Genomic DNA, 144,179 nt, shown 5'->3' on the forward strand with positions numbered 1-144,179 from the left:
TTTTTTTATTTTTCTTTTAAAGAAGAAAATAAGTCTGGAATGTCTGCTAACTTATTTCGATGCATCGTTATTGACATTTTAGTGTATTTCTTGTCCCAGTTCTAGATATACAAAAATAAATTATTTAATAACTTTCCTCCAGGCAGTTTAGCTATTATTGGGATATGTGTCTCAACGAAAGCTCAGAATTGGGGGAGAAAAGTCATAATTTTATAAGATCAACTGGTAGAAAAAAAATAAAAGAATTGATATAAATTGCAGCATGCCCATTTTGCAAATGACGGAATAATAGTCAACGGGGAAAAAACATAATTACCCACTTCATACCAACACCAAGACGTATCCCAAGCTGGACCTCAATTCCTTTTTTTAAATCCAAGTTTTGCCTTCCCTCTATAGTTGCACTCCTCTCCCAGCCTTTGGAGATCAGAAAGCAGAGAGGAAGGGAAGGAAGAAGGGAGGAAATAAGAAAGGAAGGAAAGAGGAAGGAAAAGGAAAGAATAAAAGAAAGAAAAACTTCTCCATTTTAATGATCCTATTACTACTGGAGAGAAAGAAGTGATGGGCAACCAAATTAGATATATAGATGTTGTAAAATTTCCAGATATCTTACACATATCTTAGAGAGTCCTCAATGTAACTATTTGTTGGTTTATTTGTTTTCTTCTTAGAATATTCTCCCTCTATCTCTAGGTCCCTTCCCCTTCAATCATTCTAGAAATCCTGGAGTAATCTTCAAGACATTTAACAATTTAACAACTGCTATGTTATGGGCATCAGCTAATCAGAACAGATATCAGCCATAAACAATGATGCCCCTCCTAGTAGATGCAGCCCAGATGGAACTAAACACACATAACCCACTCACCCCCCAGGGTTGGGAAATACCCACTTCAATGTGCACCTTCTTTTATGAGGATGTCTCACAGTCTTCTCATGTTAAAGTAGGTTCAACTGTCCTTATACTAGTTGTTAATACATTTGTGTTAATGTGCCACTTATATTTTACTCTCAGCAACCTATTTTTCATATTGTCTTCTTAACATTCAAACTTACCAAGTGGAGGTCTGTTCTGATCTGTACGTCAAGAATGTTAGGACAGATGAAGTGGTGAGAGTCAGGAGGTGAACTTTTACTCTGCAAAGTTTTCTCTCTAAGGCCAACAAGGGGTAAAATATGACAAATATTTTTATAATCTAGTAGTAAAAATAAGATTTAAATTTCACTACCAACTTGTGCTTTTGAACACAATACTTTACAAAGAGTTGAAAAGGACAGTCTCTTTGGCTTTAAAAAAATTTGACTCAGCAAATTATCTTATAATATCATAAAAATGCCTGTAATATTACCAAAAGACTCCACCAAAAATTAGGTGATCTAAACATTCCAAGTTTTCAAGATTAAAGTAAACTGCAAATAGTATGAACTCTGAGATTACCTGTCAGCCATTACAGTAATGGTAGTTTGTCTTTAGATGCAAGTGATTAGAAATGTAACTCGAGTCACCTGAAGGAAAAAGAAAAAAGAAACGCTTCTCAGCTGGAAAGAATAGGCACACCTCCTTTATAATTGCACTTTATTTATTGTGTTTTACAGGTGTTACATATTTTAGAAATTAAAGGCAAGATCCTCCACCAGCTAAACATTATAACTTGCTTTATTGCAGCAGTCAGGAATGAACAGCAGTATCTCTGGTTGCACTGGAGCAGCTCCCAAAACCAAAGGAAGAAAACTTAGAATGGGGCCGCAAACACTGACACTGGAATTCAGGGCTAGCAGGACTCTGCCTCTACCCTCTGCTAGTTTTTACTAGGTTCCAATTTTTACATTGTGAGAAATGACTGAGTACCCCATTATCTTACACATAAGATCCAAAAGGTGGGAATCCTTCCTTCCACTTCTAATTAAAAATTATGGGAAAGCCTCCAGATGACCCAGCCTGCATTGCATGTGCAATGGTGTACAGTGGGGGTGGGTGCAACACAGAGCAGATGGTGCTGCAGGGATAATACATGGAATAGGGGTGGGTGTTCCAATGTTCCTCCAAAACGAAGGGATTAACGTTGGCACTTGCAATTATGAGCACCAGGGTGCCTAGGGGCACACACACAGGAACAGCAGTTATCATGATTTAATTCACTCTTGAATCCCTTATGTAAGGAAGTATTTCCAGTGGGGACTGACTGTGACAGATGTAGTGCATGTGGCATCATCCAGTACCAGCCTGAAGAGTAACGAACTGGAAAGGGGGCCACATGGCCACAGTTTCTGGAATGGCCCTTTTGGTTTTTTGCAGAATGGTAGCAGCAATGAGTTTCTCAACTACTGCTGAGGCAGAGACTGTTCAGTGGGTAGAATCAGCAGAGATGCACACGAGTAGATTCTGTACCTGAGACAGAATACCAGGTTCCAGACCAGGAATGCATGTTTGAGTCCCTCAGGGTGTGTTTGTGTACAAGAATCAGCTGTGTTTTTGGCATTGCATTCTCTACCTACCCTAGAGGTGTATTCCGTGAAAAGAGGTTTTGCCATCTCCCTAAAAAACAGACATTTTCCTTCAACTTTCCATCATATATGTAGTAGTACCTAGACACTCAATATTGTAGGAGGAGACAAAATGAAGTCCCTTTCACCTAGGAACTCATGGTCTCATGTGGCAGACACCCCTCTCCCCACCTGCGAGCACCTACAACTAAACTTCTAGAGCGATGGGAGGCAGTATTGAAACGTTAACAAAATATTGTTGGGGGAAGGGTGGGGGTTTTAATCTGGGAGAGCTTTTAAAAGAACAAATGAGGGATATTTGAGGCATATTCTAAATGATTTTGCCATATTTCTGTATACTTTCCCCCTTCTGTTCTGTCTGGTGAACTTCTACTTAACAAACGTTGAGGATGAGACTGAAGATAAAACCTGCCTTGAGGAGAGGGTCAAAGTTAGGGAAATCTAAGTCAAGAGCGGCATGAGGAACTGAACTACCATAGGCAAGAGAGAATCTGGAAACGTTCCCCCAAGGTGAGGACAACAGAAGCGACTATTTTAATCTGAAGTAAAAAGCCAAGAACCTGCAATTGAGAAAAACAGAGAGAGGGTGGGCTTGCACAGGCCTAGATGAATATAAAGTGAGATGCTCTAGGCCACGTGGTTGCCTTTGGTTACGTCTGGGCGCGGGACACCGTGATCTAGGTCAGCCTGCCTAGCTCACATGGCTGTCGGCTCTGTTGTCACGGAATTCCTTCCTCCAGGACCTAGTTCCCACGGTTCTGCATAGGTAAGAGAAATAGGCTTTGCTTTAACTACTTTGATTTACCACACAACACTTTACAATTCTAAATAAAAAATCAAAGTGCACTGTAGACTTTTAAAGCAAAACTTAATGGATAAATGAGATTGATGATGTGCCAAAATAAATACACTTAACTTAGATAAATGCATCACATAACTCTTGTGGCAGTGGATTCATTCAGTGTTTTATGAGAATGGTAGACGTATGAGGTATGTAAATTTTGCTTGGGGTACGGAATGAGGGAATTTTTTTTTAAGGGCCTGTTTAGGTAATGTGCTTATGTATTCCTCCGACGTTTGTGCTGAAGGGTCAGGGACGCTTGTGCAAAAAACACTGTCTGCTGAACCTGATAGAGGATAAAAATGTTTACACAAAGTAGGACTTTCTGGTGATCCATTGTTGAATTATAAAATCACAGTTTTGGTAACTAAAACATATACATCAATTTGATGATATTCATTGTAGAGTCTGTTCAAACTATAAATAAACAAAATCATAGAGGGTTTCTGTAGTATGTCTTTTCTGTAAGTGGCAGTTTCTGCAGGATGCATGTGACTAATGAAGAATGCTGTGCTTATTCCAGTTGTTTTACTTTGCTTTAATTTTTGCCCTTGCTTAAAGAAACTCACAGTTTTCATTTAAATCCCGTATCCTGGTATCTAGCTGCAAAAAGTTTTACCCAGCTTGGGGATCCTGTGATTTTTTAAATTTATTTTAGTTAAGACATATTGTAACTTGGAATATTTTAGTGGTGCTTTGCATAATTTAGAATAGAAAACATAGGAAAAAATGTTTTGAAAAGAAACTCCAGAGTAATTCAGTAATCCCAAGGTAAATAAGACATGTACTTTTCCCCCCTGAGCTATGAGGCACACCTTGGGGACACAAATCATTTCAATGCTCCACGGATGTGTGCCTGGCCGGGTAGCTCGGTTGGTTGGAGCATCCTCCCCATGCACCCTGGCTGTGGGTTTGATCCCAGATGAGGGCAAATACAAGAATGAACCTATAATTGCATAAATACATGTAAAAACAGATCTCTCTCTCTCCCTCCCTCTCTCTGAATAAATGTAAAAAAATGAAAAATTAAAAGCTATGGATGTGTACTACTGCACAGACATAAAGTGCATCTTCTTGGAGCACATTTAAGCTAGTTTTTTTTTTTTTACTTTTGTTTGTTTTTTTTTTTTTCATTCTTCCTATCATGAGAGGATTTCCTGGGGAGGTAGAGAAAAGGCAGAAAAGAAAGATACTGCTGAGGATAACAGGTAATTTGGGGACTGAAGGAGAAGTTGTAAGTGGCCCAGTATTACGTGTATCAGTCACATGAGAAGTTCAGGTGAGAAGGCTCCGTGATGAGATTCTACCCCAGTCCTGGTCTCATAAACTACTGCTACACCCTTCCCTTTCTCTCCTCATCTTCACTTATTATCCTACCATGTAAGTTACAAATACAACATAAATATAAAGAAAGCTAGTGAGAGAGAAAGACTGAGGCTCTTTTAATTGCCCTCTTTCTACAAAGCCAATCAGATTAAATGGCATTCTCCCTTTCCTGTACAAAGCACAGGACTGGTGCCCCCTCAGCACTGGTGATGCAGGCTTGCTGCCTACTCTTGAGCGTGCCCCAGCAATTCCACTACAGTACTTGAGTTGTGTGCTTACGCCTACTAAATTGTTTTTCCCCTAAAAACTTTTATGCCTGTAGGACTTTAAATCAAATGATACATTTAACTAAATACATAAAATTCAAGTTATCCTTTTATATTCCAAATATTATTGCATTCACAATCAAGTATAAAATAGAGTTGCCGTTGCTATGAAAGCCAAGTAGAATATATGTATTATATTCTGTCTATGATTCAAAATGATATTTTCTTAGTTTTTGTGGTGTTGGTACTCATTTTTAGAGTTGAAAATCTCTAACTCCTATGAAAATATTTCTTGTCGCTTGGCTTGCTATAATTTTTCTGGAGCATCCTGCTTTTTATATTGTTTTCATAATACACTCACTTTTGGATGAAGTAAAGGGTGTCATAGTATGGTGGTTATTAATATAAGTGAAAGTCTCCCAGCCCAGTTGACACTTGAGATGCGTAACATTGTTTAAGGCCTTAACTACAGCGTGTTTCTCTTTGTCTAGCAAGCTTTGTTCTGCTTCTAATAGATTAGGTATGCAGGTTATTTTTGGCTTCCATTTTCTAAATTTGTGATCTCTTGATGCATTGGAAAATATCAACCTCAAGAATGTAGTCATACGGGTTTTTTCTTCTCTCTATTTGTACATAAACTTCTGACTTTAGGAACTAGAGCACCAGGACGAAATATTCCCTAGCTTAAAGGATTCATTTCCTTCTAAACTTATTTAAAAAATCAAAGGGAAATAAAAGAGAGTAGAAATAGTCTTCTTTATTTTGTTTGTTCCAAGCTGCAGGCAGTTGGGAGAAGCTGACTCACAGTCTGCTAGCGAGGTGCCCAGGTTTCACCCAGAGAGACTCTGGTGTTTGCTGTGGTTGGCCTTAGCTCACCTAGTGACATAACACAACACGTGCAGTTTTTGTGTGTCTTCTCACAGTGTAGGTTGTACGTCATTTTGTGTAATGTAAAAACTTAGTAGTTCACATAAAATTAAGTCACTTTGCAATTCTAGGAAATTATTTAATATCTACTTTCCATATTAATAGTATTTTTTACATTTTTGCCCCATATTTGAAGGGCAAAATGAATTACATTTTTGTTACAACTAAAGGTAACTCACGTTCTAAATATATAAATAGGTGCTTCATTGATGAAGAAACATGATTATGGCTTAAGATATATGGTGTTTTAATATCTTCACTCCCTTTAAAACATGTTTTTAACTGTGATATTTAAGGAAGGTCAGTGCTATCAGCTTAGTATTGCCACCCTAACTGGTACTAATTATTTACATCTCATTTTTCCCCCCAAAAGTTGGGGAATGACCTAGACTGATTACTGATCTCCTCAGCAGAGAAAGATCAGCAACGGGTCATCTCTTGCATAAAAGAAATGATTAGGTCATCCTTCTATGAGCTGCTCAGTAATTTTGAGAAAATCTCCTATCTAATCCAAAGTAAAATGCTTATAGTGATTTTTATGACAATCATGAGATTAATTACTGATGTTCTTAAAAGGTTACATGCCTTTCATCAATTACTGTGAGTACCCTGAAGAATCAATGCATAATTATAGAAAACTGCTGTGTCCTTATTTAAGAACATTAAAGGACATAATGATACCTAAGACCCAGAGTGTTACCATTACCTCACTGTGTACAGATTTCCTGTGTGCACTAGTTTCTATTAGTTTCCATTTCTCACTCTCACTGAGAGGAATTCAGCCCAGGTATTAGCACTGATGTGGCATTTGTTGCATGAATATTCATCTACACAACACCATGCAACATGTCATAAAGCACAAAATGTATAGCTAAAATTGCTGTATTTGGAAAGCATCTTCTGTATATCCCAGTAGTTTTAAGTGAAAAATAATGTGTACACATGTTTTCAGAACAGCAAAGTTGTAAATTATTTTAAAATGACTCATCTGCTTGAGGTTATTCTCTAGCACACCATTCTTAAAAAGTGTGTATGCAGTAAAAGTTTTGGATACTTAAAAAATAACTTTTTAATCCTAAAAATAACTTAATGAATATTTAAACTAAAGTCTAGACTGTCTAACACTCATATTTTCAGCAGAGTCCTGAAAAAAGAACCATGAGCTGCTCTGGCCAGTGTGTTTGGTCAGCTGGAGCATCGTCTCATAGACTGAAGGGTCAAGGGTTTGATCGGTCCTCCACTGGGGCACATGTGAGAAGGCAAACAAGCTGGTATCTGTTTGTCTGTCTCTGTCTCTCTCTTTTTCTCTCCCTTCATCTCCCTTTAAAGAAAAGAGGAAGAGAGAGTGAGAGCGAGAGAAAGAACTTTGAGACATTAGCCAAAGGGAAAAGCAGAAGGAGAGAAATAATCACTTTGAGATATAATTAATCTCCTATACTTTCTAAGATATTGATGGGGATGCCTGGGAGATGGGGAGGTGAATAGAAGATCTGGAGAAAATATCAGATCTCTCCCAGGGCACATCTTTAGCCACTTATATATGATAAAGTGGATTGCTCTTCAAAAATTCACTGAAGACAATGCACATGTATTTGTGATTATGGGTGTCAAGGTGTTCTTATGCCCCGTTGTAATGTCTTCCAGGAAGAATAAACTTCAGTATGATAAGACTTTCAAAATGGTAAATGATCCACAACGTGTCAGTATTAAACTTTACATCTGGGAAATGCCAAAGATAATATTCTATATTGCTGGCTAACATATAATAAACAATATTTTTAAATTAAGAATGCTTTAAAGAGAACTAAAAACATCTGGTTAGATTAAAACCTTAAGAGTCCCTGAATGTTCCATGTGCACTTGAAAGTAATATTTCTAATGTTGGGTCCAATGTTTTATCACTGTCAAATAGGTCAAGTTATTTGATATTAGTGCTTAAATTATCACCCTTCCTCCTTTGTGCTATTGATTATATAATTTATTTCTATTATACTGTAAATAGAATATTACATTGTTATGTTTATTTTTAAAGTCAGTAGTGTTTAAAGAGATTTTTATGTTGTTTTTATATATCAGCATACTTAATCATCCTCATGTTCTTCATTTATTGCCACAAAAATTGATTTCTAATTGCATTTTTCCTCCATCATAATAAAAAGTCTTTAGTGTTTCTTGTACCACAAATATTTTTCAGCTTTCAGATATCTTTACTGAATGCATTTATTTAATTACAAGTATATTTATTTTTTATGAAAATTTTTGCTACTGTAGAATTCTTGTTTGACAGACATTTTACTTCTTATGCTTTCAAGGTTTAACTTTATTGTCCTCTTGCCTCAGCCATAATTTTTAAGTTTGTTTCACTGTATCTAAGATTTTTTTCCCCACAGAATCAAATGTTTTTCTTTTTCTTTCTGGCTGCACTCAGGGGTTTTACTTTTCATAAAAAAATTTCTGAGTTTGATGCTAGGTACACCTTGCATTGATTCATTGTATCTTCAAGTAGTCTTCCTCTTTTTTTCCCGGAAACCCATGTTACTGAAAATCCCAGTACTTCATTAACCCTTGTCAGACTGTTGGCTATTATCATGCAGATCTTGGACACTTTTCATTTTAAGCACTCATTTTACCCATTATATTTTAGTTTGTCATTTCTAATGACATGTCCAGAAGTTTATTTTCTCTTTTATGTCTAACATAATTATATGCTTATTAAGTCCTTTTTACTGATATCCATATCTCACATGTAACATTTGCATTTGGTTCTTTTTTTATATTTATATCTTGACTAAATCTCCTAGCTTTTCACATACATGCCCAACTTTTCCATTCATTATTTTACTGTTCTGATCTAATAATTCTATATCTGGTCCATCTTTGAGCCTGATTGTATTGGCTATTAACTCTCTTATGAGCGGGTCACATGTTCTTGTCTTTTTCACATATTGTACTTTTAGGTTTCATGTGTGCGGAAAAGAAAAAAAAAAACAGTAGGGTGAGGTAGATAATACTCATGACCCTGAAAGAGCTTGCTTCTTTTTTTCAGCCATCAGAGTGGGGATTTGAGTCAAACTAATTGGTAATTTAGCTGTCTTGATTTTTGTTGTTGCCTTAGTTATATTCCATTTACACAGTTCAATTCATTTCTACAGAGAAGGCTCATAGGCTCTTTTTTATCAGGGTTTGAGCTCTGAGGGCTGGACATGTCTTCTTACTTGCACTTGCCCTATTGTGCACCTTAGAGGTGTTGCTCCCAGTCCTCCACCCTTTCCCCCATTATGGATGGTGTTCTGATTGACTCTAAGGGAACCCCCTCAAAGCATCAGGGAATTTACCACATTGCTGTGCTAATGACAGGACACACACCAAACAGAAGGCCAATTTATTAGTACAGATACTCCCAGAGACAATGAGCTTTTCTCACCTGAGGTTGGCAGTGGCAGGGGCATTGGGGAAAAGGCAAGATTTCAGAATTGAAAGTATTTATGCATTAATTAGGGAAGGATTGCATTTCATATGATCTGTCCACCAACTGATTGAGTTTGAACCCTAACTGACACTTGCATGTACTTCCAAAAAGGAAGTTCTTTTTCTAGATTTATCACAACACACCATGAGGACTGCTTATCAATATAACATACATGGGATTATTTGAGGTGCTGGTTAACAATGAAGGGAATTGAGGAGAGGAGAGTGAGGGGTCTTTATGAAACATCCCTAGCTCAAAAGGGCTCATGCCACTTGTCACTCAAACATCACAAACTGGTAGGCAGGCCCTTCGTATTGCAGGTGGCTGATGCCTTATACATAGTGTAAGACCTAGAGTATGAAGTGTTTTGATACTCTTGCTCTGCCCTCCCATGACATGCAGAAATTTGTCTTAATTCTCAGAGGGGGTTTTCCTCACTTTTCCTGTCATACCCTAAATGTGCAGAAATGTGCTTGGTGGTTTTCTGTCCCACCCTCTGACAAGGTCATGCTTGGTGCATCTCTGTCAGAGGGAGTCTTTCTCAGTTTTTTCCCCTTCCCACAATTTTTGAGCTTCGGTAGAGCCTATGAAAAAGAGTTGGCAGTTGGGTGCAAATTCTCCTTCCATGCCTGCGGGTCACCCAGGGATTTAAACTACCCGGAGCGCTCACACTCAGCTTCTTCGAATTGATTGAAACTTCATTTCATCTTATTTTTCTGAGTCTGGAGGTGGTTCCCTCCTCCTTTCACTGCTCTGCCAAAGAAGGAAGCAGCTTGTATCTGTGAGAGCTGTGGGAGATATTACCTATTGGATTTTATTTAGTTCATTAGGTTGCGTTGCAACACCAGCTCTCAAATAAGCACGATTTCACAGATAATTCATCTTGTTCTCATTGTTAGAGCAGAAGAGTTCTTATTTCTCTACTGAGGTTCTTGTGTATGGATCACACTTTTTCTGCAAGCCTTTTTATTCTGTTATCAACTACACATTTTAGATTATATATTTTGGCAATTGTGGATTCAGATTTTTTCTTAATATAGTGTATTTCCTTGTTTACTCTGTGGATTCTGTCTCCGCTTGCTATGTGGTTGCCAATGTCTGTGCTTTATTTTTTAAGTTATGAATTTTATTCTTTGTATGATTTCTCAGGAGTTGCCCCTGTGTCTGTGTATCAAAGAGGCCAGTCAATTATTTGGGCAGGAGTTATGTTGATACTCTTTGAATCTATGAGGCTTCTACCTGCTGCTGCTGGATCTCTGAGTGGTTGGGAGAGTTTGCTCAGAGTAGTTTTTATTTGACTGTCTCTCAGCTTTTACTTTGTTGTCGTTTTTTAGATTAAATAAACTAAACTTATTTTAGAACAATATTACAGAATAAAACACTAACAGAATGATTAGTAATTGTAAATAGTTACACAGAGAATTCCAATACACTATTTTAACATCATACATCAATACAGTACATTTGTCACAATTAACCAACATTGATACATGATTATTAACTAAAATCCATAATATATTTAGATATCCTTAGTTTTTAATTATATCCATACTTTCCTGGATTCCACCTATGTCAGCTTGTACTTCCTGCTGGACCCTCCTGGGTCCTCCTTGTACATGTGCAGTGTGCCCAGCAAGGTGACTGAGCAGGGCTTATTTTTCACATTTTACAGGTTTGCTCATACTGGAAACCCATTACATTTCTGAAAGATGTGTCCCCTTTCCCCATGGGCATGGTAGCCCCATGGGAGAACTGTACATTCTCCCCATTCCTTTCTGAATGAGTTTGCTCTTTATATATACTGTGCTACCATGGGTTTTACCCTCCACTCCAAATAAATTCTTCCTCTGGCAGCAAGGCTAATAATTTTCCTGTGTGACTTGTGGTTTGTAAGAGCATACTAAACAATGCATTTTTTCACTGTCAGTGTCTAATATTATAAATTCTGTCTGCTTTTGAACTTTATATAAACAGAAACTTTATATAAATAGAAACAAAGAATTTATTATTTTGTGACTTATGCCAGTCATACTGTTACATATACCAGTATTTTGTTATTTTTCTTTCTGTATAGTATTCTGTTGTATGGAAACAGGCCATATAATTTCTCCTTTATTCTCTCGATAGGTATTACTGAGATTGGCTATTTTGTATAATATCACTATGACTAACCCTTTCATAGGACATATCTTTCAGTGCACATAGTTCTGTGTGTTCATTTCAAAGGTTCTGTTGCGTTCATTTCAGTGCACATAGTTCTGTTGTGTTCAGCTCCAACAGTTCCAAAATAGCTGTACGACTGTGTACTTTCTCCAGCGGTGCATGAGAGCGCCGCCTGTTCCACAGACTTTCCAAGACTATACTGTCTGCTTTTTCCATAGTAGCCAATTTTGTGTGAAGGTTTAATTTGCATTACTCTGATGACAAAAACATCTCCACTACTTCTTTTAGTTGTTGGTTTTCTCCTTTTTGGAGTCTATTGTTTATACTTCTTCTAGAGTATGGTCTTTCTCTTATTGATTTAATGTTGTATAAGTCCTTTGTCATTGCCATAGTACTGATTCTTGGGATACAGACTTTGGGTTAGAGATACACCAGCAAGCAATTTATGGTGGAGTGGTCTTACATCAAAACCTGTGGAGGAATAAAGAAAGAAAGACTTAGGACAGGTGAAGAGTATGCTACGATGAGGTCAATGCAGAGACTACAGCTGATCCCTTAGGACAGGCACGTCAAACTCATTTTCACGGGGGACCACATCAGCCTCACTGTTGCCTTCAAAGGGCTGAATGTAATTTTAGGGCTGTATAAATGTAACTACTCTTTCACAGTTAAGCTAGAGCTTGGTGTTGCTGGCAGGTAGAAACAAGGTGCTGAGCTGGCTAAAACAAGGTGGAGGGCTGGATTCGGCCTGTGGGCCTTGTGTTTGCCACCTGTGCCTTAGGACCTTTTGAACTGAAATGGTTCTGCAGAACATTAGCAAACCAGGACATAAGAGCCAAGGTTTTACACTTCCAAGTAAATAGATGCATATCAAGTAATTAGATGCATGCTACCTCCAGGAAGAGGTCTGGCCTTAGACAGGATTCCTGTTTTCAGCTGAGGGCAATTGCCAGGAGGGAAGACTGGGGGGCACTTGCTGACTACCCCAGCAGCTGGTGGAATGAATACTGATAGCTAGTATGTAACAGAATCTAGCACATTTAGATATAGGTATTGCAAACATTTACTCTACTTTATGGTTTACTTTACCCTTTCTTCCTGATGTCTTTGGGAAAACAGAATTCTTAATTTTAATGTGGTAAATTTTATCAATATTTTCCTTTACGACAGCACTGTTGTTTGGAATTTTACTTATAAAATATTTTATACTGTAATGCTGTGGAGAGTTTCCCAGTGTCTTATTTCAGAAACTTTACTGTTCACTATTCCATTTATATATAAAATGTATCTGGAATTAATTTTAGTGTCTGATGTGAGCTGTATCAATTCATTTGCTGCCAATGACTAGCCAACTGACCCAGAACCACTTTTACTGAAAAAAATATTTTCACACTGTTCTAACTATGGTCATAAATAAAACATTTGTATAGGCTTTTTTTTTCCTACTTTGTATTTTGGTCTATTGGTCTGTTTGTCTTTTCTCTTGCCAAAATACAGTGATATATAATCTAGCTATCCGGATATCTGGAAGATCCAAAAAGACTAAATCCAATTCAATATTTGAATCTTGTTTAAATTCTGCTTCACATAATGAAACTATAAAAGGCAATTTGGGGAAAGTTTCAGATATTTAAGCATGAGCTATGCATTAGGTGAATATAAAAATGGTATGTATTTGATAACTCAATACATTATGAAAAAATACTGTCCTTATTTTTTGTAGATTTATAGTAGGTATCTTAGGAGTTAAGGGTTATAAAGTGTGCAAGCTATTTTCAAGATTTTCAGCAAAAAATATACATATATATACTGATGAATAGATAAACTAAAAAGAGGACATTTTACCAAATACTAAATCAAGTGTTCATATTTCTATTTCTATGGTTTTGTTTCCAAATTTTATAAGAAAGTTGGAAAATATCAATGCTATTTGAGAAGATGTAAGTGACTTCTTATGTAATTCTGTGTGAACTTTTTAATAAGAAGTCTAGGTGAACTCTTAAAATAGAGAAAAAAAGAATTATAAATACTAGTAATCAAACCAAAGATGCACTTGAAAACATTCACTTTTAAATTGACATGCTGTATTTTATTTTATTTATTTTTCTTTCGTTATCCAGATACAGTTGTCTCCATCCCCCCCACGCCCCCACCCCGGCTTTATTTTCTGATGAGTGCGCGTGTTCTGCACACAGCCCTCTTCTGATCTTACAGAGAAGAGGCTATATTTGGAAAGGAATGAAGTTCCTAAAAACAATACTATTTAAGAATTGATGAAAAACAAATAAAAATGCAAGAGACATTAAAAAATAATTGGCATGCTTTATACACTATTGGTCATGATGTTGCAATATTAAGAACCATTAATTTTATAAGCTAAATAATGAAGGAATTAAAAGTCAGTGTGTGAAATGTTCTTACAGTGGTAAACTGATAGATAATTACTTAAAGAAAACAGAAGTGATGAAAACTGTAAAAATATATACTGATACAGCAGAGATTTCAAACTCTTCAGAAATTTGTTGCCAAAATTTTCCATGTAGAAAATTGGAATAATAACATTGAGGAGGCTACTTTGGACCATAAAGCCTCTGGTCAGCTTGTCTGCAGTTTACATTTATATGTTTTGCCACTTCGTGTTAAGACCAGTTTCTGCACTGGAACCAATTTTCCTTTTCTGAGCTATACCCTTTTTATTTTTGTAATATATACACTTTTATGTATTAATATCTCTTGTTATTCACACATTCAAAAACATACATATATAGTATTCCATAAAATAGGTCTAATGATAGTATTATTTAATAGGTTGAAACTCCAAGTTTTAAATTAGAGCTACTTTTATCATACCAGCATAAACAAAATTTACAATCCATTGATTGAATTTATCATCATAAGTTGAGAGTTATAAAAAAAAGTACACTTATATATCACAAGAAGACATAAGTTAAAAGTATATGGACTTGTCTGTTGGCTGTGTAGTCTATTTTGTCTATTTATTTGAATTTTAATTTGTTTTGCTCTCTTAAGTATACAGATCACTAACAAATTATTTCAATACTGTATTACTCTAAACACTGAAGTATATTAGGGATATTTTTAAAATATTTCTAAATTAGCAGTAAATAATAGAAATCACAGTTTATATTGGGAATTTATTATTTAAATGTGACACCTAAAACTTTGTTTGGATAATAAAAATAGACTTACTTTGAGATCTAAGTATTTTGGGGTGGGGTGGGCAGGCAACAACAAAATTGCAAGTTTCAGAATTGTATTTTTATCTAATGGTGATCTAATCTACCATTAGTTCTTTTAATTACATATATCCCTAGTATCTATAAGCTGTAATATAGCTCATAAAATGTTTCTTGATATTTAATCTCTCCAAGTTGGATTGTATTCTCTTGACTAACAAATTTACATTAGACCTTGTAGGTCTCCGGAATATCACAAAGTAGTATATTAAATAGATTTAACATTTGTTCACAAGGCTACTAGTAAATTATGTAAACCTCTTATTACAGATCACTTAAATTACCAAAAACTTTACTATAAAAATTTATAATAATCTCACTAAAAAATTATAATTAACATTGTGTTTTATTAAAAAATAGTGTAATAAAGTTATTAAGGCATTACAATTACCTTCTATTATAGAAGATTTCATAGATATAAATAAAAGAATCATGGAAAATACATACTCATGTACTTCCACAATTTTTAATTCCAAAATGCATTTCTTAAAATAGTGTCTTCATCCCACCAGCCTCATGGCACAGAAACTTTGGAGCTGTTTGTCTCTCATCAAATCCTATCACTACCCTCACTGCCTACCCTGACGTCTGTGGCAACTACCTAGCAGTTCTTGTGAACAGTGTTACCTGCTCTGATAACATGGACTCCACTGATCCCAGACTAATCCTACTGAAAGACTACTTTTGCGATAAGGACCTTTCTCATGAACCTGCAGAATCCCCTAATGGCTTGTCACATCGAGTTCATGTTCTTATGCTTTGTCTTATTAAATAACTCAAAAACATGCATTATCTTTTAATTTTTCTCTCCCTCTTCTGAGAATTCTCAGTTGACTATTGTCTGGATTTATTTTTAAACAGAATGAAAGGTATAGGACAAGGAACTGAATTAGAGAGTGAATGCAAGGAGAGAGCACAGAAATGAAAAAACTTACCAAAAAAAGAAAGAAAAACAAAATAATCTTGAACTTTATAATTCAACCAACAAAGGGATGAGATTGGAAGAGGAACCCCCCCACCCCCACCCTGGAGCTAGAATGGCCGTTTTGAGGCTGTGCATTCCAGGAAGGTAGGGGGAAGCATTGAGGACACTGGTGAGAAGGTAATCAAGGAAGTAGCAGAGCGGTGACAGAGGTGTGACTATAAAAATTCAGAATGTAGGACTATGATATTTCTGAATTTTGAAGGATTTTATGGGCTTTGGTTGTCTTGGGTAAGATCAAGTTTATATTATTAGATCAGTCCCACTCTTTAGTGAATTAGAGTAAACATTTAAATCATATTTTTAATGTTCTTTGAGAGTGACATTTACCTACACTTAATTAATTTGGATCAGGATTTGTGATCTTACTAAAATACCAATCACTTTAACCTGATTTTCTTGTATAAAAACATCATCAGAAGGATATGGGTCATATAGCCACTAATGCTTTAAGGCTCATCTCAGGGTTCATTTCAGGGAATCTTACATAAATCACACCCAAATGTCTGCCATCCTAGGACTGTATGTTCAGTTTTACCTTATGTTATAAATTAGATATTCAACCCTTATTATCACCAATTATACTTTGAATTTTAATCATTTGTACTTACCTGGCACAGTGTCTGGCACACTGGAAGCATATCCAAAAACAATAAAATGAACTGTTCATATTTTAAGGGAATATTGGCATTCAACTATGTACTTGATGCTATTTTTCTGAGAATGAAGGACAAACAGTCAATAAGCAGATAAAGTAAAATCATTGGCTTCACAGAATTTTCATTTTCATGAGTAGAGATGACTGACAAATGAAGATTAAAATATGTCTAATGGGAATCATAAATAGATATAAATAAAAGAACCATGGCAAATTAATCACTCATGTCCTTTCAATTTTTTTACTTGAAAGCCTATTTCTTAAAATAGTATTTTTATCCATTCAGTCTCACAACTTAGAAAACTTCTACTTTTTTTTCATCTCTCATCAAAGTCTGAAAAAAAGGATAAAAAATTAAAAAGGAATAAGGAATGACTCAGTAGGGCATTATCTTTTAAATAGAGACGTTGATTAAACCTTCTTGAATGAGGTAGTGGAAAGATACCTGAGGAGGCATGAGAGCAAGTCCTGGGAGTCCAGGGAGGAGTCAGAGGAAAGCTCTGAGGCTGGGGCAGGAACAATGTGTTCCAGAAAGAAGCGCTCACTGTGACCAGAAAACTCCAAACAATAGACCAGTGAGGAGCAAGGAGTAGGATGAGAGAAATATGGCCGGGGGCATTCTTATGTAGGAGCATCTAAGTCATGCTACAGATTTTTACTCTGTTCTGACTGAGATGCATTGGGTTTTCAATTCAGGCTGTATGTGATTGTCACCTGAGTCGTTTCAAAAATGATTCATGTCCAGGTTCGTTTCAGCTCAGAGGTGTTAAGAGCTGGAAAGAGTGTTGCTTCTACCCTAATAACAAGGAAAATACTGGGGAAATGGAAAAGTAGTGACTTTTCTTTAACCATAAAAGAATGGGAGACATAAGGCTATCAAGCTGAAATATGGGCAAAGAAAGGAACCTGCAGGGAAAAAAAATAGAACCCGAGTGTTCATATAATTGGGACAGATACTGCTGGATGAATCTAAACTATGGAGAAGGTTCAGCTAAAAAACCTAGACAAACTGCTAACACCTGAGTATGTCATGACAGTGCAGAGCCCTGCAGGCCACAGACACCAGGGAGCTTGAACAGGCTTTCAGGCTCATCCGCACTAATCCCACCGCGCACGCAGGAAGGATCAGGAAGAATTCTGAAAGGCTGCTTTTGTCATTCTGCCTAGAAGGGGAACAGCAACCACTGTCACAATTCTGTACAGACCTAACTCCCTTTTTCCCCTAAGGGAGACAGTCTTATTCTTCAAGGGCAAGCACTGAAAGTGGTTGTTTTGAGTCACCGGTGGACGCTCATTATGGCTGGAGGATGAGAACAAGAAAACATCTACCCCAAGAACTGGCAGGACTGCTTGCCAGACCCATCAGTGTAGTGGGATAAGAGACAGACACACACCTAAATGCTACACTCCTGAGACCCAGGTAAACAGTGCCTGAGATTGAGGTTTAATCAAAATTTCAGAGATTGTCCTCCTTATTCCACTACTCCTCCATACTAAAACATGTTAATTAACAACAACATTAAAATGCATCTGAGAGAACCGTAGGAAATAGATTTTCTCTGGTAAACAATACAGTGAGAAAACTCAAGGCAAAGGGTGAAGTAAACATTGAGAGGAACCAACTGAAAAAGATAAAATTAAAGAATTTGATATTTGTGTTGTGCTGGGTGTAACCATAACAACCAACTTCAATCTTCTCCCTACTCCTGCCCAGAATAACACATTCATATGAAAGACTTGGATGAGGATGTGCTGCTCACTTATAATCATAAAAAAATATTTACCTGTATATTCACTGATCTATATAATTTGTCCAACTTTCAGTAAATATTTGGGATAAGACAAGGTAAAACAGTCTGAAGAGAAAGCAGTCATCAGAACCAGACTTGGACATGACACAGGTGTTGCTGCTACAGGGAACTTAACACAATTCCAATAGAATGTGCTAGAAACAAAAACCAGTAACAGAAGTAAAAAAAAAAAATGCCTTTCATGGGCTCAGCAGTAGACTAGACTCAGACAAAGGAAAAATAAGTGAACTTGAAGATAGGTCACTAGAAATCACACCAACTAAAATGCAAGGAATGCAAAGTGTGAAGAACAAACAAAACAACAAACAAATAAGGCAGACAACAGAGCATTAAAAAATTGTGGAACAATATTAGATAATTCAACATGTACTTAAAGTGGGATCCCAAAAGGAAAAGAAAGAAAATGACCAAGAAGCAATATTTGAATATGCGAGTATAGGGAATAAGAAGTTTACAAAATTAATTTCCAAAGTTAATGGAAACATCAAACCCCAAATTCAAGAAGCCCAGGGAACTTAATGCATGAGAAACAAATAAAAACCTAGGAATATTATTCGACATATTAAAAATGTGGAAAATCAGAAGGTTTTGCAAACAAGCGGAGCGGAGAACACCTAGGACAGAAACCTGTGTGGCCCTATGCTTGATGGTGTGTGAAGGCTGCACAAGGGAGCTGTTCTGTGCTAGAGCTGTAGCTGCACTGGGATGGTCTAGCGAGGAGTCAGAGGAAGTTCCATTCTGGAATGACTGAGTTTCTCAAAACCCATAGAAAGGTACCTCACCAAGATAAACTTTTAATGTCTACTCATTCAAAATTATATCAACAAAGATATAGGTGAAATCCAGGATTGAGTGTAGAGTGAGAAAATGATCAGTTTATGTTACAAACATATGGTAGAATCTCCCTGAAGGGGTACGGATTAAAGGAAGCAGGCTAACTCTGAAAGACTGACTTGTCTGGATGCTATAAGGCTAAATATAAAAAGAACTGTACACAAACAATGTATTCCAGTTGGTAAGTTTTTTTCACAAGGGGCTGGTTTAACAATCTGGAAAAAAGCTTTGCACACCTACTAGGACTGAATAAGCATGTAAATTGTAGATAATGGCAGCCAGGTTTCCTACTGGTAGAGTCACAGATATAACTGTGAACTTATATTTATTTTATTGTACTTATAAACATACTTATCACACATTAAGTACAGGAATATATATAGCCATTTACATGTACATGGGTTAATATACACACATATGTTTTCTTTTAGGGCCTGGCAACTGTGATATCCCAGAAATAATGAGCTGAATTCCCTCATAGTTTCTAAAGGAAACTGACCTCTTAGGGAAACGTCTTATTCAAAGTTTGAGGCAAACAAAATGTAAAATAAATCTGGAGCATCTTGTAGTGCCACAAAGTAAGAAGGTAGAACATCAAACAAACAAACAAAAATGATGGGGAATTCCAAAAAGATAAAAGAGACAATCTGAAAGGGCCTCCAATGGCCAAAGATACAAAAAAAAAAGTTTAAACTAAATAATGAAGTAATTATCTATGAATTCACACCAACATAAATGATTGGATAAATAAGAAAAATTGAAGAATTCCATATGAAGCGTGTAAAAGAAATAGGTAAACAACAGCAACAACAACAAAAAACACTATTTCAGCACCATAGTAAAAATTGCTGATGATGCTAAAATTAGTTTCTAAAGTTAGAAACTAACTTTAAGTATAAATAGGATACTTGCAGTTCCAAAAAACATCCCCTAAGATATTTATTATATAATTAGTTTTAACTATGTCCACAATTTCTTAGATACTCTTCCCTTTGAGAGGTGAATCTTAATTCCCTATCTTTTAATGTGGATAGTATATATTTAATCCTCACTAATACAGTGTGGAGAGGGAAAAATAGCAACTTGACAAAAGAGTCATGTGTCTGGCATCACCTTAACAAGTAATCAAAGTCGACACCACTAGTAAGTCACTAGGGTGTCCCACACCCCATGGGATGGTACCATGAAAAGGGGCACATCACCTCTGTGATTCTTCTTTCACAAAGTTATAATCTCAACACAACAGACAAAGCTAAATTGATAGAGTTTCTACAGATAAATGTGCATTCTAACCACGAGTCTTCAAAAAAGTATCTAGGTGCTAAAAACTGAGAAAGGACAAACAAACATCACAGATTAGAGGAGGCTAAGGAAACAAGACGACTCAAGGCAATATGATATTCTTAAACAAACAAAAAAAGACATTAGTGGAAAAATTGGTAGAATCCAAATAAAGTTTCTAACTTAATTAATATTGAATCATTTTTAATTTGGTTTCAACAAATATAGCGTAAATAGTTACGTAAGATGTTATATAAAACTCTATCTTATCTTTGCAACTACTCAGTAAATCTAAGATAATTTCAAGATAAAACCACTGAAATTTTTTTAAAAACAAATTCCTGTCTTTACTACCAGATATTTTAAATTTAATTGGTTTAAGCTTGGACCTAAGAAGGAGTGTTTTAATTTAAAGTTGATATTTTAAAAAAGAATATGAGCCAAGTTTTAATTAAACAATAGTAGTCACTACTCTAAATAAATTAAATGGCATTAACATATTTGGTAAGAAATAGTTTTCATTCATAGCCCAGCTTCACTTCTTGTGTGCCCAGCTGACTGATAGTTTGTTAAACTTGCTTGGGGAGTTTTTACAATGTGCTGTCACTGTTTCTTTTTTTAACTTTTAGTAATTGACTTTATTTAGGGGTAAATTACATAATATAAAATGCAACTATTTAAAATGTCCTGTTGAAGAAATTTTGACAGTTGCATCCATCCACTTAACCACCATCTCAATCAAGATATAGAATATCATAGGACTTCCATAATACCTTTTTGAATTAAATTCCTAAGTCATTAACCTCCTCTCTCAAACCCAGGGAACATTTGATATACTTTCACTCATCAATGATTAGTTTTTCCTGTTCCAGAATTTTACATTATTTTTTTCTGTTCTAGAATTTTACATATATGAAATAAAACAAGATATAACATTTTGTGTCTGGCTTTTTTCACTCAGCATAAGGATGTTTTTGGGTAAACCAATTGTTCAGGCCTTTTTATGGACTTCGGAGTGGTGTCCAGTTTGGACTGTTATGGATAAAGCTGCTATAAACATGTGGTCTAAATCTCCATGTGGTCATATGTTTTTATTGCTCTCGGATACATTAGTAGGAGTTAAATTATGGGGCCATATGATAAATAGATGTTAAACTTTATACTGCCAAGTTCTTTTTGAATATGGTTATAAAATTTTACACTCCCACCAGTAATTCATGAGAGTTCATTCCCTCTACATCTTTGCCAACACTTTTGAACATGTCATTTTTCTAGGGCACATGGAGTAACTCATTGTAGTGTTGATTTGCATTTTATATATGCTTACTTATGTTGGGCACTTTTTCATGCATTTCCTTTTCACATGTCTTCTTTTGTAAATCTGTTTAAATCCTTTCACAATTTTAATGGACTATTTATATTTTTATTATTGAATTATCAGCATTTTTCGTATTTTCTGGATATAAACATTTTGTCACTTATATGCATTGAAAATATTTCCTCCACCTCTGTGACTTGTGTTTTCATTTTTAAAACATATTTTTCAAAAAGCACATTTTTAATTTTCACAAACTGTAATTTATAACTTTTTCCTAATATTTGAAAATACTTTTTCAGTGTTTTCTCCCACACACTTTGTGTTTTATACAATAGTTTGTGAAATTAAAACCATGTTTCCTATGGTACAGCTAGCTACCTGATTAGAAGTACTGACGTGTTTAAAATTCCATCCTCTTGGGATTAGTTTAGCATAAATTAAGACTGCCTTTATCTGGTCCACTGTCTCGGAAATTGTGTAAATAACAGCTATTAGAAGTTTTGCTGCAGAGAATGAGTCAAAAGGTATCTGCTGACCTCTGAGTCATAAACCAGCCCATCAGGCTGAGAATATACACAGTTATTCAATGTGCTTCTATTTTTCCTTAAAGGATTGAATTATAATGTGTTTGTGTGTGTGTGTGTGTGTGTGTTTTAAAGCACATAACATAATTAAGTATGTTTATAGCTCATAGTGTCCACATCTGATTAACATGCTACAAACTCAATCCTCTACTACTAATACGTGCTTTATTTTATTAAATCACTAGCTTTGGTAAATTTGGAGAGTGCTGTCTATTTTAATCTTGCCATATTTCTTTTGGGGCAATGTTAAGAGTGTAAATACCTAAAGAGTGAGTAAGACTAAAGCCTCTAACCCAGGGATCACACTGTTTTCACTGGGGAGTTTGTGTGAACACTGTCCCGCATCTGTTCGGGAGTCCTTGGCAAGCATAGCTGACAGAATGGCAGAATATTTCTGGGATGCTGTTTATTTAGCAAAGAATTGCAGTCAATATCTTCCCAACCACATGTCAAAAATATTTTCTTGGGGAAATATGGTACCCAGAATAGCACTCTGGTGAGACCATAGTGTTTCTGTGTGGAGCAATGAATAAAATCAATTTAATGTAGTGTCAGAATATTAATTAATTGTATTATTTAATATAAATGCAATTTAAAAGCATGTGAATAAAGCAGCTTTTGTCTTTGTGCTTTGCTCAAGGACTGAATGCTAGCTTTTCTTTATGGCTTACAGCTTATACTTTATATTTCTCTTCAAAATTTACACACACACACATACACATGCCTATATAAACATACACAACTACAGGTATATACATATATACCTATGTATACACACATAGGTATATATGTGTATATAGACACATGTACACACATAGGTTTTTGTTTTTTAATTAGAATGGCAAACCTAGAAATGAAGAAAAGCCGACAGAGTTCTTGATTGCTCCCTTTCTCTGTAAACCTATATTACATGTACTCTCCGTTATAAACTTCAGCATTTATGTAGTCCTGGACTTTTTGATTAACTGTTTTCCCAAATACACTCTATTTATACTTCAGTGTATCACTGAGAACTGATCATGACCACTCGACACTCTTGCCTTAGCCGCCCATCCTGGGTCTCTCTCTATATAAGAAGGAATGTTGTAGTTAGGATTGTTTATTACAACAGCTAACCTAAGCAGAAATGTAAATTATTTAAGTAAATTAGGTTTCTCACATAAGGTTAGAGAATTAGGCACAGCCATGGTCAGTCCTCAGGACCACTCTGGTTAAGAAACTGCCCAGAACGATAGAGGCCAGTGTTCTTGGAATCTTGAAAATTGCTAAACTCTTTCTGCCTCTCTTGGTTACTCCAAAAGAGGTGTGGCCTCATGAAGGAACGTCCTGCTTTCCAAGACTTATTAATGCTTTCATTCTCCTGCTGGGAGATGGTTAGAGAAAAGCAATAGTCCACGGACTCTCTTGTTTCTGTCAGGCAAGGTGCGATTCCCTCCCACCAATGCACACTTGTGGAGATTCTGCCAAATGAGAATTTTTTTTTTTGGTGGGGGGGGGGGTGACGTGTGAGTATTATATTACCACAGACAACATAGACTCCAAGGTTTTCCAATTTTGTACAACCCACCCCCACTGCAGTCCACCTTTTGGGCTCCCGCATGTCAGGGGAAGGTGGTCATGAAGAATGGGGTCCAGCTAAGTAGGGACCAAGCCCATGAGCTGCAGAGCAGTGGAGAAAGCAGCCTTCACTGCTCCGGCTTGGAGTCAGCTACAGACTGGAGAAAGGGTGTGATGAAGCACAACCTCAGTCTCCTTCAAATGTAAGGGTCAAAAGTTAGAATATGCCTTTTTTTTTCCTTCTGAGTGCTATTTCTGCATTTCCTGAGGTCCCAAAAGTGACTTTTTTTTAACATATAAGTGTATATAAAATCTCATTTCAGTATATTTTAATGAGAAAATGTATGTGAAATCTCCTAATACTGTACTTAGCACATAACAGAAGGATGTTTTCTAATATATCTAACCCAGTGTATTTTAATAACTAATAGTTATAATAAAATTTTTCCTCCAGACCTGTGTCCAAACACCTAGAACAGTGATTGATACAGGGTAGATATTTTACGATGCTCACTGAAGTGAATGAATATATTTTGTTTCTCTGTACTTTTCCTTACTTTGCTTTTTATTTATTTTTTTATTTATTTCTTCCATGTCTGTTCAAGGAACTTCTTATAAAGATTGTCCAATACATAGTAGAATGGCAATATATTTCAAAAGAAAAACAAATGTCAAATTATAAGAATGAACAAAAGAAAATACATTCTCCTTGGATTATAGGGACTTGAATATTTTTGTCTTCTGACAGAAAGAAATGTTATTTTTCATTGTATAGATGAGGAAATGGAAGTCGAAAGTAAAAAGCATGAGTAATTCCTCACTATTGGTTTTAATATTATTCCTTTAATCTTTTTTTAGGTTTTTAATTTTTTTTTTCATTTTAAATATGGTTGGTATACAATAGTATATTAAGTTCAGGTGTACACAATCATTCAACACTTATATACCTTGTAATCACTACAGTAAGTCTAGTAATCATCTGTCACTGTACAAACTTATCATAATATTATTGACTATATTCCCCTTCACCTTTTTCACCTTTCCACCAGCTCCCTGGGAACCATCAGTTTGATCTCTGTTTCTATGAGTTTGTTTTTGTTTTGTTAGTTCCTTTGACCTTTTTAGATTCCACCTATAAGTGAAACCACGAGGTATTTATCTTTCTCTGTATGATTTAATTTGCTTAGCACAATACCCTCCAGGCCTTCCATGTTGTCCCAAAAGGCAGGATTTCTCTCTTATGTCTTGATAGTATTTCACTGTATGTATGTGCCACCTCTTTTTCTTCATTCGTCTATCGAGGGACACTTAGTTGCTTCCATACCTGGGCAGTTGTAGATAATGCTGTATTGAACATAGGTGTGCATATAACTTTTCAAATTGGTGTTTCCACTTTCTTTGAATACATACCTAGAAATGGAATTCCTGCGTTTCATGGTGGGGCTGCAAATTGGTGCAACCACTGTGAAAAATATTATGGAGATTTCTCAAATCCTGACTATAAACTTTTATCAGAGTAGCTAAAATATGTAAAAAAAACAAAACAAAACCCTGACATTAGTTCACTTTGAACCTTTTTTCTCACTAATGTGTTAGTAAGATAATGAACGATTAATGTGACATAAATTATTCATAAAGTCAATCAAACACTAGAATAATCAAAAGATAACTGCCATTTAGTTTCCTGGCTCAATGTAGAATTGTAAAGATTTTTTTTAATTGAGTAAATTCAATATAATCAATTCTTTTTAATCTTATGTAGAGATATTGAATAATTTTATGAGATACAGAGGGACAAGTCTGAATGAACAAACAACTTCTGAGTTATTTATGTATGGAAATGTGTGTCCATTTGAGTATGTGTGTGTGCTGAGAGGGTACTGTGTTCTTCATTTTCTGGGAAATTATGGAGGTAGCCAGTGGAGAGGTAGGGTGAAGGCCTGAATCCACCAATGCATTTTTCCTTGTTTGGTCCTACCTAGGCACTGATAATTATACCCATATGTAAGTTCGCATTTTTGCTAATTAATCTTTATTTTTTAGCATGACTTAAAATCAGAAACAAATTTCATAACTAGAAGTATTGGTGAAAAACCTCCCAAAGTATAGCTACCATGATATTTGTGTGGGTCATATGTCCCTTCCTAATTTCTACAGCATTACAAGAAACGTGCAGGCAAAGGAGACAGCGCCGCCAAGTGTTTTAAAAAATACTGCCCATTAGCTGCTTCAGTAAGGGAGACAAGACTGTTTTCAGCTTTAAATCCCATAAGAATCAGCAAATTCCATTGTTCAACAGTTATTAACTCAAGGGACATCCTAAACCATATGTTCTATTTGATATTTTGCATAGTTTAATTAAACCAGGAGAAATTTCAAAAATTAATAGGTATCAATATTTAGCCACAGATACATTGATACGTAGTTATCATGTTATATACATATGATAAGGCACACATATTAGATTACATAAACAATTATTAAAATGACTTTAAAATGGAAAATTTTATGTTACTGCTTTGTCAGTCTACAAAAGCAGGTGATCAATTTAGCTTGTAATGCCCAAATGAAGCACCACTAGCATTATATGTAAGGATACACCACAGCATACATCTTGGGTAGCACAGAAAACTTTTTTCAGTTTTTTAAAACTTTTTATTGTATTTTTTCCATTACAATTTAGTCCTCCTTATATCCCCCCTTCCCCATAAACACTGCACTCTTGTCCATGTTCCTGAAACTTTTTTCTTTGTGCTCAACCCCTCCACCCCATAACCTCCCCCCTCTTAGCTGTCATCCTGCTTTGTGTCAATGAGTCTGTCTCTGTTTTGCTTGTTAGTTCAGTTCGTTCATTAGATTCCACATGTGAGTGAAATCATAATGCTTGTCTTCCTCTGACTGGCTTATTTCACTTAGCATAATATCCTTCAGGTGCCTCTGTACTGTCACAAAGGGTAAAATTTTCTTTTTTTATGGCTGAGCAGTATTCTGTTGTGTAAATGTCCCACAGTTGTTTTATCCACTTATCTACTGATGGGCACTTGGGCTGCTTCCATATCTTGGTGATTGTAAATAACGCTGCAATAAACATAGGGGTGCTTATGTTCTTTTGAATGAGTTTTTTGTATCTAAAAAATTATTTACTAGAAAAATGTGTTTTTTATGTATTAACATATTTATCTAGACTAAAATGAAGGGCCTACAGAAATGCAGAACAAGGCAGAAATTAATCTTAATGTACTTGGAAGTCTATTTAGTAAAAAACCTGGTTATGAAGACCTAAAATCTATTAATCTTTTATATTAATAAATCATGAATTAATGTTTCTCTATAGTCATTATATCAGGAGTATGGTGTTCCATGATTTCCCTGTGCAAAGTTCAGATAACTGAGTTTTAGTGAGTTCTGATTTTTTAAAAACATTCAAATATTTGGAACAAAAAATGTCACATATTCTACATATTTGATTTCTAAAGTTTCTTTGTTTTAGATATATATTCACAACACATGCTCAGGTATTTATCTTCATATGATTAAAGTTAATGACAACTCCTGCAATTCTTATTTAGGTTTCAAAAGAATTTGAATTCCATACACAGAAAATAATGTTACCTAAGCAGAGCTTAAGCTGTTTGTTGTTTCACGTTCTGCACAGGCAGCGCTGTCCGTTTCTGGTTATTTGCTGTAATGCTCACATGATTTATAAAGCCAGTCTGGTAGAGAGGGTCTTTCCTGCAAATAAAAACTCATTGTTTTTTCACAATGGTCTCAAACGCTAATACATTATCTACATGTTATGATCTATTCACTATGTTTGATGGTCATAGTGACACTGAGATTATTATTTGCTACAGTTACATAAATCATTAGTAAGAAATTTTCAAGAAGAACATCTAGCTTTTTATCAGAATTTTCTTTTATCTTTTTTTTAAATTCCTGATTTTTTTCCTTTTTTTAATTGTATTTTTTTCCATTACCATTTATCCCACTTTTTCCTTCTACCTCCACACCCTCTTTCTCCCCATTCCCCAGCCACCACACTGTTGTCCATGTACATGAGTCCTTTTCCCTTTTTGCTCAATCCCTCTACCTCGCTCCTCACTCTGGTCCCAGAGTGAAATTTAAATCCTCCTCTTTGAGAGAAGAATTTTTGTAGCTGTAAAAGACTGAATTCAAATATTTCCAAACACACCAATTGAAAAGCTCTAGCAAAGGTAAAATATTTCCTTGGAAATAAAACAATCAATTCAGTTATCCATTGTTGTTTCCTTTTTCTCTGTGTGGTTAATATTTTGCAATTCCTATTTTTCGTATTTTGACAATTGCTTATTTTTGGAATGTGATAAGTCAGTACTCTACTTAATTAATATGAAAGAATCTGACTTCACAACCCCATGATTTTTTTCAATATATTACCTAATAGATAAGAACTGATGAAATACAGGTATCACTAAGCTTTCTTCATTAGAATCCAAGGGTGCTAGGAACCATTCTGTCACATACATGCTTCTTCTTCCCCAGCTGGAAGGATGAATGACAGAGGTTTGGGCTGCAAATGTTTGCCCCAGTAGTCACTCCTTGTTCTTTCATTTTCACAGGCAGAATTCATGAGCTGTCTTGTCTCTCAGTTCCTACAGCTGGGAACACAAAAGAACCAAACGGTATTTTTTTACTGTGAAGAGAGGCATAATCACATTTGTGTTGATTATGTAAGACTGCTCTGGTCCTGACCTGTGTGGCTGAGTTCGTTGAGCATCATCCAGCAAAGGAAACGGTCACTGGTTTGATCGTGGTCAGGGCACAAGCCTTGGTTGCTGGCTGGTCCCCACTTGGGGTGCTTGTGAGAGGCAATGGATGTTTCTATCACACATTCATGTTTTTCTCCTTTTGTTTCTCCTTCTCTTCCCCTCTCTCTCTAAAAAAACAAACAAACAAACAAACAAAAAAACAAAAAACAACCATAAAATCCTTTTAAAAAAGTGCTCTAGCTGGGTCTTAGCAGATAGAAGCTGTGCTGCTTAGGAGGCTCCTCCTCCTGCTGTTAATAATGCTAATGTAATGAGTTCTGGTGAGAATATCAAGCACTTTATGGATAGTAGGTTTTAATAAAAGTCGCTTCCCTTCCTACTTCTACTGTTATTCAGGCATTGCTGAGTTATATAGCAGGCCCTGACATACATGAACTAGTAGATGCTTACCAGTTTGAGTAACTATTTTCAAGTAATATGTTTTAAGTGAAGACTTCTGAAGGTAAAACGCTTTAGGTGGAATAAGTAGTCCTCTTGTGAACAGGATAAATTCAACTGCAGGTCAGCAGGATCACAGGATATTATGATGCTAATTGGCTCCGTCATATCACATCATACAAGACACCAACCACTCTGTCTGAGGTTGATGCTGAAAAAGAAAAGCAAGTTACATTTCCAAGAATTCATTAGAAGTTTAGCCTCTTCCACCCCTTTTATAGCTTGTAATATTTTAGTATTTAATGTCTACAGCCCACGTCTTCCAGAAATATAGAATATTTCTTTAGTTATTATTTTGTAATGACTTACAACTTAGTGTCCAGTGACAAAACTGCAAACCTGTGGTTCAGATGTTGCCTGCCTCTTCATCCTGGAGAAATGAAAAATGAACTTACTAGGTTGGAAATGTTTTAGGATAATTATAATATTTGGTATTTTGGAGGATATATTATAATATTTAAACTGCTTAACTAACTGTATAATCTTAAATAAAATGCTAGAATTCATCCCCCACTATACAATGTATAGAAAATCATTCATTCACTGTCAAAGATGCATAATTATCTCAGCTGGTGACTATTTACTGTTTCCATAGGTGGTGCTAAGAAGTAAGTGACAAGAGTGATTATTGTTGTTCTATTTTTTTCCTTTTTATGATGGTTGAGGGAGAGAAACAGGTCTCATATAGAAAGAAAATTGGCAAAGCAGTCAAGCAACAGCTCTGCTCATGTATCACATTAATTAGGATGGATTTTTCCTTCAGAAAGAATGTATTTGAGGTAATCATTAGAATTGCTATGACCACTAGTTTAACATCCCATTGATGTTGCATAGATGTATTATTTTTAAACGTATTGTTATTTTATCTGAATTCAGGTCTTTGTAAAGCAAAAATGGAACTCTATGATTTCTAAAGAACTGCAGCTTAATGATGAAGGTTTCATATAGCCTTTGTGGGAAAAGAGAACACACAAAAAATGTTGACCAGAGACATGCAGAGGATTTACAAGCAGTGCTGATGGTACTCCTGATAATTCTGCCAAAGGCGAGAAACATAAAGTTTTGTGGCACTAATTCCAACAATTGCGTAATATCCTCTGGCAGTGCTCGGCAACCCAGGTTTAAAGCTTAATTATATGAACAAAGCACAATGGAATCAAGAGTTAATTGTACTTATAAATAAAATAGTGGATTCAGCTCTAATTGAGCCCTGCCTAAATACCCGGTTTGCTCTCCTTTGCTTGCTGAATGAAATCTGAAGCCCTTAGTTTGCTATTCAGTGTACATACCTACCCCACCCCCCATTCTCTCGTATGTGCATATTTTCTTCATCCCATTCCACTCTTAACAATGATTATTTTCCTCTCAGCTTGCCATTCTTGTAATTTAATAGAGCTACTCACAGCTCCATGGAGAAACCCTTATTTCCCTCTAGTCTTGATGTTTTTATTTTAAAGACACATCTGATAAAGGACTATTATGAAAAATATAAAAAGACCTCTTAAAACTCAACAATAAGAAAACAGACAACCCAATTAAAAAGTGAGCCAAGGACTTTAACAGACACCTCGCTGAAAAAAGATATGCACATGGCAAATAGACATATGGAAATTATGTCATCAGGGAAATGAAAAATAAAACAACTGTAAGATACCACTGCAGCCTTGTTAGAATTGCCCTAATCTGTAACAGTGACACCATCGAATGCTGTTGAGGATATGGAGCATTAGAAACTATTATTCATTGTTGATGGGAAAGCAGCTGGTATAAGGAAATTTGGAAGACAGTTTGGTGGTTTCTTACCAAACTAGATGTACTCTTAGTACAAATCCATGGCATTGACCCAAAGGAGTTGAAAACTTATATCTGCACTAAAACCTACACGCAATGTTACTAGCAGCTTTATTCATAATTGTCAGAACTTGAGAGCCAACAAGAAATACTTTAGTATGTGAATGGATATATAAACTGTGGTAAACCTAGACAATAGAATATTATTAACACTAAAAAGAAATGAGCTATCAAGCTATGATAAGACAAGGCGATACCTTAAATACATATTAAATAGGGAAAAAAGCCAATCTGGAAAAGCTCATGCTATATGATACCAATTATATAACATTAGGGGAAAGGTAAAAGTGTGGAAACAATAAAAAGATTTAGTGGTCCAGGGGTTGAGGAGGTTGGAGAAGGATGAATGCTCAAGGAACACAGAATTTTTAGGGCAGTGAAAAGACTGCATATGATTGTATGATTAAGGATAAATATCATTATGCATTTGTCCAAACCTGTGGAATGTACAACACTGAGGGTGAATTGTAATGTAAACTATGGACTTTGGAGGAAAATGATGTGTCAGTATAGGTTCATCAGTTGTAACAAACGCACTGCTCTGGTGTGGGAGAGTGACAGTGGGGGAGCCTGTGCATGTGTGGGTGTGGCAGGTATAGGGGAACTCTCTGTACCTTCCCCTCAGTTTGGCTGTGAACCTTAAACTGTTCTAAAATGTGGTCTTAATTTAAAAACAGGGAAGTGGGGATAAAATGGGCAAAGGATCTGAATAGATATGTTTCAAGTTCATTTTTCAGTCCTTAGATGCTGTCACCCTCAGGGATCAGTTCTAACGCCTCTTCCCTTTCCTGCCTTTTGGAAGTTTTCAACTTCTGGGAGGTTTTTTCAACTATCTAGTATCCAGTACAATCTCTTTGTTCATCAATTCTAATATCTACATCTTCTGAGTTATGTATATGGGAATGGGCAAAATTAGGTTTACTGTGCCATTGTGATTTTCTTTTGAGTTAGTAAAGCTATTGTAATCATCATAACCTGCACATCTTTTTCCATATGAACAACTGTAAACCTATATTATTCACCCATGTGTGTATCCTATTGTGAAGTGAAATTTTCACTTGAATATTCAAAGGGAAGATCAATTTGAATATTACAAATACTCCTCCCTCTTCCTAAAACTGCTTTTACTTTAGTATTCCTCGTTTTAGTAAATGACACCATTCAACTAGTAGCCCAAATCAGAATGTTGGGCAATCTCTCATAACTGCTTTTTACCCCTCGGTTCCAATTGTCTATTATTCAGTTAAATTCTCCACCCTGTCATTTTCCCCCTAAGTATCCCTAGACTCCTGGTTTTTTGCCCCCACTTCTTATAACCATCATGGTAGTACCAGTTTGAAATATTAAAATGTGCTCCTTGTCTCTCAGCTACAGTCTGCAGACACATTGCTCTCCCCAAAAAACAAAATTAAATAAAATGTGACTTCATCACTCCCTGGCTTCAAGTGCTCCATTCGATGGCACTTCTACAACTTTAAGATGAACTTCCTGGAAATGGCTTGCAATGTGTGCTGCTTTCTGCCTGTCTTGTAATGTTCTCTGTCTCCACACTCCCTCTCATTTTCTGCACGCTAGCCCACTAAATCACTTCTGGGTTTTTGAGCTGCTGTGCTTCTTTCGGCTCTGGCCCTTACCCACTCTGTGTGTTTGTTTTGCTCTCTAAAGACGTCTGGCCTGCTTGTGTATGTTCCTTAGTTGTTTCCAGACTCCAAAACTAATGTTTTTATATTGAGAGCTGAGAGCAAAGTCTGGAACATGGTAGGGAAGTATATTTATCTTAAGCTCTCAAATATCTATGGCATAAGTTTTCTTCTCTTGCCTCACAATGTCATACAAGGCTCTTATTAGATTTTTCTTTACATTTCTAAATTTATATGAATGTTTTAACATCAAGTGCAGGAGTTTTCTTCCTGCCATCTCATTTGTTCAACCTTCTTGCATTGTCCTCCTCCAAGTATGTTTAAGGACTTATTATTTTATAAATACTATTATTACTATAACCACTAATGGTAATAGCAACAGTAATAATAGTATACTATCAACTAACATTCATTGAGCAATTTTATGTACATGAGTTTTTGTGAGAATTATATTGTATATTCTTTTACACAGATATAATGGATATTTTAAAACTGTATAATTAAAAGGACTGAAGGAAGAGCACCAAACAGCATTTAGAGAGATACATTTGGTAATAGAATTGTCCAGTAGTACTTCAATAATTCATCCTATTTAAAAATTTTTTTCTGGTGGGAGGGGAGTTCAGTGCAGAGGGGACTAAAGGTGAGAAAAAAAATAGGACAACTGTAATAGCAAAATCAATAAAATATATTTTAAAAAATATAAAAAATTATATTGGTAATCCTTTCATTTAGTATTTGTGCAATTTAAAGAAAACACAAAACACAAACAAATGGGATAGCTGTTGACTTGAATAATACATCCTTGGTTTTAGGTAAGTGGAAAACAGAAAGTATTTTGGAAATAAAAAATTTACCATTATTATTAGGGTAAGGCAATATTTTCCCAGAACTAAATTTTATATTAATTATTTTATTTAAATTTTACTCTATGAGATGAGTAATGCCATTGTTTAAGAACTGTTTTCAAGTTTAGGTACCTTTTGTTTTTATTATTTTTTGAAGACTTTATTTTTAGAGAGAGGGAAAGGGAGGGAGAAAGAGAGGGACAGAAATATGAATGTGAGAGAGAAACGTGGATCAGTTGCCTCTCATATGAACTTCAGCTGGGGTTCGAATCTGCAACCCAGGCATGTGCCCTGACCAAGAATCAAACTAGTGACCATATTGCTTTGTGGGACAATACTAAACCAACTGAGCCACACCATCTGAATCAGGGCTAAGTAATTTTTAAATGAATAAGTTTGTAGTTGTATCTACATCTTTTTTGTCATCATCAAACCATGTAACCATTAAAACCAAAAGATATAGAAAAAAATCACACAGAACTGAGTAGAAAAAAAGGAAAACAAACCCATTCATTACATTACCAGAAAGCCAGATCAAGGCAGTCCAAGCCATCAGTTAGTTGATTAGATGAAACTGTGACAACAACCTGGTGTTGTAGCACTGAGCACAGCAACTTCACCCTCAGGGGCATGGAAAGAATAACAGGTTTGGAATAGGGGTGAGTAGATAATGCAGAAATGTAATAATGAAATAATTTACATTCAAAAGAAGGGATTTAAGTTCCTTGAGCATCCTTGCAATCAGTGTTTTGAACTATGCATCTGATAGATAGATTGCTTATCTTCATTTCATTTAGCTTTTTTTCTAGAGTTTTGATATGTCCTTTCATTTAGTCCATGTTTCTTTGTCTCTATGTTTTGGCAGCCTCCCTGTTTTGGCAGCCTCCCTGTACTTGTTTCTATGTGTTAGGTAGAGCTGCTTTGACTCTATGTCTTTGTAGTGTGGCCTAATGTAATAGATGTCCTGTAGGTTCCAGTGGCACAGCTTCACCATTACCCAAGCTGGGTACTCCAGTTGTACCCTTTGTGTGGGCTGACTACACTCTCCTCTTGCAGTTGAGACTTGGTTACTGTTGGCAGATGAATGGAAGGGATTTACCCAGGTCTGTCAGCTGCAAGGATTAGCTGTAACCACCTACCACCAACCTCCACCCTCCATGGAAGATCAGCTATGCAGGAGAATGGTGGTGGTGCTACAATGTGGTCTATAGCTTCCCACTGGATGCACAGGCCCTAGGGTTTCCCAGGTGGTGCAGGTTAAGGCACCACCTGTGTTTTTCCCCAGGACACTCTGCCTGAGCTATAAAGTAATCTAAAATGGCAGCTACTTGTGCTGGGCTTGGATATTCCCAAGCAAAGCCATGCTATGAATCTAAGCTGGCCACTGCCAGTGCTGGGCCTGGGACTCACTGAGGCCAGCTATTGTTTGGTTGATAGGATTTAGGAAGTTGTAAAGCATGAACCAAGACCAGCCATTCATATGGAAAAGCAGCATGGGTGGGCCTGTGAGTTGGGTGGGGCAGAGTCTCCTGAGATCTCCAAGATGGGTCAAACAGTGTTGGCCAGTTGATGGAGTTTCAGATATGGTATCAGCTTGCCAGTTCTGTAGGAGGAGGGTTTAGAAAAGGGACAGTGGTCTCTGCTTGCCTTGTGAGGACCTCAACAGCATAAAAAAGATCCAGTCAGAAATGAAGAATCCACTAATTGAAATAAAGAACAATTTACAGGGAAGCAACAGTAGAGTGGATAAAGTTGACAATCATATCAATAATTTGGAACATAAGGATGCAAAAAACAACCACAGAGAACAAGAAGAAACAGAATCCAAAAAATTAGGATGGTATAAGCAGCCTCTGGGGCAACTCCAAGAGTCCTAACATTCACATCATGGAAGTGATAGAAGAAGAAAAAGAGCAAGAAATTGGAAATCTATTTGAAAAAATAATGAAAGAAAACTTCCCTAGTTTGGTGAAGGAAATAGACATGCAAGTCCAGGGAGCACAGAGAGTCCCAAACAAGATGGATGCAAAGAGGCCCACTCTAAGACACATCATCATTAAAATGTCAAAGGTGAAAGATAAAAAGAAAATCTTAAAAGCAGCAAGAGAAAGTAAATTAGTTACAAAGGACTTCCCATAAGACTGTCAGCTGATTTCTCAAAAGAAACTTTCCAGGCTAGAAGGGATTGACAAGAAATATTCAAAGTCGTGAAAAGCAAGGACCTACCCAGCAAAGATATCATTTAGAATCGAAGGGCAAATAAAGATCTTCCAAGACAAGACAAAAGCAAAGGAGTTCATCATCACCAAACCATTATTATATTAAATGTTAAAGGGATTTATTTAAGAAAAAGAACATCAAAACTGTGAATAATGACAAAAAATACAAATCTGTCAGCAATGGAATCTGACAAACAAATTAAGCAAACAAGAACAGAGACAGAACCATGGATACAGAAAGTGTTTTTTATTAAGATTTTATTTTATTTATTTTTTAGTGAGAGTAAAAGGGAAGGAGAAAGAGGGAGAGAAACATAAATGTGTGGTTGCCTCTCAAATGCCTCCTACTGGGGACCTGGCCTGCAACCCAGGCATATGGGAATTAAGCTGGCGACCCTTTGGTTCACAGGCCCTTGCTCAATCCAGTGGGCTACACCAGCTAAGGCCTGAATACAGAGAGTGTTGTGATGGTTGCCAGATGAGAGAGGAGTGTGGGAGAATGGATGAAGAGGTGAGGAGATTAAGAAGTACAAATAGGTAGTTACAGAATAGCCACGGAGATGTAAAGTACAGTGTAGGAAATGGAATAGCCAAAGAACTTACATGCATAACCCATGGACATGAACAATAGTGGGATTGCCTGAAGGAGTGGGGGTTGCTGGGTGGAGAGGGTAAAATGGGAAAAATCAGGACAACTATAATAGCATAATCAATAAAATATAGGATTTTTTAAAAAAAGGGATTTAAACTTTAAAGAAATGATAATTCTTGTCAGTTGTCTAAAAATCAACCCTTTGATGTGTTTCCCCCCTTATTACTAATAGATATGCAAATAAAGTAGGTAATACAGGTAGTTTCATTATTCTGCCTCAGTTCAATATTCTATATTATTGGTATGATCAACTTGTTTGCTTTCTGACAGTCATTTTATTGATCTACATTGTAAATATGAAAATAATTATGTTCAATAAGTTCTTGTTAAAGGATCTAGCTAAAAAGGGGGAAAGGGTCATCAAGAAACATGTAGAAAGGACACATGGACAAAGTCAAAGTGGGGTTTGATCGAGGGTGGGAGGTGGGCATGGCTGGGGTGGGGGGGCATGGTGGGGAAAAATGGAGACAACTGTATTTGAATAGCAATAAATAAATAAATAATTTAAAAAATAGTAAAGTATTTCATATCAATTATGATTTTGGTAATTCCTTTTTCATATGTTGACATCAACATTTTCTTCTCATCCATAATAATTTTTCAGCCTAAGTAATAACTGCATTCCTAGGCCCTGTTCAGCATACTCTTCTTCAGGATCTAGAATTGCATTTGAAGGGTTAGTTATTCATTTGTAATGACTGTACTTACTTTTATTAACTGAGTTAGGCTGAAATTCAGAATTAATCTGCATAAGTTATGAAGGGCACATATTTTAAATGATGCCATATTTGCTAAAGTGAAAAAATTATAATTCAAAATGATCTACTTAATTATTGAATTTTTATTCACTCTTTATTATATATGAGCTGTGTTTGTTGTTTGGAAGATGCATTTAAATTCAAATGAAGTAAGGATAATAATTTTTGAAGACCTCTTTGTCTTCCTAAAAAGTCATTGCTTACATGGATTTCATGATTTGAAAAAGTAAATCTCAAGCAAACAATTAGTCCCATTTTCTTGTTTAACACAGATCTTGCAATTTAAAATACTTATTTAAGAAAACTCTAGGGACCCACAGGCAATTGCCTAGAGATTATCGTAAATCATTCAAAGTAAACATTCATTAAATTGTATTTGCATGGCATTCTAAGGTACTCACTTTTATAAACACATTCAAGTGGCAAGACTATTTTATTTCCACATTTCTTCAGAGGGTTCACCACAAACAGTGTAATCAGTTGGACAGCTTATGGTATGTAACTGATTGAAATTATACTTGCTCATTTTTTTGTAGCACTGATGGAGCAACTTGAAATTCTTGCATTAGAATATTTTTAAAAGTCAGTTTGAAATCCTAAACTATATATAGGTATTCATTTATAATTATTGTGGATATGCTCTCAATATATAAAATTACATTATTTTTTGCTTATACTATGTAATTTAAATTATAATTTTCTCTGTAAAATTGTTATTCTTCTCTCTTATAGTTTTTACTATTATATTACAGAAATAACATTAAATAGCTTATGTTATCAAGTTAACGACGTATAATTTGGCTTATTTCTCTTGTTTTATTTAATATGATGATTTCTTTAAAATCTGATTATGTATTTTGTTTACTCAGGAAATCAAAAGAGCTACTGTTTATTTATACATAATTCTTAATTTATAGGATAAAAAACAGCAGAGCATGTAAGACTATAAAGTGATATATACATAAAGCTTATAATTAAAAAATTTTGTATCTCATACATCACTGATATTTAGTAACTGGGCACCCATAGTAGAACATCATGGATTATTTTGGTTGGTCAGGTGACTTTTCTGATACATGTCTCTAGATAACACACTGCACTGATCTGTATATATTTTGAATATCAGCTCTTCAAATAATGCATAATGAATAGATCCATAACGGTACTTTTACTATATAAAACTATAAATATGTCAAGTAACCACCCAGTTTTCAGTTTGCATTTGTTGAGTGCTGGTTCAAACAGAAACTGTGCTAAATGCTTTTTGTTCATTAATTATTTAAGTATTTATAGCTACTCCATGCTGCTATAATTAACCCTTTTGTGGGAAAGCAGAAGTACCAGAGATCAATTAGATTTTACAGAATTATATGGACAATAAACAGAACATTGAAAGCCTCCACCCCTGTTTGATATCAGAACCATAAAGTTTTAATCCTAACTTCCACTGATTTTAAAACATAAAATGCATCTTCCTTCTTTAAAGTAAAATATAGTTAGTCCAATTGAGAATATTGTTCATTGTTCTTGACTCATGGAAGATTTTTAAACCATTTTATGGTGATTGATATAATTCATTTTAATCAATTCTATACTATTCTTCTGATCTAGAACTCAAAAACAATTACTTTTTTCCTACATGAATATACTGAGAAGAGACAGAAAATAGTTATTATTTTTGTGAGACAGGGAAATGAAGAAATCACTGAACCAGAATGAGTTGCAGTTCTGTTACCTGCATGACTTTGCCTATGTACAAATCTGTATTTTAAAATAATTTTTGTTCCTCATGCTGGCAGTTACAGAAAATTTAAATGATATTAATCATACATTGCTTTGGGACTTCTAATACAAAACTCTATGTATATGGTGATGGCAAAATCTTGATATTAGTTTCAGAAATAGTCATTGTGTAGTGTGAAAGCCTGATTTGTTTTTACATTAATTAGAATGGCCAGTCCATGTACCGCTTAAACACATCGTATATTCATATATATGGTTTTGTACTATCTATAGTTTCAGGCATCCGCTGAGGGTCTTGGAATGTATCCCCCATAAATAAGTGTTGATTTTCTGAGTTTTGGTTTTGTGGTATCTATTCTTCTATATGAGAATTATTCTAGATGTTGTTATTAAACAGAATAAGATGTCATAAATATTTAACAGTGAAAGTATGTGCATATATTGATAGAAATTAATAATCAATAGTGAAGAAATCAATTTAAAATCCTATATTTCATGAAAAATTTGGAAAGTGGTAAGGAGGAGAGTAAAAACATGCACATTTTCCTGCCTTATATGACTGGCTGGTCAGGGGTAGAGAGAGAGAGCCTACATGCCAGCTTTTTTCCCCTGCTTCATATGCAAACTAGAGGAAAGTAGGTTTAAGTATTGTAGTACAAATTACCATATTTTTTCAGACTATAAGATGCCCCTCAAAATTTGGGAGGAATGGGGATGTGTCTTATAGTCTGAATGTAGCTTACCTGGCGCACTATGTGTGGGGGGTGGGCAGCAGCCTATGTTACTTATGTTATTAAATATTTTACCACATTTTTTGCTTCAAAATATTTTTTCCTGTTTTCCTCCTCTGAAACCTCAGTGCATCTTATAGTCCTAAAAATACGGTAATAACATTTAGTTGTTCTAAATCCTGTGTTCCAAAGTGAAAAACGGGAAAGATGCATTTCACATTAGAACCCCAAAAAATGCTACATCGCTTATAAAAATTTACAAAATGAATATAAATAGCATATTGGAAATACTTATTCTACCATTGTTAGAAAATAACTACCTAAGCATAAAAGGAAAGGTAATTTATGATTCTACTTAGAAAGTAGAAATTCACATGAGAGTGTGGCTCCCACCCTAACAACAAGAAAAAGACAGATAATTTAAATGTATGATTTCCTGAAGCCTATTAAGCAACGGAGTTACAAGACAACCAATTGCATTTGAAAAGAAGACAGGCCTCTTGGAGAAAGGACAGGACACAAGAGAAATTTCTGGCTTTTTGGAGAGCATGGAAGAAGAGGTGGCTATCACAAAAGGCAGTATGATTTCACTGTAGGGAATGGGTCTAAAATACCATTTAATAAATGCTGTTAATGTATACAAGTTCTGTAAGAAAACAGCTAAAAGCCAAGGAAATTGGAGAGAATTCACAGAGGATGTGACATTTTGAAAGGTCAGAATTCAGTTTCAGTCTAGCCAGTTTAAACAGAAATAACCTTGATATTGTATACCTAAGTCTTATCCTAAACAGGAGAGCTGAAGAAACAAGTTGGGCTTTTAGGAACGGCCCCTAAAACCACACCCCAGACCTGAGACACTGAGAAACTGCCTCTTCTTCCATGCTCAGGAACCTGCCAAACTAGAAAGCTTTAGCAATAGCTGCTGGAACTACAACCAAGTCACCACTCTGCAGCCAAGAAGCAGACAGGAATTAACTATGATAGCAGCCAACAATAGCACAGTGACATGCCTGCCATCATCCATACCAGCAGATCAGGTGCCCCACACCTGTGACAGCCATGAAGCCAATAACTGTGCATTGTAACTGCTGCTAATATTATCCCAGGAAAAGTAACTCTACCCAGATTTCATTTGCCAGTGAAAACAGAAAAATGAAAGAAAATCTGTGTCTTCTTTCTGACATTGAAATTTGGAGTGCATCTGATGGAAAGATTGTGAATTCCTTCTAGTCACAACCCAGGCTTCAGAAGAAGCTAGAAAATGTAGCTTTTAGCTTTCCAGTCTCTATGGAGGAGGCCTTCTTCCATTAGAAGCCGGTTGAGATGTATGACTAACACCTTTTCACCACAGACACTCTCATTAGGTTTGCACTCGGCCTTAATGGGAATGTTCCAGGGGGGGAAATTGGAAGGAGTTCGTAGGCAGAGGTGGCAATGTTTGCAAGAGTAAAGAAGGAAAATAAATACAAATGAACTGGAGTTTATTTTTGAGAAGCATGAGCAGATTGGGTGACTGAAAAATGTTCAGGTGGATGGTTGGTTGCAGAATGGAAAGACTTTGAGTACCATTTTACAGTGATTGGTTTTGTTTTGTTTTTTTAAGATTTTTATTTATTTCTTTTTAGAGAGGGAAGGGAGGGAGATAGAGAGAGAGAGAGAGAAACATCCATGTGCGGTTGCTGGGGGTCACGGTCTGCAACCCAGGCATGTACCCTGGCTGGGAATCGAACCTGCGACACTTCGGTTCGCAGGCCGCACTCAATCCACTGAGCTACGCCAGCCAGGGCTAGGTGATTGGGTTTTGCTTTGGGAGAAATGGGGAGCTAACAAAAGTCTTTAAAAACTAAAAGTGTGCTTAATTCTGCTTTAAAAAAAAAAAACAAAAAAAAAACAAGAAACAACCTCAACTAGGACGACACTGAGATCAAAGGAATTTAGTGGTTTTTAAAGTGCTTCCTACAGGGATCTTGATGTAGTCGTGTATATTTTAGCATCCCAGCATGAAATGCAGGCTTTTGTGTAGAAACAATGTTGAGCATATGTTTATACCTGTCTTGAATGTCATAATGCCTGAGATGTAAATTTAAAAACAATAATAAAAGCCTAAAAGCTGAATGCAAGCTTATGCAATATGGTGTTTATATATTTGGCTCTCTCTGTATTAAATGAGCTCAGGAAAGAGAATCATAAACTGCTTAGAAAAATTCCTTAGGATAACAAATTTGGGAATTTTTTTAGTGTAACCCATTCTCATGGTTTACTGCAAAATGCTCAGACTTTATAAACTAATGTGCAATCTTCATGTCCATGGTATATTATGCATGTTTTTTCACAATTATTTGACAAGAGACATACATTTTCCTACAACACTACAAAGGACTAGGGTTTCATGGAACAGATTTAGGATACAGACTTAAAGTCACTGAATTTCTCAATTATTTCCAGACTCCTTGGGAAATAATGTTTTTAAAATTTTGGTTATCATTTAATTTATCTTTGGAATTTTGTATTTATTTTTAATGTGCTTCTTTTGAGCATATACAAGCTAGGCAGTTCTTAATTTAACTTGGCAGCTGGAAGGGAAAGATAGCATGTACAATTAAATTTATAGATTATTTTTAAAACATCTTTTATCCATTTTCTTTATACCCCCTTATACAACAAACATCTTTGTTTGTTATAAATGGAAAAACACAAAATTTGCAGCATCTTCTCTCCTTTCTTATGCTTACCTACTAGGATTTTTTTTTAAGTGCTATAAGTGTCTGAAAGCCAGGATATTGGACAAATGAAACAAAAGTTTGAAAACCCATAGGTAGAATTTGATCCTAAGCATTTCAGATTATTAAGAATGCTAATTTAAATATAGAGAAAATATGATATTTTAGCAGATGCCAGAACAAAACTGCTGAGCGAGAACTCAACAAAGATAAACAAGGAAGGAGGACTTTAATCAAGGTGATAACAATAGGGTGAAGAGGCCGGAACTCAGTCTGAGCCCAACTCTCCTTGAAATGTAGGGCTGCAGAGCTTTTAAAAGCTGCACTGGGAAATCATAGGACCTCTCTTTTTGATAATTGGCTTTCCTCTGAGGAAAAGTAAACTTTATCTTATTTTTATAAGTGGAGGTAGTTTTACAACTTGGAACAAGTAATTCTGCCAAAGTTAGGCTTCTGTCCTCCCACAAAAACTGGGAGACAGTGGTTCTATCTTCCTTGGTGATTATGTTTCAAAGGAATGTCTCCCAGGTCTTAGAGAAAGTCATGACCAGGTTGTAAAACTTGCAAGAAGCCTTTTGAAAGATTTACATTTGAAGGGACAGTGAAAAGATTTGCAATTAAATGTTTTCCAAAGTAAATTGTCTAAGGAAAGGGTAGTCAGGGTTCAGTCAGGAAGGAGCCTGTCTAAAGTTTCTCCAAGCTGAGGCACAGATTAGGCTTTCTTGCACAGGAATATAAAACCACAGGGGGTGAGTGTGAAATTTTCTGGACATTTTCACAATGTTAAGTTTGAAATGTATGCATTGGCAGATATACAGATCAGGAGGCCATCTCTTCTCAGGGACTGGACTAATTCAGTATTTTTTACTATATCTCTGTTTCCAAAGACTTGCTCACTGAAAAGCAGAGCAAGGCGGAACATACCTTTTATGCCTTTCCTCTGAAATTGCTCTCTGAAAAAAAATGTTAAAAATCTAAGAATTATTGTAATCCTAAAATTCTGACTGTAAAGGAAAAAAGCTACACAATAATATTTAACACTTCATATTTTAAGTTACATAATAATGCTATCATAGTAGAAAATATATAGAGAATGTATTTCTTTCCATTCTACTATTTATGCTAGTTTCCTAATTTCCCTAAGCCTAATTGTCCATTAGTTATAAATAAGATCACATTTCATGGCTTTTCACATCTTCTTTATTGGTCCTATCCAGCCGGAATACTGTGGGGAAGGTTAAGAGTTATCTGGTATGCATTTATGTATGAGTCTGGTCAGCCATCTTGTAACTTTTTTTTTTTTACAATTTATGCCATTAAGTTTACTTTCACTTCACTTGGGTTTTGCTATATCCTCAAGGCTGTTCAATTGCTGGGTAATGGTCCTATTTCATCAGGCGCTGTGGACTTAACCAGGGTTCTTAATAATGTGCCAATGTTCTCAACGTGAAGTCTCCAACAAACTAGCAGTTGTGATCCCCTTTCTTCTTTTTACATAAAGTCACTTCATGCTGTATGTGCTCTCTTGTGTGATAGCGTTATGAGCTAACATTTTCCTATATTTTGAGTGGTACTTCTTATTAGGACCCACAGGGAATTCCATGATGGCGTGATAGTATATCCACTACACTCTTCAGTATTCTTTTCCTTTGTCTTTCCTTGATGCTTTAAGAATATGCGTTATGCTGGTCACATCTAGATCTCTCTTTTTTGGAAGATGAGTTCTTTCAGGACTCTCATTAGAAACTCTAACACACAAATTTCTTATTAAACAACCCCACACATTTCCTTGACATAGCCTGACACATCTAATTTCCAGTTGAGGTTTAATATGGGGTCTATAGTACATTATTTTTGAAGGTATAGGTTCTTTTGCTTGCTCACTTTTTCTATTTCTGTATTAAGTTCCATTGATACAAGTATATATGGTCCCCAATGCAATCATTTTAAGTAGGCATGTAAGTTTCTGATTTACTTTATATAAATATGAACACAATTTTCAGAAATATTTAGAACATTGCTATATTTTACAGCTTACAAGAATGTCACAGCCCAAGTACTACTCACCTACATTTGCAAACTGCTATTTTGTTATTTTTTTTCAAGAAAATCCCTATCTTGTGTCAGTGTAGGATATATATATATACATACATATGAACAACAAAATAAGAATTTGTCTTCTATATACAAGGTCTGTCTAGCCATGTACTAAAAAATAGAGACATTTATTGAAGAAGGTATAAGGTACAAGAAGCATTGCACATAGGAAAGTGATTCCTCAAAGTCCCCTTCATGGTAGGTACCTTGGGACCTCACACAGTTCTCCCAGTCTCCATCAGCTTCTCCATTATATTTTCCTGAATTTCATCAATTATCTGAAATCTCTTCCCTTTCAAAGGGAATTTTGGGAAAAGCCAGAACCCAAAAGGCACCAAATCTGGGCTCTAGGGGGCTGAGTCTTCTAGGTATTTGATGTTTTGCCAAAAAACTGCATAAGACCTGATGAATGAATGGACATGTTGTCCTGATAAAACTGTCAGTCACCAGTTGCCCATAGCTGTGGCCTTCAGAATCGTCTCGATAGTTTCCGCGGAGAAATGCTCAAGCTTAACACAAAACTTGATGCAGATTTGTTGCTCTACTCACTCATTTTGAATGTGATAGCCATACAGTACACATGCTCACTCAGTGGAATCTACCACCCCCACTGACCAATACAGTGAAAACATCACTGTTCACACATGCACATTCCAGTCTACTCGCCTTGGCTGCCAGGTTGCACTGATGTCATGCAGACTGTTCTTGTTATGTTAACAACAGTGGGACTCCCTATTGCTTCTTTTTGTCTTTATTGTTTTCATAAGTGTTTTTATGAATACAATAACATTTTCATTTCTTTATAATTAACTGTGGCAACTTCTTCACTTTATGTATTGGTTCTTTTTACAGAAACATTCACTTAATATTTTTTTAAAGATTTTATTTATTTATTTTTAGGGAGGGAAGGGAGGGAGAGAGAGAGAGAGAGAGAGAGAGAAACATCAATGTGCGGTTGCTGGGGGTTATGGTCTGCAACCCAGGAATGTACCCTGGCTGGGAATCGAACCTGGGACACTTTGGTTCCCAGCCGGCGCTCAATCCACTGAGCTACGCCAGCCAGGGCTCATTCACTTAATATTTGAAGACAAAATATAAAATTGTTTTATTTTTTCCAGAATAGAAATTCCTAGTAAGGGGGCAAGACAGATTCAAGAATCCTGGCTCCACTCTTTATTTTGTCATCCTGTAACCATAGACCAACTGCTTGACTGCTGCAAATCTGTTTCTTAATATGTAAAATGCAGCATAACTCCTTGAATGGGTTGTTGCCAGAATCAACTAGCATAATAATTATAAGCTTGGCTGTTGATGTGTCTGGGACTTACTGAGCACTTATAGCAATGAGTGTGTTCCCTTGTTACTCTAACTCTCAAAAATTAAGTTAGGCTATTAACAAATCAGACTTGTGTTAAGTTAAGAAAACTGGTAAAATTCGATTAAAATGGCTTCACCACATTTAAGACCTCTGTTCAACACCTTTTGTCTATAAATTTTGAATAAAACACTACTTTCTCTCTTATGTTTGTTAACTTCTTATCTAATGTCTCCCACTATAGTATGAAATCCTTGATAATGTTAATCAACGGTCTTTGGTGCCAATTCAATGTCAATAAGCATCCCAATTTGGAATGCAGTGAAGAAGGAAACTTTATTCAATGCAGATAGCTCAATTGTGATATAATATGGATGTGAGAACAGCACAGCTGTGAAACAGCTAAATAGTGTTACAGCTCAATTATGTAGCAGCAGGGCATTGAGGAAGCCCTGTGGCAAGGTGGCCCTGGGACCAGGCCCCTCTCTGGCTAGACAGCTCTGCCTGTTCCACTCTACTACAGTGCTCTACCTGCTCTTCTCTCTCCTGGTTGAATGAGACATCTTTGATGTTTAATCTTCAGTGTTTCAACTCCAGCCAGGAAAACAGTCTTCAGTGGAAAGGAAAAATGTGCTCTCTGAACTATAAGGGGGCTCACTTATATAGACAAAAGTCTGCACCCCTGATTCCTGATTGGTCTGTCTTCATGCAAATGAGTACTCCAAATCCTCACAATTTGGTTCAAAAAGCACTGTCCTGACTGGTCAGAATGGAGCTGCTCTGATTGGTTGGTGAAGATGCTGATGGGGATAAAGCTATGCAGCTGTATTTCGATGGAGAAAGGCTCAGTCTCAATGGCTGACAATCAATTACAGGGACCCCTTTCTAAGGGCTGGCTCTGATGTCAGAAACACAATGCAGGTAGGCAGTTCAGTGCAGGAGACAGACATTTCAATGCAGGCTTCTCCCTGAAGTGCAGTTTGTAGGAGAGGTGCTCTTTTAGAAATGGCTGCTAGGCTCTACTTTTCAGTTTAAGCCCAGTTAGCCACCAGGAGTCCTTCTTTATAGGTATCTCCTTTCTCAGGGTCCACGATGGCCATAAATATGTCAGGATTCTCTCTTTGTTCTAAAAGGTGACCTTGGAAAGGCCCAAAGTATATTCTTAATAAGTAATTTTTATATTTTTAATGTGTGGATGTAGCTAAGTTCAGAGATGTCTCATAGTAATACATTTTTAAAACAATAAAAGTATGCCTTATTTCTAGAGTTTATTCAGGAACAATTGATGATATTCACCTTTAAAAGATATTCTCAAGTTTTGTTTTCCTCAAATTAGCTTTTAATTGAGAATATTTTAAAATGCATGCAAACATAAATCTCATTTCTTTCTGAATACCCAAGAGTCTCTTAAATATATTGCTTCTGTTGTAAGGGACAACCAAGATAAATTATATTGTATTATTATGCATGACAGAGCAACAGAGCACCACTGGGCCCAATTCACTCAATTTCTACATGTCTTTTATGAGCTTTCCCACATAGAAGCAGGGGATTTAAGTACTCAGAAAGAAGTATGTATCCCAATCATATAAATTCTCTATCATTTTAAAGTGTAATATGGGCTTTGCCACATTCAACCTCATCAACCATGTGTCTCGGGGGTAAATAAATCACCGAGGAGATCAAGTTGGCAAGATTTTCACTTCACTAAGTAATAGCACTCATAGGGAAAAAATGCTAAAAAGTTTCCAACTATGCCAGATGCATATTAAAACATTTAGGAGAAATCATAAGCAGTGACTCCCTTAAGCCTCATTTTACTTCAATTTAGCCAAACTAGAAATCTTTTTCTGAGAAACAGGCAGTCAGATCTAAAAAGACATGAGAATCAAGAGTTTGGATTTCATTCTCAATCCTCCTCCTGATTTAGGTCATTTTAGCAAGTTTTTTTAATGACTCTATGCCCTTTATATCTCTGCTAGGAGGCCAGGATTGAGAATTGGATGTCTTCCAAAGTGAACGGGGAAACAATGGAGAAGAAAGTGGTTTTTAGTTTCCTATGTAAAAAGTCACTGATGGCCCTGGCTGTGTGGTTCAGTAAGTTGGAGCACTGTCCTGTACAGCAAAGGGTTGAGGTTAGATCCCTGATCAGGGCACATACTTAGGTTGCAGGTTCAATTCCCAGTCGGGGTGTATGAGAGGCAATGTATTAATGTCTCTCTCTCACATAGATATCTCTTTCACTTTCCCTCTTCTTCTCTCTCTAAAATCAATAAAATATATTCTCAGGTGAGGATTTATTTATTTAATTAGGAAAGAAGTCACTGACAACAACAGGAATGGTACAGAAATTTAGAACTCTTGGGCTGACATCTCAAGGACGATGGAACGTAGTACCTTGGACACAAGAATCTGAACATGCATTAGGAAGAGTATGGTCACTAAAACTGGTATAATTGATTGTCTGAAGGTTCCATCATTATTTCAGTTCTTTTTTATACATTGACCATATCCATCCAGTCTTCCAATAATAGCAACAACAAAAGGTGATGGGAGAATTGAAGAAAGGCAAGGAGGGAGGGAGGGAGTAAGGAAGGAAAAAATTAGGGTTTTCAAAAATTAGATCTGTTGGTTTCATCATGGCATTTCTTCACAAATAGACATTATACCAGGGTATAAGAAAGAGTGAAGAAAGTATATACTTTCAGTTTAGAGGAAATGGAGCCATGGAGGGTGCTGCCTGTGACATCAGTTCTGAGAAAGCTCTCTTGCCATTGCTTGAGCAGCTGCCACACTTGCAGGAAAGCTACAAAGACATGGCTGATAATTAGGGGAAGTAACTAATATTTATACTTGACATCATCAACTTTAATTCTAATTGCCTATGAGGTAGGTATCATTATTACTCTAATTCTACAGATGAGGAATTAGAATCTCAGAAAGGTTAAACAATGTCAGTTAAACACCAATTACTTTATTTTTCTCTTAACACTTCTCCCCCACCCTAGCCATCCCCACTTCCCATCCTTGATCCTACCCCCCTTTTTATTTGTCCATGTGTCCTTTATACATATTCCTGAAAATCTTTTCCCCTCCTAGAACTTGGTTCTCTTGATAGCACAGACCAAGTTGTTCTGAACTTTATACAATAGCATTTTTTAAATTCATTAAATGTATAAAGATAAAATCTAAATAAGCAGTTATTATTTAGAAGAATATCATAAAATATATATATTAAATTTACTGACTAGCTGCTTTTGCAAAAAGATGTGAGATAGTCTATCCAAACCAAATGTAATATCGAAGATGCATATTAAAAAAACGGATGAGAAAGTATCAAAGTAGATGTGAAAAATGCCTGGGGTGTTATTGAAATAGTACGTTTAATTAGGTTCTCAGTTTTATAAATGCTAAACCAAACACTTTTGTTGTGTTAAAAGAAAATATACGAGCTCACACTCAGAAACTTTTCTTTCTAATACAAAATTACTAAAGTATTTTGTTGTTGCTGTTTTATTCTTCATACAGGGAACATTGGGAGTATAAAAAATGTGCGTACTATTATTTTGCCAAAAGACACATTATTGAAATGTATGTTTACTTTTTGTCTAGATGGGAAAATAGGATTCAGGACTAAAATCAGGGAAGCCAGTTCTGGGGAACTTAAGTTTATATGACCTCATCTAAGTTCTTTAGATATAATTGCACATTTCCTGTGGTATGAGCTTAATAGTCACTCAATTGATTAATTTAGAACTAATGAGAGATTCTACTTCAGGCTGTGCTCATATTTTATATTACCTGGTGGTTTCTAATAAGTGATGAAACATGACTTATTCATTATAAATGCAACACTGGAACTTTCAATATCTCTAAATTTATGACATATTCATAGTAGTTTACTTAAGGAAATATTGTAACTACTAATAGTTGTTCATTTTAGATTGTGCTACTGTCGAAGACCTATTACAAGTCCAAAACCATTTTTCAAGAGGCAGCTTTCTTTACTCTGGTTTATGTAATGGCTTCTTAGTAACACTGCCCAAGCTCAATTTAGAGATAGATAGATAGATAGATAGAATAGATAAGGATAAACATATATATGAGATATACATATAAGATATATATATCTTATATATCTCATATCTATGAATATTTTTGAAGTATAATTGACATGTAACATTAGTGTTAGGTGTACAGCCTAATGACTTGATATTTGTGTGAGTTGTACAGTGAGCAGCACAGAAATTGTAGTTAATATCTGTCACATACGTAGTTATAAAATTTTAAGATTCTCTCAGCAACTTTCAAATATGTAATGCAGTATTATTAACTATAGTCACCATGGTTACCATGCTGTATATTTCCTTTTTTTTTTCAGAAATCATATACAAGTGAGATGATATAGTATTTGTCTTTGTCTGATTTTTTCCCACTTAGCATAATGCTCTCACAGTCCACTCACATTGTTGCAAATAGCAAGATTTCCTTTCCTTTATGGCTGAATAATAGTCTTGTATGTACACACACACACACACACACACACACATAGCATTTTCTTTACACAGTCATCCATTGATGGGAATTTCATTTGTTTCCATGTCTTGGCTATTTTAAACAATACTGAGATGAATATAGGCTGAGGGTATCTTTTTGAGTTTGTGTTTTCATTTTCTTTGAGTAAATACCCATGAGTGGAATTACTAGGTCATACGGTAGTATAATTTTTAAATTTTTCCAGAAACTCTGTACTGGTTTCCACAGTATCTGCATCAGTTAACATTCCCCCCTATAGTGCACATGGGTTTCCTTCTCTCCACTCTCTCGCCAGCATGTTCTCTTTTTTCTTGTGTGATAATGGCCACTCTAATGGGCATGAGGTGACATTTCATTTTGTTACTGATTTACATTTCTCTGATGACTAGTGATGTTAAACGTCTGTTTAACATCATGTACCTGTTAGCATATTTTATGTTTTCTTTAGAAAAATGTCTTTTCAGATCCTCTGCCCATTTTTAAATTGGATTGCTTAGAGATTTTGCTCTTGAGTTGTACGAGTCTCTATGTATTTTGCATATGAACCCCGTATCAGGTCATATGATCTGCAAATATTGTCTCCGGTTTGGCACAGGCTACTTTCTCATCATGTTGCTGGTCTCCTTTACTGGGCAGAAGCTTTTGAGTTTGATGTGGTTCCATTTGTTTGTTTTCTCTTTTGTTACCTTTGCATAGATAGCTTAAGATCAGCTACTTAACTTCTTATCATCAATATGTTTGTGTCTAAAATGAAAATAATATTAACACCTAATTTATAAAACTTTGTTAAGTGACATAATGTACTTATTACTGTGACAACATATAATCTTACTATTATTATTGATTATACATTGAATAAAATTCCTCCAATGTATAATACATGGTTGAACATTAATGCCATTTATGACATTCTAACTTAATATCCATTATTTTTACATCAGGGTGATGCTAAATTCATTCATTCATTTATTCATTCATTCACAAGGTGGAGCATCTGCCATGTGCTGGGCTCTTGTTATTTCCTAGTGAAGTTAAGATAAATAATAAATGTTCCCTCCCATAGTTGCTTATGGACTAAGGCAGGGCAGATTTTTGGGCTATCAAATGAAATAGTTTGGCAAATGTTGTCATGGAGCTATGGTGGTGGAATAATAGAAAAGTTGATCAGTTTTGTTTCAAGAATGAAAAAGCAAGGAAGGATTCCTAGAATAAAAGATGTTTGAACTGAATCAAACAATTAATAGGAATTTGTCATGGAAGCATACAAGAAAATCCATTTTGAAGAGAAGAAAGATGTACAAGGATTAACTAGGCATCGTGGTGATTATAAAACTGCAAATATTTTGATATGGATAAATACTAAATTCAGGTGTTATTTCTGGGTTTAGAAAATATTTATATTGTTATCTCTTTATTCTTTTAGAAAGGCACATGACCTAATTCTTATACATTAAAACAGGGTACCTGCTCTGTCACATTCTGCCCCTTCCCTTTCCATCCTGGTTCTTAGAATCCTTCAAAGGCAAACTCTAAATTTAACACGGGTAAAAAAATTAAAATATTTTAAAAAAGCAAGTTAATGAAACTCTTAGATGAATTTTTATGACACATCTTTCTCCTCTACTTTTCGTATTTATAATGTGCAATTTGACAGGATGGGTGGTGGCCTGGGAGGAAAAGACCTTTCTCCTTTTCAATTGTTTAATAGGAAGGGATGGAATTGGGCAAGCTGTTTACTAAGTAAACAACAGTTCTGGTAAGCAACACCTCTCTAGAAAGTATCATAATTTACTCATAGGAGAGGAAATGACTTGCCCTGTGCTGAAAATGAGCTGAAAACCTGTCATCTATGCCCTAGACTCTAGGGTTACCTGTATTTACTACTGTAGAAGTAAGTAAACAATAAAATCTACCTCTTAAAAACATGTAGCACAATCATGTACTTTACAAAGTGTTCCATTTAACCACTGTACTGTATACCTGAAACCAATGTAAAACCACATTAAATGTAAAATGTAATTGAAAAAATAAAATAAAGGCACAGCAAAAAAAGAAAAACTGCATTTTCAATAAAATCACACTTCTTTGGGTTAACAACCATCCAAAAAATAAGTGTATCCTTTTTGTAAAAAATATATATAAATAATAGTTTAAATGAAAGAAAAGAGTAATATCAAAATTAAATTGCTAAAAACAGCTGAAGCAAGAAATTATTATCCTTTGAAATAAAGATTAGTGACTTTGTGAAAACAAAGTCATTCCTGCTGGGCTAGCTCTAAACACCTGCATTTTACCATATTCACATAAAAGATATTTTACTGCCAGTGCAGACATAAAGGTGAATGTGTAACTGTGTGTCCTTCATACCCTTAAAAAGAAGCAAAGGAGAATCTTCTGCCTGCCAGAGATAACTACTCTTATCTCTACACTCTAATCAGTGTAGCTCAGAAAAGGAATAACATTAAACACATCTAGGAATTGTGTAAGCATTTTATGACTTATGAACGAGGAAAGTATAAACTGTATTTATCATAATGCTAAATAAAGTTGAACTTTCAGTGTTTTTGTAATGTAAATTAAGGCAATTAATGTTCTGTCAAATTAATTCAATCTCTAAGTATTACAGAGATGATGAGTATTTATGACAAAATTTAGCCTCAATTAATATATCAAATTATTTAATTTTAAACAAAATATAACTAATTAAATAAATTAATGAACAGTAGAATTTGCATCTTTCTCTTTCTTATTACAATAATCATAGCTTATTTCTATAGATTTATAAAACAATTTTATATTTAATTAAAATTTTATTAAAATATTGTCCTCATCCATTTTTAATATGCATTTTAAGTTCACCTATACAGGTGCAGCTTTAGAATGTATCTTAACCTACTGAATCAATGTTTTAAAAAAAATTTAACATCATTTTAATATATTAACACATTCATAAGACTTATTTTAGATATGTCACTTTAGAAATGCTAATTTTAGTATTTATAAAATGCAAAAGAAATTAGGACTTTTCATGACATTTATTAAGATTTCATAATTCATTTCATAGAATTCTGTGTTTCAGGCTGGCCTATAGAGATAGACAGGAAGTAGTAAAATTCATTACAGATAAGGGAATATAAACTTAAATTTCTGAGTTTATAAAGAATTATATCTTCAATATTTGGAATAATTCACTAATTCATTTTTCTGGTGTTTTATTTTGAGGAAGGTTTTTAACTATAAGTTCCATTTCTTTAATAGATGTAATTATATTCAAATTATTCTTGAACAAGCTTTAGTGATTTAAGAATTTCAAGGAATATATCTATCTTACTTATATAGTTATTTTACCAAAATTGTTACCTAAATTTGTTCATAGTATTTTGATTATTCTATAATATCTGTCAAGTCTATATTGAGTGTCACTGCTCTTTTTCCTGTTAATGGTAATTGTTTTTCTCTGCTTTTACTTCCAATAAGTGTGGATAGTCATCAATTTATTGGTCTAATAGCATTCTTCTGGTCTCATTGATTATCTCCTTTGATTTTTGTTTCACTCTACTCAAATAATTATCTCATTTCAGTTGCTTTTTTGCATTTTTTTTGGTGTTTCAATTTTTTGTAAAGGTGGAACCTGAGACCACTGATTTTAGACTTTCGTCTATAATGTAATGCCATCAGTTTGCCTCTTAGTACTACTTTAATTGCACTCACAAACTTCGGTGTGTTTTGTCTTTTTCATTTAATGTAAAATATTTGTCTTTACAGTTTGTCTTTGAACCATGGTTATTTAGAATTTATTATTTACTTTCCAAATTTTGGAAACTTTCTAGTTTATCTTACTGTTATTTATTTCTAATTTAATTCCATTTGTACAATGAGCATTCTATATATATTTTTATCTTTTTGTATTTATTGAGACTTTATGGAGTAGAGTGGGGGGTGGCGGTGGAAGGGGGTATAGAAGGGATAAATGATGATGCAAAAAAATTTTAAATGAAGAAATATTTTATACTCATTAAAGTTTTAATTCTTTTTCTAATTTTATGGGTAAGATGTAATCCATAAAAGTTTTTTGATGTTTTATTAAGCTAATTTTGCCTGAAAATTATATATGAAGTACATGATAAGGAAAGCACAAACATTTTCTTTAAATGTGTTAAGTGTTATTGATAAAGAAAGGTTCAGTCAGAGGTGACATATTCAAATGCTAAGAAAACTATTCAAGTAAGCTCAATTTTGTAAAAAAGATATCTGTAAAAGGATTTGTTTCTTGCCATGAAAAATTAAAAATGGCTTGTGTTTTCAATTTTAGGACATTTTAGAAAAATGTTTTCTGATGACTAACTGTACTAACCATTTTAAAAGTGGAGCCAAATCTTGCATTTATTTTTAACTTTATTTTTATTATTGATACTATTACAGATGTCCCTTTTTCCCTCCCCTTTGCCCACCTCCATGCAGCCCCTGCTTCCCCTTCCTCTGACCATCTTCACGTTGTCTGTGTCTGTGGATTATGTGTGTACATTGTTTGGCTAACCCCTTCACCTTCTTTTATCCAATCCCACCCTTCCGCCTGTTCTCTAACAGCTGCCAGTCTGTTCCATGTATCCATGCTTCTGTTTGTATTTTGTTCATTAGATTCCACATGTAAGTGAGATCACATGGTATTTGTCTTTCTTTGACTGGCTTATTTTACTTAGCATGATAATGTCCAGGATTCGGAAACAGCCCAGGTGCCCATTAGTAAATAGTGGATAAAAGAGCTGTGGTACATTTATGCAATGGAATAGGAGAAGGAGACCATATAAAAGAATGAAATCTTAACTTTTGCATGTTGGATTACTCTTATCTATTTTATAAATTACAGGTAATCATCAATTCAGCTTTAGGTTCTATAGCCATTGACCATCTCAGTCAACAGAGATTTCTGTCTCCTGACCCCATGTTAGCATATTTTTCTGTTGTCTGAAATTTCTATATTTTTAATGTCTTAATATGTCTTGTATTGACAATTTAATTGCAAACCCTTAAGCTCTTTTGTTATTCACACAGTGCCTAGTAGTGTATCTTGAGCCTAAAAGCACTTGGGTAACTCTGTTGATGGTGATAACAGGGTAGTATCTTAAAAAGAGCAATTTAAAGACTTGCTATGATAATAATTGTTATATCAACTTGTTGTCTACCCATCTCCATTTTCATCAAAGATCATTTGTAGTTTAATTTTTTAATCTGCATTTTTCTGTCATTTTGACATTTCAATTTAAAAAGCTATTAAAAATAATTTGAGAAGTTATAGTATCTTTTATTGGAACCAATTTCTTAACAGGAAATCATATTCAGAGAAAGATAGCCCTGGGTTAATAATTGGCAGATTTGTCTATTCTCCAAAAGAACAATATTTTGTAAACAAATGGAAATTTTAGAAGAGAGTCATGTATCATTGAATATGAAATTTAAAATAGGTTAGTCTAAACATAAGAGATGAAATGAGAAAAAATGCCCTCATACTTTTTCAACATGTTCTTAAACTATTAGTTAACTAAAAAATTCTATTAAATACCTACTATGTATCAACACTGTTCTTAGTGCCTAGAATATAGCACCAACAGGAACCCTTGCCCTGGATTTATAATATATTCTAGGTCAAGGACACACAACTGTATATGAATATATTACTAAGGAGTAATAGTTGCCTTAAGTAAAATTAAAATCAGTTAAAGCAGCAGAATAGCAAGTGACAATGGTGTCCAGCCTGCAGCCCAGGATGGCTGTGAATGTGGCCCAACACAAAACCCTACATTTACTTAAGGCATTATGAGATTTTTTGTGATTATGTGTTGCAATGTATTTAATGTGTGGCCCAAGACAACTCTTCTTCCAGTGTGGTGCAGAGACACCAAAAATTTGGACACCCTGGTAGAATGAGAGGCTACTTTAGAGAGGATCAGAGAGAGCTCCTCTGAGAAATCAGTGTTTGAATGAATGCATGAATGAAACAAGGAAGAAATATAGAAGAATCTGAGTAAAGAGCCTACCTCCAGATAGGGGGGGTGGAGAACAAGGGCAAAGTTTTAGGGAGGGCCTCAGCTTGGATGTTTCCTGTGTGAAGAAAGCCAGGAAGGCATGGCGTAGCTAGAGTAGATACCATGAGAGGCCTTCTAGCTGGAAATGGGTAAGGATTAATTCCTAAACAGGATAGGAAGTCAATGGACATTTTTCAACCTGGTTTTGAGGCTTTATGACTCATCCCTCTGTGGGGAATCTCCGCTTCTTCTTCTAAGAGGGAATAATCAGATGGCTGTGAGCAGACTGCACTCAACTCACAGCGCAGGGTTGATTCATGTTGTCTGAGAGTCTAAGTGAATAACTGAGTGTTTGTAAGAAACTACCTATGGCAGTTAGTTCCCATGTAGTTCAAACATATCAACTGATTTATTAATATCCTTCTGGAATTAGAGAATAATTTAAAATAAGATGTTATAATGAGTAGAGATCTCTTTGTTTAAAAAAGGAGTGAGATAGTTCCGAGCTCTGGTTTTAAAGCTCCCTAAACACTTGGGTGGGGGAACAAATACCTGCAGTGCTAGGAGACAAAGTTAAATGAAATGGGCAGAAGTATCTTTCTCTCTCCTCTGATGGAGAGTTCACACATGGGCTAATTGAGGATTCACAAAGGCCCCTGGCCCTGGTAATATCTCTCTTTCCTGGACCTACCTGGTAGAAAGCTATTCAATTTTCAGTGTTTTGTTAATTGTTAAATAAGTAAGGTAAGCATATCTTTTTGTGGAGTCTATTTCTGATGCACAATTCTTTACTGATAGTCACCTTATTTTTGGTGGATGTCAATATATTATCTGTTTTCCTGACAGGTCATTTCTCAAGAGTTCACTGTGTATTCAGTTAAGTAAGATGTAATACTCTACTTTTTATTACAACCTATCCTTGGGAGATTCATTTTATGACTGCATTGAAATAATGTTACTGAAGTAATTATGCAGAGTCAAATATTTTAGAATACTGAAAGTTGGGGCCCTGTTTTAGGGCCATATTTAAAACCCAGAGGAGTAAAGGTGCTGAAATTAAAGGAATAAATATTATATCAAATGATGGCATACATTTGGATCCATTCTACATTTTAAAAATCTGCCATCATAGTTTGTTCCAAGCTAAAATACATGTAGATCCAGACTCTGTTGCCGGAGCTGGTCCTCATTGCCACCATTACTGAGTGCACTTGAGTAATAATAATTCATATTCTAGATATTGACACACCCATGAAAACTCAGTTCTTTGCCCAGTTCCTCAAGACGTGGTCCTCTGAACAGACCAGAAAAGTCAGCACTCCCACCATGCTCACTGTCTCTCCATCTAAAATGCATTTTAACTTCTTTACAAATGCAAAAAAATGTAGATAGAATCAGGGAAACTGACTGGGTAAGTCAGAATTATTGTTATTTTTATTTTAGCATAAATGTACAGATGTACTGCTTTAAAAAAAAACATCCTAGGAATTCTTTATGGGCCTTTTCTACCCCTCTGTGTGACTCTTTCCATGCACTCTGGTGCCATGAATGAGGCCAAAGACATGAGGACAGAAATAGCATTAGCAAGTAACAGTTTTTATACATATGATTTTGTGAATAGTTTGTAGGAGGGAAATGGGTAGAAACTGGGAGAGTAGTAAGGAGGCAATGTCAGGAAGTCAAATGAAGGTGTCTCAAAACCAGATAGTGACAGTGAATATGGTCAGAGTCTAGATATATTTTGAAGACTGAGCCCACAGGATTTCCTCCCTCATTAAATATGAGGTAAGAAAGAAAGGTGAAGTTTAAATCCGAGGTGTTTGTTGTTTGGAAATGAAGAAGGGAGGCATCAAGTGAAAGTATGAAGGTTCTAGATAGAGTAAGCTTGAGAGATCCAGTCAACATTCAAGCAGAGATGTTAAATACACAGTTATTCAGTATATATCAGTCTAGATTTATCAGAAAGATCTGGAGAAGAGTTATTAATTTATAGTAGCCATCATGAATATAGAATTTAAAAACTGGATGAGAAAATTAAGGGAATAAATTTAAATAAAGTAAAAGAGTCAGACATAAATTCTGCAACACTCCAATGTGAAGAGGTCCATTAAATTTAAAATAAGATACACTTGAACTAGGTTTTTCTGCATCAATCATTTACTCTAAAATGAATCAAGAGAGACAAGATTGTAAGTGTATAACCAGTGGGATTCTAAATGGATGCATGTTATTTTTTGCATTGACATTCTGCAGTTAAGCATATGAAGAATTTCTAGACAGCAAGAACTATGCAGTTCTTCGATTATTTTAATGATTTACAATGTTTTGAAAGTATTATACTGACCTTAATTTATAGTACAGAAATAGAAGATTTATATTTTTAGGAAATAATTTCTGTATTTTCAAGAGTATCTGGATGTAGTAAAATTTAATTTTCACAATTCCTATGTGAAATTCATGAAACCTTAACATTATATTTAAAGTTGGATATTTGCTTTGCATTTATTACTTTATTATTATTACTTTTCAGGTGTTGTTTAGTTATTCCATTATTTTTGAACACTGAGAATTTCCTTCAATTATCTAATTAAAGTTTTAGAAAAATAACACAGGGTACATCCTAGGAAATACCCTCTGACTGCAAGATTTCTTATCTTCTGCAGTCCTATTATGAATGTTAATTATATCATGAAATAATATGTTTTGGATGTGGTTGACATACATATTATTGTAGCATTTACTCAGACTTACTAGAAGTATGCATTTGAAAGTCAGAGTTTGTTCTTAGTCAACATTGTTGGGAATTAGGGTGCCCGGCTGTGTATGTCTGTGCATGTGTTTGTGTGTGGATGTATGTACACATGCAGAAGTGTATCTACATATGGTATGTGTTTGTCTAAGAGCACGTTTTTAGTATTTCTTGCTTTTCATGTCAGACTTCATAAGTTAGACATAAATACCTTATAGATCAGGCAAAATTTAAAATGTATTGGTCAAGTGCTAAAAGTCAGGCAGAAAGGAAGGTCATACTGGCACAAAAAAAGCATCCTTACTGCTGTCCCCCATCAGTTTTCTCTCTTTTATTGCACGATCCCTGAGGCTTTACCTATTTATTTCTAATTTCAGTTAACACAATATTATATTAATTTCAGGTGTATAACAGAGTAACTAGAGATTTATGAAGTGATCCTCTTGTAAAGTTTTAAAATGCAGTGATGTTTTTCTGTAAATTTTTAAATAAAGTTCCTTCAGGCACACACTGCCTTTGAAGAGCTCATAGTTTAGTGAGTTAAAAAAACTGCCAAAGATCATTATGATATAGTGTGAAAAGTGAAGCGATGAATATGGATCGGCTGTTACACAGCCAAAGGGAATGTTTAACTTCCTCAGGTGTAACAGGGAGGGTTCCTACAGAGTAGTAGCAGTTGCTGTACTCCTGGGAGGTCCCATGGAGGACCTTTAAATTCTTAGTTAACTGCTAGCCATGAACCAGATGTCAGCTACTGTCATTTTCTCAAGAATGCCGTTCCTGACTCGTCTGGCTGATTCATGTTCCTGTGTTACATATTTGCTTCCTACCAATGGTGTCCCTTTCCTTAATTTGTAATGATACATTCATTACTGAAATGCTGTGCCTGCCTTTCACTGTACCTCTCTCCCCATTAGAAGTCCCATGAATGAATGCTTGGAATACATCAGTTTGCTCACCTTTGTATCCCCAGAACCTAATGAAGTACCTGGCCTAACCAACAGGAGAAATCATTAATCACTTGGTAGATGTGGAATTAAGAAATTTTAAAGAAGAGTTCAGATTTTGGGTGTTTTAGTGAAATATGTCTGTATACCTATGAGATTTTTAAATGACTAATTGACATTTTTAGGTCTCTTTGCAGTAACTTTTCTCAACTAGAATGACAATTTGCATTGTTGAACTGTTAGATACAGTACTTATCAAATGCACTTATTCTTTTTGGCTCTATAGTAAGATTAAATATTGTTTTTAGTAATTCATAGAGTTCTGCTCAGGTTTACCTTCCAAATCTTTTCATAATGTGTCTTTCCCATATCCATCTCTTCATATCTCCATCAGAAAAAAGAATCCATCTGGATTCTTTTCTTTATCATTTTTTTACCTTCATTTCCTCTGTCCTCAAACATACCATAATACCATAATAGAATTTAGAAGAGTAATTACTTCTTCTAAATTCTATTTGCAAAATTGACAGCAATTATGATTCCATCTGTAGTTAAAAAGGTTGTTTAAATTTCAATCCTTTTTAAAGTATTGAAATTCTAACACCAGAAAAAAAATATCTTTTATCTCTGGAATGCTCTTACCAAAGGAAATAGATCTAATTGAATGTACTATTTTTTTCCCTATTAAGAACTTGTCATTTTCAGTGAATCATTACTTAGAATTGGTTATACCTAATAAGACTCCTTCTGTCAGGCAGAAATTTAAAAAGAAAAAACAGCAACAATTAATCTTTCATAATGTTACAAAAGTTTTCTACTTGTTGGCAGCTTTTCCCATCAGATTATTATTTTTATCACGGATGAATGACATAAGTTAATATCAAAAGGTAAACAATTTACAGGACTTCATAAAGGGTCAGATTTAGGCAAATGTTAAAATCCCAGTGAGTTCTAGTTCATTAATTTAAGAGATATACATATTTATGCAAAGATTATTACATACACTTTATAGAAAATAAAAAATTAGACAGATCTATATATGGGCTAAAGCTAACTCTATGTAATTTTAAAGGAATTTTTAATGATAAAGGAGCCTGTTCACCCATAAAATAATGTCCTCTGCCTCTCTCTCTGAAACTTCCACTGTTTAAATATTATCTTCTTTGCAGTTAAAACTTTGGGAGCTTTTCTCATTGATAGATATTAGTAAATTGACATGGACTGTAAATTGATTAGTCATGTGACAAAAATCAGGATCCTAAGATTAAAATATATTTTTAATTATCTAGAAATGTAATGCAAATTATATAGAAATGTAATGCAAATGCTGTGAAAGCTCTGGATTCTGGATTCTGGAAGCTCTAGAAGAGTGCTGACTTCTGTACTTTAGCAGGCAGGCAGGAGGGTATTAAATTAGTTGAATTTAAACTATAAAACCTGGCAATTGGGTGCCAACTCAAATCTTAGTTCTATTCTGTCTCTAGCAGGGCTGTTTGGAGTTATCACCTACTAATGCATAACTAATTTGCTTGGAAATTATGGATGAGTTTATAAACCAATTTTGAATACTCCTTTTCTAGTTCTTTTCTTTCTGTGATCTTGCTACGTCTACAAGAAATTAGATTGTCTGATATTCTGTTGAATTTCTCAGGCCAATTAGAATTTTAGCCATCACCATGGTCCAGCTGGCTTCAATCCAAAGGAGACTTGGCCTTTCAGTCCAGATGCCACTAAAATGTGGAATCTACCCACTCACTGCCACTGTCTTTCTCCAAATATAGCCCCCTTCCAGAATGACTGCCTCTGGTCTCTCTTCAGTGCATTTACAAGCTAATTTCTATGTGGTGTCTGGAGCTTACAGCTGTCTACCATGAGAGACTTGCTCCAAGAGTAGCCTACTTCATCACATGTGTGATTTTAACATGCAGACAACTGTACTTGAACAACAATAAAAAATAAATTAAATAAAATCAAAGTTATGATTTTTTCTAATTTGTATGAGTCATCTATCAGAAATATTACATGGACTTCTTTTCTAATATAGCTTATAAATCTATATATTTATAAATCAAAATTTAAAGATTTAAAACATTATTTCACAGCTTTAAGAGCTACACATTTCTTATTTTTTTAAGCCAGTAATAAAAGTCATTACAAAACAGTGAAAACTTTGATTTTCTTTAAGCTGAGGCTTTTATAGCAAGATGAAAGAAGATGCCAACGCATGTTAATCTTTAAAGTTTAACTTTTGCTCTTGCTGTCAAATTGTATGTTGTATTAGATTTGTTTAACTGGACAAGATATATTTTGAGTGCACAGGTAATTAGAGAAAGGGCTTTTGGTAAATTAGTCTCAAAAGAGAGAGAAAAAATAAAGAGGCAAAAAGAACATGAATGAGAACAGCCTATGGCCAGATACGGAGAAAGTTACAATTTCTGCTTCAGTCAGAGGGAAGTTGTGAGTTAGTTATAACTCTGAGGAGTAAGAAGAGGGACAGGAAGGAAGTATATTAGACAAATAGAGCCTGTTGTTGTAAAAGATTGTTTCTGAGCTTCTATTATTAGAGAGAGCTGCCCTCGCAATTTTACTGTCATCAGAATTTGAGTGTCACAGTCCCCCTTGAAGCCTATTTACAATATGTCAGAGGCTTTTAGTTCATTTGGTTTGTTTGTTTTTGGGAAGGATATAACATGACCACTCTGGTGTCTTTTTTATATATAATATTGACAAGCCTTTCATTTTCTGACTACACCAAAAAATTGACCAATTGGAAGAAGTAAAGTAGGCCTGTAGTGTATACACTTAGGACAAGGTTGAATTCTTCAACAAATTTTCTTTTTCCATCCTGGGACTTAGGCAGCACTTAAACATGGTACAGAGAATTGAACACAATGAGAATTTAAAGATTTTAAATTAGAAAACATTTGGGTTCTTCTCTGACCCGGTAGTTCGGTTAGTTGGAGTATGGTCCCATACACCAAAATGTTGCAGGGTTTGATTCCCAGCCAGGGCACATACCTAAATTGCTGGTTTAATCCCTCCTTCGGGTGTGCACAGGAGGCAACTGATAGATGTTTGTTTCTCACATCAGTGTCTCTCTCTCTCTTCCCCTCCCTCCCTCCTTTTTCCCCTCCCTCCCTTCCTCCTTGGCTGAGGATTTTTTAAAAAAATAATTAAAACAACATTTGGGATCACTTTATTAGAAGATTATAGTTTTGAAGAATATTGAAGTAGCATGAACAGTTGAGTGAAGGAGCTAAAGGGAAATGTAAAGAGGGAATAAAACAACATGTAGATTAATCTTTGGTGGATACACACTAAGGAAATATACCATATTTTGCCATGTATAATGAGCAGTTTTTGCCCAAATTTTTGAGGGAAAAAAGGATGCATATTATACATGCGTAGTACCACTTTCATATCTATATAAATGTTTTTAATTCTTTTATTTATGCTTATGTGTTAAAAGTGGAATTCTAGAAAGCAATAATATCCATATGTTAAAAAATAAATGCTAAAATTCCTTTATAATACAAAAACAAGTATCTAAATATAAAAAATAGAAATTGAATTAAAAAATTAAAACAAAAGATTATTTTACTGAAAGTTTGGGCCAAAAACGTGGGTGTGCATTATACACAGGAGAGCATTATACAAATAGTTTTAGCCTAAGAGATTTTTAGAGTATGAGGGAGATAATTCTAGAATTGAGTTTGCACTTAAAAGTCTCCTATTGTTTAAAAAATGCATACCATTTGATAGACAAGATTTCTTTCTCTTTTTTCCTAATGTATCTCTCAAATTAATAACCTTGTTCATGTCACAAAGTGTTCCAAAGTAATTCTAAATTATCCTTAGTGAGCGTATGCCACTACACAGATAGAGATGTGCATGAGTTAGCTTTGTAATATGAAAAGATGATGGAGGCCGGTGTTTCTCCCAGAAGCAGCCCAGAAGTACATCGATATGACCCAGTGTGACAGGCTAACAGTTACAGAGGACGGGCGTGCATGTCTCCAGTGCTGGACCAGGGCTGCAGAAGCACACTGAAGGTTCTCATTCATGCAAACTGTTTCCAGGTGGAGAGTCTGAGATAAGGAACTGGAGATGATGAGTTTATTTACTTATTTTTAAATGTATTTTCTTTTTATTTTAAAAGCAATATAGTGCATAAATGAGCAAGTAAAAAGAAAAGCAAAAAGAAAAAAAAGCCATGGTTAATTTTCCCTAGAAATAAGAGTTTAGACTGTTATTTTGAGACATTGTGAAGAAAATGAGAAAAATAAACTGCTGAAGACAGTGAAAGTTAGGTTTTCATTTTACTTAGTTGTTTTAAGATGGTAAAGATTTGTGCATATTGATAAGAGAGGTAGACAGTAGATAAGAGGTAGAAGATCATTTAGGCTCAGGAGAAGTAGGGTGTCGTTTGCAACTTAAGTGGAATTATCCCCTGTGGTTTGGAGACATTGTTTTTCTCCCTAAGACTTCCAATACCCAGAGATTGTGGGCCTTCATTTTGAATCTTACCTTATTCCAATATCCCCCAAATCTCCAGAATAAGATTTAAATATTTTATTAGCCCCTTGCTTGCCTAATAGAAAATGGAATAAACTATTCTGTCCTCTGTAAACTATAGTAATCAACTGATGAACTTAAGAAAATAGTCTTAGTACCTTGAGGATCCAGTAAAAAGTAATTGTCTTCCTTTGCACAGGACTTTCATTTCCAGTGCAGTTGGTGTTTTAAAATGACTTGCTTTGTCTCTTATATTAACAGTAACAATACCACCACCATTAACAACACATGATTTACAAACACCCATTCCCCTTCACAATCTCTGTCTCTCCCTCAGTGGGCAATTTGGAGGGACAGCTCTCTTGCTAAGAGGGGGCTTACACTATTACAGTCAAGAGCTATTTTAGCTTAGATCTTGGTTCTGAAAAAACGCCTAGCACTTGCCACCCCTCCATAATACAGTTTATCCAGAGCTATTTGATATTGGTTTGTTTGTTAGCATTTGTAATTTTTAAAATTTTTATTTTATTTTGTTTAATTACCCTTTAGTCCCCTTATACTCCCTACCCCAGCAATCACCACACTATTGTCCATGTCCACGAGTCCTTTTCCTTTTTCTTCAATCCCTCCACCCTCTAACCTCTACTCCCTTAGCTGTCATCCTGCTCTCCATCTATGATTCTGTCTCTATTTTGCATGTTAGTTTAGCATGTTAGATTCCACATGAGTGTAGTTATATGGCCTTTGTCTTTCTCTGACCGCCTTATTTCACTTACCGTGATATTCTCCACGTCCATCTATATTGTTGCAAAGGGCAAAATTTTCTCTTTTATGGCCAAGGAGTATTCCATTGTGTAAATGTCCCATAGCTGTTTTATCCACTCATCTACTGACGGACACTTGGGCTGCTTCCATATCTTGATGATTGTAAATAATGCTGCAATGAACATAAGGGTGCTGATGTGTTTTTTTTTTAAATTAGCAGTATGGGTTCTTTCAGGTATATTACCAGAAGTGGTTTCGCTGAGTCAAAAGGCAGACGCATTTTTAATTTTCTTGAATTATCTCCATGCTGCTTTCCACAGTGGCTGCATCAATCTGCATTCCCACCAACAGTGCTAAAGCGTTCCACATCCTCACCAGCACTTGTTGTTTGTTGATTTATTGATGATGGCCATTGTGAGAGGTGTAAGATTATATCTCATTGTGGTTTTAATTTGCATTTCTCTGATGATTAGTGACATTGAGCATCTTTTCATATGTCTGTTGGCCATCTGCATGTCCTCTTTGGAGAAGTGTCTATTCAGTCCTATGCTCATTTTTTAAAATTAAGTTGTTTGTTTTTTGGTGTTGAGTTTTGTAAGTTCTACATAACTTTTGGCTATTAACCCTTTATCATATGTGTACATGAATTTGTTCCCCCATTCCGTGGGTTGTCTTTTTATTTTGTTGACAATTTCCTTTGTTGTGAAAATACTTTTTAGTTTGATGTAGTGTGCCATTTGTTTATTTTTCTTTTAGTTCTCTTGCCTATCAGGGAGATATATCCAATAAAATATTGTTATAAGTAATGTCCAAGATTTCACTGCCTATGTTTTCTTCTACAATTTTTATGGTTTGGGGTCTAACATTTAAGTCTTCAATCTGTTTTGAATTTATTCTCATGTGTGGCATAAGAAGGTAGTCTAGTTTCATTTTTCTGCACATATCTTTCCAATGTTCCCAACTCCATTTATTGAATAAAATATCTTTAGTTCATTGTATGTGCTTGCTTCCTCTGTCAAATATTAATTGACTATAAAGGAGTGGGTTTATTTCTGGGCTCTCTATTCTGTTCCATTGATCCTTGTGTCTGTTTTTATGCCAGTACCATGCTGTCTTGATTACTGTGGCCTTATAGTATTGTTTCATATTAGGTAGCATGATTTCTCCAACTTTGTTCTTCTTTCTTAGGATCGCTGTTGCTATGTGGGGCCTTTTGTATTTCCATATACATTTTTCAAATATTATATTTTTAGTTCTGTGAAATACCTCATTGGACTCTTGATAGGAATTGCATCAGATCTATAGATTGCTTTGGGTAGTATGGAAATTTCAATGATGTTAATTCTTCCTATCCATGAACACTGTATGTGCTTCCACTTACTTGTATTTTCTTCAATTTCTTTCTCAGTGTCTTATAATTTTCCAAGCACCAGTCTTTTACATCCTTGGTTAGATTTATTCCTAGGTACTTTATTCTTTTTGAATAAATTGTAAATGGGATTATTTTCTTAATTTTCCTTTCTGTTACTTCATTATTAGCATATAAAAATGTGACTGATTTCTGGATATTAATTTGTACACTGCTACTTTGCTGAATTCATTTATCAGTTCTAGTAGTTTCTTGGTGGAATCTTCAGGGTTTTCCATGTAGTTGTTTTTTTTTAGCTTCTTTCTTAAGTGGGACCCCTCCTCATTCTACACTTGGCTTCAGACTGTGAGGTCTGATCTATCCCCAACCTCCTTGGCAATTGCTCCTAGTCTTTAAACTGTAGGAGAATCTACAGACTACATGCACACTCCGGACTCACCAATCCACTACAGTAGATTCAGCTTTGCCTATAATTTTGTGTTTTCATTTCCTAAAATGTTTATTTTATGAATGATTAGAGTAATAAATTTTACATTTCTTTTAATGTTTATCCTCTTTAGCCCTGTTTTTGCAACAAAGGGGGGTTAAAAGTACATGAAATAATCCCATTATCTCAATCCTTTTGTTATTCAAGAGTTTGCTGAATATCATAGCCTAATTTTAAATATCAGCTTTAAATCAAGGTACAAATAGTTTTTAAAGTAAGCATCAGATTGTTTATACTTACATGGGTTCAGGAATCTTTTTATTTTTAATAGACTATACAGCAGTTTTAGGTTCACAACAGTATTGAGCAGAAGATACAGATATTTCTCATACACTCCCTGCCCCACACATGCATGGTCTCCCATATTATCAACATCCCATACCAGAGCGATAGATTTGTTGCAAGTGATGAACTGACCCTGACGCATCACTACCTCTTACAGTCCATAATTTATATCATGGTTCACTCTTCATGTTGTATATTCTCTGGATTTGGACAAATGCATAACGACATCATACACCATTATAGTATCATACAGAGTAGTTTTGCTGTCCTAAGACCCTCCATGCTCTGCTTTTTTATCCCTCACACTCCCTGCACCCTGGTAACTTCTGACCTTTTATTTTCCCTATAGTATTGCCTTTTCAAAATATCATACAGCTGGAATCATACAGTATATAGCCTTTTCAGATTGGCTTCTTTCAGTTAGAGAAGAGTTATTAGTAACTCCTTACATTTACTGAGCATATACTCAATGAGTAATATCAGGAGATGGGTAATATGCATCTGAATTTTTCTGGTTTCTCTCAATGGATTGATAGCTCATTTTTTTAGTATTGATTAATGCACCATTCTCTGGATGTACCACCATTTATTTATTCATTCACTTACTGAAAGACATCTTGTTTGCTGCCAAATTTTGATAATTATGAATAAAGCTGCTCTAAACATCCATGTGCAGGATTTTATGTAAACATAAGTTTTCATCTCATTTTGGCAAATACCAAGGGGAGCACAATTGTTGGAGAGTATGCTTAAAATATGTTTAGTTTAATAAGAACTCTCACCAAACTGCCTTCCAAAGTGGCTGTAGTATTTTGTATTATCACCAGCAATGAATGAGAGTTCCTGTTGTTCTATATCCTAACCAATACTTGGTGTTGTCAGTGTTGCAGGTTTTGGGTATTCTAATAAATATGTAGTGACATGTCACTGTTGTTTTAGTTGACATAATGATATATGATGTGGAGCATCTTTTCATGTGCTTATTCACCACCTGTACATCTTCTCTGGTGAGATTTCTAGTTAAGATCTTTGGACCATTACTTATACTATTTTGTGTGTTTGTGGGGGGCGGTTATTCTAGAGTTCCCAGAATCATTTTATTTATGCTTTGGAGGAAAGTCCTTTTCCAAATGTTTCTTTTGCAAACCTTTATTTTTTTAATAGTCTTTGGCTTGCTTTTCATTCTCTTTAATTTTGTAGAGCAAAATTATAATTTTTATGAAGCCTAGCTTAGCAGTTCTTTCTTTAATGGTTGTACCTTTGTTTTATATCTAAAGTCATTACCAAATCTAAGATCATCTAGACACAAACAACAGTGTGGTCATAGAGGAAAGGGGGAAAGGGGCAATGAGAGGGGGAAATGGGGAGAGAAAGACACTTTTGCTTGGGGTGGTGGGCACACAATGCAGTGTGCAGATGATGCTTTATTGAGTAGTACACTTGAAATGTGTATGATTTTATGAATCAATGCCACTCCCAGTGAATTCAATTTAAAAAAAGCATCTGGATTTTCTCATTGTTATCTTCTAGGGGTTTTATAACTATGCATTATTTCAATCTTTATTCCATTTTGAGTTAATGTTTGTAAAGGCCTGTAAATAGGTTTATTTTTGTGTATGTCCAGTTATTTAAGCAACATTTGTTAAAAGGACTAATTTTGCTCCATTATATTGCTTTTGCTTTTTTTTTTTTTTTGGTCAAAGATAAGTTGACTGTATTTATGTGGGTCTATTTCTGGGCTCCCTATTCTATTCTACTGATCTATTAGTTTATTTTTTTTTGCCAATATCATAGTGTTTGATTACTATAAGTCTTGAAATAGGGTAATATCAGTCCTCCAAATTTGTTCTTGTCCTTTAATATTATGTTAGCTACTGTGGTTCTTTTGCCTTTCCATATAAACCTAAAGAATCAGTTTTCAATATCCACAAATAATTTGCTGAGATCTTATTGGTATTGCATTAAATATATAGTTGGGAAGAACTGACATTGTGACAGTACTGAATCTTTCTATCCTTAATATTTTTAGGAATAAATATTTTTCATTTTATTTATTTATTTATTTTTGCAAAGACATTATAAGCTCAGGTTCATAAGGAAATGGCAAACCAACTATCAAATATCAAATTACTATAAAAACAGGCACATAGACCAATGGAACAGAACAGAGAGCCCAGAAATAAACCCAAGTCTCTATGGTCAATTAATATTTGACAAAGGAGGCAGCAACATAAAATGGAGTAAAAAGAGCCTCTTCAACAAATGGTGTTGGGAGAACTGGACAGCCATGTGCAAAAAAAATGAAACTCGAGCACCAACTTACACCTTATACAAAAATAAATTCAAGGTGGATAAAAGACTTAAATATAAAATGTGACACCATCAAAGTCCTAGAGGAGAACGTAGGTAGGAAAATCTAAGATATTTCAGGCAGAAACTTTTTTACTGACATGTTCCCTAGAGCAAGGGACATAAAGGAAAGAATAAACAAATGGGATCTCATCAAAATTAAAAGCTTCTGCACAGCTAAATAAAACAATATCAAAATTAAAAGAGAACCAACTGTATGGGAAAACATATTTGCCAATGATACCTCAGACAAGGGTTTCATCTCCAAAATATATAAAGAACTTACACAACTACACTCTAAGAAGACAAGGAATCCAATATAAAAATGGGCAAAGGACTTGGACACTTCTCCAAGGAGGACATACAGAAAATCCAAAGAGACATGAAACGATGTTCAATATCGCTAGCTATCAGAGAGATGCAAATTAAAACCACAGTGAGATACCACTTTACACCAGTCAGAATGGCCATCATAAACAAAGCAACAGACAACAAGTGTTGGAGAGGTTGTGGAGAAAAGGGGTCCCTAGTGCACTGTTGGTGGGACTGCAGACTGGTACAACCACTATGGAAAGCAGTATGGAACTTCCTCAGAAAACTAAAAATGGGTCTGCCTTTTGACCCAGCAATTCCACTGCTGGAACTTTATCCTAAGAACACTAAAACACCAATCCAAAAGAACCTATGCATCCCAATGTTCATAGCAGCACAATTTACAATAGCTAGATGCTGGAAGCAACCAAGATGCCCATCAGTAAATGAATGGATCAAAAAACTATGGTACATTTACACAATGGAATTCTATGCAGCAGAAAGAAAGAAGGAGCTCCTATCCTTTGCAGCAGCTTGGATGGAGCTGGAAAGCATTATGCTAAGCAAAATAAGCCAGGCAGTGAAAGACAAATACCACATGATATCACCTTTAATAGGAACCTAAAGAACAAAACAAACAAGCAAAATATAACCAAAGACACTGAGATAGAGGACAGGCTGACAGTGCCCACAGGGGAGAGAAGAGGGAATTTCAGGGGAGAATGGGAAGGGTTTACAGGAACAAATTTAAAGGACACATGGACAAAAACTAGGGGGAGAGTGGTAATGGGAGGGAAGTGGGGAGGGTTGGGTGGGTGGGCTGGATTGGGAGTAAGAGGGAGAAAACTGTACTTGAACAATGACTAAAATTTAAAAAAAATCAAATTACTAAGTTTATTGCACTTACTTATAGTGTTCCTGATGATATTGTTTTCCAAAAGTTTTCTCATGCCAGTAGCAAAATAATCAGTATTTTGTAAACATAAACATAGCTAATATTACCTTCACTATATTTCATGTCGATTTCTCTTAAACTAAAATTTTTACCTATATTTCAAGCACTTTCATATCACATTGTACTATACCTTTTACTCATATTCTTCCAAAATTTATTCTCCTTGTACAACTTAAAAACACAGTGAAAGAGTAATTGATGGGAATGATTACAGGTGTGATAAACTATATTCTGATGATAAGTTGCTTTTACACAAAATAAAAAGTAGCAAGTTGAAACTACTATGGTGATATTTGGTGATTTACTGTTTACAGGAGTCTAAATGTTTTTATTTGATTGTTAATCTATTAAATGTGCTGAAGTACATTTCTCAGGGGTATCGCCAGGGCATCAGGAAACAAAATAATTAATAACTGTGGGAAATTGAGATTTTTGTAGGAATAGTGTGTAGTTCAATCACCAACATTGTAATTCTTAATAGACTTGTAATGGAATAAGAGTTGAATGTTTTGTAGAGCTGGCATTTTTCTAGTTCTAGAAAAATAGAGCATGGTTTTTGAAATTAAAAAATAAATTGCCTTGTCTGGAGTTTAGAAACCCTATCATAGGTAGTAATTGACTTTGACCTATTAATACCTCGAGACATACTCTGAAGACACTGCTATATGGGCATAAACAGTAATGCACGCAACTAACTTGCTTGTACCTCACAATCTAAAATGGTGACACAAGATACGGAATAACTAATTAAGGTAATTAGATTATGGATATGATAATCCCATCTAATTAGCAAATAAAAGCAATTTTTTTGAGATAGAACTGTTTCAGGTACATGGACTTCTATGAACAGAAAATGTAGAGAGAATAACACTGCTGACAGACCTGGACCCACCACCAAGCTCATGGGATATAACAGTAGAAATATAATTCATATATCCTTTTAATATTTTTAGTGTGACTTCTCTTTCCCTTGTTAACAAAAACAAATAATGACAACAGTAGAAATCACTATCCCAAATTCTGGGTTCATCACAAATCATTATATGTTTATTAATATAACTCATCTCTTAAAATTACCCCTCAAATATTTCTATTTCATCTATTAATATCTAATTCAGGGCTCTTATGCACATGATGTAGAAAACTGAAAGCAATGTTGCTCTCACTATAACAATGAGAAAAAGCCAAATAAATTACAAATTTATAACTTTTCTTGAACTCATAAGAGAATTGAATTTGCAAGCAATGAAATAATCTGAAATCCAAAGAGAAACAAACCCCTGAACAAAGAAATAAGATATACCTGTGACAGAGAACAGGTCCAAGAGGCATCGTGTTAGCTGGAATAAAAGCATAAAAAAGGTAGAAGAAAAGGAGAAAAAAGTAAACAACAAAAAAAAAAAACTAAAATGTATTATTCTAACCAAAGATGCCCTTGGAATACTACACAGGCAGACATGTACAAGATTGTCCATGTTAGCATTCTTGGAAGTAGTCAACACTGTTTCCTCTGAAGAGCAACCATGCCCATGCATAGGAGAGTGGCTCAAAGTAATGTGACACAAGACAATTCAGCTCTAAAGCACAACTGGAAAGTGTGACCTACATGCATCAGGAATCATGAGTCTTGGCATCAATATTAAGCATAAAAGCAAATCATAAAAATGTATACAACATAATGTCAACTGGGAAAACTTCAAAAATGTATAATACTAATTAATATTTTATTAATATGTTCTAGATATTAATATAAAAAGTGAAACTTTAAAAATGGTACTTCTTTGATAAGGAAGGGAAAGTTAGAAATGTTTGAAAGTGGGAACAGCTTTACTACATAAGGTACTTTGTAATTATATTTCTTCTTAGCTATGGGTACTTAGTACTTTGGAGCTACTGAATTATTTTAATTAATTAAGTTATTTGCTGTTAATAGCAGTACCTCACTACTACATTATAGATTATCTTATGTAAATATAATGTATTTCATGATAAGTGACTCTTATTGAAAACACTAGAAAATATTTAAAAATACCAAAACAACCATAATGACATGTATGTTCTCAAAATTAAACCTATGTGGTATGAATACCAACAATGGTTCTGCTGGACAGAAAATTCCAGAATTAAGATAAGTGCTGTTTCACATAGGGTTGTGAGAAGTTTTCTTGAAGAAGGTGACAATTTGAGCTGAGAACTCAGCAAAGTCAGGAGCAAATTAGATAAATGCAGGCAACTGTGGGAAGAACATAGATAAATTCAGGTAACTGGGAAGAATAGTCTGGTGAAAGGGAAGACTATGTGTAGAAGGAGCTACTGGAAATGTATTTGGTGTTTATAGGTATATGATTTTCTTCCTGGACAGATCAGGGTGTCAGGGGATAAAAGGAAAGTGAAAATGAAGACAAAGAGACATTGTAATAAGCATTTGTCAATTTGGGGCTATTCAAGTATCCTGTCTTATTTTAGAATTTAATCAATAGACTTATTCTGTCACCATTCAAAAGGACATAACTCTGACATCTAATAAAAATTGGAGGTACACACAAGTATATATATTTTAAAGATTTCATTTATTTATTTTTAGAGAGAGAGGGAGGGAGGGAGAACAAGGAAGATAAACAGCAATGTGAGGTTGTCTCTTGTTCACCCCATACTGGGGACCTGACCAGCAACCCAGGCTTCTGCCCTTACTGGGAATTGAACCAGCAGCCCTTTGGTTCACAGGCTGGCACTCAATCCACTGAGACACACCAGCCAGGAAAGATTGCAGATATTTTAAATGATTTAATAAAACTCATGTCCAGTGAATGAAAAGAAAAATAAATCCTACAAAAATAAAGGGTCGTATTAATTTATTGAACTTCTTGAGCAAGTGAAAGTATGGGTTATAGTATGTTATCCCTTCTAAACTAAAAGATAAGCTGGCATCAGAAATCAGCACACATTTATTTGGCTTTTGGACTTTGTAAGAAGCCTCCAACACATTTGGCTGGGTGTTTTGATGTAATTGTTTAAATAATGAAAGACTGACAGCTTTGAAATGAGTCAAGAGCAAAAAAGTCTCTGAAGCTGTTCCACAGGGCAGCCAGCACAGGCAGTTCCCACCTTTGGTGCATATGACCTAACCAAACAATTTATTCAGCTTGAATGTATCATGGCAGAATGAATGCTGTGTATAGCCTTCAGGAGCACTGACTGAATTATAGTGGAGTATCTCGGGGTTTGATAACAAAGTATCCCATCTTTGCCCAAGACTGGGGATGCACCTGTCAACAGAGACTAAATGCAATGCAGTCTACAAAGAAGAAAAACTGTTAATGGCATAGTAGCTTGTAAGAAGGGTCAAATAAGAATAGAAAAATAAAGAAGCTGCATTTTCTTTTTAAAAATATTTTTATTGATTATACTGTTATAGTTTTCCCAGTCTTTCCCCCTTTACCTCCCTTCTGCCCTGCCTCCCCAATCCTCCATCATCCCCCTCTTAGTTCATGTCCATGGGTTGTACATATAAGTTCTTTGAGTCCTCTGTTTCCTATACCATTTTTTCTCTCTCCCTGTCTATTTTATGCCTGCTAATTATGCTTCTTCTTCCCTGTACCTTTTCCCCCCTATTCCTCCCTTCCCCCTCCCCACTGAAAACCCTCCATGTGATGTCCATTTCTCTGATTCTGTTCCTGTTCTAGTTGTTTGCTTAGTTTTTGTTTTTGTTGTTTTTCTTTTCTTTTAGGTTCATTTGCTAATAGTTGTGAGTCTGTTGTCATTTTACTCTTAGTATTTTGTATCTTCTTTTTCTTAGTTAAGCCCCTTTAACATTTCATGTAATAATTGTTTGGTGATGGTGAAGTCCTTTAACATGACCTCATCTGGAAAGCACTTTATCTGCCCTTCCATTCTAAATGATAGCTTTGCTGGATACAGTAATCTTGGGTGTAGGTCCTTGCCTTTCATGACTTGGAATAATTCTTTCCAGCCCCTTCTTGCTTGTAAGGTTTCTTTTGAGAAATCAGCTGATAGTCTAATGGGCGCCCCTTTGTAGGTAACTGTTTCCTTTTCCCTTGCTTCTTTTAGGATTCTCTCTGTCTTTAATCTTGGGTAACAATGTTTATGTGCCTTGGTGTGTTCCTCTTTGGATCCAACTTCCTTTGGACTCTTTGGGCTTCCTGGATTTTCTGGACTTCCTGGAAGTCTATTTCCTTTGCAAGATTGGGGAAGTTTTCCTTCATTGTTTGTTCAAGTAAGTTTTCAATTTCTCGCTGTTGTTGTTCTCCTTCTGGCAACCCTATGATTCAGATATTGGAATGCTTCACATTGTCCTAGAGGTTTGTAAGACTCTCTTTATTTTTTTGAATTCTTGTTTCTTCATTCTGTTCCAGTTGAATGTTTATTTCTTCCTTTTGTTTTAAATCATTGCTTTGAGTCCTGGTTTCCTTCCTGTCACTGTTGGTTCTCTGAATATTTTGCTTTATTTAATTTTGGGTGTCTTTCATTTGTCTTTTCATTTTTTGACCAATCTCAATCAGATCTGTGAGCATTTTGGCTACCAGGGCTTTAAATTCTCCATCAGATAGGCTGGCTATGATGTCCTCATCATTTAATTCTTTCTAAGTTTATGCTGTTCTTTCATTTGGGCCATATTTCTTTGCTTTGGCGTACCAGTCTGGTTGTTCTGATTGATTTTTTTTCTTTAATTCTGTGGTTGTTGGAGTTCCATGCAGTTTGATTTTTCTGGCACTTCTGGTTGTTTATTGATTTTAGATTGCTTGTTATCCTCCTTTTGGTTGTGAGAGGAAGTGAAGGGTTTCTGCCTAAGCCTCCACCTTGGCTGGAACTGAGAAGCTGCATTTTCAATATAAAAAGTATTGTGATTAAATTTCTAAATTTTGAGATGAGAGCTGTTGAGTATGAGAAGAACCATACACAGATAAATGCAAAAAGAAAAGTATATTAATATACTATAGCATACTCTTCATTTTTCTTATATAACTTGATTAAATCAGTGCTATCTCATGTCTGAAAGAATAGCAATAGTTAATTATTCCTTAGAAGTTTTCAAATTTTGAAATGCTTTTGAGATAATAGAGTGGAAATTATCCATGGGTGGGAAACCGAGGTCCTGAACAAATATAACTGACTCAGGCATCAGTGAGAACCAAAGTAATTCAAGGGCAAGTAGGAATGAAAAATGATGATGATGATGATGATGATGGTGGTGGTGGTGGTGGTGGTGATGGTGATGTAAATAGGATATCCAGGTATTCCCCGGGGAAGAAAATTCTACTTCATTGGAATGCTGCAGAGCTGTTAATCTATTTTGAACTATAAGGTCAACAGATGTTTCCCTATGAATATACTTCTAGCCATAATTCACCAAAACGAGTTAGACTTTTAAGATACTCTAACTAGATTTCCACATCACTTTATCTGTACATTTTTTTTTCCCTGATTGCAACATTCAACCATGCAATGATTTTTTAGTACATTTTTAGATGACAGTTAATATGCTAGGTACTTTGTTTACACTGGTGAACAGAAATGATGTCTTTTCTCCTGAAGCAAAAGGATGCACTAAGGAACATGGTATTTGATGTTGAGGTTGACACTACTTTCTAAAATCAGTACGGCATAAACAGTTTTAGACCCATACAAAAGCATACTCCTGAAGTACATTCTAGCCTTTGCTTCTGCATCATACTTTCCTATTTTAGATAAACTGTCTGCATAGATGGAAAAAGCAGAAAATACATTTAAAGCAGCTTTAAAAATAGAAGAAAATTGAAATAATTGTTAGTTCCCTTTTTAATAATTTCTTAACAGATTAATGTGTACCACTATATAAACCAGATACGTACTTGTTAGTATATCTTCCAGGTGTTTGTATTGCAAGTAAGTATATCAAACAAGATGAGAAAATATGAAAAAACTGACAACATAGGCTAGCCTTGAGGACTTGGAGAATTAGTAGACCTAAGTGAATGATTCAGTATTGTTTCTATTTTTTAAAGTTCTATGATGAGAATGCATTAATGTCTTACCTATACATTTTAAATATCGTGTATTATTTCTGTTATTGCAGACAGGCCTCCTGTCATTTGCACCAGATAATAAAAGGTTAATCAGAGCTAGTCTGCTTGGAATGTGAATTCATGATCCTATATCTTCTTTCACAAATGACCTAATGTAAGGCAAAGGGATGAGGAATACCATTTGCCTTCCAGCATTTTCATCAATGTAGATTTGAGCCTAGGAACATTAAAACTGTTGTCTGTTTTCATCAATGGAACTAAAGACCCATTGAAACAAATCAAAATAAATGGATTTATCTAAGCTACCAAAAGGACTGATGTGTAAAAACATTAGTGCCAGAATCTTAGATAACTCAGCAAAAATTCTATTTAAAAATCCCTCATTTCCATATTCAGTTTTCTGTTTACTAGAATATAATACTAGCCATAAATTTGGACTTACATATGTGAATCTAATTTACTTCATAGATATGTGGCTTAAGCAAGTTGTTGACTTGTGACCTTTTCTTGGTTTTCTCGGAACTGATTTAAAATGAAATGCATATTGAATGAAAGTAGCAGAAAATGTATCATTTTACTTAAAGGATTACTAAAACTTAACATAAATTAATGACTTTGCATTTGGCTAAGTTGTTAAAATTGAGGGTTTAAGCATTAAAAAACACAATACTTTGGGTAATGTGTATTCTGTAATTTTTTATTTGATAGAAAAAGGTGTTAGAAATTGAGGTTTGAGGGGTCCAACATTCAGTGTTCCAGGGATTTGCTATAAATCAGAATGGCAATTTGGACCACAGTAAAAACAAAATGTTACAACGTTACTAAATGTTGGACAGAAGGAAGATTTGTCAGTATATGCACATTCTGTGTGCTAAATTATTGTGTTTGATAACCATGAGCTTGAGTGGCTCTTCCATCCCCTCCTATCTGGTGTCCTGTCCACTCTGAGCACACTAGCCTCCTTCCTGTTGCTAAAGCATACTAGATACAACTACGTGGCTTTTATATTTTGCTCTTTGCCTTACCAACTTTCTCGCTTCTTTCAGTTATCTGCTCAAAGGACACCTATCACTGAGGTCTTCTCTAACCCCACAAAAAATAGTAAACCACACGCCAGAACTGAAGCACCAGCACTATAGCCACAGTCACCACTACAGCCACCACCTTGACCACCACTGCCACCCAGCCTTCGTCACCATGAGCACCGTCACAACCGCCTAGCCTCTTTACACACTATTTTTTCTCACTGTGTGGGCCACCATCACATACCATATATTTGTTTCTTTAACTTCTGTTTCTCTCCATTAGGTTATAAATTCCATAGTGGCTGAGACTTTGTTTTATTCGTGGGTATATCTCCTAGTCTCTAGGATAGACTGTGAAGCTTGGCCTGTAAAAGGTGCTCAGTAAATATTGTAGGTTGAGTAAATAATGTAAAGTTTCATTTTCTCTATAGAAAGCCAGATTTTTAAATACTACCTTCTATACAATGTATAATTCCCTTTTTAATAATATTAGATTATGTTACAGTATGAATCTATCTGAACTTTTCCTTCATTTCATTTGACTTTCATTTGTTCTAGACATATTAGCATTAGTTTTTAATCCTGAAATTGTATAGGATATCTCAATAAATTGCAGCGCAAATCCCAGTTCTTGGTTATTCATTTTCAAGGTCACCTGACTTACTTTTGTATAACAATACACCTGGATTTGTTTTGTGATTACATAGAATTATGAAGTTTACTAGAGAAAGTAGATATCTAAAATACTTTATAATATTAGTATTTTATTTTCTATTATGTTTTTCTGAATTATGAGGGAGGGGGTCCAGGGAAGTTGATGTTATATTTATTTATTTTGCCAAAAATAATTTCTTTGATTTTTTAATTGGTTGACTATACTCATTTCTGTCTGTGTTTTCTAGGGGTGGAGGGGAGGTGTCACAGGTTTCAGAAGGTCATGCCTTCTCCTAGACTGAGCAACCACCTCATTATATTTTCTCCTCTTACTACTTTATTCTCTCTCTCTCATGTTCAAATTTCTATCTGCATTTATTCTGGTATAAATGTAAGATCTAACTTTATTTTTTCTCAAATATATATCCCATTTTCATATGAGTATTTATGGATTTCTAATTTTTTCACACAGATGTAGCTATTTTCTCGATTTTCCTGTGTGGATTTTCATTTCCTACAATAATAGTAGTAATATCATTCAAAGCGAAACTTACACTTTTTATTCCTCACTCTTATTTTAATTATGGCTCATATCTATCAGCAATAACAAAATACTAATTTATTTCATAATGCCTTGACTCCAGCCTTAAAAGAAAGACCTGACATATTTTCTCATTAAACATATTTATTGTACATTATCTCACTGTATGGGACTTTCTCTTCACCCTCTTAATGATATATTTTAAGGAGTAGAACTTTTAATTCTCATAGTTTAATTCATCAAGATGTTCTCATATTGTGAATGCTTCTTGTATCATATCTTAAAATGCTTTATTTTCCTCAAGATAAGTATATTCTTATCTTTTTAAAAAAATATTTGTTTTACTTCTTTATGTGGAATAACAGTTTATGTATTTCCTAGTATATATCCAGTTGAACCACCATCAATTTCAAAACATCACAATCTCCCACATTGAACTTCTGCCACATCCTTATCCTAAGTCAGGGAACTGAATATGCTTCAGTGTGTTGCTAAACTCTCATTTAGTCCTGATTATTTTGTCTATTCTCATCTCAATACCACTGTATTTTAAATACTATAGCTATATCTGAGTCTTAATAACTGGTAGGGTAAGTCCTTCAAAAATTGTATTCCTCTTTGTCTTCTATTCTTGGTCCTTTGCATTTCCTTGTAAATTTATAATCAATTTATTAATTTCCATGTGTATTAAATTTAAAATTGTATATTAATTATGTTGGTAAGGCATTGGATAAACTATTGAACAATTTTGCTTGTTTACAAAAAGTTGAAATCTTGTTATGTCTTCTTACCCATGAACAAACCTATAAACCCAAAGGTATTTTCTTACATAATTATTTTTGGCCTATAACTATTAATTCCTGTAATACCCTTGTTAGATTTTGATATCAAGTTTATTTTAGCCTGAAGAAGAGTTACAAGCATACCCCTTTACCATCCCCTGAGAGATTTTGTGTAAGATTGATATTGGTTGTTACTTAAGATAAAAAAAGATATTGCTAGATTTACCTCTTGCAAAGTTTTTATAGTCTAAATTTCTTTAATAGACACAGACCTATTTATATTTTCTATTTCTCCTTGGATCAGAATTGTTTTTGTTTTTTTTTTTCATGAAATTTGTTGCTCCTATCAACAGTTTCAAACATGTCACATAACATTGCGATTATAAATTGTTCATATCTGCAGGATTTGTACAGAAGTAACCATTACCATTTCTGACCCTTGCACTTTTTAATTAACGTTTTCTTTATTAATTTTTTATAGTCTTATCATATTTATGAAGCTGTTCAGAACCAACTTTGGTTTATTAATTTTTTCTCTTCTATATTTGTTTTCTAATGTAAAGAATGTGCTCATTCTTTCCTTCCCTTTTCTTTAAGTTTAATTTGCTATTTACCTTAAACTTAACCAATGCTTACAGAATTGTTTTTTTTTGTAACTTTATAAAATGTAGTTTTAATTGATTCTCAATTTCTATGTGTCACAATTTTATTGCCATTCAGTTTAAGACATTTTCTAATTTGTATTGTGATTTCATTAAAAAGCCATGGGTCATTTAGTACTTATTGTTAATATTTGGAGATTTTTAAAGTATCATTTTGTTACCTAATTCCACTGAGGCCAATGAAAATACTCCCTATGACTCCAATAATTTGAAATGTGTTCAACTTTCTGTATTGTCTTGTGTGTTGGTCAATTTTTGTAATTACTGTTTGTACTTCTTGATAACAATACTAATATGCAGTCAATGAGTGCAGAAGTCTATACAGGCTATTATGTAAAATTTGTTAATCAAGTTGTTCAAATTTTCTATATCCTTAATATAATTTTCCAGTGCTGTTTTAGATTTATTTCTCCTCTACATTTTTCCAGCTTTATTTTTAATACACGTTAAATCTAACTTTTTTCATTCACATATATTTAGGATTGTTATATTTTCTTGTGGGAATTCATCTCTTTTTCTATTAAATAAGGAAATGTCCTTTTTTATGTTTAATTATGCTTGTGCCTTAAAAATCTATGCCTGATATTAGTAGAGGTAGTTTAGACTCTTTAGTGTTTCCATGTCATGTATTTCTCAATCTTTTTATTTTTATATTTTCTCTGTCCATATTTATAAGCTTTCAATTGTTGCTATTTTTTCCATTGTTGTTTTTTTAGTCCCATCTGATGATCTTTGTCTTTACAGGTGAGTATACCAAATATTTCATTTGGTGATTACTGATGAATTTTATTTTAAAATCTACCAACTTAATGTTTGTTTTCTATTCCATTGTTCCTTTGTCCTTATATTTTTCCCTTGTTTGCTTTCATTTATTTTTATCACGTATTACTTCATTATTATATTTCCTTCTATTAATCTGTCAGAATATGTATATATTTACTATTTCTTTACCTGTTAGATTCTAACTTAAATTATGCATTACCAAAATTAAATAATTTAAGAACCTTATAATTCTGTGACCTCACTTACTCCTTTATCTTATTTTGTGTTATTGGTGTCATGTGCTTTAATTTTTAATGCAGAGGGTTGGTCAAAAGTAGATTTACAGTTGTAAATACACAAATCACAGAGCTTATTCTTATATTATTATTATCTATTGTACTATTTTTCATACCAACTGTTAACCTACTTTTGATCCACCCTGTATTTTAAACTTCAACATTTATTATTTTAAACAGCCAAAATGTATTCTTAGTGCTCATTATTTTTTTTCTTTATAAATGGACTAATATCAGAGATCATGTTCCTTCTGTGTAGATCTCTCTTTAGAGTTTCTTTTAATTTTTTGTCTGTTAGTAGTGGATTCTGATAATTCAATGTAGAAAATTTTTATTAATGTTTTGAACTATAATTTGATTGTTCTCTAGTTTTTATTGCATTTCTGATTTTTATTTATCCTTTACTTGAGAAAATAAATGTTATATTTAAAAGACACTTTTGATTTGAATGAGAGACATTAATGATATGGTAAGGTAAAAGACAAACCCAAGTGGGTTAAAACTAAATTTGAAGTGAGACAGAGTATATCTTTCAGTAAAAATCAGGGAAGAAGAAACACCTCAAGGGAAGAGAAAAGCACTGAGAACCAAAATATTTACATAAATATGTTGTACAATACACCAAATTTTGTACTAAACTTTGTCAAGCATTTGCACCGGTTAACAGTCCCTGGGGAGGACTCTGAGCACTTCTGTCCATTGCATTTTGGTGTCAGAATCACCAAGAAAAACAAAATACAGTCAAACACATAGTGGAAACAATGCTTTACAAAGAGAGGAGGGAGTAACATCAGCTCCGACAGTGTGGGTTGGTCCCTCGTGGCTAGCAGGTCCCTTCTTTCCCCACAACTTATGCTGGAGTTAACCCATTTTACCAGTTTACTCTCCTATGCATCCCTGACCTCTTTTTCTGGAGTCGGAAATACTGAAAGCTGGGGGTGTGCCTGAGGGCTATTGATGGGTAAGTGAAACATTTAAACAGAACGAAAGAGGGCTCATTGAGCATGAAATAGGGAAAACACTCCCACACATGGGAACTGGCTTGGCACAGGCCGCATGGTCTCTTCATCTCTTGGCAAGTCCATGTTCCAGGCCCAAAACCCATTCTTATGCAGCCTAGGGAGGATCTGTTGAAACCACCTTTCCAAACAAACCTAACAACCTAAGTATTTTAATACTTTTGCCAGAGTTTTCTTTTATTTTGTTTTGAAAGAGACCTGTATTTTTGGCCTAACTCTAATTGTATGCAGAGTATTCTAGTCCTAGGCCAAATTACTTGACTGTCATGGAGGAAATAGCTTTTCCTCTCAGGTTTAATGTACTGTTCAGGACAAGGATAATTAGAAGGGAAGAAGGGATGGAAACAAGGAACAAGGTAGATTATAAAGAACAGAGAAGGACAACACTGAAGTTGTAACAGAACTAGAGTAAGAATCATTTGATTTGATTCTCAAAAGCTGATTCTAGCTATCTGAACAGCAACAAGACACTTAAAATGCCCATGCTTCTGTTTTACCACTCTAAGAGTCACATCCACAAAGATATTTTGTAAAGTTAAATATAAATATAACAACTTATGTTGTCAGACACTTGGTTCTTCTTGCTCATGCAGTAAAGAATTAAAGATCAGCAAGTTGTTAGTGCAAGCAGAATTCATTAGTAATATGTTCTCAGGGGAGTGAACAGGCTTTGTGGAGGTGGGTGAGAGAGCCATAGGTGAAGGCAAAGGCACCTTTGTTTTGGAGACTTAACACATAGTTTGTGGCATGGGGTGAGGAGTTACATAGGGATCAGTGGTAAAGGTGGTTCCTGCCTTCTACTGAGAGGACATGACCCACTAAACGTAGACATGTGTGGGGATCTGCTTCCCCAGTCTTTATCTTTGTTCCAGACTCCATCTGGTCATCTATTGTAAAACAGATACATGACCAGAGGCAGTTAATCAAAGTTATTTACAGGCTCTTAAATGCGATGGACCCCCACTCTCCCTCTTCCTTCTGCATTCTCTAAGTTCTACCCAACACACTGAAACAAATACAGTTTAAGATACCAAAAGTTTTGGTCTTTCATATTGAAGTAAAAAAAAAAAAAACAATACTAACTGTGTAAAGTTAAATCCCTTACTATACTAAGTAAGGCTGATTGAAGTTATTAAACAGTTAAAATATCTAATTCATCCTATAAATGTTCTGACAAAGGCAGTTCATTGCCAAAAGGATCTATTATTTTAAGTGAAACTCTATGAGCCCAAAAACTAATTTTGAGTTTTAGCTGAATTCTACTTCTATATTCTCACTATTCCAACTACATTCTGCCCAAGTAAACATACTAATGCTTTAAAAGTAGGTTGGATGAATCAGTGATAGAATAATAGTAACCACAAACCAACGTCAAGCTGAAAAAACAAGAACCCGTAATCTCCATATGAGATGAAGCTATGAGGAAAGAATTCAATGGGTCTGGGTTAAAGTAGTAAAAACATGATGGATGCAGTTAAAATAAACAAAGCACAGCTTTCTAAACCAGCACAAGAAAAATAGAGCAAGGGCACTCAATTTCATTAACAGGGCATTTAATTTTAAATCATAGTAAAAAAGATAAATCATTATACATAGAGGTTCTAGGTGGAGTTCACTGTGTGGGAAATTAGCTAGTCCTTTCAAAGAGCTTCACTACTTTAAAGCTATTATAATATTTATCTTGGACCAGGTTAAAATCATAAAGATATTAAAATTCAAAGGATAAAATCAAATGCCTTTTTGGGGTCAAGAAGTTTGGGAGACAATAATTCACATATTTTCTTTTATTCATAAGAAATGAAATTTAGTCTTTTATTTTTCTTCTCATCTAGTATAGTGATATGGCAACTTTGCCAAGCAGGGAAGACAAACATTTGGGTTTCTTTGAATAAATCTTTCCCTTTACTTGTGTTAAAAGCAGCTGTGCATTTCATTTTTCTGTAATATTGGAAATATTTTACTGTAGCCATTTTTCTACATTTTATCTCTTATTCTGCTTCATTAAATTTTAAAAAACTGCCTATAAAGTTTACTTTATTTTTTTTACATTCGAAGCGACTTTATGCTTTAATTTATTCACACTTATATTATAAATTATAGCTTTAACATTCTTTAACTCTAATCCTGGTTATTTAAGAAGTAAAATAATATTTTCCCACTTAACATTTCTTATTTTGATTATATGATTGAGTTTGATTTGTATGTGTTTTTTTTTCCTGTTGGTCATATTTTATTCCAGTTTGCACCTGACATCAATACAAATATATGTTTTTAAAATGTGCCTTTGTGTCCATTCACATAACACTTGCGGGGAAGAATTTTATTTTGTTTTTCTTGAGGGTGAAGAAATATTTTAAAATTACATTTTTTAATTCCTTATGGGGCAGCCAACTCTAAGCCAATCCCTGTAGTTAGAATATGACCACTCATCAAAATTTAACATAGTTATTATTAAACTAATCAAACAGATGGGAAAACTGAAGATCACAGAGGCTAAGTAATGCCAAAGCCAGCTAATTACTGAGCAATGGAATCAGAATTTGAGCCCTCTTATTGTACCACATTTTTGTTGCCTTATAAGTTGCCTGTGCAAGAGTCAGAAACTTAAAAATCTGACTGTAGCACTTTGGGAGGTTTTCTTTGTTGCATCATTTAGAGTTTTGCTGCTGGTGCTGTTTATTTATATTCTGTGTGTTCCCTATTTATTTAAATTGCAGTAATCTGACAAGTCGCACAGTGATTAGTTTTTATAAATAGAAGGGCTTTTATATGTATTATGAATTTATCACAGTAAGTAGAAAACAGAGTGCTGGATGGTGAACCTTGTTTCAACAATAGACCACAAGAGAAACTGAACTAGAGAGGTTTATAAGTCACAGGTTGGGGAGAAAGCACCTAGCGTGCCTCACCTCAAGGGCCACAGGGGAGGCTAAGGCAGAGTGCAGACTTAGTGGAGGCGGGACCTTGGGGGCATATGCCTTTGTTAAGGTATGTGGCTGGAATGCTTTTGGGGTTCCCAGACCAAGTCCAAATTGGTCAAATCAAACCACATATGGAGTTTTGAGGCTCCATGGGGCCCATCAAAGGGGCACATAAGGGAAAGGCTCTGAAAGGCAGGAGACACTGTCGATCCCATGGGCTGTTTGTGATATCAGGAACTTACATGTTGGCTTGTGACTTTGTGGGCTACTGTCTAGAACATGAGGTCGCTAGTGTCAGTGTAAAGATTTACACCATGAAATCAAGATGTCTCTTGGAGGTAAGATATCACGCATAATTTTGAGTTTCTTAGTCATATTGATATTAGTTTCTTTTCTAAATTTTCTACATATAACTTTTATACACATTATTTTTATAAACAACAAAAATAGCTATTACAGATACCAAAGGGTAATTAAGTAAATTATCTCTAATCAATGAATAACATTTGTTTCTGAATCCTGGAACTGAGAATAATAATTTAAAATGTAAAAGCAGACCTAAGTTTAAGTCTCAGCCTCACCATGTAATGTTTAGCTTCTGCACTATAATGAAGTTTAAATCACCAATAAATACAAAGAACTGGACAGAGTGCTCAACACACAGGAAGTGATCTGTGAACAATGGCAATCTTGCAAAGTACCTTCTTGTCAATTTTACAAAGCCCTGGGGGATACTCTTTTCTGACCTTGGATATCAGGACACTTGAGAGTGGAGCTTTGTTTGGGATGGAATGAAAAAGGGAACATAGGAGATATAGTGCAGTAGCTTTGCTAATTTTACTTTTGTTGTTCTGCAGAAGAGTACTACTGTGTCTAACCAGTGCCCTGCCAACTCCAGCCAGGAGTAAAGGCATACAATTTTCTTAATCTTCTTGGTATTCATAGATCATGACAGAAGAAGAGGTGTCAGGTTCATGAAGCTTTCTTCAGCACATCCAGTGAGAGTTACTCACTTCACCCCAGGGTGAACCTGCCTGAGAGAGCTCTGCCGCCACTCTGCCCCAGGAACTGCTCTCTACAAGATTTTCACCAAAAGCTGATCAGATCACAATTTCCCAAGGAGTCTTTTCCTATTAAATTTCTTCCAAGTATATTTCTGTGTTTATTATGTTACTACTCAAAAACTCATGTATCTAAGTTGATTTCCATTTGTTTTATAATACAAATCATAAATTCTACAAAAAGTGGTTGTGCAATCTTACTCAATAAGTTACACAATCTTGCTTTATAAAATATTTAACATTTATTGAGTGCCTGGAGAATGTCTTGTTGATAACTTTAAATAAGTACATTGTCATTTTATTTATGCCACAGAACTGTAGTTATTGGATTTGGCAGGAGGTGACATAAATGTTTGAATAATGGAGAATTTTCTCAATAATTCAAAGGAACTAGAAAACAGTTTTGTTAGAAAATAACATGGTATACTTCTTGAACCACCTTGTAAATAATTTGCCACTTGAAATAACTTTTCTAGCCTTTAAAGACAATAAGGAGTTAAGCTTTATCCTAAATGAATAAAATATAATAGAAACATCATCCATCTGTAGTATGTAATTGAACTATAATCTAAAGGCATAAATAATAAAAGGCTGCTCAAGCAAATGCAGTCTTTTAAAGTGATCACTAAGATGAGGGTTTGGAACAAGCAACAAATGCATCCAATGTTAGACTTTCTAGTATTGTTCTTGCTAAAGTTCCTTTTTCCTTCAAAGTTATATTCAAAACAGTCACTGTATATTACCCAAAATACCATTTTTGCACATAGGGAAGGACAATTCTGGTGAAAGGATAATTCTGGTGAAAGCTATGAGGCTAGGTTAGTAAGTTAAAATTCTCAGTAATTCTGAAGATATTTTTTAAAGAAACAAATGGTAAAAATGCTTAGAGAATGGAAAGGGAGAGATAAAAAAGATGGTCTGAAGTGTTTTGTTAAATGGGATAAACAAAAAATAGTAAATCTTTTTGTCTCAGAAACTCTCTGTAGAAGTGCTAGAAGTAGATGGCTTATGCACCTTTCACAGTGCTTTTCTAAACAATTGAACTATCAAAAGCTCCTTTTGTTCTAAAAAGTATTGTCTGCTACAGGAGGTCTAAGTGTTACCATTTGTTTCTACAGTTACAGAGTTTAAATAATGGATATATTTAGGATTCTTTCTTTGCAATGGGTATGAAGTAACTGAAAAGTTTAGAGAAACATTCGCTCTAGCACCCGTTAATGATGTTGTGAATGGCAGCCTTGGCGATGGTGTGGGGATCATGGAAAGAACAGGTGCTTTGCTTACCTGGGTATGGAAGGAGACTAGGATTCAAATGATGCTCCCATGCTAAAAAATTTTACTTTGCTTTCCTCATCATCTAATTTGATACAGAATATGATGTCTTAATTTAATTAAACTTTACAACAAATATTTTAATTTTTTATTCTAAACCTTCTACTGTATACACAACCTGAGGCCCATATCACATATTTTATAGTTTGATGTGAACTAATTGTGAATAAAGTAAAATATTCTCAAAACTTTACCCTGTAACATTAACAAAATAAACAATGGTTTTTAAAAATAATAGACCCTTTTGAGTTAGAAAACAATCAGTGTCATCAATGCCAATAAGATACAAGTGACTTTAATCTGAGCAGAGGAAGTTGTAGAGATAAGTATGTAGGTCTCTGTAAAAAACATTTGAAACAATAAAGATTAATAGAACCCTGCAATTATTTTTTGAATTGAGTGATTTAATATGATGTAGTTTAATTTTCAAAGATAAAAAATAGAACTGAAATATAGAAACAGATTCCAGTAGTGTGCGACTCTTGATGGACAAGTGTGGTGACTGCGGGGGCAGAGGGAGGAGTGGGGGTGGAAGAGCATATGGGGGCTGAATGGTGATGGAAAACATGTAATACAAAATATACAATTAGAAAAATGTAGTTAGAAGCATCAACAAATAGTAAAGTCATACAGCAAATGTGCACCATGCAGTAAATATTGTTACTATTCATCACAAGGCAAATTATCTATGTTTAAAATTCCAATAATGGCTAATATTGTAATTAGCATTTATTTCACATTCAGTTGCATATCAAAATAACTATAATGTTTTGCCTTATTGATTTCATATTTGTTACAAATACTAAATTAAATTATATTAACTAAAATACTTTGGTTTAATGCTTTAATCTCATGGTTTGTTGCTTTTGCAGAATACAGGTGTGAAAATATGCTATTAAAAATATTCTAAAAATTGCTTCACCCTCTCCAAACATCCCTCATGCCTTACCAAAATTACATTTGTAAAGTAAAAATACCTTTAATAAGACATACTAAAGTAATGAGTGTTTAGATATCAGACATTTAAATGCATAGTCTGAGTTTCTTAAACATAATATACACACTTAATATATATAATTTAAGCACTTTTGTGTATTAAGTTTATGTAGCAATATATGCATACATTGCATTTGCTTTTTTCATCAAGGTCTTTTTTCCACATCTCCTAATTAGCTTCATTTCTAAGAAAAGGTATAATAACAGTCATTGAGCAATTGTATGATAATTTATTTTATTTATTTTTAACTATATTTATTGGAGTGACATCAATTAATAGGATTACACAGATTTTGATTTTACTGTGTGAGCGCAAGAGCAACTGGAGGCCCCGTACACAATTTCTGCAGATAATGTCAAACCATGCCTCACAGCTTTAAGCACATCTCTATTGTTGTAGGCACTTTTGTTCACGATGATGTTGTCTAAATGTAGGCCAAAAAATAGAAAGAAAAACAACATTTTTTTCTCATTACTACCAAAATTCCAGAATGGAGCCTAAAATTAATCACAATTCTAATTCAACCAAAAAAATATTGTTCTTCCTTGAAGCTGTGGTATGTATTGTTTCTCTATGTGTAGGTATTGTTTTACCACCAAGAGAACTATTTGGATAGAGTAGTCATCTGACACTTTGCTAACTGGAAGGAAATGGGAACCCAGAAATCCATCTGTCATAGAAAAGTTAGTGAGACCGTGATGAGTATTGATTACATGGAAGGAACTCTGAAACTTAAAGAGAAATTTAAAATAAAGATATTTCTCAATCTGTGGTCAATTTAAAAAAAATACTTCTTTAATAAAGGGATGTGAGATAAAATTATAAAGCATGTGAGAAAAAGATTAACAGAAGAGCCATGACCTTAAAGTCGACAAGAATTCTTAAACTCACATAAAAAGCTTTATGCAATAAATATTTATAAGTTGGACTTTATTAAAATCCCATTCACCTTTATGACCCATCCTTCCAACCCACCTCCCATCTGGAGACCATCAATTTGTTCTCTGTGTCCATAACTGTGTTTCTGTTTTGTTTGTTTATTTTTTTTAAGATTCCACATATAAGTGAAATTATAGAGTATTTGCTTTTGTCTGTCTGACTGATTTCACTTAGCATAATACCCTCCAGATCCATGGACTCATGTTGTGGCAAATAGCAAGACTTCCTCCTTTTTATGGCTGAATAATATTCCATTTTATATATGACCACCTTTATTCATCTCTTGATGGGCACTTAAGTTGATTCCTTTTCTTGGCTATTGTGAATAATGCTGCAATGAATGTAGGAGGTGCATATAGCTGTTCAAATTAGTGTTTTGGTTTCTTTTGGATAAATACCCAGAAATTGTTTAGTCATATGGTAATTTTATGTTTCAATTTTTTGAGGAATCTCCATACTGTTTTCCATAGTGGCTGTACCAGCCACAGTATATGAGGGTTCCCTTTTCTCCATATCCTTGCCAGCACTTGTTTTTTGTTAATTTATTGATGATACCATTCTGACAAGTATAAGTGATATCTCATTGTGGTTTTAATTTTTATTTCCCTGATAATTAGCAATGTTGAGCGTCTTTTCCTATGTCTATTAGCCATATGTATATTGTCTATGGAGAAATGTCTGTAAGCCCCTCTGCTCACTTTTTAATTGGATTATTGGCTTTTTGGGTATTAAATTGCATTAGTTTCTTATTTTTTATATTAACCCTTTATTAGATGTATCACTGGCAAATACAGGATGAGATAAAAGTAAGTTTACAGTTGTGAGTATGCAAAACACAGTTCATTCTTGTATGATTAGTTATTAAATAATATATTATTTTCCATATGATAACTGTAAACCTACTTTGGCCCACCCTGTATCTTTATTCATGCTATACATTGTCTCTCACGTTGTTGATGGTTTTATTCCTTGTGATAAACTTTATAGATTGATGTAGTCCCATTTATTTTTTATTTTGTTTCCTTTGCCTGGGAAGACATATGCAGAAGGAAAAATTACTAAAAACAATGGCAGTGAGTTTACTGTCTGTTTTCTTTCAGGAGTTTTATGGTTTTGAGTCGTCCATTTAAGTCTTTAATTTGTTTTAATTCTTGTATATGGTGTACCAAAGTGGTCCAATCTCCTGTTGCATGTGTCTTTCCAGTTTTCACAATACAATTTACTGAAGAAATTGTGTTTTCCCCACTGTGTATTTTTACCTCTGTTGTCATAGGTTAAGTGGCCATATTGCTGTGGGTTTATTTCTGGGCTATTTCTTATGTTGACTTATGTGTCTATTTTTATACCAATGCCATGCTGTTATACTTACTAGAGCCTTAGTATAGTTTGATATTAAGTAGTGTGATACCTTCCACTTTGTTCTTCTTTCTCAATTTTGTTTTGGCTATTTAGGGTCTTGTGTGGCTCCACCTATGCTTCATGTGTTTTATTTCTGTGAAAAGTGCCATTGGCATTCGGATGGGGATTCCACTGAATCTGTAGATTGCTGTGGGTAGTATGGACATTTTAACAATATTAATTTTTGTATCCATTGGCACAGGATACCCTTTCATTTGTTTGTATTGTCTTCAGTTTCTTATGCAATGCCTTGTAGTTTTCTGAGTATAAGTATTTTACCTCTTTGGTGAAATTTATTCCTAGGTAATTCCATTCTTTTTAAAACAACTGCAAATGAGATTGTTTTATTTCTCTTTCTGATGGTGTGTTTATGGTGTATGGATATGAAACTGATTTCTGAATATTAATTTTGTATCCTGATACTTGACTGAATTTATTTTTTAATTCTAATAGTTTTTGGTGGAATCCTTAGAATTATTTGTGAATAGTATCATATCATATATAAGTAATGACAGTTTTAGTTCTTCCTCTCCAATTTGGATGCCATTTCTTTTATTTCTTTATCTTATTTGATTGCTGTGGCCAGGATTTCCAATACTATGTTGAAAGAAAGTAGTGAAAGTGAAATCCATATCTTTTTTCTGATCCTAAAGAAAAAGCTTAAGCTTTTCACCATTGAGTATGATATTAGCTGTGGGATTGTCATGCAAGGCCTTTATCATGTTGAGGTATGTGCCCTTCCTTTTTCCCCACTTTGCTGAGAAATTTTGTCATAAATTGATGTTAGAATATGTCAAATAATATGTCTGCATCTGTTGATATATCTTACAATTTTTATACTTTGTTTTGTTTATATATTTTATCATGTTAATTTCTGTGCAGGTATTGAACCAACCTTGCTTCCTGGGAATAAATCCCACTTCATCATGGTGTATCATTTTTTTTTCATGTATTGCTGAATTTGGTGTATTAACATTTTGTTCAGGATTTTAGCATCTAAGTTCATCAAGGATATTGCCCTATAATTTTCTTTTTTTCCCTAGTGTTTTTATCTGGTTTTCATATCAGGATAATGCTAGCCTCATAAAAGGAGTTTGGTGGTCTTCCCTCAAGGTCAATTTTGGGAATAGTTTGAGAGTGATAGATGTTAGTTCCTCTTTGATTGTTTGGAATAATCTACCTATGAAGCCAACTGTCCGGGACTTTTGTTTGTTTGGAGGTTTCTGATTACTGATTTTATTTTTTTAATAGTTATCTGTTTAAATTTTCTCTCTCTTTCTTATTCAGTCTATGTTTCTAGGAATTTATCCCTTTCTTCCAGGGTGCCCAATTTGTTGGGACATGATTGTTCATAGTATTTCCTATAATCTTTTGTATTGCTGTGATGTCAGTTGTCACTTCTCCTCTTTTATTTCTGATTTTATTTATTGGGCTCTTTTTTCTTGATGAATCTGGCTAAAGGTATATCAATTTTGTTTATTCAAAAATTCCACCTTGTGGTTTCACTGATATTTACTATTTTTAAGGCTCTATTTTGTTTATTTTCACTCTAGTCTTTATTACTTTCTTCCTTCTGCTCACATTGGGCTTTGTCTGTTCTGTTCTTCTAGTTTCCATAGACATCAGGTTAGATTGTTTATTGGAGATTTTTCTTGTTTCTTGAGGTAGGCCTATATTGCTATAGATATCCTTCTTAGAACTGCTTCTTCTGTGTTTTATAAATTTTGGATCATTATCATTTGTCTCAAGGTATCTTTGATTTCTCACTTGGTATTATTATTAACCCATTCATTGTATAGTAGCATATTGTTTAGCTTCAATATGATTTTTGCATTTTTCAAGTTTCTTCCTGCAATTGATTTCTAGTTTCCTTAACATTGTGATTATAGAAGATGTTTGATATGATTTCAGTCTTGTTTTTTACACTTTTTAAGAAAATTATTTTATTTTTATTGTTGTTTAAGTACAGTTGTCTCCATTTTCCTACCACCACTTTCCCCTGCCTCACCCATCCTCACCTCCCACCCTTAATCCTACCACCCTGTGGCTTTGTCCATGTGTCCTTCATACATGTTCCTTGATGACCCTTAAATTTATTGAGACTTGTTTTGTGGCCTAACATGTGGTCTGTCCTGGAAACTGTCCCATGTGGACTTCAGAAAAACATATGTTCTGGCCATGACAGGCCTGGCTCAGTGGTTTGAGCATGGTCCTGAAAAGCGAAAGTCACCAGTTTGATTCCTGGTTAGGGCACATGACTGGGTTGCAGGCCAGGTCCCTCCCTAGTAGGGGTGCATGTAAGAGGCAACAGATCGATGTTTCTCTCACTCAGCAATGTTTATCATTCTTTCTCCCTCCCTTCCCCTCTCTAAAAATAAACAAATATAATCTTTAAAAAATATTTACATTCTGTTGCTTTGGGTTCAAAGTCCTAAAAAATATCAATTAAGTTTCTTTGGTCTAATGTGTTATTTAAGGCCATGATCTTCTTGTTGATTTTATGTCTGGGTGATCTATCCATTGATGTCACTGGGGATATTAAAATCCCCAACTATATTACTGTTGATCTATCTTTTATGTCAATCAATATTTGATATATATATACATATATATATTTATGTGTACTTATGTTGGGTGCATAGCTGTTAACAGGAGTTATATCTTTGTGTTGATTAATCCCTCTACATTATGATACACTCTTCTTTGTCTCTTGTTATAGTCTTTTTTAAAAAGTGTAGCTTGATAAACCAACAGAATAGAAACAGACCCATAGTTACAGAGAATAGACTGACATTTGATGGGTGGGGGGTCATTGGAGAACTGGGTAAAAAAGATGAAGGAATCAAGAAGTACAAATGGTAGTTACAGAACTGTCCCAGAGATATGAATTATAGCATAGGGAATATAGTCAATATTATTATAATAACTTTATATGGGGCCAGGTAGGTACTTGAAATATCAGGGTACCACTCTATAAAGTACATGGTTACCTAGCCACTATGCTGTACATCTGAAGCTAATATAGAATAACGTTATATGTAAACTGTGATTGGAAAATAAAGTCAATTTTGTCTGACATAAATATTACTTCCCCAGGTTTTTCATTCTATTTGCATGAAATGTGCTTTTTTATCCCTTTACTTCTGTATTGTCTTTAGATCTGAAATGAATCTTTTTTGGTCAGTTCAAGTATGGGTCTTTTTTAAATTTATTCAGCCACCCTCTGTCTTTTGATCTGAGCTTTTAGTCCATTTACTTTTAAAGGTAATTATTGATAAATATGTAATCACTGATTGTTTTTGCATCTTCTCTGCTCCTTTTTATTCTATGACTTCTCTTGTATGCTGATGGCATTCTATCGTGTTATGATTGGATTCCTTTCTCCTTAGTTATTATATATCCCCTATATGGGTTTGGTTTGTGGTTACCATGTGCTGTATAAATGCCAAGCTATTATCATAGCAGTGCATTTTAAATTGATGGTCACTTAAATTTGAACACATTCTATAATTACTCACTCCCTTCACATTTATGTTTTTGCTATTAATTTTTTTGTTTCTTTGTGTGTGTTGGAGATCTTTGTACTTTTTCCTTTAACCTTTGTACTACCTCTTTAACTGGTTGATCTACTGCTTTTACTAAGGGTTTTCCTTTAACAATGAAATTCATTCATTTCTATATTTTGTTCCTATCTTATTTTATTTGTATTTTAAAAAGTTCCTTTAACATTTAATACAGGTTTAGTGGTGATGAACTCCTTTAGCTTTTGCTATATCTCCTTTGATTCTAAATGATAGCTGCTGAATAGAGTAATTTTGGTTGTAGGTATTTGCTTTTCATCACTCTGAATATTTCATGCCATTCACTTCTGCCCTGCAAAGTTTCTGTTGAATAATCAATTGTTATTCTTATCAGAGATCCCTTGTTCATAACTAACGGCTTTTCTCTTGTTGCTTTTAAATTTTTTCTTTGCCTTTAATCTTTGACATTAAGGATGTGTCATATGTGTCATATGTGAGCCTCTTTGGGTTCATCTGGGTTGGGGTTCTCTGCAGTTCCTGAACCTGTAGGTCTATCTCCTTCACCAGGTTATAGAGTGAGTTTTTAGTTATTATTTCTTCAAATACATTGTCATTTTTTTTCCTCTCTCTTCTTCTCCTTCTGGTATCCTATAATTCAAATGTTGGTATGCTTGTGTTATTCCCAGAGGTGCTGCAAACTATCCTTGTTTCTTAAAAATCTGTTTTTTTAATGCTGTTCTCAAGGTGTGTTTTCCCCTACCTTCTCTATCAGACCACTGATTCTATCCTCGTCTTCCTCCAATTTACTGTTGATTCTCTTAGAGTATTCTTCATTTCTGACTCGTTATATTTTATGTTTTATGTGTCTTTTTTATGATTTGTACCTCATTGGTGAAATTCTCACTGAGTTCATCTATTCTCCTAAGTTCATTGAGAATTCATAGGAGCAGTGTTTTAAATGCTGTATCTGATAGATTGCTTGTCTTCATTTCATTCTTTTTTTTTTTTTTTTTGGAGTTTTGTCCTTTTCTTTCATGTGGGACATGTTTATTTGTTTCCTCATTTTTTTCTGCCTCTCTGTGTTTGTTTCTGTGTGGGTTGTGTGTGCCCCCCTTATTGTAGTTGGGCCTAAATTACTGTTGGCATGTAAGTTGGTGAAGCTTACCCTCAAGCTGACTGGCTGAAATGGCTGGCCATGACTACAGCAGATGAATTGTTTTGGGGTCTGTCCCGAGTGAGTGGGAGTCATGTTAGCAGGGCTCTTGTTCCTGCCCTGTCCACCTTTCAGGTATATCATATGAGGAGCTGGCTGGGTGGTGTTCTGGTGGGGTCTGAATCTAGCCACCAGATTTGCTGGGTCTAAAACCTTCTGGGAGGAGCTCTCATGCAGGCCAAGGTCAGCTGACACTTGTACTGGGCTTGGGGTGCTAGGTGGAACTACGAATTTGATTGCTGCTTGTAGTGAGCTTCAAGTTGCTTGTAAGAGACTATGCAGTGAACCCAGGCCCGCTGCTGCTGTACTGGCCTTGGGACCCTTTTGTGGGCGCCATGGCACGAGCTGAGGCTTACACTGGGTTTGTGGCTGCTTATTTGGGGCTACCTTCCAGGCCAAGACTGGCCGACACATATGTCAGGCTTGAGGCCACATGCTGGACGTTATAATGGTAGTTGAGGCTGGTCGCCACTTGTTCTCAGTTTAGTACCACTTAGCAAGAGCTAGAATGCACACCAAGGCTGACTGTGCTTGTTTACAGTTTGAGGATCTTTGACTCATCTTAGACAAGTACATAGCAGGAGCCAAGACATCTTGCTTATGTGGAGAAGCTATGAAGAGGCTGCGAGAGTGGTTGAGTTGGATGGGATGGGGTCTCAGGGAACCACCAGGACAGGGTGTACTGTGCTAGCCAGGTTAGTATAGAACACATGCTTGGCACTCATTTGCACTGGGAAGTCTGGGTAGAAGGAGGTTTAAGAAAAGAACACTGGTGCCTGCCAGCAGTTCTGTACCTAGAGAAAGTTGCTCTATCCCCTGCTTCTCTATCCCTGACCCTGAAGTTAGTCCATTGATTGTAAGGGAAGTGCATTTGAATGGGCAAATTGATCTTGTATATAGAAAAATCCCAACTGAACCTAAACTATGAAAGTTTAATATTATATCTACAATGTATTCATGGAGAAAAATACATAATTTATGAAACATACAGTATAATTTAATAAACAGTGCTCTCTGTATACAGCTCTGGTGGTCCCCCAGTTTTTTATAATATCTTGCCATCAATGATCTTCTCTATATGTTGGAATAATTAAATGTAGAAGTGTTTTAAAACTAACTCAGAAGCCTCTAGTAAGTGCTATGGTTAGTCGTTAGGTTAAGGAAAGAAAATTACTAAATTACTTTATTTTTTAAATACTTTTTAAATTTTATTTTTAGAGAGGGGAAGTGGGGGAGAAAGAGAGGGAGAGAAACATCAATGTGTGGTTGCTTGCCACACACCTTTTACTGGGGACCTGACCCCGAACTTAGGCATGTTCCTTGACTAGGAATTGAACTGGCAACGCTTTGGTTCACAGGTGGGCAGTCAGTCCACTAAGCCACATGATCTAGAGCCTACATTACTTTAATAATTCAAATATCATAATGCTAAAATTTAAATCACTGTTCCAATCTGTTTGTGCTGTAGTTCTTGCCTCGTCATAATTATTAACAGTATCTTCATTAATTAATAATGTGACCTACTGTTTCTCTCCTTAATTTCAATATTTATTTTTTCTTCAGAGTTAGTTTTAAGAATACTGATATGCAAAATACAATTAAACTATCTAATTGAAATGCATGCAGTTTAATCACACTGATGATGGTATAGAAGCATTCATAAACATGCTGCTTTTAAATTGTCTTAATCTTGGAAGCAAAAATATGACAGAAATTAAACTGTAAGTTTTAAATTTTATAATTTATTCATGGACCATCAGAGAAAAGCATGTGATTTTCTTGGAGTGCTGTTACTTTACTCAAACTTAATAATTTTGGTGTGAGGACATTCTAGACAAGATTAAAATTCATTTGTATGATCCCACAAACTCTTATTAAAATGTTTTAAAGGTATTCAATATTAAAAGAAATAGCAGTAAATAAATGGATATTTTAAAATGTATTTTATTAATTATGCTATTACAGTTGTCCCAATTTCTCCCCCTTTGCCCACTCCACCCAGGACTCCCCACTCCCTCAGACAATCCCCACACAGTTGTTCATGTCCATGGGTCACAAGTAGGTTTTTTGGCTACTCTATTTCCTATTCTGTATTTTATATTCCCCATGGCTATTCTGTAACTACCTACTATTTAAGGAAAAGAACACCAAAACTGTGAATAATAGAATGACAAAAAATACAAATCTATCAACAACTGAACTAAGAAACAAACCAAGCAAACAAGAAGAACAGAGACAGAATTATGAATACGGAGAGTGTTTTGATGGTTGCCAGATGGGAGGGGGTTTGAGGAAATGGGTAGAGAGGTGAGGGGATTAAGTACAATAAGTAATAGATATTATTTAATTATCTAGGTAATGTCGTCAGTTTATGGTGATCACTTGGTGATTTAATCTCTGACTCGTACCACAGAAAGCAGACACTGTGGGTGAGCTGTCCACAGAGAATTATCCCAATGTCTTTCTCTGGTGCTAGGATACTTGTTTGCCTGGCTATCCCCAATGGGGTCTGTCCAGTGACTCATCAGTGAGATTTGCTGCCAGGCTGCTGGGAAAACCTTTGTGCTGTATAAAAAGAATAAGTCTAAAGAGGAGGAGTGTCTTAGCTACATTCCTTTGATTCTCCTTTTTACCTTGATGGTGCTATCCCTAAAGTATTGGCATGTATAGTTTTCTCTGAGTTGACATGTGAGAATGAAAAGCACCCATGCCATGGATGGCAGAGCAGAAAGGCAGAATGCTGGACCTCATTGATATGCTGTCCCAAACCAAGAAACATCTGCTTCCAGAGTTCCCATTGTGTGAGATGAATCCAAGGTTGTCTCTTAAATCATTTGTGCATTCGTTTTCACACAGCATAAATAATAAGAATTCTGACATGTTCATACTATAATTTATTCATTATATATTTTAGTGGACTTTCTTTTGAAAAAGATCTATTTACTTCATTGTCATGTTTAATTATTATGAAAATAATTGCAAATGTTATTGCTGCAAAGGTACATTAATAGTAGGCTTTGTTTTCATAGTTTGTTATTATTACATTTATTTATTGTTTATTTATGCCAAACTAATGGTGATGGAGAGTATCTCGTGTATTTAATGTGCAATTCCCTGATTAATAGGTGAATCTTCCTTTCATATGCGTTTTGGCTGTTTGTGGTCCTTTCCCATCAAATTGCTCATATTTTCTATTTGCTTATCATTTTGATCTCATAATTATCTGGGTATTTTTAGAGTTTATGGACACTTATAGCCCAATATATTAATATTTTCCTCTATAAAAGTCTTTGCTTTTTTATTTTATGATCTTTACCCAAGAATATGTTTACTGATTTTATAGAGAGGCAGGAAGAGAGAGAGAGAAAGAGAGAGAGAGAGAAATAGAAACATCATGTGAGAGATGAAACATCAGTTGCCTCCCATAGACACGCTCATCGGGGAGTGAACCTGCAACCTTTTGGTGCACATACAGCATGATGCTCCAAACAACTGAGCCGCCTGGCCAGGGCAGGTCTATTCTTTTTGGTGCCTCATGAAAAAATTCCTCTCAACTGAAACATTATTAAAATACTACCTTTTATTTTTAAAAGTTGCTTTTACATTTAGCCTTTTAATCCACATTTAATTAATATTTGTGTATGCTGGGAAGTTGGAATATTATTTTGTTTTATATTCACTATGTGGATAACATTTTTGATATTTAAAATGGAGTCATTTCCTGCTATATTTTTATAATTTTAAGGAGGAATATAGGGATGAAATTGTATTTTGTTTGTTGATTTTGACTTTTAGCTTAGCCACCATGCCGAATTATTTTATGTTGTAATACTTTATATAGTTCCATATTTCCTAAGATTCTCTTTTGCGTAAAATTCCTTGCAAAATTTTAAAATTCTTATTCTTCTCTTATTTGCATGGTTTGGACTTCCAAAATAGTGTTGAAAATAAGCAGTTGTGATTTATAAACATTACTGCAAAGTATTTGGTACAATATTGCTCCCATGAAGAGTTATGAGTCTCTTCTCCTAGAACTCAAATTTGTGACTTTTTTGACCAGCAGAATATGGCAGAAGTGGCACTATGTGATTTCTTAGGCTACATCTTGAAAGACCTACAGTTTCTTCCTTCTTCATTAAAACAAGGGCTTCCCTCAGCTGTAATGTAGTGTTTCAGTATCATAAGGCCATCATGCTAAGAGGAATGGCAAGATACGGAGTGACCATGTGTGCACGCTCCAGGTGACAGTCCAGGTGAGCCCAGCCTAGTGACCACATATGAGGTGGGACCCCCCAAAAACCAGAATTTGTTTATTTAAAAAATGTGTATTTATTCTTACATTTTTAAACTTTAGTCACCTTCATTTATTCTCCATTTGATACACCTATTGAGACATTTTTTTCCACTGCTCAAAACAGTTTTTGAATGTGTCGATTTTGATGCCTTTTAGTGCGTCTGCTGTTTCTTGTTTGTTTATTTATTTGTTTCACCTTTTCACCTTTTGCCCTTTTCCACATGGGCAAAACATTTCCCTGTGAGGGTTTTTTCCACCTGGAGAAACAAAAAAAAATTGCATGGGATGAGATTGGGTGAATAGGGAGGGTGGGGCACAGGGTCAGGCCATTTTTAGACAAAACTGCCAAACACTCAGTGTGGTGTGGGCAGGTGTGCTTGTAAATCACCCATCAAGAAATAGGCAAATGCAAGTTTTCTGAGTCTTCAAAAAATTCACTGAAGCTGAACAATGTGTCCTGGTACACTGATACAGATGGGTTCCTAGAACCTTGCAGGGGAAGTCTGTACTATAAGGGCCCACCCTCCAGAAGATAATTCCAGTTTATTTTGTGTACCCCTCAAATGTGAGTGAAGAATGTGAGTGGATGATTCCAGCTTCCAGAAACTGGAGTCTTTTCAAGGAGGTCTACACGTAATTAAACAGAGAAAAATCATTTCTTTTGTGTCTAGTCCAAATTTCTAAGTCACGGATCTTATGTGCATAATGCAATTGTTATTTTACATCACTAATTATTTGTTATGCAATACTAGATAACTGGAACTGGAAAAATATCTTACTCTTTTTGTGGACTTTAATGAAAATACCTCAAAAATGTGAACATTAAATATGATAGTTAAAAAATATTTTGATATTGGCTATTGGCTGCTCAAAGAAATTCCTTTTTCTTTCCATTTCCAGCTTCTAGGAGCCTCCCACATTACTTATTTTAGGGTTCCTTACTGCATCTTCAAAGACTTCAACATAGCATCTTCAAATCTCTCACTCTGATACCCCTACCTCTCTCTTTTTCTTATAAGGACCTTTATGATTACATTAGATCTACCTGGATAATCTCCTTATGGCAAGTCCCTTAACAGCATTTACAGAATCTTTTTTGCCATGTAAGGTAACATACTCACAGTTTGGGGGAATTTGGAATGAGTATCTTTAGTGCAGAGGAGCAATTTATAATTAAGACTAAGATTAACCCTGCCTTTGATTTCCATAGTGGCAGTCCCTAGCTGTCCAGTGGGATCTGCCCTAGCAGAAGTCTTCAACAAAAGATGGCTTTAGCAGATTTCAGTCAAATACAGCATAGATAGGATTATGCAAAAAAAGTATATTAGATCAATGGGGATTTTTTTTATAAAACTGCAAGGCTGCAGCTTTCGATAGTTGTGAGGTTCAAAAAGTTTGATTTGGGAAACAAGATTCTAAAGCAGATATCAGTTGTTCTAGAAGGCATATTAGAGAATCAGATATGTTTAGACAAACGATATGTTTTTTCAAGAACAGCTCAACACTTCTCCAGACAGCCCTGGTCCATAAAGTTGACAGCTTATCTTACCTGTATTGCACTGTATTAATTCTTTTTATCAAGTGAATTCAAGACATGAGGCGTGAACACCAGTAAGCCTTAATATCTAGAAGCATATAATCAAGATATTCTTGATTGGCTTATCCCAGTAGAGGACAATGTATGTACTTTACCTACCCAGAAACTCCAGATTCTTAAAAGGTTACCATGTTACTACTACCTTTAGGGAAATTGGGTTCTTAGCTAACATACGAGGAGCCAGTAAACTCTCTATTGACACTGATATTAGCCATCTCCTTTTGCATGGAGGTCAAGGGTAAAAAAGATGGAAAACACATGGCTGTGACAAAAATGAACTGACACTCTGGAAAATTGTCTCAAAAGGCATGTTTCTCATTATCAGCATAGTATCCATTATATATGAACTTCTACTTGTACAAATACAAATTTATTATAATTAATTTTATTGTTAGAGGCTATTGAGTAATTATAGATAATAACTAATTTTACTCTACTTTGTTAAAGTGGATTCTACAGATCAGAGATTCTTTTCTCTTCATAGCTAAGCCCAACCCTCCTAAATTCAGTATAAGAGCTCCTAATAATAACATAAAAGGATAGCTTTCTGGCAAAATGAATTAAAATACTAACTCTTCAAGGAAACCTTCAAGGAAACCTGCACTTTGAAATGAAGCTTTATAGTCTTCTCAATAAATGGTGTTGGGAAACCTGGATATTCACATGCAAAATGATAAAAATTGAACTAGTTACACCACTCACAAAAAGTAATTGAAATGGATTAAAGATTTAAATAGAAGACCTGAAACAATAAAACCTGAAAGAAAACAGAGTAAAAGCTCTTGATATTGGCCCTGACATTGATTTTGGGGGGTATGATATCAAAAGTGCAAGCAACACAATTAAAATAAGTGGGATCACATCAAACTAAAAAGTATCTGCATAGCAAAGACAGTCAACAGATTGTAGAAGCAACCTACAAAATGGGAGAAAGTATTTGCAGGCCATATATCAGAAAGGAGTTAATATCCCAAATATATAAGGAACTCATACAACTCAATAGCCAAAAAAAAAACCCTCAAATAATTTTATTTAAAAATGGGCAGAAGACCTCAATAGGTATTTTTCACAGAAGACATAAAGCAGCCAAAAAAGTACATGAAAAGATGCTCAGCATCTTTAATCACAGGAAATGAAAATCAAAACCACAGTGAAATACTACTTCACAACTGTTAGAAGGGGGGGTAGGATCGAGGGTGGGAGGCAGGGAGAGATGGGCGAAGAGGTGGGGGGAATGGAGACAACTGTACTTGAACAACAATAAAAAGTAAGAAAAAAAATTTTAAAAGTCCTGCCTCAAACATGACAAGATGTAAGTGTTAGAGAAAGTGAACCCTAATGGACTGTTGGTGGCAATGTGAATTAGTTGAACCACTCTGGAAAACAATATGGAAGTTCCTTGAAAAATTAAAATTAAAGCTACCATATTATGTAGCAATTTTACTTCTGGGTATCTATCTGCAGGAAATGAAATCACTATATTGAAGAGATATCTCTACCCTCATTTTCATTGTAAAACTTTATTCATGAATCTAAGACATAAGAACAACCTAAGTGTCCACTGGCAGATTAATGAATAAGAAAACATGTGCATGTATACAAGTATACATCTATATGTTATATGTGTGAATATTATTCAGTCATAAAAATGGAACTCTTGCCATTTGCAACAACATGGATGGACCTTAAGGGCATTATGCTAAGTGAAATAGGTCAGACAGAGAAAAGCAAATTCTGAGTGATCTCACTTATATGTGAAATGTAAAAGCAAAGCCAAACTAATAGAAGCAGAAAGTAGAATGGTGGTTGACTGGGAGTGGGGTTGAAGAATATGGGAAGATGTTGGTTAAATGTACAACCTCCAGTTATAAAAGGAATAAATTATGGGGATCTGATAGCATGATGACTTTAGTTAACAATATTGTATTATATACTTGATAGTTGATAAGAAGGTAGACCTGAAATGTTTTTCACCCACCCCAGAATTATTATAATTACGTGAGGCGATGGATGTGTCAATTAACCTTTTTGAGATAACCATTTTCAATATTCATGTGTATCAGACTGTATTGTACACCTTAAGCTCATACAATAAGTAAACTGTATCTCAATAAAGCTGAAAAAATAAAATGAAGAATATATTGTCTCTATTGGATCCTATTTCTTACATGTTGAACTCATTTGATGTAATAAAATGCTACATACAGAGACATAATAATTTGGATGATTATGGTAGGGCACTAAAATGGCAGATTAAAATTATCCCACAAGGAAGAAGAATCAGATATTGTATCACAGATCAAAATACTTAAATCCATGGCCATCATTAAAAATAAGCCGAAGAAAGAATGGGAGTAGAAAAGTTTTCCAAAAGGGAAGCTAATTATTTATGCTTGGTTGATTTATTTGGAAACTAATGTTCCTATTTTTCCCTTTAAATATTAACAAGCAGGTTGATTTATTACACTTTAATACGTGTTCTTTAGAAACCTGGGCAGACAATGTTCCTCTCTGAGACTTTGACATTGCCGTAACTCTTGCTTGCACCAGATTCATTCATCATTTCGTTCTCAGGTTTATGTATGAGTCACTATGGTACAGGTTTCTTCACGTGGCTGATCTTGTTGCATACTAATTGAGGACTTTTTGTAGAACAAACAAAATTAGCATCAACCGTGATTACTAGTTTATATCATTGCTTGGATTACTTGAAGAATCTGGTTTGTTGTCCTTTTAGAAGATCAAGTAAATATTCTATTTAAATCCAAACCATACTAGCAGTTTGTTTTCTAAATGTTGCATACCATGTTGTATATAAATATCACTTGATTCAAAAGCTATTAACCTGAATTTTAAAACTCTTATTTTAGGCCAAACATAAAACACTAATGCAAAGAAGAAAGTGGTTTTAGATAGCCTATTTTTCTTGAAGCATCTCTTTTCATTGCACATCAGTACTCTATGCTAATTGAAACCCAACTTATTTCTACCCTTTCATTCTGAGGCCACAACTCAGTTCTAGATATTTGGGATCAGATAATGATATAAAAGAGGAGCTTAAACACAATTAATGCAGAATAACTGATCTCTGAATATTTTGCCTTTCCGTTTCCTTCCCAGTTGTGGTTGGAGGACTCTGGCCTCTACCATCCATTTATTATGATGGTTTTTCATTTTTGATGTAGAGTATGTTTCTATTTACCTATATGTGCTACATGTATTTTCTCTATATTGAATCAATAGTATTAGCCATTGAATTATAAAATGTATCTATATATACTGGATAGCATAATAAATACTATACATGAGTATGGATTTGTGAAAACTTACAGAAGACTTTCCTCAGAAGGACGTTTCATAAAATGCCAAGAGCACAAATAATAAACCTGAATTTCAGGGATTTTTTTCCCATAGGGATCAAACAATAAAAAATTCAGGTGTTTTGCTTTCTTTTTAGTTAATTGTAGACATTTGTATAATTTCCCGATACATTTCTAGCAGCAAGTTGCAATCTTCTCTAAATCTCCTATAACTCATTTCAGATAAATAGATTTTTGCCCCTTTCCTAAAGATTTTGATTTTATAAGTCTGGTCTAGGAATTCATATTTTTAATAAGCTCTCTGATTACATCTGACTCACTCACATTTGGAAAGAATCTCCTAGATTCCTTCTTTATCTCTCTCTAATCAAAAGTCTACAGTAAATTTTCAGAAAGTGCTGGTTTATTGCCAATTCATGGTTGAATTCTTTTATAGCCGCTCTCTGTGACACAAGTCTGTATTGTTTAGTCAAGATAAATTTTCACGCCAGATGGAAGGGAGGAAACTTTTCAATTTGTTGTAACAATTAGAACCTTATCTTGAATTAATGCCCATCCTGGATTATCAAACTTCTACATGGAGTCATAACACAGGAGTGGCTATTTCTGATCAAGGCCATCATTTTTGTCTTCAGAGAGAACGTTTATATACTTACCATTTTTAGACATGCACTCAATTGGAACTTCATTATAAATCAACAGAAAGGATAGAAAATTCTTGATCAGCAAAGATTTCAAAAGTCGATAATAATAATAAGCTGCCTCAATCATAAATAAATCTCAAAATGTTCATTACAAAAAAATGGAAATTAGAGGATAATCATCTTCTAATCTATACCCCAACCTGGGATTAAAAAGAATTGGCTAGTTACAGAGTATCAGATACTAGAAAATAGTGAAAACAAATAATAATAATACAATTGCTGAAATTAACTAACAATAAGAGTATTGTCATTATACTACATTGGACACTGGGCTGACCTGAGGATGGACAGCACCAACAGGATTCCATCTTTTGTTGAGATTACACCCTGGCAGATGGTATTTAAGTACGAGAGATGGGTGGGTTCCATAAAATGTTTATTATGTGCTGTTTTCTCAGTGACACAATGTATATCCACCAAGAATACAATTATTGGACCTAATGAATGCTTGCTCATCCTGCAAGATATTTTAGAAAAATTATTTTTGAGGGACATGTGTCAGAGAAACACATGTCAACCACTGTCAGAGTAAATTTGGCCTGGAGTTTTAAAGGTATGCATTTTTAAAAAAATATGTGAGTGGACCACATTTTGGGTTGATCTTGTTTTAAATAAAATGTTTATTAAGGTAAAAAGTTTGGAAATTTGATACTAGGATATTGCCTAATATTTTTCTGCATTCTTGTTTGAGATTTAATTAAGATGTTCCCAAGTAAATATAGATAAAGTTAAAGAATCCCAGTCACTGGAGTTGAGTCAGATCTGCAAAATGTAAAGTGTGTGAAATGGGGAGTGTTTAACCACCAGCATTCTAATGTAAAAACAGCTCTGATTTGTGTCATTTGCCAGTTCGAGTGGTGTAAGTACAACAACCGTGGCTGACACCAACCTAGCGATATTATGTCTTTGCACATGGACTTGGGAAGAGACACAGAACTGGCTGTCATGGCAGCTGTGAGTTGGCTCTAGCATGCCTTATGTGATTTATACTGCCTAGATACCAGCAGAGGGTAATTTTTTGGTACGTACTTTTTTACATCATTCTGTGGGAAGTTTTTGTTGTTGCTGTTTAACAAACACTATGTAAACAACAGACTATAAAATGATCCCTAGTTATCCTGACCTTTTGCTGTCCGTGCCCCTGTTTAGTCCTCTTCTTCTGAATTTGTTTTTAACCAGTAGAACGTGGCAGATGTGATCAGGTGTCACTTCCATGATTATCTTACATGAGATTATAATATCCATTGCAGATAATTTTTCTCTTGCCAGATTAGATAAAGCAAACAGTTATGTTAGGAAGTTCACCAGGCAGGGAACTGAGGGAAACCTCAGGCTGACAGCCAATAAGAAATGGCCCTAGACCTGGGCCACAAAGAACTGAATTGTGCCAACTCTGGGTAAGCTTTTAAACATACTTCTGCCGCCACGACTTGGGATGAAACTGCAACCCAGAGGACCATATTGACTGTAGCCTGGCAGAGAACTCAGCTTAGCTCTGCCTAGAATCCTGACCCATGAAGACTATAAGATAATAAATGTATATACTTTAAACCAATATATTGGTAGTAATAGGGTTACACACAAATAACTAATACAACCTATTGTACATGGTGCTTACTGTGTGCCAGACACTATTCCAAGAGCCCTAGAAAATGTTTCCTCATTTAATGTCTGAAAGTCCCAAGATACTACCCCATTTTGTAAATAAGACAGTGAAGGCACACAGTGATTAAATAACATGTCCCATTTCACTGGACAAATAAGTTGACAAGACAGGATACAGATCAAGACAACCGGGCCCCTGAGCCCTAGCATGAACCTCCAAACCACATGCCCTGTGGTGTCCCCATGACAGCCCTGATGACACCATTAGCCCAGTAGAAACCTACAGCTAGGATATATCATAATGCTTCTTTAATAAGAGTAATATTTTGATTGTTAATGTATTGGAACTTAGTAAGTTTGTGTGTCTTCTCATCTGACTTCCCCTGTGGTATTTTCTCAAAAACATTGCCAGGATTTTCTATGCTTCCTGGCAAGCTCAATCAAATCAGAAGAAATCTCTGCCAGAAGACAATTAAAGAACTCTGAAAATATTTTAGCCAACATTTTGTAATCCTTGCTTCATCTTAACTATCACATCCCATGATTTCAACCCCCCAGTTTGATTAAATAATTCTGATATTGCCCAATGTTAAAATAAGATAAAAAAGGAAACTCATAACTTGGCCTAAAATATCCTTTTTATAAATAAAGTTAAGGAAATGACAATTGATTACAGAATGAACGACGGCGTTTCCACATTTATTATACTGTAGTGTTGGATATCGGTTGCACGTACTGATATCCATGTGTACTGTGTTACTGACCAGGGTCAGATTCTGGATGAGAGATGGGGGGCTGCATGTAAAGCAGAAATTCTAGGTGATTCTCTAAATCAAAGCTGATATCCATCTCTACATAATAAGTGGCAATCCTGCAGTACAACGTTTTCAAATTGTCCACATTGTTTATTAAGTAATCCAAGTTTACAGTATTTCAAACAGAGGTATGGCAGGTTTGTTTGTAACAACCTTAGAAAACCCCAGAAATAGCCGTCCTTCCTTTGGTAGTCAGAGTACTCTAGACCTGTCAGAAAACCCTCCAAACCCTGGGTGAATTTCCACACAACTGTAGGTTTCTGCACATCTCTTGAATGTCTGCTTTGCTTTTACCTGGCTACTGGTTAGACCAGTTTTATATTATGTAACCTTGATGTCCACCACCTCTTTACTTCTTAAATCAGTATCTGTTATGACTGTTTCGAATTCTGCAATGCTATGTTTATATGTTGGTATAATCTACCAGATTCTGAGATCAGTGCTCTTGTCATACTCATCTTTTTAATATTAATATACAACATGGTAAGTTTTCAGCAAAATAGTGACTTATTGTATGAGTGAATGAGTTTGTTAGCGGTTTATGTCCTTACAGAAAATATATTCCCATGTGCATAAAATGTTCATAGTGTTGATCAGTTAAAAGTGAACTTCATACTTGTAAATACAGTTTCCCTGGGAGTTGCCACAGTAGAATGGTATCATTTGCATGGAGTGTCTATTATAACAGAGAAATGGGAGTCATTAAATTCACTCAATTTTAGGTTTTATAAAAATATTAATCCTTAATATTAATTTCACCTTTCTGTCAATGATAGATAAAGACATGAAATCAACAAAATGGAAACATCCTCATATTGTTATTAGGAAAAGCTTTTTTTGTGAGTAAGTACCTTGAGGAATTTTCTCCTTTTTCTTTCATTACTTCTCACAAATTCTTTAGGAGGGGCAAGGGGCTGAAAGAAAGGAAGTATAAACAAAGAGATTACACCATATAATTCATTAATCCAGATAATCTAGTTTTCATAACACTGAGTTTTTCATCCTTTTAAGGACATATGTTAGTAATTAACTTAAGGGTACTAAGCAAATCATATTTCATTCAAAACATTCTCAGACACAGTCTGTTCTATCAGGCAATGTTAACCAAGATTTTCATCTCATGTATAGAGAAAATATAAGACTTCTAATTGCATTAAACTATTGGTATTGATGAACTTATTTTCATGACCATGAAAAAAGACAGTTTGTGTATGTTTTCACACTCAAACATGAAGCATTCTTTTGCATACAAAAGCCCTGAGATGACCCTTCGGGATGATAGATCTATTTTCCCCCTATTAAATGCAGATTCACTTAGAAAGGTGATATAAACTGTTCAATCTCATAGTCAACTCAAAATACTCTCATCCCTTCTTTCCACTTCCTAAATACTAATCTAGAAATGTAGCCCTAGTCTTGGAGTAGTTGGCATTGTGGCCTTCCTTCCTGCACCATTCCTTATGGTGATGGGATGGGGTCAACAGAAATGGAAAACAGATGACCTCTTCTCTTGCTTGACTGCCAGTAGCAAATTTGCTGAGCAGCATTTATTGTCACTTTTTTCTGTGTAATACTAACTGGGAATTGGTTCTTGTAGCAGCCATTGAATAGTTTGTTCTCCTGAGGGATGTTTTTTTAGTTGTTTTTAGTTCTTCAACAGCCTTCCTCCCCATGCATAGCTTCTTGGTACTAGAGACCTAATGAATGTTTAAACTTTTGTTTAAAGCTTCTTAAATCACCTTACTGTTTTCTGTTCTCTGCTGTTTTACTGCATAAGCTGCCTTTGCTCTATGACAAACCACCCCCAAACTTAGTAGTCTTATAATTATTATTGCTTATAATTATTGCTAAGTATGGGCCAACGTATCTGATATCAATTTGACTTTAGTATCTATAGTCAACTATCGTGTCACCTGGCCAACTGGATAATCTGGGACAGCCTTGCTCATGAGTTCTGTAGTTTGATTGGCTGAGGTACCAGAGATCATATCCATGTGTTGTTGTTTTTTTCCATTTTCCAGAAAGTTTTTGTAATTTTTTTGTAGCTCAGATTTTGTAACATGGTAATCTAAATTTTCCAAGTGCAGTAAGAGGTCAAGTCCAAAGATACAAGGATTTTTCTGGCCAAATGCTCCCTTTGGGAAAATGACTCCACATAGATCTCTCATGCTTCTTTCCCCAGTATTACTACATAACTGAGTGAAGAAGAGGAATATTGGGCAATTCTTATAATTGTCTATTTCTTAAAATTTTGTAGATGTATGTTCATTATTCCTCTTTAAATTCTTTATATTTAAATGTGTTGTATAAATATGTATCTTTTATGACATTTTAATGTTTTTAATAACTTGGTAATAGAAGAAATAAACAGGCCTATAAATGGAATAGACCTACTAGCTTAGCTCCTAGCATTTGCTATTGTTAACAATGTAAGAATTAATTACTCATTGAAAAAAATCAATTACCAGACAAAATAAGAGTGAAGGAGCGACAGTGCACAACTAAAAATAAATCTGGTAAAACTTTCCTCCCCAAATTTGTATTTTGTTTCTTGCTAGAATGAAATTAAACTGGAAATAAACACAAATGGAAGATATCTGGGAAATTCCCCCAAATTTAACATTAAACAATATAAGCATGAATCACACGTGGGCCCATAAACAAGTCACAAGTGATATTAGCAAATATTTTGAACTGATTCCATTAAATATCTTGATTATAAATATTAATTTTTGTGTTCTTGTAAGTTACTTTTTCCATTTAGGGCTTGTATTTTTATTATTCTTAACTTCAATATAGTCGTGTTTCCCATCCTCTCACTTACAATCCAGGCTTTTGTGTCTTGATCAAAACATTTTCCTTTATCCTAAAATACGGTAGACATTTTAGACCCTGAGAACTCCTAACCTTATACCAAAACCTCTTTCTTCCCTAAAATTCTTCATCTTCTATGACAGAAATGCTCACCTTTCAGTGGATTTAAGCCAAAAAAAAATGTGGATTTATCCTTGACAACTCTCTTCCCTTCACTTTTCACACACGATTTATCAGGAAAGCTAGTTGACCTTATCTACAGAATATTTTCACAATTTGACAGCTATTAGCTCCCTGCCATAACCATCATCATGATTGCGTATTCAGATTAATGCCATATTCGCGGAACTTCTCTTCCACCTCTCACACCACCTACTTCAGCACCTTCTTCACATAACAGCCAGGGTGGTCATTTAAAATATGGTTCACATGTCATTAATTTTTAAAACTAAGCCTTATATTTTTATTGTTGCGAGATTTTAATTCTTGATTAAATTCCTTAAAATTTTATAGGTAAATTCATCTTTAAAAACTTATTCTCAGCCCTAGCTGGCATAGCTCAGTGGATTGAGCGCGGACTGGGAACCAAAGTATCCGAGGTTCGATTCCCAGCCAGGGCACATGCCTGGGTTGCAGGCCATAACCCCCAGCAACTGCAAATTGATGTTTCTCTCTCTCTCTCTTTCTCCCTCCCTTCCCTCTCTAAAAATAAATAAATAAAATCTTAAAAAAAAACTTATTCTCGGTTTAGAAACAGACACATAGGCCAATAAACCAACAGAGAACTCAGAAATAAACTGATGCATATAGGGTCCAGAAGCCAAGACTATATAGTGGAAAAAAGTATCTTCAATAAATGGTCTTGGGAAAACTGGACACTTAACAAGCAGAAGAATGAAACTGGACCCCTGCCATACACCATACACAAAAATCAGCTCAAAGTGGATTAAAGACTTGGACATAAGACCTGAAACTGCACGCTTGCCCACGACTGCGATGTCCTGTTTCATTAATGATGTCCATTCTAACTGACATGAGGAGATATCAAATGGTGGTTTTATTTTGCATTTCCCTGATAGTTAATGAGGCCGAGTATCTTTTCATATGCCTGTTGGCTGTTTTGATGTCATCTTTGCAAAAATGCTGAGTTTTTCCTTCTGCTCATTTTTAATCAGACTGATTGGGTTTTGTCGTTGGATGAGCTTTTTGTATATTTTGGGTATTAGCCCCTTATCTGACATATGATTTGCAGTAGCAAATTTCTCTCATTCTGTAAGGGTTTTTTTTTTCATTTTTTGAATTATTTCTTTTGCTCTGCAGAAATTTTTGAGTTTGATGTAGTCCCACTTGTTGATTTTTGCTTTTGTTGTCTGTGCTTTTGGTGTCATATTCAAAAAATCATTGCCAAAACCAATGTCAAGGAGCTAGTTTCCTGCATTTTCTTCCAGGAGTTTAATGGGAACAGGCTTTATGTTTAAGTCTTCAATCCACTTCAAGACAATTTTTGTGGGCAGTGTGAGGAGCGGTCCGATGGCATCATTCTGCTGCATGTGTTTATCCAGGTTTCTTAGAACCACTTGAAAAGACTGCACCTTCCCTGTTTGGTGTTCTTGGCTTTCTTGACCATGTGTACTGGCTGTATATGCTGGTATTTAATTCTGGTCCCTTTATTTTGTTTCATTTGTCTGTGTGTCTGTTTTCATGCCACTACCTTGTTGTTTTTATCATCATGGTTTTGTAGTACAGTTCCAAATCAGTAAGTGTAATTTACAGTCAGTTTGATGCTGTTGATTTTTCTTGGAATGATTTGGCTATTAGAGTCTTTTGTGGTCCCACACAAGGTTTAGGATTGTTTCTTCTATTTCTGTGAAAAATGCCTTTGATAGTTTGATGGGGAATGTCTTAAATCTATAAATGGTTTTGGGTAGTTTGGACACTTTAACAATTTTAATTCTTCTGATCCACAAACATGAGATGTCTTTCCACTTATTTCTTTCATCAAAGTCTAGTAGTTTTCATTATAAAGGTCTTACACTTCCTTGGTTAAATTTATTCTAAATATTTTATTGGTTTTCATGGTATTGTGATTTGAATAGAATAATGTGTTGAAATGGGAGCCCTTATACTCTATTGGTAGGAATGCAAATTGGTCCAACTACTGTAGTGTGGTAGGCCCTGGCCAGCAGAGTCCACCTGTTGTGACTGAAGATGAGAATAAATGCACAGGCTACAGCAATCCTGTGGAGAAAAAGGGAATGGCAGGGCCACTCTCTCAAGAAGAGAACACCTTGACCCTTGCCTAGACAAGCTTTTATTGTTTTTCTCGGTTCTTACATCAAAGAAGGATTCATTATCTATTACATAGAATATTATTGTCTACATTTTAGGTACAGTTAAGGAAATGAAAATAACATGCTGAAGGGAAAGGCAGCGAGCTGATTAGTTCTGTCCTTGTGAAAATGTACACAGGCTTTGGAAATTACTTTGAAAATAGGCAATAAACATCTACTGTTTCAGACCTGGGTGAAGGAGTTTTACCAAGAGCAAGCCATAACAATCTGTATGCATTTTCTAGGCCTGATTCCCATGGGAAAACTCGGTTTGAAGGTCTGCCTCCTGCCCACCACCTCACTTCTGTAGGTTTTCCGTACAGAGCTGAGTCACATTGCTAGACCAAAACAAACCGGTCCCCTACACTGTAGAAAAAATGTGAAATTTCCTCAAGATATTAAAAATAAATCTATATATTATGCAGGAATTCCATTTCTGGGTATATACCCAAAGGAAGTGAAGACAGGATTTCAAAGATATTTGCACATTCATGTCTGTTGCAGCATTATTCACAATGGCTAAGTATGGATACAATCAAATTGCCCATCAGTGGAGTGATGGTAGAGAAGGTGTGGTGTGTGTGTGTGCGTGTGTGTCCTGCCATTTGCAACAAGCAATGTATTTTTTTGGGCCTTGGACAGATTCTGCTAAGTGAGATAAGCCAGATAAAGAAAAGTACTATTTTATTTCATGTATATGTGGAATCTAAAAAGTCAGACATAAAACAAGTGCTCATTACCTGAGTACATGGGGAGAAGGGAATATTACTGATGTTGTTTAAGGGTAAAAACTTGTCATGAGTAATAAATAAGACATATAGATTTAATGAACAGTATAATGAATACAGATAATATTTTACTATAATTATGTGTTGTAATTAAGGTAATAAATATCACTACAGTGACAATCATAGTACAATGTATAAATGCATCAAATTAATGCTGTCCACTTTAAATTTACACAGTGTTATATGTTACATACACTCAGTTTAAAAAATCATCTTTAAAAAAACTTAAAGCTGTAAACATTGAGGGTAAAGCTCCTTGACACAGGTTTTCGCAGTGATTTTTTTTTTATTTAACACCAAAACAAAGGTAACAAAAAAAAATAATATACAAGTGGGACTACATCAGACTAAAAAGCTTTCCACTGCAAAGATGAATTTTGAAAAAAGCAACCTATGCAATAGGTGAAAAATTTTGCAAACCATGTATCTGAAAAGGGAGTTAATATTTGAAATATATAAGAAATGCATACACCTCAATTGCAAAAAATCAAATAACCCAATTTAAAAATGGGCAAAGATACCAAAAAGACATTTTCCAAAAAAAGACATACAGGTGGCCAATGTGAACATGAAAAGATGCTCGATATCACTAGTCATCAGGGAAATGCAATCAGATATCACCTCACCTTTATTAGCATGTCCACAGTCAAAATAACAAGAAATAAAGGCAGGTAAGGATATGGAGGGAAGGGAACCATTGTACAACATTGAAGGGAATATAAACTGATACAGCCTTTATGAAAAACAGAATGGAGAGTTTACAAAAAATTAAAACTAGAGCCCTGGCTGGCGTAGCTCAGTGGATTGAGCGTGGGCTGGAAACCAAAGTGTCCCAGGTTCGATTCCCAGCCAGGGTACATTCCTGGGTTGCAGGCCATAACCCCCAGCAACTGCACATTGATGTTTCTCTCTCTCTCTCTCCCTCCCTCCCTCCCTCCCTTCCCTCTCTAAAAATAAATAAATAAAATCTTAAAAAAAAATTAAAACTAGAATTGTTACATGAGCCAGCAATCTTACTTGTAGGTATGTATCTGAAAGACAGGAAACAGACACCTTGAGGAGATGTCTGCATCCCCATGTTCATTACAGTGTTGTTCACAACAGCCAGAATGTAGAAACAACCCGTGTCCCGTGTGTATTGATACATGAATAGATCAAGAAAATGTGGTTCATATTTACATTACCTATACATAAAGTATAAATACATATGGTTATATGGGTAACTGCCCATATCCATTCTATAAATATAGGAACCCTTTAAAAGCATTCTTTTTAGTGACTAAATTGTGAAACTTCCTATTTACCTCTACAAAAAAAAACTTGTCAGACTTTGAGTTTGGAATAGTTAGGAAACATTTGTCCATAATGTTTGCTAGAGAAAGTTGGTCTGCTTCAGCTCTCACAACTGTGGAGACAGGATGATTGTCCCCAAAACTGATATCAGTTTTGTCTGACTATTCATCAAACCTTTCAGACTGATCAGCAGCCACCTTTGTTAATTACTTTGGATAATTACAACCTGATTGTCATCCGTGTCTTCACAATGCATCAAGTGAGAGGGTGGGCATGCTGTCAAAGTGATCCTATTAAAATTATCAACACTTTATTTCAAGGTCAATTCAGATACATTTCTAAATTATAACAAATGATTGCTAATATATGATGAGTTCTATTGTTAAAATTTACCTAAGGTGACTTTTTAGACTATTGCATAAAATAAGTCAATGTAAGGGACCAAAACACAGTTCCTTCCTTTAAAAACATTTCCACTTTAAGGAGCTGTGACAGATAATTTCTAGAAAGATGGAGTGTTTTAAATTTCAAGAGATTTTTAATCTATACCAAGACCAGGCCATCACCATGAGATAATGCTGGGCACTGTTGATGTACAGAACAGGTTCTACTGTCTAAGATTCACAGTTATTACCATGAAGCCATATGTGATTCATAAATATAAAATAAAAATATTCTAGAAATCCCTAAGGCTCTCATTCAAGACTGTGCAACTTCAAACACCCATGCTTTTGTGCCCTTTTCCCTTGCAGGGGTGTCAAACTCATTTTCACCAGGTGTCACATCAGCCTGGTGGTTGCCTTCAAAGGGCTGAATATAATTTTAGGACTGTATATATGTAATTACTCCTTAACAGTTAAATGAGAGTTCAGCACTGCCACCGGGTAGAAACAAGGTGGCAGGCTGGATAAAACAAGGTGGAGGGCCAGATTCTGCCCGCAGGCCTTGTGTTTGCTGCCTGTGGTCCAGACCCTCTGTTGTGGGAACTCCACTCTACTGAGGGCCTCGGACTCAGTGCGCTTTGTATTATATGTAAACCAGCAGTGGGTGAAATCATCTGCCACATCCATACTTTCTCCTGTATCTCGTTCCTGTCTCCTTTCTTTTCTACAGTCTGAGGGCTAAATCAGTGTACAAGAGCATGATGCTCTGTGTTTCAGGTAGAGGAAACTCTGTGGACTGGACTCCTGACCAGTAGAAACTGTAAGATGATAAATACGTATTAAGTTACTGAGTTTGTGGTGACTTGCAGCACAGCAATAGATACAGTAATTGTTAAACAAATATTTGTTTAAAATGTATTCCCAGGGTTTACTGATTCCTTTTAATCCACCATTTGTTCAGCAAATGTAATTTCACTATGAGCATAATTAATAACTAGAAGTGGAATGATTTTGTGGGATGTCTTGCAAACACAATCTTATTTATAAAGCTTTTTTCACTTCTGGATTGACATGCATATGGTGAAGTAGTTTTGAAAGTTTAATGTTTTAATTGGATATATTAATGTTATGGTCTATAAGGGTACTTTTGCTCTCAGTTTTCTCTCAGTCTGAATATTTCTTTGTTGATATTTAAAATAACTTTTGCAGTGATGCTTCAAGTTAGTCTCTGGTGTTGAGCTGTGTGTGTTTTTATTTTTGGCAGGGATTGTATGTAATTCAGCTTTGTTTTTTCAACACATAAAAGTTTCTGACACATATTAGGCATGCAATCAATGTTTCTTAAAAATTATTGTATACAATATGCAGTGAGAGGGCAATGCAGTTTATAAAAATATATAGGTTGATTCTGAATAACTATATCCAAACCATATATTTACAATCAAATTTTAAAGCACACATCACTAGACTAGTACATGGCATCATTAGTGTGTGTGTGTGTGTGTGTGTGTGTGTGTGTGTGTGTAGTATATTTTACAAGCTTTAACCATGGGAAGATTCTAATCCTACTTATAAACATGGTGCAGAAGACCTGTGCCTTGCTCAGATTCCCTTTTTCTGGAAGGTTCACCCATTTCCCAGCTGCTGTGCATGTTGGCTGCTAATCGTTGACCCTTTCTCCAGAGAATATCTTGTGTGATTTATACTCCAAAGGCTGATAATGCATAAGGCCACCGAGACCACCCTTCATGTACTTGGCCTCTTTCCATCTCTCCCGTATAGGTCTATTTTTGAAGAGTCTTTCCTCAGTAAGTCATGTGTGTCTGCACCTAAGTCCATGATTTTCTGATCTATATCTGGTCCAGATGTGTAAGAAGCTTCTAGGCTACAGCTTCCCCCATGTGGTTCCTCTTCATTCCAGACACTTAATAATAATTTATCCATGACCATCGCCCTCTCCTCCCAACACACATGCAACAGTGACACAGATAGAGCCACGATGACAGCATTCCATGAGAGCAGTAATGGAAGCACCTTCAGAGTCACTGGCTCATAGCAGCACTGAAATCCATCTGAACAAGTCCCCTACTTCCAGACAGGGAGTGTTCTCTGATGATGGCCAGATTCTGCTACCTGGGAGTTGTTTTCTTAATCCATTGTTCCCCACATCACTTGACTAAGCCCTCTGAAAGTTTCTCCTTTCCCATGAAAATGGACTATGCATGTTTGGACTGAGCAGGTTTCCAACCTGTTTCCACCTACAGACAGTTGACAGCTCGGAGCCTGTCAGTTTTAACTGTCTCAGGTGCTCATTGTCCAAGCCGGTGGTCCTTTGGCCAGGACAACTCTCAACATCATTGTTAATTTTCAGTCAATCTCTATGTTCCAAAGTAACATCCAGTGTTATTTCTGAGACTCATCCCCGTCTGTTTTTGGCATGGTGGGCTGCTGTGGGATACCACTTAGATTCTTCAAAGCCCTTTTATCCAGTTAAGGAAGTCTATGAACATGGTCTTGGGTAATTCTGAATGCTTAACAGATTTTCTTATGAAGCCTTGATTTGATCTTTACTTTAACACATTTCTTTGATAAATCTTTGAAAACTGGAGAGAGTGGAAATGAGAAAACATATTTCTCCTCCCAAGTCAGCAGTCCTGAGTCCTCTGGATTTCTTAGAAATTCTGTGTGTATAGGGAAGTTCCTTTACTTGGTTCTTCTTACAGAATGCTATCATTCTCAGTTGGAAGGACTAAATTGGCTCTTTCAACATTCTAACTAGTTACCTCCTTGTCTGCATCAAAAAGTCCATTAAATAAATTTTCTAACTGCTAGCATATCTAACTCGTAATTTTTGCCATTTTTTTAATGTCAGTACATAGCTCAGGTTGCCATTTTGAGATCCCAATGCAACTTCTTTTTTGGTCTTCCCAGTGTTTCTTTAAAACTTTTCAAAAATTAAATTTATTGTGATAACATTGGTTAATAACATTATATAAATAGCAGGTTACAACTTTATAATACAACATTTGTAAACTCTATTGTGTGCTTACTAATATTTGGGAACATAACATGTTTTTGAAAATAAATATACTAGAAGATATTTTCTATACTTCATTAAATAAGATGAAACATAGTTTATGAGAGAGAAAAATTATTTTTTATCATTTACACAGATATCTGAGCCTGAAAAATCACTTTTCTCTGAAATGTGTTCTCAAGCATTAGCCATAGTTTGGAACCCACATGTAAAAAGTCTTACATAGCTCTATATATTTAGCAGATGAACGCCTGTTCAGATCTTTCATTTTTAATGAGAAATAACTTGCCTTTAAGCATGAAATGCAATAGTCTGAAATGTAATTACTTGTTATAATAAAATTAATGATTGCATTATCTGTTCATCACATTTTCTTGAATATTTCTTAGATATCAAGGCACATTTGCGTTAAAATCAAATATATATTGTCATTGGCAGATTTAACAATTTATCAACTATTGCCCTACTTTTTAAAACTAATTAGAAGAAAGCTACAAATTAAAATTTATGAAGCTAAACATTGATTGTATTATTTTCTAATAATTAAAAATATTACTTAGTGTTATATTTTATCCATTCCATAATATTATATCATCTAATATTCTAAGAACCTCTATAAACATTATAAATTAAGTCTGTTGCATATATAAATATGTATATTTATATATATAACCATGATAAATTAAGTCCATTGATAAATTAAGCCCAATACTCTAAGTCTTTGTAAATGATATTTAAATTTTTCTTTTGCCAGTAGAGTGTGATCCCCATAAAGGATGGAACTATCTCTGGTTAAATGACATACCTCAGTCCTATAGTCTGGCATATATTAGGTGCTCAATATGTACTTCTTAAAATAAATACTATATACATGTTAATTCTAAGTAAAGTATCAATTATATTAATGTGACATCTTAAATGTAAATTTAACTATGTAATAAAATATAGACTTAAAATTGAAGTTAGTTTCTGTGTGTATATATATTGATATAGTGATTAGGTTACACTATTCTGTTGACCAATTTAAGAAACCCATCAACAGTGGGTAATTTCACTTTTCAATGTATGTTTCTGTTTCAGTAAATATGTTTACTTGATGAAGAATGATAAGGTCAGAGGAAAGAAAATTATGAAAATAGATAAATGATATTTTCAGGTCTCTTAGGAAATTATGATATGAAAAGCAACCCCTATCTTTGCCCAGAAAGGCAGAAAATGTTTTGAATTTTAATAATGTTTTATTAGTAATATTAGGTAGGAAATTATATATATTACATGGTTTAATAATTGCCACTTAGTTCAAATATTGGAGAGATGGAGCTTAAGAACTTAATTATCTAAAATATTCATTTAAATTGAATTTCTGAAAAGACTATCCCAGGAGCATGAATGAACAACTAAAGTTTTCATAAGCCAGGATACTTTTAATTTAAAAGATATAACACTTAATACATGAAAAACAATGTATTGCCTTGGCCATTGGCTTGGTTGTTGGAGCATCATGCCAAACACAGAGAGGCTGCAGGTTCAATTCCCAGTGAGGGCAGTTACCTAGGGTAAATCCCTGGTCAGGGCACATACAGGAGGCAGACAATGGATGTTTCTCTCTTCTCTCTCACATTGATGTCTCTCTCTCTTTCCCTCCCTCCACCCTTTCCTTTATCTCTAAAATCAATGGAAATATCCTCAGGTTAGGATTAGAATAAAATGATGTATTAAGAGTACTCCGTTGCATTTTAATATTTCCTCAGGCATAGAAGTGTCAGCCTTTTGAATATGTTTTGATGCTTCTAAGGTTTAGGTATGCTTTATAACAGGGCAAACTGCATTATGTCAGTATCATGAAAATTAAGTTTTAATTTGCCTTTTAATTTTCTCTTCTCATAAACTGCTTTCAGCAATGTAAACGTAATAAACAGTGATTTATGAGCCTTTTATGAAATCTTCTGTACAGCAGATTATTTATAAATTTATAATAGCTTAAATTAGTTCTAGATAACTTATTAATGAACTGTGAGAGATTAAAGGCTTACAGATCTTCCACTTGATCAACTATCATTTTAGTAGAAAAACTTGGTTTAATAAGTATTGTATTTAGACATCATACTCAGTTTAAAGATTATCTTTATCTATAGGTGCATTGCTCTTACATATTATCCCTTGGGATTCTGTTTGTTTTAAATATTTTTTGAAGAGAGTAATTAGAATTATAAATTAGTAAGAAAAGAGGAAATAATATTTTATAGTCACATTAAGGTGATACACAACTAATGTTTGTTAATGTTATCTTTATCATTTAACATAATGAATAATCAAAGTCGTTCTTAAATCAACTGTTAAGTAATTTAAGCAGTAAGTGTATCTAGCAAAAGGGAGATTAGAAGTAGGAGCTGAATATATCTGAGGTGTGCCATATCCAGAAGCTTACATCGCATGTTTCAAATACGTGATTGCACACAACATTCTAATGCCAGTCCTGACCACAACTGAACTGCGGTAGTGAGGAAAAATCACCCGTTCTTTGATGCTACACTTAAAGGAGGTCATCTGTTTTTCATGTTACCTGAAGATTTATCCCATATAGCAATATATATGATAGCATTGCCTGTAAAATATCACCTTCAATTTATTGTGTTAACACCTACATCTATATCATCTACATCTATATAATATTTATATTAATATTTTAATCTTTACCCAAGGATATGTTTGTTGATTTAAGATAGAGAAGAAGGGGAGAGGAAGGGAGGAGAGAGACAGAGAGAGAGAGAGACATCAATTGGTTGCCTCCCATATGCGCCCTGACAAGGGACTGAACCCAGGGGATACAGCCTTTTGGTGTACAGGACAATGCTCCAACCCACTAAGCCACCTGGCCAGAGCTGAATAATATATATTATAAATATATATTTATAACAATAATATATAACAAATAATATAATATATCAAATCATATATAACATGTAACAATGCATATTTATATTAAATTATATATGGTGTATATAATTTAATGTATAATTTATTTTTAATTAAAAATATATTTTCACAGTTTCACCAGCAGTTGTAAGAAATCATACAGAGACTCATGTTACCCTTTACCCAGCTTCTCCCAATGGTAACATTTTGGAATATCATGTAGTATAGTATCACAACCAGGACCCTGACCCTGACACAGCCGAGGTACAGAACATTTCCATCATCATAAGTATCCTTCATATCGCCCTTTTACAGACACATCCACTCTCCTTTGTTCTCGTCCCTTTCTAACTTAACCTTTGAAAACCACTAATCTGTTCTCCATTTCTGAAATTCTGAAGTCTTAAAAGTATTTTCTAAGTGTAACCTTTGGAGAGTGGTTTTTTTCTACCCCAAATGATTCCTTACTGATTTATTTGTTTTTGCCTGTATCAATAGTGGATCCTCTGTATTGCTGAGTAGGCTTGTATGGTATGGATGTAAGTTTCTTTAACAACTCACCTATTGAAGAAAATGTAGGTCATTTCCAGTTTGGGACTATTACAAATAAAGTTGCTATAAACATTTGTATACAGGTTTCTTTGTGAACAGTTTTTTTTTTCCAATAATGCTGAACTTATTATTTCTAGGCTTTGTTTTGTTTTTCATCGTAAAGTCCTTGGGATTTTCTAGGTAAAAAGTCATGCCATCTGCAAACAGGAATAGTTTTATACCTTCATTTCTGATAGTATGTCTTTTCTTTCCGTATTGCACTGGCTAGAACTTTTATCTCTGTGCTGAATAAAAAGGTGAGACTGGGCATCTTTGCCTTGTTCTTGTTCTTACAGGGAAAGTCGTGTAGTCCTTCAACAATAGGTACCATGTTAGTTACAAATTGTTTTTTTGCAGATGTTCTTTATAAAGTTGAGAAAGTTCTCTATTTAGGAGTTCTATAGTGAATGAGTGATGAATTTTGTTAAAGCCTTTTCTGCATCGACTGATATGAGTGCGTATTTTCCCCTTTCACCTGTTAATATAGTGGATTACATTGTTTTTTGAATATTGAACCAGCCTTACATCCCTAGAAGGAGACTCATGTGGTCATGATTGTTGCTTTGTATAATGGTGAATCTATTTGATTATGTTTTACTAAAGGTTTTTGCATCTATATTCATTGGATATACTGGTTTATAGGGTTTGTTTGTTTGTTTTTTCATTTTTCTGTACCTTGTTTTTCTGACTATATATCAGGTAAAACTAGCTTCATAAAATTAATTGATAATTTTTTCCTTTTCTATTTTCTGGAAGACATCATGTAGCTTGAGTGTTGATTCTTCTTTAAATATTTCTAGAATTCACCAGTGAAAACCAACTAGACATATAGAGATATTCATAGTATCTATTTTTTTATCTTTATTGTATATTTTCCATTACTATTTAGTCCCCTTATACTTCCCTCCCCACAGCAATCACCACACTGCTGTCCATGTCCATGAGTCATTTTTCCTTTTTGCTCCATCCCTCCACCCCCCAACTACCCTCCCCCCACTAGCTGTCATATTATCTACTTCATGTTAGGTAACATGCTAGTTGGCATTTTTGGAGGGATATGTATGTAGTATTATTACTCATGGTATTCCCTAATTTTCCTTTGAGAGCTGCAAGGTCTGTTGTGCTAGCACCTTTTCATTCCAGATGTTATTTGTATCTTCTGTCTTTTTTCTTTGTCAATCATGATGGAAATGTGAATTTTATTGGCCTTTTGAAAAAACATAATCTTAGTTTCATTTATTTCTCTCTTATTTTACTGGCTTCAATTTCAATGACTTATACTCTTTGTATTCCTATCACTTACTTTATTTCAACTTTTTTAAGTTCTTGAGGTGGGAGCTTGAATTATTGATTTGAGATGTTTCCTCCTTTCTGATGAGTGCATTTAGTGTCATAAATTTCCCTTTCAGTTCTGCTTTAGCTGAGTCCCACAGATTTTGATGTTTTATTTTTGTTTAATCCAGTTCAATGTATTTTTCTAATTTCCCTTAAGGCTTCCTTTTTTGACCCACGTATTACTTAGAAGTATATGGTCTAGTTTTCATGTGTTTGGAGAACTTCCTGTTATCTTTCTGCTATTGATTTCCAGTGTGGTTGGAAAGTATACTCTATACAATTTCACAACTTTAAAATTTATATTAGATGTGCTTTTATGGCGTAGGACATGGTCTACATATATGTTCCTTGAACACTTGAAAAGAATTTGTAGTCTCCTGCTGTTGGGTGGAGTGGCCTTTAAATGTTGACTAGATCCTATTGGTTATTGGGGTTATCAAATTCTATACTCTGCCTGAGTTTCTGGTTAGTTATTTTATTAATTGTTGACAGAGGAATAGTTAAGTCCTTGTTTATTTCTCCTTCTAGTTCTACCAATGTTTGGTTCATTAGTTTTGAAGCTCTGTTATTCCATGCAAACAGTTTAGGATTAACATATTTGCTTTGTGGATTAACCTTCAAGCATTATGTTCTGTCTCTGTCTGTCTTGGAAAATTTGCTTTTAATTTCTTATGCACTTTCCTTCCCGTCTCCTTCCTGGACTTTGATGATGTGAATGTTAGATCTTTTGCTGTCATCCCATAAATTCCCTAAGGATCAAATCAGTTTTTCAAGTCTATAATTTTTTGTTCAAATTTAGTACTTTCTATCTTTCTGTCTTCATGTTCACTGATACTTTTCTTTTACCCTCACCAGCCTATTGTTCCTATCCATTGAGCTTTTTCTTTTTCAGTTACCATATTTTTTCTGTTGCAAAGTTTGATCTTAGTTATATCTTCTGTCCATTTGTTGGCACTTTGTTTCTTTGGTGAGACTTTCTATATTTTTATCTGTTTCAAATGTATTCACCAAAAAATCATCATTGATTTTTTTCATGGTTGCCTTAAAATATGTAATAATTGTAATATCTCTGTCACTTTGGTATTGCCATTTGTTTTTCATCTTTTTTATTCAGTTTGAGATTGTTCTATTTCTTGCCATGACATGTAATTTTCTATTGAAATGTGGATATTTTCAGTATAATATTACAAGATTCAGGGTCTTATTTAAACCTTTTTTACTTGGCTTCCCATGATACCAATAAGTCAGGGGAATTGGGGGCACTGATTCATTACTGCCAAGTAGAAATTCAGTTTCCTCACTCAGCTGCCATTAATGGGAGACCTCCAGTTGCTACTGGATGAGTGTGAGAATGCCAGCTCCATATTAGTCTTCCCCTTAAACCTCTTGGGTCATTAAGCATAGAAACATATCTTAATTGCTCCCCACATGGCTTCCACTGACATCATGGGGAAAGAGTAATGGCTTTGTTCACGCTGGTAGAGAGGAAAGTCCTGACTCTCCACTACATCTCTCCTTACTACACCCTAGGGCAATGGTGAGGGTGGAGCTACAGGTTTTCATTGTGATCTCCACTAACTCAGCAGGAAGAAGGGGGCATCATTATTTCACGGCTGAGATGAAAGTCCCCTTGCCTAGTCAGTCGTCTCAACACCACCCCAGTGGAAGTTGGGGTGCCTTAATACAGCCATACAAGGGCAGAGTCTAGGCTGTCTGCTCAGCATTCAGTGGTAGGAATGCATGTGGTTTGTCTGTGCTGTTCAGTGGAATAGAGCAATTATTGTTTAGAAGTTTTCTGGTATTGCCACATTTCCCCTTTACTGGTCTCCTTCTGACTCTTTTGTCTACACTTATTGGTATTTCCAGTTTGATCATTTCTTTAACTCTAAGCTTGAAATATGTGAGGCAAAGCAAACAGACATACAGACAAACAAAAAAATCCACAGGGAACTCACCTCAGTGTTGTTCCTTGGAATTTGAATTTTGAGTCAATTGCCATCTTCTTTACCTTTTGAGCCTCCTTGTATTTGAATTTGAGAATACTCCATCTTCCCAGAACCAGAAGTAATGAATATTTTGAAAGAAAAAAAAATGTGTGTTTGTGTATGTGTGTATGTATCTCCACAGATAAGGCTTTCCTGAAATTTTCTACCTTTTCAACTTATAGTTATTACAAGGCTTACTCCCAGAAGTGAAGAGGGGGTAGGTAGTGATGATACAAATGGATCTGTTGATAAACTTTGGTTGATTTATTGTGTTAAACTGTTGATTATAAGGGGGAAAAAGAACATTGTTGATTCTTTTACACAGACAAAAAAATTTCATTTCCTTTTCTATAATTCTCTTTTATTTCCTTTTCTTTATCTCTCTTTTTATATTAGGACATGTGTTGTAGTCTCGATGATTTATGATTGTAGAGAAAGAACCAGGATGTTTCTTTGCATATAATATACAAAATTCTTAATTCCAAAGGCAAGTAAGAGGCCCTTTAAATTGTTGCAACAGAGGGGAGGTAAAAGATCTTTTTGGTGTATTTTTACCTCTCAAGTTGAAAAAGAAAGTGCAAAACATAGGGTAATCATGCCCTACTTCTTTTTCAAGACTCTGGGGAGACCACCTTACAGAAAGCCTCATAGTAATAGCAGTGGCCACTGCAAAGCAGATACAAAGAGAGCTAGAAGTAGATCCCTTGTGCTTTACTAAAAGGTACAGAAATTCCCTTTTGCTCTCAGTTGAAATGGTAAGTGAGAATTGATAGTCAGTGAGCTTGGAAAGGGGCAGCAGCAGCAAGTGGTAAGAGATGTAGTAGTAGTTCTGTGACAAAGGTCAGGGATTGATAACTAATCCAGAGGCCAGATGGACAATATGAATGTGATTCAGAGGTTCACCAGCGTGAGCTAGAGTTGAAGTGGAGCGGTGTTGGTGGAGGGAAGAAACTGTACTTGACTCCAATAAGTGGACTTGAGGAGTGAAACCAAGGGGCACATCCAGTCTATGTGAAAAAATCTCACCTCCATGGGAGCCAGTGAGAAATCAAAGGCAGAGCAAAAGAATTGCTCAACTTGGGCACAATTTCCCATTGTATTTCCTTATATCCAAACTTCAATCTGGAGAAGTATTACATAGACAAACATTTGTGACAAGAAAACTAGTGCTTGAGTAAAATTCTCACCTTGCAATTTAACAAATATTTATCCACACAAGGCTGAAATAAACCAACCTAAATGAGAATAAACTGGTATAATTTTAAAAGGTAATTTTTATTTGTTTGTATCCTGTGGGCTATGGACTTGAGAAGAATTGTTGCAAAAATAGAGGACATGGCAATAGTTGTAAATCATACCACTCTCTCCATGCCCACATCCAACTCACACACCTGCAAGAGGCATTCAATTACCATACATGCTTTGCACTGGATGGAAGAAAGTATGTACTAAGCTACTTATATTGGATCATAGTATACAAGTGCCTACTTAAATGACCTTCTCAAACACTGTACAGTACTCAAAACAGCCCAACAAAGTATCTATTGTGGCACTCCAACATCTATTGGATAGAAATATCTCTATCCTTTAGGGAGACTGAGGCATTTTTGAACCAGTTGTAGCTTTAGGAAAGTACTTCCTAATATGGAGCCTAAGATGATCTCCTTATAACTTGTATAAATGGTCTTGGGTTACCTTTCAGGTGCTACTGAAAATAATCTACCTTCTTTCAAACTTCCTTTAACTAACTGTAGATGACTGTGCTACACTGCTAGCAATGTACGATAGAGCCTGTGCTGGCTTTCCTGAATACTCTCGTTATTGTACTCCCCAGTAAGATTTATTTTGCATTTTCCACTTGAATAATGGCAGTTGGGACAAAATGCAGTATTTCTTGTGGGATCTGGCCAGCTCCAAAGGCAGTGAAGGTGACTATTTCTAAAGAACACTGTATCACTTGATTTATAATCTTAATCTGATGGACTTTATTTTACTTATTTCTTTTTCATAAGCCTAGTAATATATTTTGTAGAACACTGTACAGTTTTCATGCACATCATGATAGGATCTTCTTGAAAAGATAAATGAACTGAAGGGGCTGGTTGACATCACGATGAGGGGAAGTAAGACTCCCAACTCTCACACCTGCCATGGTGAAATTCTGTGGGCGGAGCAGGGGTTGTTGGAGGGGCCCTGCAACAAGCAGGAACAATCAAATAAACAGATGATTCTGGATTCTGAATGAAATTAAAAGATTGGCATCAGTCACTGACATCAGTCACCTTCAGAAAGGGATTCAGGGAGTGGGGGATACATGTTCATTCATGGTAGGCAGTAAGAGAGTTTACATGATACGAGTGTGGGTCTCCCAGGGGCATGGACATAATTAGGCAATTGGTGAGAGACAGGTTATTTTAAAAGGGTCCTAGATATGAGAAGGTACTTGTAAACTAGTGTTATAAATCTTATTGTTCCCACTGAAGCATGGAGTCTGTCTCAATTTAATTGCCCGCTAAATTAATACATTAGTATGTGGCAAATATGGCATTCCAATTTGCATCTGTTGACACAAAGATTAGTGATCTTTTTTACCATGTTCTGGCTTACTGCATGTTTTAGTTAGCTCATTTTACAAGAATGTTAAGTACAAACCACCCGTAATTCAGTGGCTTAAAATACTACTATGTTATTCTCATCATCTGGGGTTCTCTGGAGATTCTGATGATGCGGGCTGAACTCAGCTAGACAACTATGATGGAAGCTGTAGCAGCTGATCTAGACCTGTTTTTCCTTGTGAGCCTGTGAGGAGCTGCCCAGCTCCAGGGCCTTCTCATCCTCATATAAGCAGTGGGCTAGCTGGAGCACCTGTTCTCAAAGCATGGCCGAGTTAAAAGGGCCTCTCCTAAGCCTCTTAGGAGACTGACACATTGTGACTTCTACTCCATCCACCGGCCAATGACAATCCTTTGGCTAAACTCCAACCTAAGGAATGGAGAAGCACTGTCCACCTGCAATGAAGCTTCACAACAATAGGGTGGATGAAGTGCTGCACTACATCTTCCTGCTGTATGTTAAGACCAAAATTTGATCATTAGAACAGAACAATAGTTTATGTGCCTGCTTCTTATTTTGAGGATCCTAATTTTTCCAGCTGCTATGAAACACACTTACATCCAGAAACTTGAGCAACTCAGTGTGCAAATAAAAAAATAGAAATGGAGGAAAAGTAAGAATCCCATACACTTGTCCTTGTTAAACTTTTTTCTGTTTGCACTTCTAAATTCATTCTACCTGTTTTGGATATTTATTTATTTTTCTTCAAGGCAGTGGTTATTGCACCATTTGTTACCTTTAATAAAATAATAAAATCTACTTTTAAATAAGCCTGTCAGCAAAGACAGGATGAAATAATGTCTGAAGGGTCTAATTTAAGTTCTTTCTCTAATGTATCACTACATTTTTGAGAGATTTCATTTTATCCAAAATTTTGGATGTCCTTGTGAAGGAAACAGTATAAATATCATATTTTTCCAAGTTTTGATGTAGAGCCTTTGAATACAGAGATTTATAAAATCAGAGGACTATCTGTTATTCTGACTTTTTTTACAGAGAAACTCAGATTTGCTTATAATTTCCTTTTTCTTAAAATTATTGTTGAGTTTCTTTTTTTCTCCTTCTAACTGACATAAAAATAAGTTCAGATGTGTTTTCTGAGTTTGGCAAATCCTTTTAATCAATAGATATTTTGATGAAGCTTACATGTGCTTTTCATTATAGTCATATATCAGTTACAAGCCAGCTATGGTTATTCTGCCATCTCTTTGCTTTGGATTAATATGATCAATCAATTTTCTCAAAAGCTTAAAATCATCCTTATTTTTATCTTGACTCCTGCCCTATATATTACTAATTCTTCTTGTTGATATAATGTTACAGATGTCTGGGTTTTATTACTCTTATTTCCACTACCTACAGAGGAAAGTGATACGTTTATACCTCATCCTTTCTGCATTAGTTATGGGAAAATATTATTTTATGTTTTTTGGAACTACATGGAGAGCTCTGTGCTGTAGTATTAACCAAGACCAGTGCAGTGGGAAAACTGCAGCTTTGGTGTAACCTAAGTATTACTGACAGCACGTGTAACAAAGCAGTGAGTGCCTACTCGTCTCAGGCTTCTCTTCCAGGCTGTGATACTCCTAGCAGGGTGCTTTGCTCAAAGTAGTGGGTGGTAATAAATATAAGAAAATTTATTGCATTAAAGACCTTTTTGAAATTCTCATATGCCTTGAAAGTAGAAGGCACCCTTGACTCACTGCTTCCCTCCTAAGAGTTCAGCATCTCCTGTCTGTGCAAGCAGCACCCTGAAACTGTTTTTTTTTTTAATTTTTCTTAAAAGTTAAATAAATTTGGGGTCATGCAAAAATATTCTGCAATGATACTAATGTCATAATGATAAAAAAGAATCTTTTAAATAGTACTTCAGAACTCTTACAATCATCTGCAACCTGAACATACCTATACTTCTAATTTTTAAACAGTAAATGAAAATGGTGTACTTTGTATTTTTATACATTATTATTATATAAACTTTCCCAAGATATATACCTAGTCTTCATAGTTATACTTTCTAGTATCTATATCATGTTTCATGAAATTGATATTCACAATGGGGATAATGTATTTATTAATTTTCAGTTATGTGTTTTATAAATTTTGTTATTATTCCGCAAGACTTCTATAAACATCAGCTTATTTATTTTTTCTTAAGATATGTCCTATAAGTAAATCTCCATAAATTAACTATTGTGCATTCTTTTTTAGTTACATGTGGTTAATTTTAGTTTTTAACCCATTAGGTCAATAAAATAAAGTACCAGTAATATATTTGAAAAAGATCAAGGTCAAAATAAGGAACATTTTAAGTCTTTAAGCAAGTTTACTAGCCCCTGCATATGGCCATTTAGAGAGCAGTGTGTCATAATTGTTACTTCGTTGACCTTTTTTTTTTTTTTTTAATAAACGTGTTCCCAGGTCTGGTGTTTAGAGCGGAGGTGTACTCATTAACCTGATTAAGGCAGATATTAGGATAACAAAAGGAAAATTTTAATTCTGGAGAACATCTTAACATTGATCATCCCCACTTTACATGTTGGTTTCTGCCAATAATTTTGGGGGGTATACAGCTGGGAATCTGTCCTATAAGACTCTTTAAAAGGAGTCTTTTTCAAAATGCAGCACAGTTCTTATAGAAATAACGGCCAGCCTTTCTGTTCCCTCACTCTCCTGTGCTAGCCTGACCCCTTAATTCCTGCTGACCTGGACAGCCTGACTGCCCTGCAGCTTGAGTGGACCTTAGACAGGCTTGCTTCTGCCCACGGGCCCCTGACCTCCCTCTTTTGAGAGCACAGAGTTCAGAAAACCTGAATTGTAAATTCTTTCTCTCCCCCCTTGAAAGGTGATCATCAAAAAAGACAGTCTGTCTGTCTCGGTCTGTGTGGAAAGGTGAAAGACTAATTTCCATTAGTGCCAATCAGCAGACACCGATGGCCTAATCACACTGAGCAACTTCCTGCAGTATTTTCCCCCCGGCTCACCCCAGTGCTCCTAAACTTCTACTGCAATAGTCAAAATAATGTCTTGGCTGTTCCACTCCATCCAATTTTTCTTTTACAAACATGTCTTTATATGTCTATAACATATCTATATCTTTCTCCCCTATTTATTCTATTTCTTTGCAGAACCTTGACTAATATATACACCAAATGAATCTAGAAGCAAGGGGTTTCAACAACAGTTTCATCTACTATAATTCTGATTTCATATTTCAGTTCTTACTTTTGCATTTCAAAGGGCATCATTACTGTGAAAATTGTGAGGTTTCCTGTTCGAATATTGAAAGATATTGCAAAGTGAAAATATGACAGTCATTTACAAGCAGACAAAGGAGGACTGTGTCAGTCGGGCCTTACTGGATTATTCAATCATTTTCTGTGTTATGTGGATCCTGTGCTCCTTTGGGCTCTATTGTTAGTTAGGAGGATTGAAGAGATGGAAGAAATTGATGGATAAGCTACGATGTGTGATTTCTTCCCTTGAATAGTAGAAGGGAGGTGCCTACAGATAAGACATGAATGAGAAAATTGACCTGAGAACATATTAGAGCTGAGTATTTAGAATTAGATTAAACATTATGCTTTATCTTTTATTTCATAGTAACACAAAACTGTCTGTCTATGGTAAGATATCTAGTTATTTTGCTGAGTGAAGCTCTATGAAATTCTGATAATAGGGTACATTGATTAAAGTTACCCTTCATCAGTTTCTTAAAGGCTTATGCCAAACTGAATATCATAATTATAAAGAACACATTTTTAATGTTGGAAGATTATACAAAGGAACTTAAAATCTTAAAGCAACAGATTCTGCACACACACATTAAAGAGTAAGTTGCTTATTTCATATATATGTCATAATCTAAAAATAAAAATATTGCAGAAAAATAAACCAATGTATTAATAAAACTGTAAAGACTGGCTTATTCAACATTAAAATACTATTTTATACATTATAATTTTCCACAAATTAGAAAGTCTAATACTACTAGTTGTTAACAAGACTGTGGGAAAGAGAAATTCTAACATTGATGAGTAGATTTCTCTGGAAAAATTTTGGCAAGATTTTGTTATGTTAATGTTGAATATATCCCATAAAACAGCAGATAAAGATATATACCCCCAAAGAGCAAACTTACATTTGTGCACAATCAAACATGTACAAACATTTTTATTTTATTTATATTTGTAGTAGGCAAAATTAGGAAAAACACTAAATATACAAATATGGAAAAATATATAAACAAAATCCATCATTCTACCAGTTTATTTATATAATACAGTCAAAATGGACAAACCAAGTCTATATTTGTCAAATAAGCAAATCTTGACAGTGGTATATGTCTCAGTACTCAGAGAAATATGTTACACAATTTAAACGTGACACACCTATGATGGTAAATATGAAATGCCACAGTGTTATCTACAGATCCATATACATGCTGCAAGTTTCTATTGATCATGCACTGGCAGATGATGCAATAACTTCAGCAGAGGGAGTGGAGAGAAGACAATGGACTGAGCACAGAAACTTCAATTTATTGCAATCTTTGTTTCTTAAAATCTGAATCAAATATGCAAGTACATTATTTTTGAGTTTGAAATATTATTTCATCTATGTATTTTAAAATATTTGTAACTAAAACATTTAAAAATAATATTAAGATATATTCTAATGAGTTTTAAATACAGTGATAAAAGATTTTGTCACCATTTTAGCATTTTCTACATAATTAGTTGGTCAAATAAACATATTCTAAGTTTCACTATTAAAAACACTCAGATTTAGTGACTTAGAAATCCAAAAAATCTACACTAAAAATGGATTCAGTTGGCCATCATAGAAAATATTGTAACTAATGTTGAAATCTGATGAATATAATAGTTAATATTTATAAGGAAAAAATAGAATTATACATTTTTGTGTTCTTTATTATATAAAAAATTGTGATATTAAAATTTTTTCCTCGTTATAGAATTACTTCCTAAATGATAAAAAGAAATACTAGTATCTCTTTTTAATTAGGATCGAATTCTTGGCCAGAAACAAACCACACATTTTCTGTTTCTAGTGGTATGATCTTCAAAAACATATGGGGTTAGAATAAACCAATCAAATAGGTGCTCTCTTAGGCAATTGCATATCCTACGGTGTACTGTTATTTCTCCTTCTGAAAGATTAACAGGCTCATTTTTATCAATGTCTGCATAGTAAAGTCCTTGTTCTTTACCTTGCCATTCCAGACCCTTGATGGGACCCACACTAACAATTATTCCACACTAACTTCCCAGAGCCCTTCTTCCACTGACATGACCATCATCTTATTGTCATTTAAACACGTCACGTATTCATCACACTGTGTACCTTTCTTGTTCCTTCAAATGTCAACCACCTAAATTCAAATAAATGATTTTTTCCAAAAACAAGATTTGTATAACCTACCAAGTTGAAATAATTTTCCAAATACATATTTTATGTCTCAGTTAAGTATAATTTAAACATCTCAACTTTATAATATGAAGTCTTTGTAAGGTCTTATATAGGTACTTTCATTGATCTTGTTCATTAGATACCTGATGCAAGAGTATTTATTATTCAGTAAGAGACTAATTAAGTATTGCTATTTTACAAAATTTGGTCATGTAGCACATATGCCATATATTCATATTATTCAAACAGCTTAATTTGCCTTCCTAATTACAATGATAATAAGTTCCAAGCTATAGTTTATTTGTGCAAAGGTACACCAGTTGAAGGCTTGAGCATGGCTTGTGGAGTAAAAGACAAGACCAACTTTGACCAAGGCTGTTTATTTTGCATATTAAATTATTTTCTAACCCTGGCTGGCATAGCTCAGTGGACTGAGTGCGGGCTATGAACCAAATTGTGTCAGGTTCAATTCCCAGTCAGGGTACACGCCTGGGTTGCAAACCATGGCCCCCAGCAACTGCACATTGATGTTTCTCTCTCTCTTTCTCCCTCCCTTCCTTCTCTAAAAATAAATAAAATATTTAAAAAAATTATTTTCTTACTGAGCCTTGTTGAAAATGAAGAAATCTTTGGATTTGTTTTATTGGTGAAGTGAAAAATTTTAAAGTGATATATTATGCACTCACTGAAACACAAAATGGGCTGTTTCCTGCCTTAACTAAAGGCAATGTGGGGGTATGCCTGACCTGTTATATATCCTTGAGTGTTTCACCTTTACATGGGAACATGCTTGAGCAAGTGCATGTTTCGTGTATAGAAGTGACATTTCTGATTTGTGTTCTGCGTCATGTGAAGGTGACATCCACATCTGGTGCTGGGCTGATCTAAGCTCTAACAAATCAACAATGTTTCACTGCTGTCTCAGATTTGGTGTGACCAGAGAAGGATGTGTATTTCTTTACCTGAATGTCACTGTCTATATTTTCAAGATTATCATATTTTCTCATGATTCTATTTCCAATTAATATAGAATTTAATTTATTTTTATGTTAATGGAATTAGTCTGTTAACATTTTATCCTACTCCATAATAGAAGACTATTTTAAGCCTTTTGCAATAATCTGTTTAATACTAAGACAATAATTTAGAATAACTTAATAACATTTTTAATGAAAGATCTTAGAGATATTTTGTCAATAAAGAATTATGAGAAATATGTGCTTAACAAACAACTAGTGAAATCTTTGGTAAAATATAAACTAAATAATAAGTACAGTGATAATATTAAAGTTACTTATAGTAAATTAAGAAATGAAATATTTCTTGTACCTGGTAATTTTCTTTGAAGATTACTTTTGTTTTATGTTAAAATAGCCTCTTGCTTACTCTTACAATAGTGTTATGGCATATTATTTTTTTACTTTTAGCCTAGCACTATCATCATAGTAGTAATAACTTTCTTATTGATAGCATATAGCTATTTCATGTTTTTAATCTATGTTCATAAAATCTGCCAATTGATATTTTTGGATTATTTATTTTAAAATGACTATGGGCCCTGGCTGGCATAGCTCAGTGGACTGGGTGTGGGCTGCGAACCAAAGTGTCGCAGGTTCGATTCCCAGTCAGGGTACATGCCTGGGTTGCAGGCCATGGCCCCCAGCAACCACACATTGATGTTTCCCTCTCTCTCTCTTTCTCCCTGCCTTCCCTCTCCAAAAGTAAATAAATGAAATCTTAAAAAATACTTTATTTAAAAAAAAGCTGGAAGTGCAGCTTAAAAAAATAAAAATAAAAATGATTATAGTAGCCCTGGCTGATGTGGCTAAGTGGGTTGATCACTGGCCTGTGAAACAAAAGTTTACTGGTTTGATTTCTAGTCAGGGCACATGCCTGGGTTGCGGGCCAGGTTCCTGTAGGGGGGTCATGCCAGAGGCAACCGATTGATGATTGATGTTTCTCTCATACATTGATGTTTTTCTCCCTGTCTTTCTTCCTCCTTCCCCACTCTCTAAAAAATAAATAAAATCTTTAAAAAATGATTATAGTGTAGATTTCAGTTTATCCTTTTGTTTTCTGTTCTTTGATTTCTCTAGCACCTTTTTTAGGTTTAGAAAATAAGTTTTAGTATTTTAATTTCTATATCATGATTTAATAAATCTCTAAAGATTTTAGGTGCTACTCTAGGGTTTATAAAATAGGTAAATAACTCTTCATAATCTATTTAAAGTCAACCTTTTCTACTTGAATTAAAATGTAGAAATATTACAATCAGAAAGATTTCTTCACCTTATTTCCTTTGTTATATAGTTACTATGTATACTACATCTACCTATATAGAAAATCTCATTAGACAAGGTTTTAATTTTATTTCAAATGTCAGAAATACATTGAACAATTCAGAGAATAGTCCATTTAATATACATAGGTTATTTATAATTTCTCTCACTTTTCTTATTTTTTAAATGTTTTATTGATTATGCTATTACAGTTGTCCCATTTTCCTCCCTTCATTCCCCTCCACCCTGCACACCCTCTCCCACCCACATTCCCCTCTTTAGTTCATGCCCATTTGTCATAAGTTCTTTAGCTTCTACATTTCCCATACTATTGTTGCCTTCCCCCTGTCTATTTTCTACCTACCATCTATGCTACTTATTCTCCATACCTTTTCCCCGTCTCTCCTCCTCCCACTCTCCTGCTGCTAACCCTCCATATGATCTCCATTTCTATGGTTCTGATCCTGTTCTAGTTGTTTGCTTAATTTGTTTTTGGTTTTGTTTTTATTTTAGGTGTGGTTGTTAATAATTGTGAGTTTGCTGTCATTTTACTATACATGTTTTTTATCTTCTTTTTCTTAGATAAGTCCCTTTAACATTTCATATAGTAAGGGCTTGGTGATGATGAACTCCTTTAACTTCACCTTATCTGAGAAGCACTTTATCTGCCCCTCCATTCTAAATGGAAGCTTTGCTGGATAGAGCAATCTTGGATATAGGTCCTTGCCTTTCATGACTTGGAATACTTCTTTCCAGCCGCTTCTTGCCTGCAAGGTCTCTTTTGAGAAATCAGCTGACAGTCTGATAGGAATTTCTTTGTAGGTAACTGTCTTCTTATCTCTTGCTGCTTCTAGGACTCTCTCCTTCATTTTTATCTTGAGTAATGTAATTATGATGTGCCTTGGTGTGTTCCTCTTTGGGTCCAACTTCTTTGGGACTCTCTGAGCTTCCTGGACTTCCTGGAAGTCTATTTCCTTTGCCAGAATGGGGAAGTTTTCCTTTATTATTTGTTCAAGTAAGTTTTCCACTTGCTGCTCTTCCTCTTCCCCTTCCCCTTCTGATACCCCTATAATTTGGATGTTGGAATGTTTCAAGATGTCCTGGAGGTTCCCAAGCCTCTCCTCATTTTTTTGAATTCTTATTTCTTCATTCTTTTCTGTTTGATTGTTTCTTCCTTCTGGCCCACTCCATTGATTTGAGTCCCAGTTTCCTTCCCATCACTATTGGTTCCCTTGCATTTTCCTTCATTTCACTTAGTGTAGCCTTCATTTTTTTATCTAATTTGCAACTAAATTCAACCAATTCTGTGAGCATCCTGATCACCAGTTCTTTGAACTGTGCATCTGATAGGTTGGCTATCTCTTCATTGCTTAGTTGTATTAGCTGTGGAGTTCTGATCTGTTCTTCCATTTGGGCCATTTGTTTTGTTTTGTTTTGTCTTCTCACGCCTTTTATTTATGAGGGGCAGAGCCTTAGATGTTCACTAGGGCATAACAACCCAATCGCTGGGTTGTGACACTGTATGTGGGGGCAGGGTCTGAGAGGGAACTATGGCTCTTGCTCCTCTCTGTGTCGGATTTCAGTCCTTTCTGTTGCTTCCCACAAACAAACTGGGCCCTTCTGGTGCTGAATCCTGGGTGGGTGTGTTTGTGTATGTTCTAGGACCCTATGGGTCTCTCCAAAGAACTCTCCTGTGAGGTTGGAAGTCTCTCCTGGCACCTCAACTCCCACAGGTGTTTTCAATTGGTGTTTTGAGGCTTTATTTCCCAGCACTGGGACCCTGGGTTCACAGTCTGTCTTGCTCCCCAGTTTTGCCTGGTTTATCTGCGCACAAATGTGGGACTGTCTGGTCCACCAGCTGCCTTGTGTGCTATACCTCACTTCACATTCGCTGCCTCACTGGGTCTGCCCATTGCCACCTGCACCTGGGGTCTGCCAGCTGCTACCTATGTACCTGCTGCCATCTTGCATGCCCAGGGTTTGTCAGCTGCTGCCTTGCCACAACCCCTCTCTGCTCCACTGCCTAACTTCACCCCTTGTACCAATCTGAACGAATGTGTCTATTTTAACTCCTTGGTTGTTGGACTTCCATACAGTTCAATTTTCTGTCAGTTCTGGCTATTATTTTGTTTCTAAATTGTTGTTGTCCTTATTTTGGTTGTGCGAGGAGGCACAGTGTGTCTACCTATGCCTCCATCTTGGCTGGAAGTTCTCACTTTCCTTATTTTTAATTTTTCAAGATTGCTTCTGATATTTGCTTCTATATTCATAATTTTCTTTAGCAATTCCTTTATATCAGGTCTGTTCCCTATGATTTTCTTAGTTTCCTTTCATCAGAGAATTTTGTCATTTTTATCTTCATTACTTAAGAATACTTTCACTGGATGAAGATTTCTGGGTTTACAGATATTTTCAGTTATCACTTTAAAAATGTGCCACTGGTCAATCAACAAATGAATGAAGAAGATTGTGAGACTTAGATATGTAGATATTTGGAATATTATTTAGCAATGAGAAAGAAGGAAATCCTGCCATTTACAACAGCATGGGCGAACCTGAAGTACATTATGCTAAGTGAAATAAGCCAGACAGAAATACAAATAATGTATGGTTTCACTCATATGTGGAATATTAAAAATAAAGCTGAACTTAGCCCTGGCTGGCATAGCTCAGTGGATTGAGCACGGGCTGGGAACCAAAGTGTCCCAGGTTCGATTCCAAGCCAGGGTACATTCCTGGGTTGCAGGCCAGAACCCCCAGCAACCGCACATTGATGTCTCTCTCTCTCTCTCTCTCTCTCTCTCTCTCTCTCTCTCTCTCTCTCTGTATCTCCCTCCCTTCCCTCTCTAAAAATAAATAAATAAAATCTTAAAAAAAAAAATAAAGCTGAACTTATACAAAGAGTAGAATGGCGGTCACACAGTGCTGGAAGTGAGGAAATACGAGATGTTGGTTAAATGGTACAAGGTTGAAGGTACGTAGGATAAGTCTAGAAATATAATATGCAGGTGTGATTATACTTAATAGTGTATTAAGCACTGGAAAAATGTTAAGAGAGGTTTCAGGTGTACTCATCACTCACACAAAAAAATGATAACTGTGGGGAGCTGATAACTGTAGTAATAATTTTATATATATTATATAAAATATGTCTTATATAATATATAAATATATATTAAAATATATCATATATAAATATTTATAAATTTATATGATGTACATTATATACATTATATTATATACATATATACATTATATTTATATAATGTATATTAAAGTTATCATGTTCTACACTTTAAATATATACCAAATTTTCATTTAAATATGTATAAATATGTGCCACTTCATTCTGGCCCCTTGTTCTTGATGAAAAATCTACAGTCACTTTAATTGTTGTTTTCTGTAGTTAGTATAGCAGTTTTCTCTGGTTACTTCCAATATTTTTCTTTGTGTTTCATTTTCAGCAGTTTGATTATGATGTGCCAGAAATGTGCCAGTGGGCTTATTTTATTCTGGGTTCACTAAGGTTCTTGAATTTATAAATTTGGTCTTTCACCAAATTTGAGAAGTGTTCATATATGGTATGGGGCAAAAACAGTTCTTAGTATGCAAAATACAGACTTTATTCTTGTATTATTTATTAACTATTACATTATTTTCAATACAAACACTATAAAACTCCATTGCCCCATCCTATATTATTTCTTTAAATACTTTTTAGCATGACACTCATCCTTCTTTCCTTTCAGAAAACAGTAACATGAACTTTAGAGTACTTACTAATTTTTAACAGTTCTGAAGCTCTCTTCATTTTTTTCAAGTTTTTTCCTCTGTGTTATCTAGATAGAATATTTTTTCTTTTTTTAAATTTAATTTATTGGGGTAAATTGGTCCATGAAATCATACAGATTTCTTTTTTTAATGTTTATTTTATTTCCATTTTTTCCATTACCATTTAGTTCTCTTAAAGTCCCCCCAAATCACCATACTGTTGTCCATGTGCATGAGTCTTTTCTCCTTTTTGCTCAGTCCCTCCACCCTTAACTTCACTCCCCCACTTAGCTGTCATGTCAGCCTGCTCTCCATCTATGAGTCTGTCTCTATTTTGTTTGTTAGTTCAGTTTGTTCATTAGATTCCACATATGAGTGAAATCATATGGCATTTGTCTTTCTCTGACTGGCTTATTTCACTTAGCATAATGTTCTCCACATCCATCCACACTGTTACAAAGGGTAAAATTTTTCTTCATTTTTACATTCAAATAGTATTCCATTGTGTAAATATCCCACAGTTGTTTTATCCACTCATCTACTGATGGCACTTTAGACTGCTTCCATATCCCGGTGATTGTGAATAATGCTGCAATTAACATAGGGGTTCTTATGTTCTTTTGAAATAATGTTTTGGGTTTCTTTGCATATATTCCCAGAAGTGTTATACTGGATCAAAAGGCAGATCCATTTTCAAATTTTTGAGGAAACTCCATACTGCTTTTGACAGTGGCTGCATCCTGCACCAATCTGCATTCCCAACAACAGCGCAAAAGGGTTCCCCTTTCTCTATATCCTTGCCAGCACTTGTTTGTTGATTTATTGGTGACAGCCATTCTGACAGGTGTGAGATGGTATCTCATTGTGGTTTTAATTTGCATTTCTTTGATGATTAGTGATGTTGAGCATCTTTTCTATGTCTATTGGCCATCTGTATATCATCTTTGTAGAAGTGTCTATTCAGTTCTTTGTTTTTAATTGGGTTGTTTGTGTTTTTGGTGTTGAGTTTTGTAAGTTCTGTTTTTTTTTTATTGTTGGTCCGGTACAGTTGTCTCCATTTCACCCTACCACAGCCCCCCACTTCACCCATCCTCACCTCCCACCCTTGAACCTAACCCCTTTGGCTTTGTCCATATGTCCTGTAAGCATGTTCCTTGATGGCCCTTCCTCCATTATCCCCTATTATCCTTCTCCCCTCTTCTCTCTGGTTACTGTCCTTTTGTTCTTTATTTTGATTCCTCTAATTGTATTTTGCTTGCTCGTTTTGTTGATTAAGTTCCACTTACAGGTGTGAGATTTTGTAAGTTCTTTATAAATCTTGGAAACTCCTTATCATGTGTATCAGTGATATGTTCTCCCATTCTCTGGGTTGTCTTTTATTTTGTTGATGTTTTCCTTTGCTCTGAAAAATCTTGTTAGTTTGATGTAGTCCTATTTGTTTATTTTTTTTTCTTTTGCTTCCCTTGCTTGGAGAGTTATAGCTGATAAAATATTGCTATGAGCAATGTCCAAAATTTTGCTGCCTATGTTTTCTTGTTCAATTTTTATGGTTTTGGGTGTAACATTCAGGTCTTTAATCCACTTTGAAGTTATTCTTGTGTGTGGTATAAGAAGGTGGTCTAGTTTCATATTTCTGTACATATCTTTCCAATGTTCCTAATACCATTTGTTGAATAAACTATCTTTAGCCCATTGTATGTGCTTACTTCCTCTGTTGAATATTAATTGATTATAAATGTATGGATTTATTTCTGGTTCTCTATTCTGTTTCATTGATGTGTGTCTGTTTTTTATGCCAGTACCAGGTTGTTTTGATTACTATGGGCTTATAATACAGTTTCATATTAGGTAGCATGATTCCTCCAACTTTGTTTTTCTTTCCCAGGATCACTATTGCTAGCTTCAACCTTTTGTGGTTCCATATAAATTTTTGAAATATTTGTTTTAGTTATGTGAAATACCTCATTGGAATCTTGATAGGAATTGCATTGCATCTATAGATTGCTTTGGGTAGTATGAACATTTTAATGATGTTAAGCCTTCCTATCCATGAACACTCTACGTGCTCCCACTTATTTGTATCTTCTTCAATTTCTTTCTTCAGTGTCTTTTAATTTTCCAAATACCAGTCTCTTACATCCTTGGTTAGGTTTATTGCTAGGTATTTTATTCTTTTTGAAACAATCGGGAATGGGATTATTTTCCTAATTTTCCTTTATTTTAGTTCATTATTGGCATATAAAATGCAACTGATTTCTGGATATTAATTTTGTACCCTGCTATTTTGCTGAATGCATCTTTCAGTTCTAGTAGTTTCTTGTTGGAATCTCTGGTGTTCTCTATGTACAGTATCATGCCATCTTCAAACAAAGACAGTTTTACCTATTCCTTTCATTTTGGATAGCTTTTTTTCTTCTTCTTCTTGTCTGATTGATGTGGCTAGGACTTCCAGTACTATGTTGAATAAGAGAGATGAAAGCATATATCCTTGTCTTGTTTCCATTCTTAAGGGGGATGCTTGTAGTTTTTGCCCATGGAGTACGATGCTGTCAGTGTGTTTGTCATATAGGACTTTTATTATGTTTATATATATTCCCTCTATTCCTGCTTTTCTGAGAATTTTTATCATAACTGGGTACTGGATTGTATCACGTGCTTTTTCTGCATCATGATATTATCATGTGTTTTTTTATCTTTCATTTTCTTTATGTGGTGAATCACATTTACTGATTTATGAAAGTTCTACCAAGCTTACATTCCCAGAATAAATCCCATATAATCATGGTGTATGATCTTTTTGATGCATTGCTGTATTTTGGTTTGTGAAAATTTCACTGAGGATTTTAGCATCTGTGTTCATCAGGAATACTGGCCTATAATTTTCCCTTTTTTTTTTTTTTTAGTGTCTTTATCTGGTTTTGGAATTAGGGTAATGCTGGCCTCATAAAATGAGAATGTGAGCTCTCCCACCTCTTGAAAGTTTTGAAATAGCTTGAGAAGGAGAGGTGTTAGTTCTTCTCAGAATGTTTAGTAGTATTCACCTGCAAAGCCATCCAGTGCAGGGCTTTTGTTTGTTGGGAGTTTTTTTTATTACTGCTTCAGTTTCACTAGGTACAAATTGTCTGTTCAGGTTCTATGATTCTTCCTGATTCAGTTTTGGAAGATTGTGTGTTTCTAGGAATTTATCCATTTCTTCCAGGTTGCCAAGTTTGTTGGCATGTAGTTGTTCAGAATATTTTCTTACAATCCTTTGTATTTCTTTGGTGTCAGTTGTTATTTCTCCCCTTTCATTTCAGATTTTTGGGGGGGTCCTCTGTCTTTCTTTTCTTGATGAGTCTGGTTAAAGTTTTGTCAATCTTGTTTATCTGTTCAAAGAATCAGCTTTTTGAGCCATTGATCTTTTGTATTTTTTAATACTCTCTTTCAATTATATCTGCTCTGATCTTTATGATTTCCTGGCTTCTATTCACTTTGGGGTTTGTTTGTTGTTCTTTTTTGAGTTCCTTTAAATGTAAAGTTAGATTGTTTATTTGACCTTCTTTTTTTTTGAGATAGGTCCATAATGCTCTGAAGTTCCCTCTTAGGATTCCTTTCCCTGTCCCCCAGTATTTAGATTGTTGTGTCCTCACTTTCATTTGTTTTGAGGTATCTTTTGATTTCTTCCTTGATCTTGTTGTTGACCCATTCACTGTTTAATAACATGTTATTTAGCTTCACTGTCTTTGTGTGTTTTTTCAGCATTCTTCTTGTGATTGATTTCTAGTTCCATAGCATTGTGGTTAAACAAGATGTTCTGTATAGTTGAAATATTCTTAAATGTGTTGAGACTTGTTTTGTGTCCTAACATGTAGTCTCTCCTAGAAAATATTCCATGTGCACTTGAAAAGTAGGTACATTCTGCTGTTTTGGGGTGAAATGCTTGAAGATATTAATTAAATCCATTTTATCTAGTGTGTCATTTAAGGCTGCTGCCTGGAAGATCGACCCATTGAAGTCAATGGGGTGTAAAAATCCTTGACTATGATGAGAGCCATTCTGACAGGTATGAGATGATACCTCATTGTGGTTTTAATTTGCATTTCTCTGATGATTAATGATGTTGAGTATCTATTCACATGTCTATTGGCCATCTGTAGATCCTCTTTGGAGAAGTGTCTATTTAGATTCTCTACCCATTTTTTAGTTGGATTTTTTTGTCTTCCTTGTGTTGAGTTAGTCAGTTCTTTCTACTGAACTGTC

Source organism: Phyllostomus discolor, chromosome 3, assembly GCF_004126475.2.
Source record: "Phyllostomus discolor isolate MPI-MPIP mPhyDis1 chromosome 3, mPhyDis1.pri.v3, whole genome shotgun sequence".
In the NCBI taxonomy this organism is placed as follows: Eukaryota; Metazoa; Chordata; class Mammalia; order Chiroptera; family Phyllostomidae; genus Phyllostomus; species Phyllostomus discolor.